At 39.5% G+C, this 144,179-nt stretch overlaps 1 protein-coding gene and 2 pseudogenes across 1 annotated transcript; 1 reads left to right on the top strand and 2 right to left on the bottom strand.

The window, feature by feature from the left end:
- Positions 1-5,800: 5,800 nt before the first annotated feature.
- LOC118995498 (cytochrome c oxidase subunit 6B1-like) lies at positions 5,801-13,008 on the bottom strand (annotated as a pseudogene).
- Positions 13,009-41,490: 28,482 nt separating this feature from the next.
- Positions 41,491-131,878, bottom strand: RAB2A (RAB2A, member RAS oncogene family). The gene is made up of 8 exons (XM_037058606.1): positions 131,546-131,878; positions 97,685-97,756; positions 85,118-85,185; positions 76,742-76,824; positions 76,245-76,337; positions 69,592-69,703; positions 45,111-45,179; positions 41,491-42,803 (listed from the first exon to the last, which is right to left on the bottom strand). The coding sequence occupies exons 1-8, from the start codon at positions 131,589-131,591 to the stop codon at positions 42,708-42,710; spliced, it is 639 nt and encodes a 212-aa protein (XP_036914501.1). The 5' UTR covers positions 131,592-131,878; the 3' UTR covers positions 41,491-42,707.
- On the top strand, positions 129,317-129,491 carry LOC118995620 (uncharacterized; annotated as a pseudogene).
- Positions 131,879-144,179: the final 12,301 nt, after the last annotated feature.

Here is a 144,179-nt window from a genome sequence, read left to right as displayed (position 1 = left end):
GAAGCACACACACACATACGAATTCATGTTTGTGTGCACTTACATACAAGTGTCCCCACGTGTTTGTGAATGCATTGGCATGTCTGGAACGCTACGCAAAGTGGCCGTAGTGGCTGCCTCGGAAGCAGTTGGGGTGAAAGAATATCTGTCACTTGTGCAACCTTTCTGACACATTTAAATTTTCTACTATGTATACATATTATTTCTAATTTTTAGAAGCTGTGTATGAAATCGATAGTAAATGACCGTGTGTGGAAAGCGGTCTAGTGAGTGCGCAGCGTGCACACAACACGGAAGGCCCTCAGAGGAAGGGAGGCTCGCTCTGGGCTGGGGCAGCCAATGCCGTCCGTGAGGGAGGAGGCACCTTCCGGCAGAAAGACCCAGGATGGGCGGGCTCTGGGGAGGGAACCAGTGAGAGTGCACGGAATTGGCGAACGGGGAGTCACCTGAGGTCAATCGCATGACGTTGCCTGGGTGGAGGAACCTGATAGCATTTTATTTACTTCATGTAGCCACTGGCTCATTCCTAAATGCGTAATATGAGATGAAGGACAACGCAGAATTATTCAAGTAGAAACAGAACCAGAAATCAGGATGTAGGGGCAAATATACAGTGGCTAATGAAAAGGATTAACCAGTTACCGAGCCTTGAAATTGTATCTCGGCCTGATGGCCGGAGTGAAAGGAACGCTCTACGTATGTGGCTCTTCCTATGGAGTGAATGACGGCACACCGGCCCTCCGAGGCCCAGCGTTTCTGCCAGGATTGTGAAAGGGGCATCCCGCTGGGGCAGGCGAGCTGTGGCCCCGGGAGGATCCGTGTCAGCCGGGGCAATGTTCAAGGGCATCTTGGTCGGAGGTCACTTAGGATGCAGCTATTCATTGGTCTACCTCGAAAAGTTCTTGGAAGAGTGGACAAATACCATGTCTCCTAGAGAAATTTTCCTAAATGTCCCTCTCTCGACTGAAAGTTCTTTGTGTTGTTGGGTATTTGTGTGTTTGGCTTTTAATGAGAGCTAGTGACGTGAGGGCAAAGCCGAGGTGGCTGTTACTGGTCAAAAGCTAGCCACGTGTTTTAGGACCAGACAAACAGGTAGTAGTGTAAATATCCTATCAGGAAAGTTGAGAAAGCTAGCAGGCAGTGTTTTGCCAGGTGGCAGGCCACTTCCCTTCCCCTAGGTGTCCCGCGAGACAAATCTAGGATGTCTCTCAGAGAGAAGTTTCGCTTATTCCAGTGCTAAGATCATTAATTGTTCACTTGAATCTCCAATGTTCAATGTTGCTCTAAACATTTTCAAGCTTCTTTGTTTCCACACCTATAGGAAAACAGCTATTCCTTAGCAAAATGAACTGTGTGGGGTGGGCTGGAGACTAGGTTGGGACCAGATTGTGTTGGAGAACTCTCAGTAGTTTAGACTTTATTCCAAAAGTAATGGGTACTCATTGATTGTGAGTAGGAAATACATAGTAAGGAACACAGGATGCATGAATGGCTAATGCAATGGCAGGTTATGGAGTGAAGCTGAAGGGGGAAAAGGCCAGATGAGGAAGAGTCCTGTAACAGTTTGAAAGCCTGCATAGGGTAGTGGGTGTGAGAAACAAATGCTGACACTGTAGAGAAACAACTGGCAGGTCCTTGGGACTGAACACGGGAGCTTGGGGACCGTGGAACACGGCCCGAGTGATTAAAAGGACAATAGAAACTGCAGAAACAGAGCAGGTGTCAAAAGGGGTGGGCTGTGTGGAGGAAATAAATTTGTTTTGGGGGCCTGCTGATTTGGGGATTGTGACAGGATATCTCAAAGGAGTGATCAGTTGGCTGAATATAAAGGACTGAAGTTGAACATAGACTTAGAAGGTACCTCAATAAAGGAGATTCCTGGTGGAAGTTTGTCATTTAACCTATGAAATCTGCTTGCCAAGGGAAAAAAAAAGAACTTGAATCACCAGATCTGACTACGGGAAACTTGCGTGGGTGGAGGAACGGACATGGGAAACCACAGCACGTGGGATGTGATTGGCAAGACTGAGGACGTGGAATATCGCACAGGACAAGTTAGCTGGTGCTTTCTACACACAGATTGCAAGGGGTAAAAAAAAAAAAAAAACAGAGGAAAAAGGAATCTAAATATTTTTAGAGATTTGAAGAGCCACATCAATCGAGTGGGACTTGTAGACCCTTTTAGGATCCCAATCGGAACAAACTGATTAACTCTTTAAGGAGTTTATGAGACAATGGAGGAAATTTGATACAATTGGGTATTTGCCGATATAAAGGGATTCTTTCCTACTTTTAGACATAGTAATGTTTTGTGGTTCAGGCATTTGTAAAGAGAGACCTTATAGTTTTTAAAATATATACTGCAGTCTTTACAGATGAACTGATATGATTTCTGAGACGTGCTTCAAAATATTCCAGTGGGGAGAGAGCATGGGGAACAGTGCAGTGCAAATGAACCTGGAGAGGCCATAAAGGGTTGGTTTGGGGGCTTGGCTGTTGGGACCTGGGGGTGGGGGACATTACGCAAGTCTCTCTATCATTACTTATGTTTAAAATGTTCTCTAATAAACAGGAAAGAAAGAAGTTCACCCCCTGGAAGTCAAATACTTGCTTTCGAAAGTAAATATCCTAGGACAATCTCATTTAACGTGAAATCAAGACAAGAGGAACAGCAGCTAGAGTAGAAGTGATACACTGTATTGGCAAAAAGCATTGCTTTGGAATTCCGTAAATGTAGCTCACTAATTCTTATTAGCTCTGTCACCTTGAGCACATCAGTTACCTCTGCAAGCCCGAAAGCCATGGTTTCCTTATCTGTAAAATGGGGATAGTAATTTCATCAGCCTCATAGTTAATACAAAGGTTTGGTGAAATGATCCATGCAGAGCACCTTATATTCTGCGTGATGCAAAATAAGTGCTCACTAAACATTCGTAATGTAGATTGTTGTTTTACTACTGACTAGACTCTTCATAAAAGATCAGCAAAGAACCATATTATGCAGTATGACAGGAGCAGGAAAAAATTTCGAGGAAAGGGCAACAACAGTGATGACTGAGGAGTAATTTGGAGCTCATTGATGGCCTCAACATGTTAGTTTCCAGAACAATGTGGTGGGTACATCATGCCAACAAGGAATTAGCCAAGAGCTGTGGTGAAGCAGTGAGTACAGTGTGGTCCTCATGTGGTGATGAAAGAAAGGCAAGAGCTAGAGCAGCAAAGACAAGGGTGTTCTTTCCCAGAGTAAGGGAGCTCTTGCAAGTGGCAGGAAGAGAGGAAGGAGCCTGTTGGGAGGGAACAGTGAGGGATGCTGAGCCAGGAGCAGAGCACCCTCAGCTGAGGAAGGCAGGCGGAAGGTTGGCCCTGTGGTGAGGTTAGAGATTCGGGGAAGCTGATTTACAGTGAAGAATAAAGACAGGACAAAGCCATGGGAAGGACCAGGGTTTCTGAGGACGCTAGAAGGGACTGTGAGGGAGGAAAAATCATGGAAGGTAAAAAGATAGGATTGGGAAGGAAGACACACAGAGGAACACAGGAATGAGAGTAAAAGAGAGGATAGATAAGTAAAGGGCTTGACATCTGGGCCAGTGGCTGAAGTGACAAAGCTGGTAATACACAGGAGCAGGTTTATGAAGGGCAGCTGGGGTCTCAAGCAGGCAGCATCTGCACTCTGCCCCTTGCAGAGATTGCTGTGTGGCCTTTGACTATTACTTCCCCTTGGATGGTTGGAGAAGGGTGTCAACTGACACCCAGTGCTAACCTGTGTCCACAGTGGCCCGTGGTGGAATAGCGACCTCCAGCTTCCTGGGGTGGAACTGCAGGTGCCCGATGAAAGGAGATGAGATCACTCCTCAGAGAGCTGAGGGAAACACAGGGCAAAGCAAATCCAGCCGGTGAGGTTCAGGGCCCAGCCCAGACTCGCTGAGATGTGAACTCCTCCTTCGTTACTGTTGAGCCCTTCTCTCTGCTTACACCCTCCGCCTCCACTCCCCTCGCCCCATCTCAGGGGCCTCATCCTAAGGACAAGATGATAGCACTTGGGTATTCTTTTCTTTTTCTTTCCATTTTTTACCTGATTACATAGGGGGAAAAGCTGGAAATTTAGTGATTCGCTTGGTGTAAAACTCTTGGGTCTAAATGTCATACTTTTTTGACAAATCAGATTAAGAGATGGGAAGAACACATTTGAAATCTAGGTTCATCAAAATAAGTAGTCCTCCCTTATTTTGCTTTTCATGGTTTCAGTTACCTGTGGTCAACCACAGTCTGAAATATTAAATGGAAAATTCCAGAAATAAACAATTCATAACTTTTCAGTTGCGAGTCATTCTGAGTAGCATACTGAAATCCTGCACAGCCCCAGTCCTTCCCGTCTGGACATGAATCATCCCTTTGTCCAGCGTCTTTACACTGTAGATGCTCCCCACCCAGGAGTCACTTAGTAGCTGTCTCACCACCACTTGTAGTGGTGCTGAGATCCACTACGAGGCATCACAGTGCTTGTCATCAAGTCACCTTATTCTACTTACTAATGGCCCCAAACCGCAAGAGTGGTGACAGTGGCAGCTCAGATGTGCCAAAGTGTGTTCTTCCAGTGAAAAGGTGAAAGTTCTCAACTTAATAAGGACAGAAAAAAATTGTATGCTGATACTGCTAAGATCTACAGTAAGAATGAATCTTCTGTGAAATTGTGAAGAAGAAAAAATAAATTCATGCTAGTTTTGCTGGCTCACCTCAAACTGCAAAATTGAGGGCCACAGCGCATGATAAGTGCGTAGTTAAGATGGAAAAGGCATTACATTTGTGGGTGGAAGGCAAACAAAAACACGTCCTGCTTGATGGCGTGTGCCAGGCCAGAAAGCCCTGAGCCAGGAGGGCAGGCGACAGCAAGCCATTCACCGCAGGTGCGGGATGGTACACTGGCTCAGAAACAGGTGTGGACTAGAATGTATTAAAATTGCTGGAGAGTGCTGTTGTCATTATTTTATGATTAGTTGTTATTAATCTCTTACTGTGCCTAGTTTATAAGTTAAACTTCATCATAGGTATGGATGTTTAAGAAAAGCATTTTATATAGGGTTCAGTGCCATGTGAGATTTCAGACATCCACTAAGGGGCCTTGGATGGTATCCCCACGTGGACAAGGGCAGACTACTGTATTTATATATCATTTTAAACTTGGATATGGCCTACCCTTCTTTTTGTCTCCCCAAATTCATTTCTTCTCTTCTTCCTTACCAGTAGAATGTTTAGCTGGGCACATGGCTGCCAAAATAAATACTGTATCTCAGCCTCCCTTGCAGCTAAGTATGATTGAGTTGGCTCAACAGTATGTAAGCCAAAGTGTTGCACGTGGGCTGCTGAGGAACTTCCAGAAAGACAGTAGGTAGGTGCCCATCACCCTTTCTTTATCTCTTCCTTTCATGCTGCTGCTTGGAGTTCAAGTCTATCTTCTTTCTCAGACCACAAAGGCAGTGGCACAGTCTGGGAGAGGGGAAGTGAAGCTAAAGAAAATTGGTCTCGCAGATTTGGAGTGAGACACCTATCAGCCCAAAACTGTTTGTACTTGAACTTGTATAGAATAAAGATAAAACCTCTATTTGGTTAGTGCTAATGTTACTTGAAGATTGTCTGTTATGTGCAGCCAAACATCATTCTAATTGATATACAAGTACGAAAATTAACTAGTCATTGGTTTAAAAATAAGACTAAGTAAAAGGGATTTATAAGAATATAACAGGATCACAGAAATAAAATTGTAAGCCAAATTCTCATCTATTAGACCAAACCTGGAACACTATTTTTACACTTTTCTAACAAACTGTTTATTAATTAAGCCATGATTCAAGATCTTAGAGTCAGACATACCCAGGTTCCCCTTCACCTGCCTGGAAGAAGGATGGAAGACAGGACAGGTGGGGTGTGGCCAGTTCAGATCTTCCCAGGAAATGTGCCTTCTGCCCGAAGGTCATCCCACGTGGACACCCAGGATATGGGGCAAAGGGACTTGTATACACCCTGGTATCATTGGCACATGGAGACACCACCCCCTTTAGCGGTCATTGCCTTCTCACAGGGGTGGAAATCCAGGTAGTTCCGCCAGCAGTTCCTGGCCTGGTTCTGGTTAGGGAAGCGACTGTCCAAAGGGGCAATCTTGTGGTTTTTCATTTTGGTCTTGATGTCTTCTGTCATATTGCTGACTCCTAAAGATGCCCGGAAGTCACTCCCAGTTCAATGTCCAAACCTATAACAATGTTTGAAAAAGTATATTCAGTGACTTATTAAGCCAATTTTATTGTTGCAGTCCCTGTATTAGATTCTGAGGATCCCGTAATGAATAAGCCACTCTCCCTGCCCTCCTGAGTCTCACATCTAGGGAAACTGCAGTACAGGTATGACAGTAGGAATGAGCAGAGGGTGCTACGGCGGGTGCACAGGCTCCTCCTGCAGCCTGGGCCAATGCTAGCGAATGCTTTCTCAGAGCTGAGGTCCTACCTGAGACCTGAAGAACCAATAGCAGTTTGGCAGACAAAGCAGAAAGAAGCAGACGCTGGGCAGTGAGACCTGCTGGTGCAGAAACTTGGAGCAGAGGGAGCATAGACTTCTGGGAGTGGGTGCAGGGAGGGCAATCGAAGGTGAGGGTGTTCCTGCAGAACTATGCTGGAACATGATGCAACAGGACTCTATTACAAGGCAATATAGAGGCCTAAAGTGATAAGGGACGAGGCTTAAAGAGAGTCCCTTTCTAAAGAGTGTAAGAGGAAGTCACCAACAGACTTGTAGAAAAGGACTGCCGGGCCTCCCTTTGGGCTCAGTTGGGGTTGCAGATGATTAGCCAACGTGAAGTTTTACCACTTCACACAACCGCATGACACCCTGAGGGACAGAGTGGATGCTGGGAAAGGGGCTGAGAGAATGGGGTCTCCCTGAGACTGAAGAGCAGATGTAATAATAGTGAAGTCATGGGGGAGGATGGAGGCTGTGGGTACAGACTACACATGGACATACTTCATAGAACTGGGCTGTTCTAGGCAATGTCCGTACTGAACATGGAGGGAAGGCAAAACCTGGGGTTGCAATGACAGATCCAGAGTGTGGGCTAAGGGGCAGAGACAGAGTTTTGCTTGACAAGAGCTGGGGGAATGCAGATACTAGCCCAGGTCCAAAAGTGTGTATGTCGAGGCAAAATGAGGAGTATTCCTTAGAGAAGACTATGTAGGGGGTCCTGTCATGCAGGAAGAGACTGAGGATTGGTCAAAATTCAAACAACTGCACAGAAAAGTCAAGGGCAAGGCATGAGGTACATCACACAAAATAGGTCTTCAGCCAGGGTTCCCACTGTGGGCTTCCAGGTTGGCTTGTTTGTTTAAAATATTTTTGTGGTAAAATATACATAATATAAAATGTATCACTTTAAGTATTTTAAAGTGTACAGTTCATAATGGAAAAATACAATAAAAATAGAACAGAAAAAATTATAAAGTGTATAATTCAGTGACCTTAAATAGTCACAAGGGCTGTGCAACTATAGCACCATTCATCTCTGGGATTTTTCATCACCACAAACTAAAGTTCAGTGCCCATTAAAAATAACTCCCGGCTCCCTCTCCCTCAGCCCTCAGCCCTGGCATCATCCATTCTACTTTCTGCCTCTGTCAATTTGACTACACTAGGTAACTCACACAAGTGGAATCACACAACATTTGATCTATTGCATCTGGCTTATTTCACTTAGCATAATGTCTTCAAGTTTCATCCATGTTGTAGTAAATGTCACACGTTCCTGTTTTTTTAAGGCTGAGTTCTGTTCCACTGTATGTATATACCACCTTTTGTTTGTCCACTCACCCATGGACATTTGTGTTATTTCCACCTTTTGGGAGCTGCTCTGTTTTTTAACACGTGTGGTAGAGACTTAATTACAGTGGGAAGAGATGGGAGAAAAGCGAGCAGGAAAGGGAGAGACCCAGAGCAGTACAGGGATATAATCCATCCTCTCCTTTTACGAATGTGAAAATCAAAGGCACCAAGAACTCAAGTTTCCTGAATTCACACTGCTTTTCCTTCCAGGGCCATGTTTACCTTCCTAGTAAAGATGGTAAACCAACCTAAACAGACCATGCTTAGCAACCTAGTCTGAATTCACCTGCATTCCATGGCAGGAAGGGAGTATGGGTGAGGCCAGACAGACAGATCCCGGAGGTCTGAGAGGAGAGGCTGGAATCCGTGGCGCGATGCCACACCAGCACAGAAATGAAGCAGGAGAGACCGTTCCCAGACCCCAGTGGGGTCTCGCCTCACGGGCTCATTGATCCTTTGTCCCTTGCCTCCTTTGCTCTTCGCCTTCTCCTCTCTCAGGTATCCATCTTGTTCCCTTTCTCGGGCTTCATAGGGTAAGAACAATATCTGCTGAGCAGGGAAAAATTATTTAGGTGTTTGTTAGCTTCAAGTGCCATCTACACCTCTCCCCGGGGAGATTTCTATTTTAGGGAGCAACTTTAGAAAATTAGTAAAAACTTTAGGATTCAAAAGAGTGGATCTCTAATGGTAGAACGGCAGAGGGTGAGGGTGACCTATGCAGGCAGGTGTTACCATCCCTGCTTACTGGCGGGGTTTGTGAAAAGGCTGCACAGAGAAGCGGCTGGGCATTGCCTACCCAGCTCTCCTTCCCTTGCAATAAATGTAGTCTCACTCACAAATGCATTTGGGCTCTGGTTTTTTTTTCCTTTCTCAGAACTCATTTTTTTCTTTCTATTTCTCTTGATTCTTTGAGAGAAAATGCATTTGTATTTATTTCACTATCCAGAATAGCTTTCTGCACATAGTAAGTTCTCAGACCTGTGAGGATGATTAACCACTGGCCAAATATTTCAAACTTAGGTAAAGGAGTCAAGGATAATAGATGCGCTTTTCTGTTGCTACTTTATCTTTCGAATTTATCATGGATCAATAGTAACAACTAATATCGGCATTGAAGAATATCTTCCTCTTTTAACCTTTGATAGTAGGCATTGAACAAGATATATTTCATTAAATATCTGCATTGTTCTTATCCATTTTTATTAGTTCATCTCTCATCTCACATGCACTCAAATATCACCTTGTTCTTGAATAATGTGCAGAGCACAACAAAATCTAGAGTGTACCAGAATCTTCCGTACTTATGACATGATTATTTTTTACAGAGTGCCCTAGTTTCCTCTAATATCTACTACGACCCATAAACAAATGCAAGTTTACATGAACCCCCCTTAGAGAATCAGGTTTTATGGAAAAGTAATTTATTTCCCTCATATGCATGTATATGATCTCCATGAAAACCGAATGCCTCCAAGTCCGAAGCAGAACATTTAGAGCCACCCCACGACTGCTTGTCCGCTGTTCGAGGGTTGGCGCCATGCATTATCCCCATCTGATCCTCTCGCCAGCACTAAGAGGTGCTCAAGATGGCACATCATTGGCAAATTTATACACGTGGAAACTAAGTCTCGGCTATAACTTGGAAAAGGGATGAAACTAGGTGACTTTGACCTCAGCCTTTTCACTCCAAATCCTACCCTCTTTCCACTACATCCAGTGCTAGTCGGCACTATCTGCATATCTCTACTAGACTGGCGGTTTATTTTCGATGCCCAATTGACTTGAAATCACAGCTAAAATCAACAAGTGTATCAAATGACAATCTTAGATCACATCTTAACCATGCTTTTTTCAAGTGGTCACCTATTCGTATGCTGAAATAAGGCTGAAATAGATTTCATTGTGGATATAGTCTTAAAATGAGTTGTTTTAAAAACTGTTTCACATCCTGGCTATGTAGCTCAGTTGGTCAGAGTGTTGTCCCTATACACTGAGGTTGTGGGTTTAATCTCTAGGGAAGGAATGGACAAGAATCAACCAAGGACTGAGTAAGTAAGTGGAGCACCAATCACTCTGTGTCTTACTCTCTCTAAAATCAATTGTTCAAAAATGTTTCAGTAGAAACATTTTTTAATTTAATTTTAAGCATTCAAGTACAGTTTTCTGTACTTTCTTTTACCCCCATCCCAGCCCACCCCCCTCACTAGAAACATTTTTTTAAAAGTCCTTTACCACTTCATACAGTTTGGAAATAAGATTTTTTAAAGGCATAAAAGCTGAAAAACAGTTTGCTAAAATGCAGATGTACTTATAGGATTTTTAACAAACCCAGTGTCTAAAATGTTTTCAAAATTCAAAATGATCCAAGCCTACAGATGTGAGAAGCCATTTCTCCAGCATTTATTTTTCCTCTATAACTTGTTTATAATAATCATTTGGTGTGTCCTGTAAACAGGTATGTCCACATTGTGAGAATACTTTTCTCTAGAAAGAGTAAGTTATGATAGTGCATACTTTCTGCTTTAAATACTTTAAATACATTACTTGGTTTTATTCAGATATAATCTCATTTATTTTTGCTTATTTTACTAAAAAACAAACTTCTCCCTCTCTTTTCTTAAAAATGTTTCATTTCTTACTAAATTCTACTCTCTTCTACCAAAATGTAACAAAGTCAACACACTGGTTATACAGTAATGAGAAAACCAACAAGGACCTCCTTCAGAGTTCGGCTGAAGGGAAACAATTTGTAATAGTTAAGATTTATCCCCCTATCCTACCCTCTAAATATTACATCTCTCAACAAAGAATTCTTGTTTAACTTTATTGAAAAGTGCATAGCAGGGTGGTGTTTAGAAATGGTACAGAATCTAAATGTACACATATGAGTGTTGCTAGCTGGGAGTGAACAGAAAGAAAACGAGGATTGCCATTTGTCACAATGGCATCTCACATTGAAAAAGGAAAAATACTGAGAGTATTAGGATTTTTTTAAAAGCCAGTATCAGAGCAACGTCTTAACACTGCCCATTGCTATCCCAAAAGTCAATAATAAACAAGGAACCAGAATTCTGAGCTTCCACTCCGTCCCTCAACCATTATTAGAGCTCAGTTTTAAAGTTTCCGAGTCTGAGTTTTACATGAACATTTCTGCCCATTTGCGTTGAACAGCCAGGCACTGTTCCAGAATTTCACTTCATAAACCACACACACCACTTCTGCTAAAAGATATTTTTAGTAATTGTGACAAAAACATCATTGGTTTGAGTACCAATAATTATATCATGTTTTCTTAAAATATGTTATTTTTATAGAGAAACTTGTAACTAAGAGAGGAGGAATTCAACACTGAAAAATACAGCAACATAAGATGAATCTAATATTAGTAGACACCTAATGCTACTCCTTATCGCCCATTACTGAATATTCTAAAAGGGTTGTTGGGCTTCAGGCCAGTATTGCCAGGACCATCCTGGGAACTGGGGACAATGGCCAGCAGGATGAAGTCCCTGCTGCGAAGGCGTGGGATGTAACTGACACTCAAGGAGGATGCCAGGCCACCGCAGCATAAGGCTAAGGGCGCACAGTAGAGGCAGGGAGGCAATGGCGCCCCCAATCCTCACCTTGGGCAAATAGGGAGGGAAGGGAAGACGGGAGCCCCTCTGATGAAAGGAGGAGGAGGCAGGGGAGTGTTGCAGAAGCTAGAGAAGATTGGGCACGTCGAGAGAAACGAAAGCATTTCAGATAAACTAGAACTAGTGGAGGGGTGGGAGGAGTGGCCGGCATCCAGCTGGGGACAAGACATAAACGAAAACAAGAATAGGGGGAGCTTATAAACCAAATTTAAGGAAATAGAATTTTATCCTGAGGAAAACAGAGATCCCCTAAGATTTAAACGGGAGCGACACGATCGGATTTACTTTAAAATAATCTGGTCGGAAGATAGAAATCGGGGAGGAGCAAAGCCTGACATCGAGCGACTACTGAGCAGGTAACTGGGGTAATCCAGGTGGAAGACGCTGGCGGCCTGCACTGGAGAAGTCCGAGCGTGGCAGGGACGACAGCCAGGCGACAAGATGTACGGAAGCAAAAACGGATCCTGCGCTTAATGACAGGAAGATGGAGTGAGGGGCTGGAGACTGAGTTGAGTAATGCAGTTGCTAAAATGGGAAACACGGGAAGTTTGGAGGGCAAGCGTGGAGTGCCGTTGGTACAAATCAATACTGAGACTTCTGTAGCACTCAAATTAAATATGCCCAGACCTCAGGGCAGGCTGGTCTGCAAGCAGGATAACGCCCTGCAAAGGGCTGAGACGATCCAGGAAGGCACAGAGAAGGTGGTCTGGACAGCTCCCCAAGGGACTCACACTGGAGGAAGGGACAATGCTTCTATGCCACTTTTTTTCAAATACACACCGAATCACACGATGTGCTTCCCGATAGTTGGGCGAGTGCAATGCTCTACTTTTGCAGGTGGGGAAAATGAGACCTCGGGGTAGGGGGCTTGTTCATGATCACCTGGTGGTGAATCTTGACCTCCAGTTCTCCAAGAAACACCCCCTACTCCGCCTTACTCAATCACTCCATGTATCCGATTGCTGACATATATTCTCAGATATTTGGTGGTATAGGTCACAGAAAATGATTTTTTAAATGTTTTGTGTTCCTTTTTGCCAACCCCCAAGAAACACTTTGCGATCAACTTTCTATTTTAATCTATATCACCAGAAATTAAATATATGTATCCACTGTCCTAAAAACAAAACAAACAAACAAAAAACTCTGGCAGGAATATTTTGGAATATATCTATACCAGTAAGTACACAAGTTCTTCAAGTTCTCTGTGCTGCATAAACAAATCTTGACAGATTCTGGCTTTAGGCTTGTGAACTCGGCACGTCCATCTCCGGTTTTCCAATCTAGAGGACTTGCCTCCTGGGCCCCCCTGAGCCGTGCCTCCTGCTCCCCGCCTACCCCCGCCGGCCCCACCACCTGCTCCCGGCGCCTTGCCCTCCTCCCTCCAGCTCTCCTGCGCGAGTTCTCACGCGCGACCCGCGCCCCTCCTTGCCGCTCCAGCCGCTTTCACTTCGCGGAGCTTCGGAGTCGGTGCCCGCGCTCTCAAAGCCAAGCTCCGCGGCCCCAGGGGCACTCCCGCTTTTCCCCGCCCGCCTCCCGGCGCCCCCCACGAAGTTCTCCCTCCCACACCGCCCCCTGCGAGGACTTTGGAGGCGGCCCTGGGCCAGCGGGCGCTGATTGGCTGCCTCCTCGGCGCTCCGCCCCTGTGCACGCGCAGGCAGTGGTACGGGCTCGAGCGGGCACGCGCCGCGCGGCCCCGCGGGCTGAGCGTCCGTGACCCGCGTGCGAACCCCCGTGTCCCGGCCCGGGTGTTCACAAGGTGGGGGCGAGCGGCGGCGGCGGGGCGCAGAGGGCTGGAGGCTTGGGTGGTGCCGGAAGTCCCCTCCGGCCCCGGTAGCCACCACCATCCGACGTCCCACGGGGACTGGGAGCTGCCAGAGGGGCTGGGGCCGTCGCGGTCGCCAGCCCGGTAGCCCGGATGTCTCTACCCTCCGCGGCGGGGCCGCCGACGCTCTTATAGGCCCCGGGAGGAGGCTTGTCTTAAAGGGACAGCGCCTTGTTCAAGCCGGAGGGGGCGGTGCGTCCTGCCCTTGTACGCGACCCCTGCCTCAAGGGGACGCCGTGGCGCCCGCCGCCGCGAGCCCCCTCCTCCAGGTGGGGCGCAATTGGAGCGCGGCGCGGAGGGCCTGGGGATGGTCGCAGATGGCTGCCTCGAGGCCAGGTTTTTCTCTGGCCGCGCGGTGGCCAGTGGCGCCGCACGGGGCCGGCAGGCGCCGGCCTGTGATTGGCCGAGGCCACCGTGAATGCAGGACATTGTCTGGTCGCTGCTGTCTGTCCTTGCCCGCTGCCCTCCCTCAGATCAAAATGGGTGCGGAGCAAGGTCCCTGGACGGCCCTGGTTCCCACTCTCCCGGGAGTCCCCTCGATGGTGGAGAAATATAACTTAAAAGATTATGATTTTAAGAATGGCATAAAGGTGCTGTTTTGAAACGCAAAATCATTATCAACAAGGAAATAAAATAATTGTGTTTGACATAAAGGTTTCATTCCTTTAAGATTAAAAGTATTAAAGTAATTGGAAAAGGTCAACTGTTATAAAATGACTTAAGTTTTGTCTTCAAGATTTCTTTAATTAGGGTCTATGATAATTCACCTGAATATCCCCTTAAGAATTTTTTAATATATATATTTCGCATATATATGGAATCACCTTGTTCTGGACAGTACAGCCTACTTGGGTTTCAGTTTCCACGTGTGTAAAAAGACGCTGGATTGGGAGCTTTCCAAGTTTGCTTCCTTTGTTAAAATAACTAATTCTACACTTAAAATGCTGGTATATCCTATGTATTGGATCATATCTCAAGACCTTGGAATAGATGAATCCTTTTAAAGAGCCCTTGAGGACATCATAGTTCTCCTCAGACTGCCTTTGAAAATATGTGGGAGTTATTTAAGCAGATTTGTAATCTTTTAACGTGCGATTTTGGAGTAAAGGGAAATGGGAACTGTAAAGAAAAGTATGGAGATCAATCAGTTATTCATCAACGTGAAGAGCAAGGCTTTTCATCTTAAAAAGTTTTCCAGGTAATGGAGTATTATAATAAAGAATAATAACGATCTATCCTATTTTGCCCCTAGTATCAAAGAAGTAGGAAAATGGCAAGAGAAATAAAAGATACACAGAAATACACATAAAATAAAAGATACACAAATAGAAAATGTTCGAAGAGTTTTAAAAAAATTAAGTTGGTATTTGCTTTTTAAAAAAACTGAATGGGAAAAATTATTGTAGGACTAAGCACACTTGTGTTGATATAGATAATATTTTATGGCTTCAGTTACTTGCCCTTTTCAACATTAAAAAAAATCAGTGATTTCATTTAACTGAGCAATCAACAAGAATTAGAGACTTGGAAATGACAAATAAATGAAGGAAGGAAAGCACCCAGAAAAAAAATAAGTTTAATGGACATGATTCATTGTAGGAGACATGACCTCATTCCTTATTAGAGGGATTTCCACTAAACCAGGTTTAATGTTAAATAAATTTATTTTACAGACTTTCCTCACAATTATACTAATTTGATTTGTTTTTCTCTTGGTATTATAGAGATACAAGAGAAATTTTAAAATATTGTTGCAGCTTCCTCAGATGACTGTTGTTCCCAGGCTCCTCATCCTCATCCATCATAATAAAGGATTAAAAGAGCAGAAATCACAAGCATAAAGATTAGCTCTCCAGAAGTGAAATGTTGGTAGCTGTGTGGATGTCTGTGAGTGAAGCAAATTAAGTTTTGCATATTTAAAATTTTAGCATTTAAATTGTTGATTTGTATAATTAAATTGATTTTACTTAAAAGTGATTGAATAAATGATTAAAACTTAAAGATTAAGCTGAAATTAAGATGTTTGCAATAAACACAAGCAGCAGGTAATATTATATAGGCTGTAAGGTATGAAATGTCTTGCCAATTAAGTTAGAGACTTCCAGCAAGTCTTTTCCTTAGGATTTTTGTTTTGGTAGTTGATATATAGAGCGATAATATTTATGGGACACCTGGCATATGCCAGACACCAGTGTAAGTATCTTCTATAATCCTCACAAAAATCCTGGGGAGCAAGTAAAATTATTAGTCCCATTTTAGAAGCATGGAAACTGAAGCTGTAGAGGCTAGGTAGTTTGTCCAAGGTCAGACAGTTGGTGGGTATAGAGCTGGGAATGGGGCCCAAAATCCTATCAGACTTTGCTCAAAGATGGTTCTCAATCACTCACTAAACAGACTTAATTATGTGGTTATGATTATTAATCTGTGATCAGATCTTTTCAACAGCTATACATTTGAATATTTTTGCATTAGCCTTTTCATTCATTTATATTTCAGGTGACCATGTGGATACAAGATTGCCATCTGCATTTATTTTGCTGCAGAGAGTCAAGCATCTCTATCAATTTTTTAAAAGAAAAATGCCTCTCAAATTTGCATCTTATGTCCTCTTTTAGACAGATAAAAGCTAAATCCTCTCCCCCTCTGCTTTTCTCTCTTTCCCTCTTTTTCTTTTCTTCTTTCAGATGTCCTTCATAGGACTTAATAAGTCCTTCATAGGACTTATTAATACCTATTGGCCATTTTTACTGCATCTAATTAGTGTCAGGCCCAGAAGAGCCTAGTGTATCTCATTCAGTTATTGGCTGTGTGATTACAAATCGCCTAGTCTTTCAGAAGTTAGAAAGGGAGGAGGGGCCGAGACTGCAAGACAGGAGTTTGGGAGATTCAGTAGCATAAAACTGAGGCAAAGGGCTGTGCCTTTAAAGACTGTTGTTGTTGCTGCCCCTCCCATTTGCCCTGGTCTCTTCCTTTTTGCATTGGTGCCACAGTTAGTGGCCCTGAGAGAGCCATGTGTAGCTCTGCCAAAGATGGGGAAAAGAAGGCAGTCGGTCTCAAACTAGTCCCTGTCATTGCTTGCTCACAGTGCCTGTACCAGGAGGGTTAAGAAATTAGAAATAAAATTATTCTGAAGGGGATCATATGTGACTCGTTAATCCATGTGATTTCGGATGCTCATTGTCACTGAAAATTGAGTTGGCTAAGTCTGTTTAACTTTTGTGATTAAGGATCAGCTTTAGGATTTGACGTTCCGGAGGCCCAGAGGATAAAAGGATTGTGCTCAGCCATCCTCCCGCTCCCACCCACACAGGCAGCTGACACTTAGCACTTTGTCCCTGGCCAACCAGCAGTTCACCATCTCCCTCCAAACACTGGCAGGGAAGCCACACAGCTGTGAGGGGGATAGGACAACATCTGGCAAGCCTGACCCACCGAGTCCCACTGCCATCAGTGACAGGCAAGGCTGCAATCAGTCTCTTAACACCCAAGGTGCCCAGAGGGGCAGGCTCAACCACAGAGAACCACCTGGCTTCTTATTAGCTAGTGTTGCCTTTATATTTTATTTTTACACAGTTCCATAGTTAAGCTCTTATGATGTAATATTTCTCAAATGCAAATATTAAAGCATCTTGTGAGTGTGTAAATATATTTTCAATCTCATCACAAGCACCTACTCATTTATCTTTGTACCAGGACTTCTTAGCACTCAACAGGGTGCCATCCTCTCTTTCTGGGCTCCAGCACACAACCAGATTCTGGTAATGTCATGTTCTCTCTTCAACCCTTCAGCCTCGCAGTGCTGATGGCCCCCACGGTTGCTAGGAGGCCTTGCCTCATTGATTCTTGTCACTCTGCCCACACTTTTCTTTTCAATTCTCACCCAAAGACATTTTTTTCAGTGCTTTTTGAGAGAGGGGAAGGGAGAGAGAGGCAGGGAGAGAAACATTGACTGGTTGCCTTCTCAAGCATTTCCTGACCAGGGATTGAACCCACAACCTGGGCCTATGGGACATGCTCCAACCAGCTGAGCCACATGGGCCAGGACACTGCCCACACTTCTTTTTAAAAAAGATTTTATTCTTTTTTTTTTTTTACAGAGATGGAAAAAGGAGGGAGAAAGGGAAGAAGGGAAACATCAATTGGTTGCCTCTCACATGTACCCCAGCCTGGGCTGGGGCCCACAATTCAGGCATATGCCTTGACTGGGAATCGAATAGGAATAGAACCTGCAACCTTTCACTTTGTGGGCAACACCCAACCAACTGAGCCACACCAGTCAGGGCTGCTGGAAGTCTTTTCAAAAAGTTCCAATGAATGTGCCTTGCCTTTCCTCCTCCAATCGTGCCTGCCTCATACTCCATCGTGATGTGGCCCCTACCCACGCCTCCTGTTTAAGCGGTGGCCTCTCCCTTCTGCGTCCTTTTTCTCTCAAACAGTAAAGCCCTCTTCCCCCCATACATTGACCCTCGAGTATGCTGTTCTTTCTGTCAAGAATATTCTATGAGGACTTCCTTGGGCTCCTTCCACATTGTATTTGAATCGTTGCTTTGCCTGTCCAAAACTGGGAGTTCCTTGAGATCAAAGGTCATGTCTTACTCATGAAAGAGCTAATGCAAAAATAGTTAAATGCATAGCTGTCAAAAAGATCTGTCCAAAAATGGATTAATGATCATACCCGTATAAATAAGTAAGCAGGTCTGGTGAGTGACCGAGAACACATAGCCACATGGCTTCGAGTCAGGCAGGACCTTGGTGCTTAGGATAGTGCCCAGCACATGGAAGAACAACATGAAATAATACCTAAATAATTTGCCCTGGTTGGTGTAGCTCAGTGGATAGAGCTCAGGCTGTGAACCAAAGGGTCACCAGTTCGATTCCCAGTCAGGGCACATGCCTGGGTTGCAGGCCAGGTCCCCAATGCAGGCCATGTGAGAGGCAACCACACATTGATGTTTCTCTCCCTCTCTTTCTCCCTCCCTTCCCCTCTCTCTAAATAAATAAATAAAATCTTTACAAAAAAAAAAGAAAGAAATAATAGCTAAATAATTTGAAAATGTTTTGTTTCTTCCATTGATTCTTCTCCTGAATCAACTTTCTAGATTTTCAAAATGTAATCATTTCAAAATTGAACTTTCACTTATTTCAATCTTGTCAGTATTTATGTCCATAAAATTATATTCTTTAATTAATATTTACATGATAGCATGCTTTTACCACACTGCATGCAATGGACATGCTCTCAAAAGTTGAGTCAAGTATTGAGTCAAGTCATTTCTGACTCAAGTATTAAAACTTGAGGTACTTTGATTTCTTTATTAGAGGTGAAGCTTTGTGTGTGTGTTTGGTGCGTGTAGCAAATAATGCTTCTATTCTTTGTTTTTGAAAGATTACTTTCCTTACATCAGATTTGCCTGAAGAAAAGTAATTCTATGGGGTACTCTACTACATTACAAGAAGTTTTAACTGAGAAGTACCATTTAATGATCTTTAGGCTGTGAATAGAAAAATAAAGACAACAATGTAACAGTCATATTTTTCTTCGAGGCAACTCCTCCTCGGTCTGTGTTTGCGGCCGTTAGAAATGCGGGCAGAGGGACAGGCTTCTCTGTGCCTCCCTGGTGTTTCTCGAGCTCCAGCAGAAACGTTTTCTGTAATTGGTTTTCCACATTCGCCAAGAGTCTGTTTCCTCTTAACATTCAACATGTTTAACAGAAGTCTTGTAATAGTTCCAAAAATAATAAAATGGGTCCCAAGCATAAAAATGATACATACTCGGCACATTGGTTTTTTTTTTTTTTGTCGTGGCTTTGGTTTTTGTTAAGTTCTTTCAAATAATTTTTAGTGTCAAATTATGTGGTAAAAATAATAAGTCTTTCCTCGAAGTAATAAACCCACTGAAGAAATGCATCAATGACTTGCACAGAGGGTGAGTGAAAATTGTCCGCACTGAGGCCAGCCTGGGGCGGTGTGGCTGTCTCAAAGTTCAAGACCTTGTCATTGGACCTCCCATTAGTGATGAGTGGGAGGTTGGGCAACTTCAGTGCTGTATCCTCAGAAAGACAAAAGCTTATTCAAGGTATATACTTCTGATAGTGCACAAGGCTGCTCTTAATCTGATAAAATCCACTTCTGACATGTCAAACATTAACATGGAAAAGCAATACTAGTTTATATTTTACCTGACCCTCCCATCACTCCTACTGGTGGTGGTTACAGAGTCCTAATAATAAATTTCTCTGCTTTAATAATTAGATGTTTGACAAGTGAAAACATTTATACTTCCTTTTAAATTATTGCTTAATTTAAATATTAATATTTTACTGTAACAATTATGATTAAAGCATCATTTTTCTTTATTTTTTATTATAGTTGATATACAATATTATATTAGTTTCAGGTGTACAACCCAGTGATTAGACACTGTATAACTTACCAAGTGATCTTCAAATAAATCCAGTACCCATCCGACACCATGCATAGTGATTGCAGTATCATTGACTATATTCCCTGTGCTGTACTTTACATCCCCATGACTGCTCTGTAACTACCAATTTATACTTCTTAATCCCTTTACATTTTCACCCATTCCCCCAACTCCCCACCTATCTTAAAGATGACCCTTTAACATTTCTTATAATACTGATTTTGTGGTGATGAACTCCTTTAGCTTTTTCTGGTCTGGGAAAATCTTTAACTGTCTTTCTGTTCTAAATGATCGTTTTGCTGGGTAGAGTAATCTTGGTTATAGGTCCTTGCTTTTCATCACTTTGAATATTTCTTGCCAATCATTTCTGGCCAGCAAAGTTTCTGTTGAGAAGTCAGCTGACAGTTTTATCGTAGCTCCCACATAGATAATTGCTTTCCTCTTTCTACTTTTAAGAGCCTCTCTTGGTCTTTAACCCTTGGCATTTTAATTATGATGTGTTTTAGCGTGGGTCTCTATGGGTTCATCTTGTTTGGGCCTCTCTGCCCTTCCTTGACTTGTATGTCTGTTTCCCTCACCTTGTTGGGCAAGTTTTTTTTGTCACTATTTTTTTACACAGGTCTTCAAATCCGTGCTCTCTCTTTCCTTCTTCTGGCACCCCCAGGATGTGAATGTTGGTATACTTGAAGTTGTCCCAGAGGCTCCTTATAATACCCTCACTTTTTGGATTCTTTTTGTTGTTCTAATTGGGTATTTTCTGCCTCTTTATCTTTCAAATCTCTGATTTGATTCTTTGCTTCATCTTACTCCACTGTTGATTTCCTGTAATATATCCTTCATGTACATTAGTGTATTCATTTTTTTTTAATTTTTAAAAATTTATTAATTTGCGAGAGGGAGGGAGAGATCTGTCGTTCCACTTATTTATGCATTCATTGGTTGATTCTTGTATGTGCCCTGACTCAGGACCAAACCCACAACCTTATGTATCAGGATAGTGCTTTAAACAACTAAGCTACTTGGCCAGGGTATATTCTTCATTTCTGATTTGTTCTTTTTTATGTTTTCTAACTCTTTGTTGAAGTTCATTGAGCATTCTTATAGCCAGTATTTGAACTGTGCATCTAATTGATTGCTTGTCTCCATTTTGTTTAGTTCTTTCTCTAGAGTTTTGCTCTGTTGTTTCATTTGGGATACATTTCTTTGTCTTCTCATTTTGGCTGACTCCCTGTATTTGTTTCTGTGTATTAGGTAGAGCTGCTATGTGTCTGGGCTTGGTGGAGTGGCCTTATATAGTAGGTTTCCTGGGGTGCCTAATGACACAGCTTCCCTGATCACCCACACAGAGCACTTTGGGTGCAACCCCATGTGGGCTGTGCACACTCTCCTATTATAGTTGAGCCTTTATTGCTGTTGGCATCTCAATGGGAGGGATTTACTCCCAGGCCAATTGGCTGCAAGGACTGGCTGCAACCACTATGGAGGATCTGCTGTGCACAGAACCTCACAGAGCAGCACTTATGTGGGACTCTGGTGCCTGCTGAGTCTTCCCTTTGATTGTGTCCTCTTTGGAGAAGGTTGGGTGGTACTTCAGTGTGATCTGAAGCTGTCCACCACGTGTGCTGGCTCTGGGGTCTCGCAGGTGGTACAGACCAAGATCAGACACCACATGTGTCTTGCCTGGGGCTACCTGGCATAAGTTACAGAGTGATTTGCAGATGGCTGCTTCCTGTGCTGGGCTTGGAGGTGCCTAGGAGAGGCCAAGCTGTGAAACAAGGCCAGTGCCACTAATGCCAGGCCTGGGGCCACTTAGTGACATGTGCTGGGCAAGTCAAGGCCAGATACTGCTTGTTTGAGGGATTTTAAGAAAGTCTGAAGCATGAGTGAAGACAGGTCATTTATATGGAAATAGCCTGGGTGGGCCTGCAAATGGGTGAGGTGGAGTCTCAAGGAAATCACCAGGACAGGACTAACCATGGGAGCCAGGTTGATGGAGACTCAGATATCGCGCCTGCCTGCTGCCTCTGTCCAGGGAGGGCTCAGCAAGTGAACAATGGCCTCTGCCAACATTTCTGTCTGGGAGACAGCTGCCCCACCAGCCCTCACCCTGATGCCAGATATTGCATTTCCTCCGCATATACCCATGGTGCTTTTTGAGCTGCTGCCCCAATGCTGGAGCTTAGAGGGAGTGAGTCTGAGTGAGTCCCTGTGTAAGCCCTTTAAGAGGAACTGCCTGGAACTCTAGAAACCTCCATCTCATTCAGCCTCAATCCCTTCTAGTTTTTACATCCAGAAGTTGGGGACTTCTCCTCCTGGCACTGGAACTGGGCTTGAAGTCCTGGCATGTGCCTGGGACCCCTTACTCCTCAGGACGGAGGGACCTGCAAAGCTGAGATATCCCCCACAATTTTTACCTGCCACACATTGGTGTAGGACCTGACTGTTCTGCATCCCTGCTCCTCCTACCAGTCTCCACAGGGCTTCTTCTGTATATCCTTAGCTGTAGGACTTCTGATCAGCTACATTTCAGGCAGTTTTGAATGATGGTTGTTCTATAGTTTAGTTGTAATTTTGATGAGGTTGTGGGAAAATTCCAGCATGGCATTTACCTACACAACCATCTTGACTGGAACCACTAAAGCATCTTTAAGTGTTCATGGCATCTGGACTTAGGAAGTGCTGTACAACCCCAGAGAAAAAGCAGAGGCACTGAGGTAACTGTGGAGCTAGTAACAAAGTCTCTATGATTTTGTGCAAGGCATTTTAACCTTTTCTCTGTCATTAAATTGGAATCCAAAAGATAAGTCCTTGGCAAAAGAATAGATAACTGTGATGAAGGAATGCTGTACCTGGCATCACTGTTGAAATGAGCACTTCAAACTGGCTGGACTCTCTCCTCTGAGTCACTCCTTGTTTTGGGAAAACTGCTTTGTCATACCCCAGGTCAGACCCCTTGCTGTCTTCTAAAAGGCTCCCCGCACAACCTGGGTGGGCTCTGATCTAGCAGCCTTGCTGCTCCAGCCCTAGCTGGGTAGCTCAGTTGATTGGGGCATCATTTTGTGCACCAAAAGGTTACAGGTTCCATCCCCAGTCAAGGCACATACGTAGGTAGTGGGTTCAGTCCTGGTTGGGGTGCATACAGGAGGCACTCAATTGGTGTTTCTCTCACATAGGTGTTTCTGTCTTTTTCTCTCTTCCTTCCTCTCTCTCTAAAATTCAATAAACATATCCTTGAGTGAGGATTAGAAGAAATAAAAATGAAAAAAAAAAAAGCCTTGCTGCTCCAAGCCTATCTGAGGTCCAGCAGCACTCATAGGACCAAAGGCTAGGTTGGAAATGTAGAAGCCCAGGTGGTCCCCTCAGCCTTTGGAATCTGGATCTGTACCTAAGTAGATGCGTGGGGGACTGTGGGCACACCATGGTGTGAGGAGCCTGCGTAGACCACGCCTGAATGAGGATGAACGCAGAGTGCACGCGGCTGCTGAAGTGGGAACCGCTTTACACTGTGTCTGTCATTTTAGCACGTGTTTGGGGGGAGTGGAAAGACTTGGGAGGGGGGAATATAAATACTTCTCTCACAGAGCTCGATCAATACATACAGTTCAATTTCTATTCTCCTTCAAGATAAAAAAAAACAAAACAAAAATGTTGCTGAGTAAGATTGTCACTCGGTGAGCAAGTGTTACATTGAAAACATTCACTTCTCAGGGCTGCTGGACAAAGAACTGCGGACTGGACGATAACAGAAATTTATTTTCTTGTTCTGGAGGCTGGACGTCTGGACTCCAGGTGTAGACACCCTCCTCTCCCCGGCCGCTGGGGCTGCTGGCAGTGCTGGGTGTGCAGCTGCTGCGCTGCGGTCTCTGTCTCGGCTGGCACATGGCTCTCTCCTTGGGCGTCTGCCTCTTCACGGGCTGCTTTCTTCTTCTTGTGGGGAAACCATTCCTATTGGATTAAGCCTCCTCTCCCCCAGCTCCAGAATGACCTCATCTACAATGATGTTATTTCCAAATAGGTCACATTCTGCTAGACCCTGGGATCCTGAGATGAAGAAGACAGGTCCTCTGGAGGAGGTCTGGGTCAGGGAAAGCAAGCAGGGCAGCGGAAAGGTCTCACAGGGGTCTTTCCAACCAGACGACGGGCTACTCCCTACTTTCATTTTGATTCCGTGGCCCTGGAATCTTTATTCTGAACAAGCCCCATGTGCTTCTGATGCAGACACAGCCTCACCTGCAACCCGCCTCCATGGGCATCAGGAGCCCTTGGACGTCCCCATCCTTCTCAGCCCTCGCCCACGCCCTGCCTGGCCCCCAGGTGTGCCTGCCGACAGACAGTGGGGGAGCAGGAGAAACTAGCCATGGAGAAAGCAATCAGGAGTTTGTTGTTAGAACACAGTCACAGGTGGCAAGGCCCTTAACGATGGCACGATGGAGGCATCTTTATTTGTGAAGTTTATATACTAAGCTCAAGCTTCTCAAACTAGAGATGGTTTATTCCCTCCTCAAATATTTTATTGTGTGTGCAAGACATTGTGTTCAGTGCTTCGGGATTTGGGGGTTTTGCTATTGGGAAAAAAGTCAAATTAAATAAATTTAGGAAGTTAATATAAGATTATAATTTAAACATTTTTATTTTGCCTATTGTGGACATTTAAAAATTGGCCTCATTAGAGCAAGGACTTAAATTATTATATTTTAAGTTTGTAGTTATTTTTAAATGGGGAATACCAAAGGGTATGAAGGATGACAGTGACAAGTAGATGTTCCCCCCCCACACACACAGAGGCAACCACTATTACTTGAGAAAAGCCATTTAACACTGAAGAAATAGGGCATGATGTTAGAGAAAAAGAGAGCTTTTTCCAAAAAAGGAACAGTTGGGAAAACAATGTGTGGACATGTTTTTCCTTCCTTTATTCATCCATTTCTATTTTACAAGTACTGTTTGCACTCCTTTTATGAATAAGGTATTGTTCTAAGTTTAGAAGATACATCAGAGAACAAAACAGTGACAATACCATTCCCCGACTTCTTGAACGTCACGTTCTTGTGGGAAGTAAATCTGAAAATGGGACCTAGACACCCAGGTCGATGAAGTGGGAAAGCCCACAGAAGCTAATGGAAGAGGATGCCTCAATGGCCAACTGTTTCCTGGGTGTACTCTGGCACATGGGGTGCAAAACTGGGCAGGGGACTGGAAAGAGCCCATCTGCCTTGCCCTGGACTGGCCAGAGGCTCGGCTAGTAAAACAATTTTTTTCATTTTTGATGTTTTATTCTTTTTGCTATTACAGATATCCCATTTTTTCCTTTTTAGCGCCCTTCCACCCAGCCCGCCCCCCACCTTCCATGGCCAATCCCCACACTGTTGTCTGCATCCAGGGGTCCTTCATGCAAGTTCTTTCACTAATCCCTTCACCTTCTCTCAATCAGTGCCCCACCCCACCCCCGCTTACAGCTGCCAGTCTGTTCCATGATCCCCTGCCTCTGGCTCTATTTTGCTCATTCATTTATTTTGTTAATTAGATTCCTCTTATAAGTAAGATCATGTGATATGTCTTTCACTGACTGGCTTATTTCACTTAGCATAATACTGCCCAGTTCCATCCATGCTGTCGCAAAAGGTGGTAAAACTGATTGAAGCTCTTCATGTGTGGGTCTGAACAGGACTTGAGAAGCAGAGTCTGACTGCAGCATTTGGTCCAGGTATGAGTAAAAATGCAAGAGAGGCCCTGGCTGGCGTAGCTCAGTGGATTGAGCACAGGCCTGCGAACCAGAGGGTTGCAGGTCGATTCCCAGTCAGGGCACGTGCCTGGGTTGCAGGCCAGTTACCTGCAGGCCAACTCCCAGCAGGGGATGCACGAAAGGCAACCATACATTGATGTTTCTCTTCCTCTCTCCTTCCCTTCCCCTCTAAAGATAAATAAATAAATAATTTTTTAAAAAAATGCAAGAGAGGTGAGGCGGGGTAGGGGCTGGGGTATGTACTGAGGAGCAGAGAGCATAGTAATTTTTAATTTTTTAAATATATTTTTAAAGATTTCCTTATTCATTTTTAGAAAGGAGAAGGGAGGGAGAAAGAGAGGGAGAGAAACATCAATGTGCGGTTGCCTCTTGCACACCCCCTACTCGGGACCTGGCCCACAACCCAGGCATGTGCTCTGACTGGGAATCAATCCAGCGACCTTTTGGTTCGAAGGCTGGCACTCAATCCACTGAGCCACACCAACCAGGGCTAATTTTTAATTTTTTGATGGGATTTCTGTTCATGCAAAAGCCCCAGCAAAATATGTCTGCCATTTTCCTGCCTTTCTTCTTCTTTCTTCAAGTATCTGGGCCTCTGAACCCAAGTGGCAGTGAGCTGTGATGAGTTCCCGGAACTCTGCCATGGGCCTCCAACGCAGAGATCTGGTGGGAAGCATGAACCTCCTTTTCTTCACTTTTTTCTTTGTAGACTTTTAAGAAAGCAGTTTTATGGGTATAGAAGTTTCCATATACACCCTCAGCTACCCCTAGTTCATCTATTATTAATATCTTGCATGTGTGGTCACTTTTCACAACTGATAAATGCATATTTGGTACATTATTACTGCAAGTCCATAGTTGATATTAGGGTTTGCTCTTTGTGGTATACATTTTATGGGTTTTGATAAATTTGTACTCACCATGATAGTATCATACAGAATAAATTCACTGCCGTAAAAGTCCTCTGTGCTCTGCCTATTCTACCCCTCCCTGCTCTGAACCCCCCGCAACCACAGATCTTTTTACCATCTCCATAGTTTTTGCCTTTTCCAGAATGTCCTGTGCTTGGAAGCACTCAGGATGTAGCTCTTCAGGTTGCCTTCTTTCACTGAGCAATCTGCTTTGAAGGTTCCTCCATGTCTTTTCATGCTTGATAGCTAATTTTATATAGCACTGAATACTATTCTGTTTAATGGATGTACCGCAGTTTGTGCTTCCACGTATTAAAGACATCTTGGTTGCTTCTAAGTCTTGCTGTTTTGAATAAAGCTACTACTATAAGCATCCATGGACAGGTTTTCATGAGTTTTCAGTTCTTTTGGAGAAATACCAAGAAGCGTGATTGTTAGAGCCTATGGTAACCAGATGCTGAACTTGTACACTTTCCTTCAAGGAACTCTTCCCTTTATGTAAAATTTTGAATGCAGAAAAAGTGCAGTTTAACACTTTTCCTTACCATGCTATATTATGTGCTATTTCTTTCTTGATAGATATTTGTCAATTTAGGCATCCGTATTTGACATTGCAATCAAACTAAAAACCTTAACATCCAGGACAAATTTGGGGGTATTTGGCTTTTTAAAAAATAACAAACTATTTTTAGAAGCAATTTTAGGTTCATAGCAAAATTGAGGATGCTATGTACTCCATTTGTTTTGTAATGTTATCATTAATGAAAATACAGTTTCACGTAGATCTGTTAATGAAAATGTGCATTGATGAAGCACAACTTTAAAACACAGAAGTCATAGACGCTCACAGAAACAAGGACCAGCAGCGCAGACCGCGGGACGTAAACGCTCTCACTCCTTCCGCCTCCCAGCCCGTCCTGGTCACCGCACAGCTCATGTGTAAACTGTGGGCGTAATTACTTCAGGCTTTGCAAGTGTATTTACATTGAAGTAGGTTTTTCTTTTTAAAATTATTTTTTCAAGAATGAGATCCTACCATAGATGTTATTCTGCAGAATGATTTTTTTAAAAACTGTATCATGAACTTTTCAGCTTAGGGCCTAAAAAAAACCCTAATTCATTATTTTAAAATGGCAACATAATATTCCATAATCTGTATATTCCCCTAGAATAGGAATTTAAGTGCTTTTCCCATTACAAATCATGTTTAAGTAAATATTCTACACATTCATCTTTGCAGGTTTGTGCTAATATTTCTGTAGGGTAGAATAAGAAGTGTGAAATTGGCGTCACTGGGTCACATTACACACACACACACACACACACGCACACACATAAAATGTTCCCTCTTCAAATTTTATGGCATTTTATGAACAAGTAGATCTTCAATCCTGGATATTATTAACCATCTTTATTTTTTATGATTTGACAGGCAAAAATTGGCATCTCTTTGTCCCACTTATATTGATCTCAGACATCTTTTAATGAGTTAAAAAAATCGCTTGTTTCTTCCTTTGTAAGTTGTCTATTTATGTCCTTTGTTTTTATTTTAAAATATTTTTATTCATATGAGTAATATATTAATGTCATATTATCATTAAAAATTCAAACACTATGAAAGTGTATAGAATTAAAAGTAAAAATTCTCCATCCAGAAATTAGTTGTCATAGTAAAAAATCTGGGCTATGTTCCTTCATACAATTTGCTACGTGTGATACATACACATAATGTATATCTATGTATATAACTGATAATATATCTATTATTCTGCATCACACTTTTTTACTTAATACATATTACATGTATAGATTTATATATTGTGTAAATGGTTTTACTCAATAAAATGTCATATATGTATAGAACACTGATTTTCTCTTTTTTTAAAGATTTTATTTATTTATCTTTAGAGGGGAAGGGAAGGAGAGAGGGAGAGAAATATCAATGTACGGTTGCTTCTCGTGTGCACCCTGCCGGGGATTGGGGATTGGTCTGCAACTCGGGGATGTGCCCTGACTGGGAATCGAACCGCCATCCTTTGGTTCACAGGCCCACGCTCAATCCACTGAGCTACACCAGCCAGGTGATTTTCTTAAACCATTGTTTAGTACTCAGTGAAATTTTTTCTCTTCCCATTCAATGAACATGTATATACTGCGTACTGTGCATGAGCTACTCTTCTAGTGCTTCGTAAGTATTAGGCCATCTCAGCACCATAGCAACCCCATGGAGTAGGTATTACTGTGTCCCCATTTCATCAGGAAACTCAGGTATAAAAAAGTTAAGTTGCTTAAGAACACACTGTTAGTCAGTTGTAGAATAGATTAAAAGTTTATATTTAATTCCTATATTGGTAGATTTCAGTTGTTTCCAATTTTTTGCCGCTTCATATAGTGCTTCAGTGAACATCCCAGGGACATAGCGAGGAGCCGAAGAGAGGGGCTGAGTCAAGGAAGGACGAGAAGGGGTGGGAGGTAAAAGGGCTGAGAGCACCAGTGTGAGTGTGGAGGCGTCTGCAGAATGAATGCACCTTTCAGCAGCTCTAAGCTGGAAAGATGGGACCATGGAGTCAGCCAGGTGCAATTTGCCTTGAGAGCAAGGTTTAAAAAATCAACAAGAGCTGGGCTGCTGGGCAGGATAGCATGTGGAAAACTTGAATATTGAACCACAAGCGAGGACTCTGATAGTGATTATTTTTCAATGATTTGCTTGCTAAATATGAAAGAATATCACACTTTATTATCAAGTAGAACTGATAGGGTTTACTGTATTTACTTGGCAAATACTCAGTATTTGCTGAATATTCATTCACATTGAATTGAGTCAAATGCATACTGAATGAATAGTTGATGCTTATGTAGACATTTTATACTAAAAGAAGAGAAAGGTTGTTTTTGAAGCTGTGAACTATGAGATGTATAGAAGATAGAATAAACTGTTTAAAATAGATGAGAAACAATAAAAATTAGTAGAAATTGCAAAATGCCTTATATTGGACAAACAAAAAGCAAAAATGGGAAGAAATTTTATCCCTAAAATTCACTGTTTAAAATGCAGGTGTAAGACTAATTTCAGGTTTTGAAATCAAACTGAGCTCTTTAAAACTTGGTTTCTGGGGCTTCCAATCAAGATAGAGGCATAGGTAACCATGGCTTGCCTCCTTGTACAACCACATCAAAATTACAACTAAAATATAGAACAACCATCACTCAGAATTGTCAGAAATTGAGTTGAATGGAAGTCTGACAACTATGGGATTAAAGAAACCACATCCATCCAGGCGGGTAGGAGGGAGAGAGAAGCAAAATGGGCTGGTCCCATATCCATGTGTGCTGGATAAAAATTCAGGAGGTATATCTCAGGAGTGAGGAGCCCCAGCCCCACACCAGGCTCCCCAGCCCAGGGTTCCAGTGCCAGGTAGATAAGTCCCCATAACTTCTGGCTGCAAGACCAGAGGGGATTGAGTCAGTGGAAGAAAGTTCTAGAGTCTCAAGCAGTTCCTCTTAAAGAACTCACACACAGACTTACTCAGACTGACTCCCTCTGAGCTTCAGCATGGGGGTAGCAGCTTGAAAGGCACCCGTGGCATATGGGGAGAAAGTGAAATATCTGGCATCAAGGCAAGAGCTGGGAGAAAGCCTTCACCCAGAAAGAAAGATGGGCCATTGTTCCTTTTCTAAACCCTCCACCCACAGAGCCACAGAGCCACAGAGCCACAGAGCCACAGAGCCACAGACCTGGCAGGCCAGTGCCATGTCTGATACTCCATCAACTTGGTTAACACTGTTTACCCCACCCTCCAGATTCCCAGAGACTTTGTCCCACCCAACTTTTGGGCCCACCCAAGATGCTTTTCCATATGAATGGCTGGTCTTGGCTCATGCTTCACAACTTCCTAAATCCTCTCAAAGGAGCAATAGCCAGCTTTGGTGAGCCCCTAGTTCGCTATACCTCTTGCTAAGGGACCCAGGCCCAGCACTAGCGGCAACTAACCTGGATTCACAGCCTGGGTTTGCCTGAGAAGTTCCAAGCCTGGCACAAGTAGCAGCCATCTCGGATTGCTTTATAGCTCAGGCAGTGTGGCCCAGGGCAAAATAAGGTGAAGACTGACCTTGGCCTGAACCTACCAGGAACCCCCAGTGCCTGTGTACCCAGTGGACATCTACAGACTATGTCAGAACACCACCACTCTGCTTCCGCACAGCTGATCCACCATAGAGGGTGGAAATTGGTGGTCAGTGGTCACAGCCAGTCCTTGCAGCTGACTGGCCTGGGTAATTTCCTCCCATTAATCTACCAAGAGTAATCAAGGCTCAACTACAAGCAAGAGGAGGATGTACTCAGCTTACATGAAGGGCACACCTCAAGTACCAAGCTTGGGTGAAAGGGAGGTTGTGCCGCTGGACCCTACGGGGCACCTACTACATTAGGCCATGCGACCAAGACAAGGAGTCAGAGCAACTCTACCTAATATACAGAAACAAACACAGGGAGAATGCCAAAATATTAAAAAAACATGTCTCAAGAGAGAGAACAGATCAAAAACTTCAGAAAAAGAACTAAACAAAATGGAGATAAGCAATCTATCAGATGCAGATTCAAAACACTTGAGCAACCTAAGGATGCTCAAGGAACTTAGTGAGACCCTCAACAGCATAAAACAGATCCAGTCAGAAATGAAAAATACACTAATTAAAATAAAGAACAATGATCAGGGAAACAACAGTAGAGTGAATGAAGCCAAGAATCAAATCAATGATTTGGAACATAAGGAAGCAAAAAACCACTAATCAAAATAGCAGGAAGAAAAAAATCAGAAAAAACTAGGATAGTGTAAGAAGCCTCTGGGACAACTTCAAGTTATCCAACACTTGCCTCATAGGGATGCCAGAAGGAGAAAGTGCAAGAAATTGGAAATCTATTCAAAAAAGTAAGGAAAGAATGCTCTCCTAATTTGGTAAAGTCCAGGGAGCACAGAGTCCCAAAGAAGATGGATGAAAAGAGGCCCATTCTAAGTTACATCATAATTAAAATGCTAACAATTAAAGATAAAAAGAGAATCTTGAAGCAGCAAGAGAAAAGCAGCTAGTTATCTACACAGGAATTCCCATGAGACTGTCAGCTGATTTCTCAAAAGATACTTGATAAACTAGAAGGGATTGGCAAGAAATATTGAAAGTCATGAAAAGCAGAGACCTACAGCCAAGATTGCTCTAGCCAGCAAAGATATCATTTAGAATCGAGAGGCAGATAAAGAGCTTCCCAGACAGGGAAAAAAAATAAATGAGCTCATCATCACCAAACCATCATTATATAAAATGTTAAAGGGACTCATTTAAGAAAAAGAAGATTAGAACTATGAACAATAAAATAGCTATCAATACATATCTATCAACAATCAAATCTAAATAACAAACTAAGCAAAGTAGAACAGAGAGAGAATCATGGATACAGAGAGTATTTTGATGGTCGCCAGATGGGGGTGGTATACAGGAACAGGTGAAGAGGTGAGGGAGTGAACCAGTACAAATAGGTAGTTACAGAGTAGCCGCAGGGGTGTGAAGTACGGTGCAGGAAATGGAGAAGCCAAAGAACATACGCATGACCCATGGACTTGGACAATGGTGTGAGGATTGCCTGAGGGAGTAGGGTGTGGGCAACCACACATTGATGTTTCTCTCCCTCTCTTTCTCCTTCCCTTCCCCTCTCTCTAAAAATAAAAAAAGGAAGATCATATTTTTAAAAAGTTTGCTAAAAAATTGCATTGTTGGCAATAGAGAACACAAAAAAGAACACTTTCAAGATTTAGTTGGAATAGAAATTGGGGATAAATTTATATATGGGTTGGGTAAATTTAGGTTTACAGTTGTTTATATGGAATTTAATGTAATAATTAATAAATATAATAAAAGAATAAACTGTTTTGTGTGCTAACTGGAACCCTATATTTGCCCATCTGACACATACAATTATTAACAATGTTTACACTTTATGAGCCAGTAATCCTATTTCTAAGAATGTATCCTAAAGAAATAATAGTTGATGTGTCCAAAGATTTAGTTACAAGGGTGTTAACTGACTTGGTTATTGTGTCTAAATTATTTATAAACTTAGTCAACAAAGGGGATAATTAGATAAATTATAGCTCATAAACACAATGGAATACTATACAGCCATCAAAATCATGTGGGAAACAATTATTGAGTACTTACTACGTGCCAGGCAAATTTCTACGGACTTCACATGTAATAACATGTCTCTCTCCCAGCTGCTGTGTGAGGTAGGGCAATTATTACTTTCATTTTCAATTCCTTGCAGTAAATGGTAGAGCCGGTATTTGAACTAGACAATGGGGCTTCTGAGCTCACATTCTAATCATTGTGACCAAGAAGATTAGGTCACAACATTGGAAGATTCATATAAGAAAGCAGAAAAAAGAGGCATGCACTGTGTGATTCTTTTTTTGTAAAAGAATGCATGTATACATAATCATAGGAAGAAATTGGTACAAATTCACAAAGAGATTAGGTAGGAGAGGAGATAATACCATATAGAAATACCAACAAGCCCTGACTAGTGTGGTTCAGTAAGTGTCGTTCCACAAACTGAAAGGTCGCTGGTTCAATTCCCCAGCAGGGCACATGCCTGGATTGTGGGCCAGGTCCCCAGCTGGGGGCTTGTAAGATGCAACCAATCGATGTTTCTCTCACACATTGTGTTTTTCTCCCTTCCTTTCTTTCTCTTCTCCTCTCTCCAAAAATAAATAGATAAAATCTTAAAAAAGAAGAAATGCCAACAATATTTTGACTTAGCAGAATGGAATGTCTGTGAAGAGTGAGGTACACAGTCACAGGGCAGGTAAACCAGAGGCGTGGGTCTGGCCTCCACATCACCTCTCAACACTGCGTTGCCTGGGGGCCGACCTGCATCCCTCCTCGCACAGGACCTGGAGGTTCACTGGGGAAGCCAGGCACTGAAGGCGGGTGAGAAGCATGGCTGAGAATTCCGAGGAGTTGACTGTGAGGTGGTGATGAGGACGAGGGATGGTTGTTTTCATTGCAAGCCTTCTAATGCTGGTCAGTTCTTTCGAAACTACATAATACATTAATACATCTTATAAAATGTTGAAGGCATGTTTTTATTTAAAAGTAGAAAAATCAGAACTACGTTGCTGATTTTTGATGAGCAGGCTGGTACACATGCACGTGTTCATAGCAGCAGTAGTTACAAGTTTGCAGGTGGAAACAGGCCAATGTACATCAGTGACCAAATGTATATGCAAACCGTGGCATATACTTGCAATGGAATATTACTCAATCATAAAGACAAATGAAGTCCTGATACACACTACCATATGAACCTCAAAAACATTATGCTAAATGAAAAAAGCCAGACACGAAAGGACATCAATTGTTTCCCTGAAATGTCCAGACGAGGCAGATCCACAGAGACAGACTACATTAGTAGTCGTCAGGGGCTGGGTGCAGGGAGCAACGGGTTGGGGGTCCCTGCTGAATGGGTATAGGGTCTTCTTTAGGGGTGATAGCATGTTGTGAAACTAGAGTGGGTGGTTATATAGATTGTGAAAGAACTAAATGCTACTCAATATTTTTTAAAATTTTATTTATTATATATATACTTTAGGATATAATCTTTATTGTATTTTTTCCCATTTATTTTTCCCAATTATTCACTTTAACATGGTTAATTTAATGTTCCGTGAATTCCACCTCAGTTTAAAATAAAGGAAAAAGGGTTCTGGTGGAGAACAGAGTGGCAAGAATTAGGAAGCTCGCTGCTGCAACATGTTGTTTTCAAAATTTTGATATGCAGCCAGCGTATCACCCCACATGGGGTGACACATGGCCCTCAGACCAGGCGACACCATGGAGTCACACACATGCCATCTCCCTGGAGTCGTGGAGGCTCCAGTGGGCAAGCGCTCCGTTCCAATCGGCCTCATGACGTTGTGGGATGTTCAAAATTAGAAAGGGCATTGTTTCACACACCGGGCTTTTCGCCAGCCTCAGGAGACACGGATGAAGAAAATCAGGAACATTAGGGAAGCGCTCTTCAACATTCCCTTACCTCTAGGTTGTTCAAGTCTTAAACGTGCTGTCCCTCAAACCCCAGCTTCTTCATAAAGACACACAGGGCTGACTAAAGAGAGCTGAGTGCTTCCCTTTCTTACAGTTTCAAATCCATAATCTATAATCACTTTTCTAGGGACTGAATTGTCACCCTCTCCCAAATCTGTGTGTTGGAATCCTAAACCTCAGGACTGCAGGGTGGGACCTCATTTGAAGACAGACTCTTTACAGAGGTAATCCAGTTACAATGAGGCCATTAGGGTGGCCATTAGTATGGCTGGTGTCCTTATAAATAGGGGACATTTGGATACGAACACACACGTGAAGGGAACATGCTGGGAAGAGACACAGGGACGGACCAGACAGCCACCTACCAGCCAAGGGAGACCCTTCCCTCACAGCTCTCAGAAAGGACCAACCCCCCTCACACCACGATTTAGACTTCCGGGAACCAGGACAATGAGACAGTACATTCCTGTTATTTAAGGCCCCCAGTTTATAACACGGTTATGACAGCTCAGTGGCTGGTCACATGGAGTCAGCACGTGGTCCTTGGGGACTGTAAATTTGCATAGGGTAGATCCTGGGAATAAATAACTTTGTGGCCACAGCCCCTGACAGAAGCACTGACCGTTTGATTACAGTCCTTAATCCCCCTCAACCACTATGATTAAGTCCTTAATAAATGCTTTGACCAGACTAGTTGCAAAGTGGATGTTGAAATCGGTGCTTTAACACAAATCACCACCTGCTTGAGGGAAATGAAGTATGGAGAACTCGTACTCGGGCCTACTCTGAGCCCACGCCCAGGCCCTTATGAAAAGATGCAGGGGAGGGGCTTTTTGAGGCCATTTACCACGTTCTTGTAAATACGCCCTCCTGGGGGCCAGAGTGTGGCTATTTTAATGCAAAATTAATTGTCGACTGAAAGACTGCCTGGGCCTTCTCCCTAGTGATCGCCTCTCCCTCCAGCTAGTCGCCTTCACTCTCTTCCTCTTGCTCCGCACCTCGTTAGCAATATTCAAATGATCATGAACGACTGCAGCACCTCAAACCCAAAACACAACCCCTTTGGGTTGGCTTGCACCCGCTTCTTAATTGTCCATCTTCATTTCCACAACAGGAAGGACATCATTCCCAGCATTTGTTACATCGTCACCTTGTCATCATCACAAGAGCATGCTTCGTTATACATTTGAAATGTGCTTCAATTTTAAACTGAATGATTGACATCGAATTTAAAATGCTATATTTAATGTCATGTCTTAGAAAGTCCTATATGTCCTATCTTTCTCATGGAATCTCAATGTAGGAAGATTTCATATTCTGACTAGCATCCTGAGATATTGAATTATTCTGAGTTGGGAAGATGTAAAAACAGTATTCCTAGAGATTAATTTTGCTTCTCTCAGGATGTAGTACTAGCTTTACATGTGCCGAGCATTGAGGCAACTGTTACCCTCCCTTAAACCCACAGCTCCAACATGACATTTCACTAAATGTACGGATGACTTGCCCCAAATGCCTGAATTCATAGGATATAAGGATGTACTCATTTTCTAGGGTGGTGGTAACAATGTAGCAAACACTGGGTGGCTTAAAACAACAGAAACTTAATTCTTCCCGTTCTGGAGGCTAGAAATTCAAGGTCAAGATGTCAGTAGGGCCTAGCGCTCCCTCTAAAACCTGTAGTGGAATCTTTCCTTGCCTCATTCTACCTTCTGGTGGTTTGCTGGCAATCTTCGGCGTTCCTTGATTTGAGGCTGTGTAACGTCAACCTTGACCTGCGTCACATGGCCTCGCTGTGTGTGTCTGTCTCAACGTGGCTGTCTCCTTAACAGGACACCAGGAGGGCTTCATCTTAACTAGTTACACCTGCAACAATCCTATTTCCAAACATTGGCAGATTCTGAGGTTCTGGGTGTTAGGATATCAGTGTATTTTGGGGGTGTGTGTGTACAATTCAATCTATTACAAGGGGACAAGGTAAACTTACACATTTGCTTTGTATTAATTTTAGAGAGAGGGAGAGAGAGAAACATCTATTTGTTGTTCTACTTGTATATGCGTTTGCTGGTTGACACTTGCGTGTGCCCTGACCTGAGATCAAATCTGCACCCTTGGCCTATCAGGACAACACTAACCAACTGAGCTACATGGCCGGGGCAGCACACATATATGTTCTGAGGGCAACTCATAGAGTAGAATTTTTGTTTTATGGAAACAAAATTGTATTAAAAGAAAATGCATAAAATACATGCATATATTTTACAGCAAATATCCATGGAACCCCCCACTGCCCCTCCCAGAGAAGCCCAGTGTGCCTCTCCTTCACTAAACCCTCCTCCAGGCCCCACCCAGCACCCACAGTGCATTTAGTTGTCACACCTCCTTGTCTCCTCCACTGTGTGACAGCTCCTCTTCTTTATCTTTTATGACCTTGATTTTTTTGAAGAGCACAGGCCACTTCCTCTGCAGGACGTTCCTCAGTCTGGGTTTGTCTGAGGTCTCCTAATGCTTAGTTGAGGCTACACATTTTGCCAAGAACCCACAGAACGTTGCCCTTTTCAGTACATCCCATCAGTTGGTACGTGACAGCCTCATGTCTTATTGACCACTTAATGAAGGTGGTGGTGTTAATTAACCAAGTTAGCACTCCTCCATCTGTATCTTGTGGAGACACACACATCTTGTTTCTTGACGTGTTTTGCCCACTGCATTTGGCATTCATGAATGATTCTTCAACAATTCTTGTATTTGGTAATTTTTCTCATACATCATGACTTCTGCCTCTACAATTGGTATTTTACTAGAAGGAAAAGCTGGCTCCATCCCCCATTTATTTGCTCAATCACTTGTATCGTGGGTATTTTATTCCATCGTTAACAATCCATTACCAACAGTGATTTTTTCCAATTGTCCCAAATTTGGCCTTGAGAAGCAACAAACTGGCTTCTATGTCCTTATTTATTTTGAGAGAGGGGAAGGGAAGAAGGGGGAGAGAAACACCAATGTGTGGTCGCCTCTCACAAGTCCCCCAATGGGGACTTGGTCCGAAACCCAGGCAAGTGCCCTGACTGGGAACCAAACCAGCCATCCTTTGGTTCGCAGTTCGGTGCTAAATCCACTGAGCCACACCAGCCAGGGCAGCTCCTATGTCTTTTAACATATGACTCCTCTCATTTTGCAAGTACAATCACTTTACTTTTTTGGCATCATAGGCATTCCAGGCTCATTTTCTAATTTCCCTGCCCCAGCCCTAGAATCAAGCATCCCTCCAAGGAGTCCTAGCTCCCTTTATAGAATGGCATTTAGAAATCAGTATCTGAGTACTAGGTATGCTCATTGCTACCAAGTGTCTCTGCTTTTAGGTCCTAGCTATGTACGCTCACCGACCTGTATTTCCCCACACCCCTGTACCTGTGGAAACCTCACGTTCCTGACATCTCCAATTCCAACCCAACACCACAGGATTCATCTGTGCCTTTCCCAACTTTTAGTTAGTAAGAGAGAACTAACTAAACTTTTAGTTAAGAACTTAAAGAACTTTTAGTTCTTCTTCAGTGAGAACCTCTGCTTTCATGATCTTTCATTATTCACAGTACATTTATCTGCTCTATCTTAATAGGAAAAGGTATTTTTAGAAGTGCTAACCCAGTCCCCTTTACTAACTGGAGTATTTGTGTATAGTTCATTTTGTCTTCAGCCTTACACTATACAGTCAAAATCCTATTTTCTAAAGTTGCTGGCTGTATGCTGCTTTCTTTCCTACTCTGTCAGTGTGGTCATGTTAACTCATTGGTAACAGACAGGTTTTCGTAGTTCACTTTTGAGTTCCCTGCACATCGTGTTTGATTTTAATTATTTTTGGAGTAGGTGAAACATTACTGTAATTCTGAGTCAGCGCTAAACAAAAATGTACATTTGAGAGAGGTATCACTCGTCCCAAACACCCCGTTCCTGATGACTGTCCACTCTGCACCCCCTCCCTCTCTGTAGGTAACCCATGCCATTATAGTTCATTCTTCCTGTTTCTTTTGCAGGGAGGAGCAGATGTACATTTTTATTCTACTTCCTTTATTACATGAAAGATTGCAAACTATACGCTTCTTGCACTTTACTTTTCCCACTTAACAGTATATCCTAGAAATCGTGGTTAGAACTCTTCCTCGTACTTTTTATATCAGCAAAGAGCACCAATGTGCAGATTTACCAGTTTATTTTATAGGAGGGTGCTCCTAAGTACAGACATTCAGGTCATTTCCAATTATTTTGCAATTACAAGCAATGCTGCAGTGAGCAACCTTGTGCGTATGTGCTTCTTGCCTGTTGGGAGGGTACCATCGGGGTATTTTCCCACAAGTGGGATTGCTGGCACAACAGGTGAAAGTGTATTTCGGTTTTGTTAGGTTCTGCCAAGTTTTTATTCAGAAAGGCAGTACTAATTTGCACTTCCATTAGTAACATGAGTGTTTCACGAACACAATGTACTATCATACTTTTATTAAACTCTACTCTCATAAGTAAGAAATAGTAGGGTGTTAATATGCATTTCTCCAAGTATGTTTGAATTAAAAAAATTACCTTTTAGGAACATTTTTATATGTTTTTGGAATTCACTGTCTTTTCTTATTTTTTTTTCCTATTAGGTTTTCAGTCCTTTGTTCTTCAATTTCTAAGAGCTGGCCTCATAACTTTGTAAAGCTAACGGACACTGAATATATCCACTGGCACTTTAAAGTTCCCCATAGTGACTTCAAACAAATATGGACCACTCTCTACTATGCCAATGCAATGTGAGATGCTGTGCTATAAGTTAGATTCCATTTTCCTCTGAACTCTGAGCACATACAAACTCTTAAGAAACACAGGTAGATATGTTGGTCTATTTGTACAGTCAATTCTTTTCATGAAACAGGGTTTTTCATTGTTATGGTTTTCCTCTTATATTATTTTTTAGCTCATATAGTCAAATCCTACCCTGCCAACCTCATTACTGAGCCCAGATGGGGCTTCACTACCTATGAGAAAATTGATATTTAACATGTTCCAAAGCGGGACATAAATTATTTTTTGAGTGATTAGACACATTTTGGTATTATTTACATTCCTACCCTCTTGGCTATTAGAAGATAAATGGGGACATTTTTCCTGCTAATAGCGGATTTTAAAATTAAAAAAAAAATCTACAAAGACTCAGTAAGTTTCCATATACAGGCTGAGGCAGAAGTGGGTTTGTAGTCATTGCTTTGGAAAATAATACAGTAACTAATAAATAATAACACAACGGTTTTGTACACTCACATCTGTAAACCTACTGTTGCCCTACCCTGTACTGTTGAATTGTTTATCTAATTATAGGCTACCTTTTAAAAAGCCTGCCGACCCTCAGTTGTCTCAAATTCAGAAGACAAACAGCAACACTATCTTTATAAAGATTACAACTTTGGAATGTTACAGGTTGAGACATTAAAAGTTGTATTTATTTTCTTTTGGTGACTGATTTTTTAGCTCTTAAAACACATCCCTACAATGCTACAAAAATTAATCAAAGATTAAAGATCCAATTACAGTACTAAAGGTTTTATTACAGGTGCCACTGCTATTGCAATACATTGTGACAGGGGTAATAAAATGAGCAAAGAATAGAAAGCAGACAACAGTAAGACTGCTTTGTCCACTGACTTGAGTAGACGAGATATGCAAAGCGGTAACAAACCAGAGGGAAGTCCGCTCACTGCTCACCCCTGCCCCCCAGGCCAGAGGTGAGGCAGGTTAAGGCTGCTGGGGTAGGAGCTGTAGCTGAGGACTATCTTTTCTTAGGGTATTTAGTACATGTACTGGGTTGTCTTTTTTTAACCATCGTTGCTTTTATTATATGTGACTTATGAAAGAATGAGGCTAGATAGCATGGAAGAGAATAACATTAAACTTCTGGAAAAGCTAACAGCAGTTTGAAAATAATGTCCAAAGAATCCCCTTTTTTGCGGTTTAACAAACTGGCAGAACAAATCTGTTGCCTCCGTTTTTGGTTTTTTTTTCACTCATCACTAAATGGTATGATCAATGGTTTTGGTAAGAAAACTTTAAGGAAACCAGTTTATAATAAAAATACTCAAGAAACTCCACTTCCTCTCACCCTCCCCCCTGCCCTCCAGGAGCAAGGTGAAACAAAAGTGAGGTGGGAGCTTCCCCACAAGAGTAACGAGAAAGCTTTAAAAGGGCGCTGCTGAACACTCGGGAGGACCTACACAACGAAGTCATGAGTGAATCAAAGGAGTTAGTTTTACCTTTAGGGTTTCTTTATAAAGCTCATGGTTTAAATGTGCTTTTGTGCTGGTTGAGAAGTAGAAAATATTTCTTTTTTAAAAAATATTTTATTTATGTATCTTTAGAGGGGAAGGGAAGGAGAGAGGAAGAGAAACATCCATGTATGGCTGCTTCTCGTGCATCCCCTGCTGGGAACTGGCCCCTGCCGGGAACTGGCCTGCAGCCCAGGCATGTGCCCTGACTGGGACTCGAACCGTGATTTTCTGGTTCGAAGGCCCGCGCTCAATCCACTGAGCTACACCAGCCAGGGCAGAAAATATTTCTTATATCAACATAACAAAAATGATTTCAATATTGTCGAGAGTTTCATCACATTTTAGCAAAAATTTTTAACAGGGCAATTCCCTGCCTGGTATGGCTCAGCGCACTGAGCACTGGCCTGTGGACTGAAAGGTTTCCGGTTCGATTCCTGGTCAGGGCACATACCTAGGCTGCAGTCCAGGCCCCTGGTTGGGGAACATGCTAGAGGTAGCTGATCAATGTATCTCTTTCTTTCTCCCTCCTTTCCCCCTCCTTCCCCCTCACCTCTAAAAATAAATAAGTAAAATCTTAAAAAAGTAAAAATAAAAAAGGGTGTTAAACATTCTGACCCTTTAAAAATATGCTTAGATACATGTAAAATGTATAGATGGATTTAAAAAATACATTTAAAATGATGTCATAATAAAGAACAATTTTATACATAGGATTTTATTTTGCACTGCTATAACAATTTCATTATAGACCAAGAAAGGAAATGAAAAAAAAAGATAAAACCACCACACTGAGTAAGTTACTAAAGCTTTTCTACTTTTTAACAGGATCTTCCATCTGGTAGATTTATTGTCATATCCCCTTCGAAACAGACAAGATGCTTACCATATTTTAAATATTATAGGCTACCACTGAAAGAAAATGTTACACAGTCACTGTACATCAAGGTTGAAAAACTGTCCTGCATGAAAAATACTTAGAAATCATGTGAATAAAAAAAATTATTGTGTTTAAGGAAAAATTAAAGTCCTCATAATGTGCCATTTAATCGTGAACATCCATTCATTTTTCTTGGAATCACTTAGGTGTCCGCGCTTCTTGCTTCTGCCCGTTCCACTCATTACTGTGTTGTTCCCCAACAGTATTAAGGCAAACAAAACCCTTTTCTCAAGAGGTCTTAAAGAAATTGTGGACAAATAGCAAACTTTTGGCATTAAAACAGGTTAACACATACATAGGCTTTAAAATGTATATTAAGCATATTTTCCTTGGACTAGTGACAAGAAAAGATGAACATGCTTGCTAGCAATGTCAAAAAGTTTAAAATTCGGTGTCCAAGCAATTTCTAACAATGCTTCAGTAGCCTTAAGCTCTAAACGGTTTAGAGTTTATGCAAATGCATTAATGAATTCAAGCTTGGCAAATTACACCCAAGCAGGTTATTAAACTATATATACAGAAAGTAAATGATAAATACAGAATTAAAAGAATCCTTCTGCTTTTCCTTATAGCCTTGAAAATTGACAAACTTTTTAAGGACAGTTCCATTATTATTAAACATTAGGTAACCACAGGTGTTGGGAAACCTAACTACACGAACCAATTTAAAATACTTGTGACGACTTTGTAGTGTTTACTATATAATTCAGTTCGTAGGTAAGGGCACAAGACAACATTTAACAAAAATAATCACATCAATTGACCTAGAAATCAAATGCAAAGAGATATGAATACAATCTCCAAAATCTGTCTTTTTAAGTGAACGTTAACCATTTATTCAAAGTTATACAAGAATTTGAGAGATTAAAGTCTTCTGTGACATAAAGCCATTTAGAACAGTTTCATGTCTCAGCTGAGCAGGAGAGGGTGAAGGAAATCGCGAGGAGGCCCCACTGGGCAGCGAGGAGGTAAAACAGACTCAACAGCAGCCGCCCCCGGCCTGCTGCCCTCCCTGACCGCCTGCGTGTGTGGCGTTAGTAGCAGCATGCTGAGGGCCAATTTTAATGCCATTTGCCTGGAATAAGAGACAAAAAGATAATAAATGTAACTGGATCCAGTAAAAATCCATTTAATTCTTAATGACAGAATTTTACCAGCAACTCAGAAAAATATTAATTAAGGAGATTTCTCCAACAATTAAAGCAACCTCTTTTTTTATTGTGTAATTGGGCATATTTTTAAATTTATTTAATTATTTTTCAAGTACAGTTTTCTATTACTCCCATCCCATCCCACCCCCCGTGCTCTTTTAAAAGAGGGATCTTTCTTTTTTTTAAGAAACAATATTGTGGAAATATTTATGAAAATAATTCTTTATCATACCAGGTACTAGGTAAACTGAAACTAGATAGTGCTGCTTTTCAGGGAATTTTCACAATGGAGAAAACGTTTAAAACAATCATTGCAGGTCATCTTTAAAGGATAAAAATATGTAAGGCCTATGCTGCTCTAACACAACGTCAAATCTTTTCTCTAGACAGCACTTCTCTTCCATGTTGAATCAGCTGTACAGGCTAAGGGCACATGAGTGTTCTGTGTCATCCATAATTTCTGTGATCCCCAAAGACATGGCAGCTTGCCAAGAACCCACACACAGAGCAGTTCTTTCATTCATCAAACTCACACTTCTGTCTTAACCCTCACTCCCTCAAGTGGATTTTACCTAAAAATACAACACTTTGAGAAAAGTAATACAGTAGCTTCAGAAATTAAGCTCTTAAGGAAACTTTACGTCACAGTAAATCTCAGATTTATAGTGCTTGGCAGTTGTTCTGCAACAGTAGTAGCCTTGGGGTTTCTGGCACTGGCTCAGTATTGACAGCAGCTGATGTGGTTTCTTTTCGCTCTTTTGACTCCTCTTTAATAAAAAGCATGCCCTATGGCTCATTGGTTTTGCCCCCTCTGGGCTGGTAGCAACTTCTTGAGGAATCGAGGAGTCAGGCTTGGCATTAGGCCAAATAAATCGCACGGCCTGTTGGCTCCTGACAGCACATTACAATCAAAGCTGCACCACGCACAGTGCGGCAGTCAACTACTATATGAAACCAGACAGAAACAATGAACGTGCACTTCTACACAGAGGCTCAGTTACCGTCAATTTATATGGCATTAGTGTCTGAATGTTGTTGCCTTTAAACTAACTCAAGATCTAGGAGGCAGGATTTAGAAACCACAACACTCCAAATTAAAACAAATACTTTTTGGAAAACTTAGGCAAACTGTTGTATAATTTTAGCAAAGAACATTGAGACAAATAATGCAAAGCCTCATTTATGTATAGGTCAAGAGACACTTAGGCAGCGGCTCCCTAAACAATGCTTTCCTAACTGTGATGGGGGCAGAGTTTTTTTTCTCTTGGAAGCAAAAAGTCTTAATATAACAGTAAAAATGTTTATGCAACAGTAAATAGTATGCTACCCCATTCACACAGTAAAAATGATGACCACTGGTAAACACTCAGACCTATATGATTCAAAGCTTTACATTTTATCCTAATCACATTGATCAAAACTGGCTCAAATAATTTTACAAAACAAACAAAAAAGAAACCAAACCAGTGCCAACTGCCAATTATATGTATTCATTTAGTGTCCTGAAAATATGCTGTGCTACAGTGGGAGTCATTTCCAAACTGGGTGCTTCCCACTTTCACCCCAGACAACAGGGAGCATCGTGGACTGGTGATGCCACAGTGCACACAGTACATTTGCACAACTAGGAAGTTAGTCCCCAAAGCAGATGACACCGTACGGACATGTGGGTGACAGTGGGTTTCCTTCTCTCTTTGAAGGATTTATATTATTTGGCTTTGCTTACAATAAATGGATAGGGCCACGGACTTTAATCTGTCTGCACAAATAAAGTGATGCTCCACTAGAACATAAACACTTAACTATTACAGAACATCCAACAAATTTTCAAATAGAGGATTAGAAACTAATGTGTTAACTGACACCACATACCCATTTTATGAATTAAAAATATATAAAATTATGAATCCAAGTATTAATTAAAATTCAGTTTAATTAATTTTAATTAAACAACTATCTAACTACTATGTTGTACACCTGAAACTAATATGAAATTATAGTAAATATAAGTTGTACTTGAAAAAATTTTTTTGAAAAAGAAGCACGAGCTCTGGCTGAGTAGCTCAGCTGGTTAGAGCACTGTCCTGATAAGCCAAGGCTGCAGGTTCAATTCCTTACCAGGGTACATACAACAATCAACCAATGCATGCATAAATGAGTGAAACAACAACTTGACATTCTTTAAAAAATCATAAAAATAAATACTAGTCAATATTTTTACATGTATATACCTCATTATTAATGTCAAAGACTCCTTCTTGAATTTTTTCATAAATTTCTTTTGCTGTATTAATAAATGCCTGAAATGTAAGGTAGAGAAATTGGTTCAAGTTATTTAAAACCACAACAGTAAAAGAACATTATATAAAAGTTCTATAGAATATCATAAAGTTCAATGTAAGAAAAATCAACTAATGTAATACACCACAGTAACAATATAAAGCATAAAAACCACATCATCATTTAAATAGATGCGGAAGAAGCATTTGACAACCACCAACAACCTTTCATGATAAAAACACTCAACAAAGTAGCAAAGGAACTTCTTCAACCTGATAAACAGCATCTGAGAAAAACAGCTAACGTACCCAGTGGCGAAGTCTGAAAGCTTTCCCCCTCCCAAGAACGAGAACAGAGTAAGAATGCGCGGGAATGTTCACGGGTACTGTCAGCAGCAAGAGCCAGAGAGTAAAAACAACAGAAATGTTCATCAACTAGTGAATGAACACTAAAATGTGGTATTACCATAAATAGAATTGTATTCAGCCATAAAAAAAATTAAGTTGTGATTCACACTGAATATGGTTAAACCTTAAGAACATGCCAAACAAAAGAAGCCAGACATAAAAGAGGAAACATAGTGAATGGAAGAGCACATTCCACTCGTATGAAATGTTCCAAGAGGTCAGTCCACAAAGAGAAAAGGTAGATTACTGGTTGTCAGGAGTTAAGAGAAGGAGATAGCGGTTGAGAAGTGACTGACTGCCTCTGAGTGTGGGGTCCTATTTGGGGTGGTGAAAATATTCTGGAATTAGTAGTAATGGTTGTACAACATTGTGAATATAGCAAAACCACTGAACTGTACTCTTTAAAAGGATACAGTTTATAGTATGTGAATTGTACTTCAAGAGAAAAATGTATGGCAGGGTGGGGGACACCATAATGTGAGAAGAGCACACAGGAAAAAAACCTGTCAACTAGACATATGGCTGCATTAAGTTCCACGCTGAAACTAGCTTACTTTTGGTGGTTACTGTTCCGCACACAATCCCTTTTGCCAAGACCACGTATTCTTTAGTATACAGTTTAAGAGGGAAAAATCAAAGGATGTTTATGATGAAGAGATAAAACAGCTGCTCAACTTCTACGCCATGTGGAATAAAGTTTCATATTTTCCCACACAGCACACTACTGAATTGACAAAATCAGTGTTAGATCGCTGTAACCAAATTAAGTCTCTAAATAACAAAATTAATCCACACACATTCTACAGCTATACAAAATATTAAAATATTTCATGTAAACACTGCCAATGCTATGGAAGGTGTTCCTAAATTAGCAGATGAGAGATCACAGAATACAGTATTAATAAGATCCTTGTTAATTAACGTTTTATGAAAATCCATAAAGAAATCTGTTCTTCACCACCACTGATACAGACTTAATTCAAAATTTGAAAAGTAAACAGGGTTCATGGAGAGGAACAAATCATACCTTTCGTCTTTTCAACACTGGAAATATCTGACTGCTGAACTTGCCACCAGAGCTTTTGTTTCCTAATTAACAGGACTGATATGTTTTCACCTTTAAAGGCCTTACAGCTCCCCAGAGTAATCAATCTACTGCAGCTCAATTACTGCACCAAGAACACACCAGTCAGCGAAGGGGACGTGAATGACTGCGGCAGGAGCACAGAGATATGAATATGCATAAACTCTAAGTGGCTGATCGAGTCATCAGAGAGGGTCATGAGAATTTGCAGCAAAATAATGAGAAGAATTAATCACTGCAGACTCACAAGGCACTTTGGAAGTGAGTGTGCTTTCCATGTGTGTGCTGGGGTTAAAGTGAAGGAGAAACTGGCTTTTAGCCAGCTATGAATTGATTTACATTTCTTAAAATTGAAGTTATCTGGATAAATAAGGAAAAATTTAACTTTATTTCCAATAACATGTCAATCACAGTGATAGGCTTAGAAACCAAGCTAACTACATACTGAAGCCAACAGATTCATAAATTCACAGGGTTGGAATTCCTTATAGGGGTACCCCACATGTGTATATTTCACTAGAACATTAGAACTACAAGGTCTCATAAGTGAGATATAACTTCATATAAAAATTTGTTTTAAAAGCCACCAAATATGCTAATTTATGCAAATAAACAAACTTTTTGCTAATTTCTCGATGACTCACATTAAAAACTGACTTAAAAAAGTTATTACATAAAATTTTCCATGTCATTACTAATTGTATTTCCTAACCAGTATTTATTATATAGGAGATACTATATAAATGGATTATTTTATCTGCATCATAGCAAAAAATATTTAGTATTAAGTGATTAATAAGTGATCAATTTTAATAAATCCTCAGAGTTTAAAACCCAATGTGACAAATGTAGACATTAGTATACCTGTTTTAAAAGTGTGTGGCTATGAACTGAAATTATCCAGTTCCCAAATATAATGAACATTAGGCTTATTAGATAGAGATCAAGTGAAATTTCTAAGAGCCTTGGGCGTTATAATTATTATCCACTAAAGCTGCACAGCATCTCAAGAGCTCAGAAAGAGATACATATGTGTTACAATAACTGGCCAAAATTTTCATTAATTTCTTATTTCACTCTAGTCACTAAAAATCAAACCCCATATATATTTTTCAAGGTAGATATATCACAATCTAAAATACCTCTAGAAGACAGAAAAAAAGAGGAAATTAGCAATAAGTTGACTAAATAGACACTATAAAGGCTTTACATTAAAAGTGCATGGTTTAGTAAGACAGTCTTAACTTAAAATTCCTCCCAATTTTAGACAATTTTAAACAGCTTTTCTATTTCCTCAGCTACAGAAGCAGATTAGGGCAAGGTGTTTACATAAAGAGAGCAGGCAGGAGGGGCGTGAGCACTCTGAGTGCGCCTTGAGGAGGGAAGAGCAGGCGTGGACGGAGGGGAAGAGGCACGGGGAACCCGCGCAGGGCGGCAGCAGAACTGTGCAGACAGCGCCTGAAGGCCGAGTACCAGTGTTAGTGACAACGATCCAAGTCATACAGGACAGAAGCTCAGCATTCGCCATTTAACATAAGAAACAGAAAACACGTTTAAAAAAACTTTTATTGTTATTCTTACAAGGTTTAATGTTTATAAGGGTAAGATTAAAAAATCTACCTGGAACACTTATTTCTTTATAATTAAAAAAAGAGCAAGCTGATGGCATACCTACAGAAAAATTTTAACATTAGTTAATGCAAAACTTTTAAAACATGACATCCTAAAGATCATTACAGGTTTTGTGATACATAAACTAGCATGATAAAAACATTAGATTCATATATACTTCACATTTCACATGCAGCCAATCCAAATATTAATAAGCCATTAAAAAGAAGAAAATATTTGCTGAGAAAATGATGTCAAAGGACTGCATTATCAGCACTGTGAAACAAATATTTAGGCAAATTCATGATTACAAAGTATAAACAGAGTTCTTGTAGCCAGCTTAATTTGGCGAGCCTCTGGCTTTCCCATGCAGGGCCCCTCCAGTACCAAGAGCCTGACTCTCTTCGTTTTACCATTATCTCTCCCCCTTTGCCCCACGTTGATTAATTGCCACGTCCAGCCCTTTACCTTCATTAGCCATTAATAGCCTTCCACCTCAGACACCAATCTTTCAATCCTTGGCAGTCGTTATCTGAATGGTCCTGATAATATCTAAACTTAGGTGAAATTTCAGGGACTTTTATAGCACAAATTAAAGTAAACATAACAAAAACTAGAAATTCATTATGATTCAAATATATCTTTGGCAAACACACAAGCTTATGTATATCCTACCTATGTCATTTATCATTTACACAAGGGTACCTACTAAACTGTATCTAGGTACTATGGAAGATTCAGGGAGAGGATATAGTTCCTACTGCTGCTGAAATAAACAACTTAGTTGGGAGAATCTAAGGAAAAGGGCTTAAACTGCTATTGAAGATGCGAGAAAAACACACTTTCCGCACTAGCCGACAAAAGGCAACTGTGTGAGGGGCATGAGTAAGGCAGGTCTGGCTGTAGGCCATGGACAATGTGCCACGCGGGTCTTCACAGCTGATGAGAGGAAGGAGGGGCAACAATTTTTATTTTTATTATGGCTTAACAGTTCTTAAGGCAAAATACTGAAATTCTACTACAGAGTAACATTTAAATTATTTCCTAATGAAACATGCTGCCACCTGGTGGAAAGATAAAAATTACAGCGTCCATAAGGCAAGAATTCAAAATAAATCAAAGTATCTTAGTTTCATTGAAATAACTTGAACAGATGCTAGAGACAAAGTATCTTGTAAAATAAGTGACTTTTTAGTTTTCTCCTAGAACTGAGAAACCTGAGATAACTAGAATTCTGCTTAATTTTCTTGTCAACAATGCTATGGATATTACAGGTGTCCATTTGCGGAAGCTAATAATAACCAATATTTACTAAGTACTTACTATGGGATAGACACTTCTTAGTGATTTATATAGGTGTTCATTATTTCTGAAGAAAAAGTAAAAATGTGTATAAAATAAGTAAATGAATTTTAATTTCCTTTCATTTGCTTTCAAGAAAATGTTTGTGCAATGAAGTTACACCTCTAAGGTTAGCAGAGTGGTTAAGGATGGCACTCTGGAGCCAGACTGTCTAGGTTCAAACCCCAGTGCCACTCTTACTGCACGTGTTGCTTTGGACCCACTGCTTAACTCCCCTGTGAACTCAGGATAATAACAGTGCCTAGTTCACAGAATTCTTGGGAAGATGAATGTAACACATTCATGAATGTAACACAATGAAAACAGTGCTTGCCTACATGGCAACAGTACTGGTGCATGTTCGGCTCCATCATCGTGAATATTTCAGTGCGGTGACATGTGAGGAACAAAAGAAGATGGTACAGGTGCTAAATGTGAATGTGCCCTGAAACACTGCAGACTAAAGGAGAGGAACAGTGACGAATGCTCTTTGGTGACTTAAAATTAATTTTTTGAGAATTTAAAAAAATCCTCACCTGAGGACATGCCTACTGATTTTAGAGAGGAGGGAAGGGAGGAAGGAAAGGGAGAAACATCGATCAGTTGCCTCTAGTATGCACCCTGACTGGGGTCAGAACCTGCAACCTAGGCATGCGCCCTGACAGGGAATCAAACCCATGACCTTTCCGTTCACATGATGTTTCTTTAGCTAAGTTGAGCCACACTGGCCAGGGCTAAAATTAATTCTTTTTTTTTAAAGATTTTATTTATTTATCTTTAGAGGGGAAGGGAAGGGGAGAAGGAAAGAAGGATCAATGTATGGTTGCCTCTCTTGAGTCCCCTGCTGGGAATTGGCCTGCAACCCAGGCATGTGCCCTGACTGGGAATCGAACCGTGATCGTGTGGTTCACAGGCCCGCGCTCAATCCACTGAGTTACACCAGCCAGGGCTAAAATTAATTCTTGATTAAGTAAAACTAAACATTAAAAAAGTAAATCAGCAACACATACTTTGTTCAGTGAGCACTGAAGAACAAAATATATTGAGATCAGAGTTAAACATTATACAAAAACATAAGAAAGTCTTGGGAAAAGAACATTAGACTAGAATTTAAGACTAGGCAGTTTGAATGCAAAATTCTTTCGATTTCTGTGACTTTAAACTGTTCTCATTTTAGCCCTGTCTGGTGTGGCTCAGTGGAATGAGTGTCTGCCTGTGAACCAAAGGGTTGCTGGTTGGATGCCCAGTCAAGGGCACATGCCTGGGTTGTCCTCACTAGGGTGCTAGGCAGCCACATGCATTGATTGTTTTTCTCCCTTTCTCCCTCCCTTCCCCTCTCTCTAAAATAAAGAAATAAAATCTTTACAAATGAAATAAAATATTCTATTTGATTTAGCTTCAGTGGGAAAAGTCTCATATATACATCACCCAATATACGTAGTAGCTTTCAAGTTACATTTAATGGAAATCCTACAAGGGCCACCTCTTGGGGATGAGGTAGAAAGCAGAGACAGCCCAACGGAGGAAGAACCATTTTTTTGCTTCTTCCCCCCCATTTCCCAAGGCACCCCTAATTCCAGAGCAGAGCTGTTCTGCTCTTCTTTGTCTCATACCAAGTTTCCTGTGTTCCATTAAAATAAAGAGGGCCATTGCTAAATCTACTGATTTGAAAAGCACACTTTCAGCCCTGGCTAAATAGCTCATTTAGTTAGAATGTCATCCTGATATATGCCAAGGTTGCGGGTTTGATTCTCAGGGCACATACAAAAATCAACCAATAAATGCATAAATATGTGGAACAACAAACTGATGTTCATTCCTCCCTTCCTATCTTTCTCTCTCGCTTTAAAAATTAATAAAACTTACTTACCTATGACAAGATGGAGGCATAGGTAGACACACTGTGCCTCCTTACACAATCAAAAGTAAGGACAACAAAAATTTAGAAACAAAAAGGGACCCCAGAACTGACAGAAAACTGAACTATATGGAAATCCAACAACCATTCATCCAAACCGATAAGACAGGTGGAGTCGGGGGCTGGCGGAGAGGGGTCACAGCAGAAAAAAATGGTGGCTGGTGGACCCGAGGCACTCAGGTGGGGCAGTTGGCAGACCCCGGGCACAGGGTGGCAACAGCGGACCCTGTGAGGCGCACATCATGGCTGGCTGACTGTGGTCACACATTCGCACGCAGATAAACCAGGTGAAAACGGGCAGTGAGACAGACCATGCAATGCAGGGCCCCGGTGACAGGAAGTAAAGCCTAAAAGCACCGACTGAAAAAACTTGTGGGGGTCGAGGTGACGGAAGAGACCCCCGGCCACACAGGAGAGTATGTTGGAGAGACCCACAGGGTCCTAGAATGCACAAAAGCCCACCCACATGGGAATCAGCCCCAGAAGGGCCCAATTTGCTTGTGGGAAGCAGCAGGAGAGACTGAAATCCGAGAATGGAGAAAGGACCACTGTTCCTTCTCTGCCCCTGCCCCCACATGCAGCATCACAACCCAGCAACAGGGGTTGCCCTGCCCTGGCAAACACCTGAGGCTCTACCCCTCATATGTAACAGGCACAACCTAACCAAAAGTAGCTCAATCAGAAGAACAAATCAAAGCCCCAGAGCCAATACTTTTAAGCAACCAAGAGATAGCCAACCTACCAGATGCACAGTTCAAAGCACTGGTGATCAGGATGCTAACAGAACTGGTTGATTTTGGTCACAAATTAGACAAACAAATGAAGGCTACACTAAGTGAAATGAAGCAAAATGCACAGGGATCCAATAGTGATGGGAAGAAAACTGGGGCTCAAATCAATGGAGTGGACCAGAAGGAAGAAACAAACATCCAACCAGAAAAGAAGGAAGAAACAAAAATTCAAAACAATGAAGAGAGGCTTAGGAACCTCCAGGACATCTTTAAACGTTCCAACATCCGAATTATAGGGGTACCAGAAGGGGAAGAGGAAGAGTAACAAGTGGAAAACTTATTTGAACAAAAAATAAAGGAGAACTTCCCCAAACTGGCAAAGGTTTGGTAAAACCTTCTTTTTATCAAAAGAAGATAAAAAATATGAACAGTAAAAAGACAGCAAACTCACTGTTATGAACAACCACACCTAAAACAAAAGCAAACTAAGCAAACAACTAGAACAGGAACAGAACCACAGAAATGGAGATCACAGGGAGGGTTAGCAACAGGAGAGTGGGAGGAGGAGAGAGGGGGAAAAGGTACAGAGAATAAGTAGCATAGACAGTAGGTAGAAAATAGGGGGAGGGCAAGAATAAATACTATGGGAAATGTAGAAGCTAAAGAACTTATGACACATGGACATGAACTAAAATAGGGAGGGAATGTGGGTCGGAGGGGGTGTGCAGGGTGGAGGGCAATGAAGGGGGAAATGGGACAACTGTAATAGCATAATCAATAAAATATATTTTTAAAAAATTAGTAAAACTTGTTTAAAAAAAGAAAAAAAACATCTCACACTCTTCAAAAACCTCCTAGTTAGAAATTATTTTGGATTTCTAGGATTATTTTGAGAAGTATGTAATATCTGTGATTATCTTCACCCTACGTGTTCTTCCTTCCCTTTACAAAAATTAACATCACCAGTAAATGCTTATTAAGAAGGAAAAGAGGTGGCCTAAGCAAATCTCGATCAATTTTACAAGGGAAATAAATGGGGGAAAGAGCCAGAAAAATTAGATTTAGGCAGGTTTGAGAGATAATAGTATTCAAGAATCTCCTATTCCTATTTTTGGTCAGAGATAACACACAGATATGTTTACTTCCTTAGCAATTTAGTTCTTTCATTCAACAAGCATTTGCTGAGTATGTGATTTGTAACAGGTACCATGTATACTCAGGTAAATATAAATATCTTTAACCTCAAAGACACGGTACAGGATAGATGTATATCCAGAAGATATGGTACAGAATGGATGTTAACCTCAAAGATATGATATAGGATAGATGTAAATCCAACAATGAAAAGACAGCATAAAAAATTCCACAATAGTTGTTTAGAGGGATAACATGGCAAGACTACTTGAGGGTAAAAAACTCTAGAATGCCCCAGGAACAAAGGCCTGAAAAATAATTTAGCTCCCACTCATTTATTTGGAACATTAAGGGTCAAAAAGAGCATTTTAGACAGAGAGGCAGACTTTAAGCTCAGTTATGCTGGAAGTGGGGACAGACAGACATGTGGAATGAGGTCAGAGAGGTGGCTCCCTAGACATCAAGGAAAAGGTGTCTGAAAAAGTAGGAAGCGGGTGGGGGACAAAATTAGAGGCTGGTTTTATAGGATGAATTATGAGGGAATGAAGCTGGCAAGAGACCAGTAAAGGGTCTAGAATAATAATCCAGGCAAGACATAAAAGGCCTGACAAATTAAAGCAGTTGGCAACAAGTACGGAAAGCAAAGATCAAACTCGGTATCTACTTTGGAGAAATTAGCAGGACTTACTAAGTAGGGTAAGAATGGTGAGGTGTTTAAAGGGCTCTACTTTTGGCTTAAATGACTGAGATGGAAGGGTAGGCTGTGAACTGAGATAAATAAAAAAGGAGAAAATCAAGTTCCAAGGATGGAATGAAGAGTTCATTTTAATTCTAATGCTAATGTCACATACACATGGGAAAGTCTTGGTAGTTGGTGATCTATACAATTGTGCACCTATGAATATAGACTAGAGATAAATGTGCGAGTGTGTGTGTGTGATATGCACATATCAGCATGATTTTTTTCAGTAAAGTTTAGCTATTCTGCTTTAAAAGTAGAGGAGATGAATGTAACTTTCTACGTTAGTTTGCTTTGGATTATTCTGAGAGTTCCCTAGGGTGATGGCTAAATAAAGATGGAGAAGCTGACACTAGTCAGCAAAATCTTCCCACTGCCCTCAAGCCTGGTCAGGTCAGGTTAGGTTTCCAGTGAAAGGTCCTGTGGTACTCTTGACCCTGACAACACAGCCCAAGACAAATGAGATGTGTTCTCAATGCAAATTAAAAGTCTGCAGATTTTCAAGTACTGGGACAGGACTCAAGTCTTGGCAAGGCACCTTGAAATTGGTCTTTTTAGCTACTAAAGTCTTATCAAGTCACGTTGTTTTTCTCAGACACAGAAATTCACCTGATGTCAGTTCAGATGACTTGGCAGGTTTCCGCAATCTGTTTTCGGATTAGCTGGCTGGATTTTCATCTTGGCTCTATCCTTAGTATTTTTAACAGCTAAGCCAGAAATTTCCATCCCTGATTTTCCAATAGTTTTTAGATATTTTTAATTACTACAACCTTTGCCTCAATTTTTGATGTTTATATATTTTTCTAGTTTCACATAAATTTCTAATCTTAAGTAAAATTGATGAATATATGAAAAAATAATCCATCGAATGGCTAAGAAGTCATGAAGAATATTTGACAAAGTAACAATGTTTGGGAAACGGCAAATTTAACCATTATTCACACCACAATTACCTTTAGGTCCCAGAGGAAATACAATATTTTAAGTTTTGGCAATGTACAAATTCAAAGAAATAAAATGTTCATTTAGAGGAAAAAGACACAGAGAAAACAGGTAACGTAGTGCAGAAGTAAAGGTTGGGTGTCTAATTTTTTGCTGCAGTTATCTAACCTCAGGTCTAAAACACCTTCCAACGCATGAAGACCCCAGACAACTTCTGGAGGAAGCTCTGATCACAGGAGGAGCCAATTTTGGGGTGCCCCAAAATTTCATAGGTTTTTAGAAAGCTTAGGGCAAAGGTTTAGGACAAAATTCCACCTACATGTTAACAAGTAGCACCAAAGTATGACCTGACTGAAGACTGATGGAAGAGAAACAAAACTAATTCAATACATGAATCATCCAAACATTTATTTACTATGTGGGGGAAACCTGTGCTAGTGTTGGGGATACAGAGATAAAAAGATTCTGCTTTCACGGAATTCTGCCCCTATGCTGAACCAACCCAAAAAACAAATGTCACTGAACGCTAAGATAAATTCATGCCTAGGATAACACAGGAATGAACAGAGGGAACAGAACATATAAATTCTGATTGTGTGCACTTGTGTTTGTGGTGGGTGGTGGGTGGTGGGTGGTGGTGGAGGCAGGCAGGGGAGTGTGCCACATGTCATTCCAAGAGGAGGCATCAGACCCGACTATGCTTGAAGGACCGAGGACGAAGGGAGAAGATTTCAAGTCCGCAGAACACTTTCTGTGGAAGGTACATGGCTCTTAGCTTAATATAGAGAGCATGCTATGGGGAGTTGGCAGATAGAGATTTGTATTCTAAGCACAGGAGTCTGATTCTGAAGCTGTGGAGAAACACAACATGATTTAATAAAATGAGCGTGACATTCAATTTTCATTTTTAGAAAGAACCCACAGGCGACAGTGTAGAGGATAGGAAAAATAAAAACAGGGAGTCCAACTAGAAGGCAACTGTGGAAGAGGAAGGACGATTTGGAGAGATATTTAACAGGTAGAAACAATAAGACACAAGTGGAAAGTGGTATGTGTTGACTGAATACATGACTGTAAAGGGGTCAGAGAAAGGGAATGCCCTAGAATGTAGGATACTGAAGATTTGCAGACCTGAGAGGGGCTGTCAGTTCAATCTGCATGTGGTAAACTGGGAGGGTTCAAGGACCACTCCTGCACATACGTCCAGGTAGCAATGGTCAATGTGGAGCTGAACACACCACCTAACACAGGTATCTGAAGTCATGAACTTAGGTGACACTTCAACACGAAAGAAAGAGCTGGAAAAGGGTTCTGGGAAGGCTAGAGAGGCACGAGAAAAGAGGAGAAAATGGTATCATGGAGCTAAGGAAAAAGGAAGTTTATCAAACAGTAGTCCAAAGTGTCAAATATCCCCATGGGATTGTTTAAGGTAAGAATAGAAAAGCATTTACTAGGTGTGGCAATTGGGAGGTGCAGCACAACCCTGGCCATGATAGAGGAAGTCATCAAGGTGAGAAAAAGAATGAGGAAATGGATATAGAGCTTACTACAAGCTAGAAGAGGTCATATCCATAACTGGGAACAACAGATTTTCATTGTTAAGATAGCTGAACATGATCATGTAATTACATGCTGAGAGCCAAGAATCGGTAGGAAAAAAGAGGGTGAAGATCATGAGAAGGTTTGAGGAAATAGCGTCTCTGAGAAGATGGGAAAGGACTCTGCCAGGTTCTTCACAGTGCTACACTCCTCAGAGGGAACGCAGGAGCAGCAGCAGCAATGTCACTTGAGAGTTGGTTCCCATCAAAGCCTCAGGCCACACCTCAGGCCTACTGAATCCTACTCTGCATTTTAACAGAATTCCTAGGTGAATGGAATGCACATTTATGTTTGAGAAGGACTGCTCTAAAAACAACTTTTTGAAAAAAAATTTATGATACATTCTGAGCTTAAAAACAAAATAATTTCCACACCTTCCACTGCAAAACCTGTATGCCACCACGAAGAGAGGAAGTAAAACAGAAGAATCACCAACCCCACAGGTGTTATGTGTTCCCCACCCCTAATTCCATTTTTGGGGAAACGCCTAAATCACACTTGGAAACCTCTGGGTTACGTAAATGTCAACAAGTTTCTTAACAGTGGGTTCTCAACAACACTGTTGTAAACTGTGTTTTTAAAAAGGGAGGGGACATTGTCCAACTCCTCCCAAACTCATCTGACTACACAGAAGTGATTTTATTTAATGCTCCTCAAAGCAGAGACTAACCTTCAGTATTGCTATTCTCCACTGTGTAGCACAACAGAAAGAGGAATGGGTGGGGAACTGAAACCCCTGGGTTTAAATGCACTAGGGAAAATGAGGATAACTTATGTAAAAGAACTTCTTCGACAACACGCCAGATACACAACAGCATTATTATTTCAGGTACTTGACATTTTCCACCACCTGAAAATACTTCTGAAAGAAATTTTCCACTTATGAGACACTCTTCTAAATGCTGATGCCACACGTGTGCAATACAGATCACTGGATTGCAGTGACAGGAGAAGGAGCTCCTCGTGACCTTTGTAGCAACTCCTCAGCCTGTCCCAGGGCAGCACAGGACAGATCTTCCTGGACCCTGCAGAGTAGGACTACACGAAGCTGTGGTTCTGGAATGAACTGCCAGAGGTTAGCAGCTGAGGAGCTATGAACCTGATGGGGAGCCTGGGCAGTTATCAGGCAGCCATGATAGCTTGGCATCCTTAGTGACCTTCAACTTGTACTTGAAAATGAAAAGTCAAAATTAATAAAAAGTAAGCTCTGGCTGGGGAGCTTAGTTGGTTAGTATCATCCCAATAATACACCACGGCTGTGGGTTCAATCCCAGTTAGGGCACATACAAGAATCAACCAATGAATGTAAAAATAAGTGGAATAACTAATATCTGCCTCCTCTACCTTCCTCTCTCTAAAAATCAATAAAATTTTTTTAAATTACTGCTGGTCACACAGTTGATTCTTATTTACTTATCAGCAAAATCTTTAGTAAAATAGAGGTCAAAATAATTTTTTGGCAACTAGAAAAAGCCTGAACCTCATGTTCCTAATATAAAATGTAGTGACACTATAAATGCTCTGCACATTCAGCATAAATATAACTTGAATAAATGATAGGGAACTAAACACAGGGTCCCCCCTCACATGCTGCGCACTATGTGTACATCATCCAAATATTATGTTTAAAAATCAGTAGTAGTGGGTATTGAAATTGTAAGGGATGAGTTCTGATCTTGTATTAGTATAAAAATACCATATAGACAAGAATATTTTGGTTGAAATTGGCTTTTTAATTTCATTGACATTTAGAAGATGAACTCTAGGGTGTGCTTCTACAATCACATTTATGGATATATTTCCTTAGTGAGTTACAAAAAGAATGAATGATAATAGCAAATGTGGAGCCATCTCAAGTTATATAAAAATGATTAAAATCCACTTCATAGAAAAAATGAATTCCCTTATTATAACATGTAATTTGAAAATTATAACTTACAGTTTGAAAACAAATAAACTTAAACATAACACTTATGGCCCTGGGTGATGTGGCTCTGTGGATTTATCGCTGGGCTGAGAACAAAAGGGTCGCTGGTTTGACTCCCAGTCAGACCACTTGCCTGGGCTATGGGCCAGGTCCCCAGAAAGGGTGCTTGAGAGGCAACCACACACTGATGTCTTTCTCCTCTCTTTCTCCCTCCCTTCCCCTACCTAAAAAGAAATAAATAAAAACAAAACAAAACATAACATTCATGTACCATATAAGTTTGATAACACAGAGGTTTTATGTGCATAGAGTTCTATGTATGTACATAATGTCTGTGTATATTGCACAGGTGTTAATGTTATATGATTTTATAAACATAAATCTATACCTATCTACTACATAGATTTAGTCTCAGAAATCCCTACTACTGTAATATGTAGTTTAAGAAGACTAGGCTATCTTTTTTTTATACTTTTCAGGAATATTTTTAAAAAATAATTTGGAAGTTGAGTTTGGGGTGCCATTTTTAATTTAAGATCCCTGTTACAAATCAGCCCTGGCCAGGTGGCACGGTTGGGTGGAGCATCATCCCATACACCAAAAGGGCTGCGGGTTTGATTCTCAGTCAGGGCGCATACAGGAGGCAACTGATCAATGCTCCTCCCTCTCTCTCTCCACCCGCTTTCTCTCTTTTTAAAAATCAACTAAAAAATATCCTCAGGTGAGAAATGGGGGAAAAAAGATCAGCATCATAAATTCAGAGGCTACAGTTAAAGGAAAATATCAAGTTCAAGACATTCTAACCAGGGCAGTGCTGAATGATGGTATGATGGTAGCCTGAAGTGAAATGGAGAAGTTAGTAGGAATTTAATGAACTTGTATCCAGGTGCCAACATTATCAGGAAGAGACCGAAACAGCTGAGGATACTCACTGCAGAATTCACAAGTCAGAGAAAGCCCATAAAATAGAAAGGATGTCACATCATAACAGTATGTTGCAGTCTTCACTCTCTTCCCCAGGTTGTCAGTGAAATGAAGCACTTTAAATTTTAAAGATCAAAATTATATTCCATCCCATTTACAACTAAATGAGTAAAGAGGATTCATGTACTGTGCTAGGTTGTTAGTGCCTCACTTCATTGATTTGAACTGTATGCTATATATAGCTCGATGTTTTTCAATCTTGATACTACTGACGTTTTGGGTCAGATCACTCTTTGTTGTGGAAGCTATCCTGTATACTTTTCTCTAACACCATCCCTGGCCCTTCTCCACATCGACAGAGCCTTCCTGGATTAAATCAAAAAGGTGAGTGTATCAGTAGATGTACAGATTAAAAGTAAACCTATTTTCAGCAACAACTGAACTAATACTGGGAAAAAAAACCTGTTCTGCATGCTGCAAATTATCCAATCTCTTAGAGGGAAACACGAGTTAAACTTTATGGTCTCTAATTGCATTATACTAATTGCAGTAACTAGATCTTGGTTACAATATAAAAACAGACTACAGCACAAGAGCAAAAAGAAATGGGTCTAGTTCTAAACAGAAAGGGATCATCAATGTACCAGTTATGTTTATCCGTAATGAATAATCATGTACTTCTAAATTTCTAATAAGAACCCTTAGTCAAATGGTCCACAATCAGGACACTGACATTTGTATTAAAGCATTTTATCTTTTAACATAATTATTTTTTAAAATAATTTACATTTAAACATGGCATTTTAAGAGGGTTTCTTTTCTGTTTCTTGTCTTTTGTTTTGTTTTTTAACTACAGGGGTTGGCCAACTTCTTTTCTGCACACAAGAGGCAAGGATTGGCTACAGACTGATAATTCTCAATAGACTATATAGAATGAGGATAACGACTTTCTATGAGCTGTCTACAGAGCAAGCTGTCTACACCTCTCTCACTAGGTGACTAAGATGAGTCATTAGGATACCTTCCTTACTCTTTGAAACTCCTCACATGACCAGCTCTCCAACAGGAGGGTCGTCCTCCAAGTTCAAGCAGTAAGCTGAGGATAAATTCCTGTCTGAGCACACAGCCCAAGTTTCTACCCACTGTGCAAACTGCCTCCCTCATGGAGGATGGCATAATTAGGCAAATACAAGTCCTTAGAAAGCAAACACATAAGGCATAGCACTTAGAACAAATTTCCATAAAATTAATTCCTATATTCTTCAACCCCAAATCTAAATCATCAAGTAATCAAGAATCTATGAACCCTGTAATACTAACATTTATCTCTTATATTTCATCAAGATTCCTCTTTTGATTTCATCCTAGCAGATTAACTCTTGCTTGAATCCCAAAGATAATACGTTGTAATTTTATGAGCTATATAGTTTCCCATTGAGGAACTTGTGCTATGTGCCTCTCATGATGCAGATGCCTGATAAAGGTTGGCTTCGTTGTCCTTCTTCCCGCTTCCTGGAGGAGAAAGACTTATCTTTTCCTTAGTTATCTTTTGTTAGTCTCCCCTGATCTCCACCTCCAAAAAAAGCCCTAAGTACTTGTGTTCCATCATTACTTGCTGAATAAAATAAAAAGGGTGCTATTCAGATGATATATTACTGAATTAGCATCACTAAAGTTTGTCAGGTATACTAAGGGTATTGTGGTTATATTTTTTATAAATTACTGTATTGAAATATTTATAGGTAATATATTTCTGTAATTTGCTTAAAAAACAGGGAACATAATAAAACAAAATTGTAAAAATAATGACAACATCTAAAGCCAGATGGTGCATATATGGATTTACTCTTCAAAATGGTGACACAATTTAAATTGACTTTCAATAGCAGTTCCTTCAATCTTATTGTGAGCCCACCAAAATGCTTTAATACAGATGATGTGCAAAAAAATGAATAAAAGTGTACTGTACAAATATTCTTTACATAACCATGGACTTAACTGTGTTTTAAAGTCTGACAATGCATAGGAGCCATGAATTAACTCAGTTTTTGTTTTTAAAAAATACTGGTTGGTTTATTAAAGTGCAAAACATCTAATGTTTAACCCATTTTTTAAGTTCTTCTCTTAGTTATTTTGGTAAATGTAAAACTCACCTTACAACCAGATCTTTCCCATTCCATGCAGACTGGCTGTCTTTGTGAGTTTGGGGAGGTCTTTATTCTAGACACTAGTTGTTAGCTGGATGTTTGTTTTGCAAGTATTTTCCCTCACTCTGCAGGCTGCCTTTCTATCATCTCACCAGGACAATCCAAAAATCTTTAAAGGTTAATTTATCAATATCTCCTTTTATGGATCATGCTTTCAGTGACAAGCAAGCTTAGTGCCAGATTCTGAAGACTTAGTTTCTTGTTTGTTTCTCTAAAAGATAAATAGAAGTCAGTTTTTGTATAAGGTGTGATAGGTTCTTTATTTATGTTTTCTATGGATTTTCAATTGCTAGAGTACCATTTGTATAAGCAGATATCCTTCATGAATTGCTTTTGTACCGTTTGTTAAAATCAGTTGGGCATATTTCTGTGGGTCTACTTATGGATTCTTCATTCTGTTCCACTGATGTATTCATCCCTTCAGTAGTATCACATTCTCAATGACTACAATTACATAAGACTTGAAATCAAATAGAGTGATTCTTCTCCACTGATTTAATCTTAATTTCTCACCAATGTTTTGTAGTTATCAGCATACATGTCCTGTGCATATTTATAGATTTATACATAGGTATTTTTCCCGTGACTATAGATGGTGTTGTTTTTAAATTTTGATGTTCATTGCTAGTATATAGAAATATTTTTATATATGTGGTAGAGCAAAAGTAGGTTTACAGTTGTTGATAGGAAAATATAATGACTGTAAACCTACTTTTGCCCCACCCTGTATTTGCCTGCAACCTTGCCGAACTCAACATTTCACCTCTAGTGTGTGTGTATGCAAATTCCTTGGGATATCCTACATAGAGAATCATGTCATATACACACAGAAACAGTTTTCTTTCTTTTTTTCTGAGTTGTGTGCCTTTATTTCCTTGACTGCATTGGCTAGGACTTCCACCAATACGGTAGGTAACGTTGAGAGCAGACATTCTTGCCTTGTTTCAGATCTAAGGGATAAAGTATCCAGCCTTTCACCATTAAGTACAATGTCAGCTGTAGGTTTTTTGCAGTTGCTTTTCAACAATCTAAGGAAGACCTCTTCGATTCCTTTCTTCCTTAGTTTTTTGAGAATTTTAAAACATGTGGGCATTGAATTTGTCAAATGCTTTTTCTGCGTTGACTGCTATTATGTGGTTTTTCCTATCTACCCTATTAAAATGGTGGATTAATACTGCCTGGCTTTTGAATACTGAACCAGCCTTGCATGCCTGGAACAAATTCCATCTGGCCATGATGTATATGCTTTATGTACATGTATATTATTACATATGTTGTTGAAATTCCATTTGTTGATATTTTGTTGAGAAATTTTGTTTTCATATTAAGAGCTGCCAGTCTGTACCCTTTTTTTTTTTTGCATTTTCTTTGGTTTTGGTTTCAGGGTAATATTAGCTTCATAAAATAAATATGGAAATGTTCCACCTCTTCTGCTTTCTGGAAAGGATAGCGTAGAAATGGTATTCATTCTTTCTTTAAAGGTTTGGTAAACTTCTCCAGTGAAATCATCTGGTCCTAGATATTTCTTTTTGGGAAAATTAAAAATTATGAATTCAATTTCCTTCAGAGTTACAGGGCTACTCAAAAAATCAGTTTCACACTAGGTAAGTTGTGGTGCTTTGTGTTGTTTTGTCTATTTCATCTAATGTATCACATCTACATATTATTCCTCTGATGTCTGCAAATCTGTAGTTATACCTAGATTTTGTTCCTAATACTGGTCATATGTGCCTTCTCTCTTTGTTTTCTTTGTCAGTTTTGACAAAAATTTGTCAATTTCACTGACCTTTAGAAAAACTACCTTCTACTTCTGGCCAAGATGGAGGCATAGGTGGAAACACTGTGCCTCCTTGTACAACCAAAATTAAGGACAACAAAGATTTTGAAACAAAAACACAACCACCAGAAAGACAAAACTGAACTGTACAGAAGTCTGACAACCATTCAACCAGACTGGTAAGAGGAGTAGAGTCGGTGGCTGGTGACAGGGATCACAGCAGGAAAAGGCAGTGGCAGCCAGACCTAGGAGCACAGGCAGCCTGGGGCTGACCGTGGTCACACATTCTCATGCAGGTAAACTAGGCAAAAATGGACAGCAAGACAGACCGTGCAACCCAGGGCCGCAGCGCCACAAAATAAAGCCTAAAAGCACCGACTGAAAAGATGCCGGCTTGTGGGAAGCAGAGAAATCCAAGAGAGAGGGAAACAAGCGCCACTGTTACCTCTCTGACCCTGCCCCCACATGCAGCACCACAACCTAGACACCGGGTTGCCCCACCCTGGTGAACACCTAAGGCTCTGCCGCTCATACGTAACAGGCACAACCTGACCAAAATGGCTCAATCAGAAGAACAAATCAAAGCCCCAGAGCCAATACTTTCAAGCAATCAAGGGATAGCCAACCTATCAGATGCACAGTTCAAAACACTGGTGATCAGGATGCTAACAGAACTGGTTGATTTTGGTCACAAATTAGATAAACAAATGAAGGCTACACTAAGTGAAATGAAGCAAAATGCACAGGGATCCAATAGTGATGGGAAGAAAACTGGGGCTCAAATCAATGGAGTGGACCAGAAGGAAGAAACAAACATCCAACCAGAAAAGAAGGAAGAAACAAAAATTCAAAAAAATGAGGAGAGGCTTAGGAACCTCCAGGACATCTTTAAACGTTCCAACATCCAAATTATAGGGGTACCAGAAGGGGAAGAGGAAGAGTAACAAGTAGAAAATTTATTTGAACAAATAATAAAGAAGAACTTCCCCAATCTGGCAAAGGTAATAAGACTTCTAGGAAGTCCAGGAAGCTCAGAGAGTCCCAAAGAAGATGGACCCAAGAAGGAACACACCAAGGCACATCATAATTACATTACCAAGATTAAAATGAAGGAGAATCCTAGAAGCAGCAAGAGATAAGGGGACAGTCAACTACAAAGGAGTTCCCATCAGACTGTCAGCAGATTTCTCAAAAGAGACCTTACAGGCAAGAAGGGGCTGGACAGAAGTATTCCAAGTCATGAAAGGCAAGGACCTACTATCAAGATTGCTCCATCCAGCAAAGCTTTCATTTAGAATGGAAGGGCAGATAAAGTGCTTCTCAGATAAGGTCAAGTTCAAGGAGTTCATCATTATCCAGCCCTTACTATATAAAATGTTAAAGGGACTTAACTAAGAAAAAGAAGATAAAAAATATGAACAGTAAAAAGACATCAAACTCACTGTTATGAACAACCACACCTAAAGCAAAAGCAAACTAAGCAAACTAGAACAGGAGCACAGAACCACAGAAATGGAGATCACATGGAGGGTTAGCAACAGGGGAGTAGGAGGAGGAGAGAGGAGGGAAAGGTACAGAGAAAAAGTAGCATGGAAGGTGGGTAGAAAATAGATGGGGGGGGGCGAGAATAATATGGGAAATTTAGAAGCTAAAGAACTTGTGACACATGGACAGGAACTAAAATAGGGGGGGAATGTGGGTAGGAGGGGGTGTGCAGGGTAGAGGGGAATGAAGGGGGCAAGGGGACAACTGTAATGGCATAATCAATAAAATATATTTTTTTTAAAAACTACTTTTTCTTGTTTATTTTATTGTTTTCTTGTTTTCAATTTCACCAATTTCTGCTCTTTTATTATTTCCTTCCTTGTAGTTGAGTTATGTTTTTAAATCCTCACCTGAGGATATGTTTATTGATTTCAGAAAGAGAGGAAGGGAGGGGTGAAGGGAGTGAGAGAGAAAGAGAAACACTGATCACAGGGTTGCCTTCCATAAGCACCCCAACAAAGAATCGAACCTGCAAACTTTTAGTGTGTAGGACCAATGCCCCAGCTAACTGAGTGCCCTGGCCAGGGTTTCTTTTTAAAATTTTTTAAAAAATGAATTGATTTAAGAGGAGAGAAACATTAATTTGTTGTTCTACCCATGTAAGCATTGATTGGTTGCTCCTTAGATGTGCCCTGACCAGAAATTGAACCCACAGCTGAGCTACCTGGCCAGGGCCTTGCTTTGAGTTTTGACATAAGAGCTTAGATATTGATTTGAGACTTTTCCTCTTTCTAATGTATGCATTTAATGCTATAAATTTCCCTCTGCATTATCTGTTTCCCATAAATTTTGATATGTTGTATTTTCATTTACATTAGTTCAATGTATTTTAAAATTTTCTTTGAGACTTCTCCTTTGACACACATATTATTTAGTAGTGTACCGTCTAGTCCAACTCTCTGGATTTTTCCAATTATCTGTTATTGATAACTGGAACCAACAGAACTGAAGAAGGAATAGATAAATTCATAACCATGGTTGGACACTGCCTGATTTCTTAGTTTAATTCCACTGGTTCCCTTGTTTTTTAGCTTCACATATCTTTCAGTTCTGTTTGGCTTATGGTATTTCCTAAATGTACACTGAAAACCACATCAGACATTATAGTTTTGCTTAAATTGTCAAACATAATTTATTAGACTCAAAGGTTTTAAGAAAAAGTTTATCATAATTATCCATCCTTTTGGTTACTAGTGTTCCTTCATCCAAGATTCTTTATTTTATTGTTTGACTGCTGGTGTGACTTCCTTTAGCCACAGATCTGCTATTGGTAAATTCTTTGGGTATTTTTTTTTTTTAATCTGAGGACATCTTGATTTTCTTTTATTCCTGAAAGGTATTTTTGCTGGTTCTAGCATTCTGGGCTTGAAGTTCTTTTCTTTGAGCTCTTAAAAAATATTGTGCTATTTCCTTCTTGCCTACGTGTCTTTTAATGACAAATTTGCCATCGTTCAATGTGGTAAAGTGTTGTTTCAAGATATTTACTTTGTCTCTAGCTTTCAGAGATTTGACTCTGAACAAAAGCATGTCTTGGATTTGCCTTAGCTTTTTGAGTCTACAGGTTTATATCTTCCACCACATTTGGGAAGTTTTCAGTCATTATTACTTTGAGTTCTTTCTCAGGGTCATCTTTCTTTTTCTAAAATTCTGATAACACAATGTGAGAGCTTTCACTACTGTCCCACAGGTCTCTGAGGTACTGTTCATTTTTTCCATCTGTTTTCTCCCTATAATGTACACTGAGTAGGTTCCATTGTTCCATCACCCAGTTCACTATTTTTTTCCTCTGTCCTCTTCATTCTGCTGATCTCATCCATCCACTGGGTTTTCTTTTTTTTAATTTCAGTTATATTTTTCAGTTCTTAAATCACTATCTGGTTCTTCTTTTGACCTTGTATTTCTTTTGCTGAGACCATTTTTCATGTATTTCAAGCATGTTCCTAATTATTTGTTGATGCATTTTTATAATGGTTGTCTAAAAAAAAATCCTTGTGAGATAATTCTAACATCTCACATCTTGCTGTTAGCATCTTCTGAATAGATTTTTTCACTCAGTTTGAGATCTTACTGGTTCTAGGTATGAAGAGTGACTTTACTGAAACCATGACACTTTGGATACTGTTTTATAAGACCCTGGATCTTATTTAACCTACGCTTTATCTGGCCTTCTCTGACACTGTTCCCACAGGGAAATGAGAGTAGGAGAACCTCATCACAGTCAACCTATTGTGAAAGCAGTACTCATTTTTTTTTTTTCTGTGATGTCTGTAGTAGAACAGTTACCTTCCAAAAGCTTTCTGTCTTGCTAGGCTGTGACGTGCCTAGTCCTTTGGCTACAGAATGAGCTTTTTCGCCCCCCACACCTGTGAGCCTTTCTAGATTGCCAGTTTCTCTAGCACCCAATCTGAGGTACATGAAGCAAAAAGAAAACCAAAGGGAAATTACTGCGGTGTCTTTATCAGGTCCCAAGGTCTCTAGCTGGTCACCTTTCTTCCTTCCATCATTTGGAGTCTTCTTGTAATTGTTTTATGTATTATGATCAGAGTTTTGGACTTAGCAGGAATAGGTGAAAGTAAGTCTAGTCCATCTTCTCAGAAGCAGAAGTCTTTGATTATTATTTTCATGTTCACTAAGTTCCTAAGTTATGTAAAGAGATTCAGGTTTGCTCTCACCCTTTTTAGATTACAGAATGGTGGTCTACCGTCTTAAAATATTTTATCATGAAATATTTTTAGCTTTTAGGTAAAATCTCATGAATGATTACATTATGTAATGCTTGTCTATGAATCCTTTAAAAATTTAAAAAATTATTTCTTAAATCCTCGGCTTCTGAGGCAAAGTAATTTACATGATTAAATAAAATGCTATCCTCTCATGAATATGGAGAATTCCTGCCTAGATTTAAGCAATTTAATTCAAGCAATTATTTTCATTTTTAACCACAGATACAGAAGGTTTGTAATACATGCTGCCAAAACATTAATAGAATAACCAGGTTGCCACCACTATATGAAAGTAAGGTGTTCCTATAATTTTTTCCTAAGCTGAAATGGCATAAAGCGAAGGGTATTCACCTCTGCTTTCTGAAAGTTCGCCTTACACCACTTTACTTTTACCAAAAACCTACACTAGTACAGTAAAAGCAAACTTTTAAAAGTGGAGGTACCTGTATTTCATTTAAATGACAACAGAAATGTTACTTGCATATACACAGCTACAGTTACTGGTTAAGAGTAAGAAAAATGAAGACAAAGGCATCAGAGACAGAACCAGAAGTCGAGGATTACTTTCCAATAGTTGACTTGACGCCTTGTTATCTGACTTCATAGTATGGTACTTCATCAAAAGACACACAATTCTGTCTGTACGGTTCACAAAATCAACAAAAAAACTCCACTGTTAATAATCACTAATATGTTTCAGATGCCTTGAAACCCTACATGTTGGCCCATATGGATTCAAATACAACACCTGTAATAAACGAGTCCCTCTCTGAAGCAGGCAGGTTTACATGTATATTGTAAGGTGAAAAACAGATGGAATAGTTTGCTCTCTGGGTTTGCTGTGTGAAGTGAAACACTGCTCTTGTCCGTTATCACATGGAAATTACTGGCAATAACAGTAAAGCATTAGTTGGTGCCTATAAGAAATGCACTAAAGACAACCACAGAGCAACTCATCAAGTACAGGTAAGTATAATATCTTACCTTAGAAAGAATTCTTCAGTGAATACCAACGCTGTTGTTCAACTACTATAGTCAATTTCTGGGTTCAAGGGTTACTTAGAAGACCAAGCACCATTCTTAATAAATATTTACTCACTGTTTACTATGTCACAGGCATTGTGCTATCCTTAGAATAACGAGATTCTTCAATCATTTGTGTTCTAGAATCCCTGCCTGCCATTGTCTTAAGATTCTTATCGAGAAAGGTGGAACTATAAGATTATTCTGGGCAAGCTAATAATTTTTCAGCCTCATTTCTGTTTTGTTTTTTCTTTAAATAAATAGAGTCTAGCAATATATCTACCTTATAGAGGATTAACTTTCTACTCACCTATGTACCATATGTTAATGCCATATTCAAACACGTACAGTAAAGAACACAATGTTTTCAGAATTTTCAACAGTTCATGTTGATTAATGGAATAGAGATACTGCAGATTTTATCTATTAAAGATGGCAGAATTTCCACATTCTGTATAATATTACATGGTAATAATGTAATAATTTACCTATTTAATCAGAAATGGCTATAAATAAGCTACAAGTGTTCAGTGTCTGGAAATACTTCCAAACATCATCCTTTCTATCCCTCTCATACAAAAAAAATTTTTGAAAGTGTATATAAAGAGGTGTTAGAGTCTGATATAAGATCAATGTTACAAGGCATTTCAAAAGAAAGAATTTTTCCTACTTTACGATATTCAAAGATCACCAGTAATTAAAAGGCTTACGGAAGATATCCCACCAAATGTATATTAAAGTATACAAAACAATTCTACTAAGTAAAAAGATGAAAAACATCTAAAAGGTCTCTCACTTACCTCTTCTACATTTGAAGCTGTCTTAGCAGAAGTTTCCATGAAGATAAGTCCATGTTCTCGTGCAAAAGCTTCACCTTCTTCCTTTTTTACTTCTCTTCTAGATTCTAAATCACTAAACACAGGAAAGAGCCATGTTATTCACTAACACAGGACAAATAAAGGCATCTATAGAAAACATACCAAGAGACTCACAGTTGTATTGACCATTCTTTCAGTTGATTTTTAACACGCAATAGTCAATTGTGTTATGCTGGGTATTATGAGGGTCAAAGTGTTCAGAACACAATGCTTAGTTTCAAAGAACTAACAATCCAACAGAATATTGTGAATTACAGTCTTACAATGCTAAAACTAAGAGAAATCTAATGGAAACATCCAGCCCAATACCTTGCCTCCAAATATTGTGGATTCCCAAAGGAGGAACCATTTTACTCAAAGTAATAATTTGAGAGAGCAGAACTATGCTAGTTTCCTCATCATTTGGCCAGACCGATTTTCTATGAATGTGCTTAAAAAATAAGTCATACAATTCTCAGGAGCTAAAGGAAATTATTTAATAAAATCTAAAGCACTAAAAAAATTAATTAGACTATTAATCCAAGTTGGTTTAATTTCCAGTAATAAGAAAAAAGTGTTAATATAAAAGAAGAAAGAGAAACAAAGCTGTAAGCTAGAAATCTATAACAAAAGTGTGATATACTCATTTTTATATTGGAGTTGTATTAGTAAGGTAGTGGGGGACCGTAACAGTCTCCTTCAAGTATGTTTTGTTGTAAAAATTTAAAACTTTATTATTATAAAATATTATATGCACATAGAATAGGGTGGAGAATAAAATACTAGCCATGCACTTCCATCTAGCCGTGACACGTATTATTTTGACAACTTTATTGATTTTTCTGTTAAGTAGTAAGTACTTACACAGTTGAACTGCCTCCTGTGTGCCTGTCTTCCTGATCTCATTCATTCTCATGGTGCTTTTACATTTACACTTATGTTTACAGCCATAAACAGAAGTGATTTTTTGCATGTTTAAAAAAATTCAGGTGCAGCTATTGTTCTATAACTTGTTAATTTTAGTCAATATTGTTTTTCAGATTCATCTACATAATGTATGTAGGTCTAATTTCTTAATTTTCTCTGCTGTATTATAGTCTATTGAACAAATGCAACAATTTTTAATTCTCCATCAACATAGTTATTTACAATTTCATTTAATTCACCTGACAGATCAGGTGACTGAGGCACAAAAGGGTTAAGTAAAACATCCAACTTCACACTTTAGGAAGAGCTGGGAGAGTGATTCCATCCAGACCAAAACATTTTGTAACAATTATTTTTTCTGACAATTGATTTACTGGAGAACTTTTGTCAAATTAGGAAAAATGCAAAGGAAAAAACTACCCACTCTTTTTCTGTAAGTAATTAATACCTTGGTGAATATAATTCTATATTACTCATTTTGTTTCTCCTCAGAATACAGTCATACCCACTATTCATTATAATTTGGTTTTCATTTACTAAATTGCAGACCATTTTCTCATGTCATTTTGCAGTCTTTTACAATATTATTTTTACTGAGTGCACAGTAAAAATTGGTTGTATTTTATACAAATCTAAATTACACAAATTAGGAATAATATAAACAAAACAAAGATGTTACAGTCTCACCCACCTAACATTAAGTAATACCAATGTTTCAACTTTCCAAAATTCAGAAGGAATTTCCTAACTTTGAAGTTTGCCTACTGGATAAGCTTTTCGATTATTTTTATGATCAGTCACTGCTGTTTCTGTGATTGAAACTTCTGCAAGTGATTCTGATGACTGTTTTGTAACCTTCACAGTAGTTAGACTTTAGAGATATTTCATGATTTATTAAATGCCATCTAAGCATTCATTCAGTGAAACAAGTGTTCAAAATAGACTCCTAAAAATCTGAAATGTTTGAAAGTTTGATATATAAAGTACTATAAAGGGAGCAGTAAATATACGCCATGCTGCTACTTTACATAGGCAGGCGATAAAATATTAGTGGTAAGATGAGAACATAAAAAGCAGGCAAACTAAGTTTGCAAATATTAAAGCATAAGGAGGCAAGGATAATTTATCCAATTATAACCCGATAGCCTCCTGTGGGCCAAGCTCCTGCCTGGATGTGGGGACAGACCACTCAACAAAATAAACAGAAGTCTATCCCCCCGCCCACCAACTCCTAGAGCCCATGCTCTAGTAGGAATTAAGAAGGCAGGGGTGGAGGGGAATGACCCTGGCCAGCGTGGCTTAGTTGGTTGTAGTGTTGTCATTACCCAAAGTTTGCAGGGTTTGATTCCTGGTCACGGCACATGCCTAGGTTGCAGGTTCAATCCCCACTCTGGGCACCCCCTCAACATTTCTTTCTCTCCCTTCCTCTCTCTAAATGGAATGAAAAAATGTCCCTGGGTGAGGATAATTAATTAATAAAAAGAGGGGGGATGTGCTCTTGACCCTTTATCTAATTATCATTCTTAAGAGAAAATCAGCTTTAAATTACACAAAGTCCTCAAGAAAATACTTTTCTCTTAACTACTCGTCATCCCATTTTATACGTATGGCATATTTTTATTTAAACAATCTCTTATTTGGGAGATATTTAAAGTTATTCCTAGTTTTCCACTACTAGTATCTAATATGTTTGCAACTTGAAATACTATCTTGGCAGAGGGTTAAGAACTTGGACATTTGAGGGATTGTTAAAGAAAAGGAAGCAATACTTTACTACTCATGACGTTTCTGTTCTCACTCTCCTTTGGTCATTTCCTCAGTTTTCCAGGCATGAAATGATACTGTTGTCTTTGACTTTTCATCTCCATTAACTCTGTTTATATTGCTTTCATTACTTCAATCTTTCTTTCTTAAATAATTCTCTTACTATATTCCTTCTTTGGTGTAAGGTTTGTGTAATAATCCTTTAAAACATTAAAAACTTTCATCTTTGTAGATTGTGCTTCCCATTTCTTATATAACCAACTTAAAATGCCATAGTAAGAAAAGTCTGTGTTATCTGTCACTGTGACTATGTCAGCACCCTTCTCCAATCTCTTCACTGGCTCCCTAGTGCTTAATGCATCTAATTCAAAAATTGCTTATTCCCTGTTTCCATGTCTACCCCAATTCACCTCATCTAATAATAATCTCCTCATTCATTTCTGTTCACTCCCATTCACTCTTTGCCCGTCATACATTCTCTTTTCCTTTCTTCTAGTTTCTGCCTTTAAAGTGCCTTCTCACAGCTACGATACCCCTAATTATAAGGCTACCCATCCACAGTCATTAGAAACACCTCTTGTATATACTATACCTTGCTTTTCCTTTTGACATCTGGACTATAAACTCTACATGGGCAGCAACCAGACTGAAGTCACTAGTAGGTTGCCACCCACTATGTTGCGGACACAAGGAAAACATTGGAGATAAAGATATGAAAATTCTCTTCCTTCTCCAAACATTCTATTATGTCACACACCACCATCAAATGATAGTATGAATACTTCCATATTACAAAGATTACAACTTCCTTCCAACAGCCTTACTTTTAAATGGTTTAGTGACGTGATTTAAATGAGGAAAGTAAAAGCAAGAAAACTCTTGAGTAAAAGCCAAAATAATACATATATACAAAGTAATCAAAAGTTAGCCTGTTACAATAAAAGTACTGCTTAAGTATTTTCTCTTAACAGCAAAATTAGATTTCTATTAAAACAATACTTTCTAAAATGATATCTATACACTATAATGTTATCTACTACCTAACTTTCTTTACAGTATAAGTGACATAAAAGAAACTATACATTTGATAGGAAGTCTAATGAATTTAATATACGTATGCCTGTGAAGCCATCCCTAATGTTTCTTCATACTCCATACATCATTTCCTCCCCCCGGACCCCAGGCAACTAATGATCTGCTATTGGCCACTACAGATTAGTCTGCATTTTCTAGTATCTTATATAAATGGGAACACATACTGTCTTTTTGTCTGTTTTTCACTCAGTATAATCATTTTCAGATTCATCTACTTTGTTGCATGTGCCAATAGCACATTCCTCTCCATTCCTGAGTGGTATTCACTGTATGGCTGTAACACAATTTATTCATTTACCAGTTAATTAAAATGTGGGTTGTTGCCAACCTGGGGTCATTACAAATAAAGCTGCTATGAAAACTTGTGTATAACTTTATGTGTGGACATATGAAGCATATTTATCTTGGGTAAACACCCAGGAGTAAAATGGCTGGGTGGTACGACAGACGATATTTACTTTCTAAAGGAACTACCCAATTGTTTTACAAAGTTTTATATCCCTACCACCTGTATGAATACAAGTTCCTCTACATTTTTTTTCAGTTCAGCCATTTCAGTTAGTGTACAATGGTATATCATCACGATTCTAATCTGTATTTCATTCATTAGTTGTGTTCAATATTTTTCATGTGCTTACTTGCCATCTGTATATATTCTTTAGTGAAGTCTTGCTCATTTTAAAAAACTGGGATATCACCTTGGCTGGTGTGGCTCAGTGGATTGAGCGCTGGCCTGCAAACCAAAGGGTCACCAGTTTGATGCCTGGTCAGGGCACGTGCCTGGGTTGTGGGCCAGGTCTTCAGTGGGAGGCATATGAGAGGCAACCACACACTGGTGTTTTTTTTCCCTCTCTTTCTCCTCCTTTCCCCCTCTCTAAAAATAAATAAATAAAATATTTTAAAAAATAAATTAACCATATACGTATGGATGTGTCTACTTCTGCACGTCTCACTCCGTTCCCTGATTTATGTCTATGTATGCCATTATCAGACTAAACTGATCATAGTATATCTTGAAATCGGTGTTAGTGAAACCAATGAACCCTCCAATTTTGTATTTTCACATAAATTTTAAAGTCAGCTTGTCAATTTCCACCTCTTATAAAATGTCTGATGAATTTGACTGGGATTACAATGAATCTTTAGATCAATTTTGGAGAAACTGACATTTTGAAAATACTTAGTTTCTACCCATGAACAGTCTATCCATTTATTTAGGGTTTTTTTGGGGGGTCACCTAAAAATTCTAAAGATGAGAAAGATGACTATCTTAGGAAGACTAAGGTATCTATAGCTCAGGGTTGAGGAATCTGTTGTGAAAATAAGTTTTAAAGAATTGTTTAGGGATAATTTATTTTTATGAGATCTAACTGACCCATAATACTGTGCACATTTACGGTATACAACCTGTTGATTTGACACACTGATATAACACAGTACAATGACCAACACAGCATTAGCTAACACCTCCATCATGTCACACAATCATTTCATTCTGTCCTAAGAACATTTAAGATCTAGTCTATTGGCAACTCTGAAGTATGTAATAACAGTACTAGTAACCAAAATCACAATGCCGTGCCGTGCATTAGGTTTCCAGAACCCACTCACCTCCTAATTACAAGTTTGTATCCTCTGGCCAACATCTCCCCAGTCCATTTACTCTGTTTTTAACATTCTCTTACTATGCCTGTAATGTCTGATGGATCTGTAGTGGTATCGCTCTTTAATTTCTGATGTTGGTCATGTGTCTTTATTTTTTTCCTGATCTGTATCTATTTTCTTTATCTTCTCAAGAACTAACTTTTGGTTTTACTGGCTTTCTTATTACCTCCTTTTTTGCTAACCTTGGGTTTAATGTGCTCTTATCTTTCCAGTTTTAATATTTAAATTAAAATTTGGGTTACAATTAGTGCTATAACCACCCCCCCCCCACCCCCCAAGCACTGCTTGAACTGCATCCCACACATTTTCCTACCAAGGCTGTAGACACAAAATTAACTCCAGGAAAACATAGTAATGCAAACGTGACTGTAGTCCACAGACAGGCAGGCTGTGCCCCATGAAGTACAATGATCATCCTATGGGTACTGTCCAGGTTTGTTATCTGTTTGTAAATTCATCTCGGCATTCCTTATGTGACTCTAAATGTGGTATTCTGAGTTCTCTTTTAAATCTACTGTAATGTCTCACTGGTTCCCTCATTAGTTAATGAGATAAATAAAAGCTTTATCATGTGGTCATTATCATATGAGGGTCATGATTTTACCTTTCTAAAAACATTACCCTTTAATGCTATTTTATTAACCTAAAGAAAACTTTGTACTAAAACTAATGGTAACTTTCTCACACTCTTGCAAGTTTATAGAAACTGTGGGGAAGAACGTGTTTTCCTGTGTACTACCTTTTTAAACATAGAGCACAAGGAAATCTACTGCAGATAAAGCTCTGTACAAATGTAAAGTAAAATGAGATTAAAAAACAACATTAATATGACACCAATATAAAGCCTTAGAATAAATCAGTAGGCTTTATTTTAAATTACTAATCAGGTAAAACTTTCAGATAATTCTTTAAAGTATACACTCCAACAAAAACTACTCGAAATAAGAATAATTTCTGACAAGGTTTATTATCTATGTTTTAAAAACCAAATGAAACACCTTAGGATTTTTAAAATTTTATAATTTAAGAAACTGGTAACTTATATTTGGACAAATGTATAAAATAAGAACTTTAACAGGTATCACATAAACAGCTATCCACAGTCTTCATAATTAATGCAAAAAAGTTTTAAATTACCCTTTTACCTCTTATTTCCAATAAGCATAATGACCATGTTGGAATTAGAATGCTGGCGGGCATCTTCTAGCCAGGTTGTCAGGTGGTTGAAGGTGTCTCTCCTAAACATGAATGGTAATCTGATTACTATTTTCAAAGGGTTTCCCCAGCAGTGTGCAATGAACAGTACGTATTCTATTAAAAATAACTACGTTTAGCCATTGCCACTTATGTAATGAAAACAGATGTCGAGTACAGGATCTGGATTTAGACTCCACTGATTACAGTTCAATTTAGAAATTACAAATAATAGCACTGTATTAAATCCCAATGTATAAATAGTATCACCAAACTGATCAACTTGAGGGTACTTGTAAGAAAACAATTTTAATTCAAGATGTACAAGCTTTAAAGGGAAATAGCGAGGGCATAAAGGCGAAGGTGTATTTTTTATTACTAGTACCTATATTAATTTAGAAAAATTCTCTGCATTGCCCACTGAACTGAAAAATTTCTAAGTGCTCACCTTGTAATGTCATATACTAGTAAAGCCCCGGCTGCACCTCTGTAGTATGACCTTGTGATGGAACGAAAGGACTCTTGCCCTGCCTGTGAGGAAAGAAAAGGGTGAGAGTTTCCGTTAATAAACTGTCCTCTTCTTTTCCTTATTATTCATATGCAGAATACGAGCAGGTAGGGAATGAGTGCATAAAGGAAAAGAAGTAAACCTAACTTCACCAACCTTAGATAAAGTCACATGATAACCACTACTGCTCAAGTCAACCAGACAACCAGATGCACATACAACCCCCGCCCCAACGAGACCTCTAAACCTTTTTTGGCAATCCCTGACAACCCAATTTACTGAATGGCTTCACAATACATGAATCATTATTAGAGCACAGAATGGACTCCTAGCAACTAAGCTCTGAAGACAAATTTGAAAGGAAGCAAATAACCCAGAGCCTCACATTTGAATTCAATAACCCACTCCCTGGGGCAGCTGTTGACACTAGAATAAATAAAGTCCATTGTAAATAAATGATGAATGACATCTTTACGCCCACCATCTGCTGGTGTAAAGGTTGTTGGAAGGCCAAGGATGCAGATTTTATCAGTTATATCATAAACTGCAGTGAGCTTTCAACAGTCATCAGATGGAATTCTTTGAGCAATCATTTTATTATGAAAAACAGAAAATGGTTCTGAATTTAATTTGTATAATTTTTCTCCACACTTAATCAATTTTCTCTGTATTTGATATATAATGCTGTCAAAAGGCAACAGGATGTAAAAGTCATTTTTATATCCACTTGTGAAAACATACTTCATTGATTATGCAAAATCAGTTAATTTCTCTTTTACTGGTGGCACTAATGATCTGTTTTTTAAAAATGCTGGTGAGGAATATGCTTATTGCCTTTAAGTTTGAAACTGAGACAGTTTTTATCAAAAATACTTTAAAATTTTTAATTACCTCTTTTCTACCTTTGAGAAAAAAGCACGTATACTGAGTAAATGTAAGGCCAGTTTCCACAATTTTTGTATTCGAAATCTACTAACTTCTTGAAACATATTCATGTTTGCATGCTCTGAATTCTGATTTTCCAATGCAAATATTAAGTCTGTCTTACTCTCAGAACACACACACAGAGCTCAGGTTCTGCCCTGTTCTAACACTCAAAACTCTCTAATTCCTTGTTCTTCTTGGCGCTCCCATTACACTCCCTCTTTCCCATCCTCAGTGCCTAGCACCGGGTCTGGCACACAACAGACAGAAAAAGCATGTTGAGTGAGAGAATAAACCCTGATGTCTTAGTCAAATATACAAAATGGTCAGTGCTGCATCCCACCTCAGTAAGTGGACATCAGTAAATCCTAGCATGCTGAAGTTTAGTAAAAATAACTTCTATGTGGAAAATAAGATTAGATCATCTCTTGGTTAACTCCTGAGCAATTCTGGCATGTAAGTATAATGCCAGGCTAAATTAGATACTGAGAAAGCCACATATGAAAGGGCTAGAAAAAAGAGCCAGTTCATTTCATATAGACTGAGGCTAAAACATTAGATGGTACTAGGTGGAAGCATGACATTAATTAAAGTTTTGTTAATATAATTTACTGGGATGTATCTTTCAAAAAAAGTCTTTCAAATTCAAGTTCAAAATGCAAGCATTATGGGAATTTCTCCCTTAAGTGCGTAACATGGGAAAACTAAAAGTTCAATTTTTAAGAGATTCGTTTCACAGTGAATTACATATATCAAGAAAGAAGTCTGATATATATAACACGCAAAAATAAATGTTTTATTAGTTTAAAGTAAAACTCAGGTTTAGAGCTCTCGTATCTGCCATGCCTAAACATCGAGCAGAGTGAAAGTCCTTTAACACCACTTGCTGGGACATTCTGTGCAGCACTACAGGGCTAAAACTTCAGTGTTTACAGACCCCACAAGAAACAGTAAGAGGGGAAATTTAGGAAAAGAAGAAAAGCACACTTGTACGAGTGTATACCATTCACATTCCTCCCAAATTATTTTACCAAGAACAAACATGTTGTAATATGGAAATAACATTCATAATGCTTCACTTTATACTGAGCCCACTGAATCTGGATTTTGCCTACCATTATAAAAATCAACCCCCCCCCATACACATTCCAAGTGAGGACTACAAATGTAACTATGCATCTTAAAATCTCTAATTACATAATAAGCAAAGATCAGTACTCAGAAGAGTTACTAAATTCTTGAGAATTGACTTTCAGGAAAAATATCCCACACTCGTTTTTTTGTTAACGGCATTGGTAGCCTTGAAATAATCTGCTCAAATAAGTGTTTTGTTATGATTTATCTGACTACAGACAAACAAGAACTGCATAAAGCTAGCCCAATGGTTATCCTGATCATATTAAAACAAAGTAATCTAGTTTTTAAAATGCACTTTATATAAAGTTGTCTAAGCTGTGATTGACCTACATTGTTTTAAATAAAAAAAGCAATGTCATTTTAGGAAACAGAGATGTTATTTTTGACCCTCTGCACTATAGTGTAGTGCTAAAGAGATTTCAGAAGCCTGAAATGGAAAAGGACATAGAATTTTTTGTAGTAAGGGATTGCTACTATAAGCTAAAGATGTAAAGAAAAATGCATTTAATGAAATGAAGATGACTGGCTAAGTGAAGAGCACCACAAAAATGTGGTAGCCAAAGTGGACAATATAGCTGTTTATTTCTGTAAAACAGCAGCAAAGATACCCAGACATCAACCAAGTAGGATAAAACAAATAAGCTTTAAGAGATAATGGGCAAACTCCATTTTTAGTGATGCCTGGGATTAAAGCCTGAGTCATAGAACATTTGTTAAAAAAAGAAAAAAAAAAGCCTTACAGACCTTCATTTTTCATGTAAGGTTTGGTAAATCAAATAAACTTGACTCTTTGCCCGATACCTTTAATATTTACTTCTACTGCCATACAAAGATTTCCCCAAACTGGCTTCCTCATGTGCCCGAGTCATTCTGTTGGTAACAACTTTTGTAGTAACGAGGCCATCAACTTAACTCTTCTCTTTCTCCTTTTACACTCATAACATACAACTTTTTATATTAAGTTACTGCTTAAAAATCTCTAAATACCCTGAAACTCTTAGGAATGAGTTCTCTATTTTTTTCAGAATTTATCTTCTTAGTAAGTCTTGTTCATAGAGCTCCTTTGAAGGCATCACAGTCTCTCCCTTTTAGACACAGAGGAAAGAAAACCACCTCTTCTAGAGGAAGTGTGAGCAGGAGTTCTTTTTTCTTTTTCCTTTTCATATTGTCCAGCATAGCATAGATTTCTTTTGAAAGATGACTGCAGCACAAAACAATTTACTCCTATGCTAAGAAAAAACAAAGACTTCTATCAAAAGAAGAGATGGCTAGTTAACCTACGAAGTAACTGGGAGTTAAGAAGTTAACCAAAGAAGTAACTGGGAAATGAATGACTTACTCAAGTTTCAAAAAGCACAGGGAAGGGAGGGCAATTACTTAAGGGGACATCTTAAGGAGAGAAGAACAACTGAACAAACTAGAATAAACCAACAAGGCAGTTTATCCCTAAAATATCACCTAATTTTCATCACTTTATCAATCTCACCTTTGGAACTATGTATTTTAGTAGATGCTACCCCTTGAACACATCCAAAACCCCTACAAGCTGCTTAGGAAGAATGAGTTGCTTTATTCAGTCATTCAATAAAATTTACCAAACACTGTATCAGTTCTTAAACCAAGAATACAAGATACCAAGTTGAATAAGATAACTTTTCTTCATGATGCTTATTCTGAGGTGAGACACTTGGACAAAAAACTATGACAAGAACAGGATGAGAACTGTAACAGAAATACGTGTAAAATATTACAGGAGAATCAGCTAGCCCAGGGGGATCCGAGAGGCTCCGTAAGAGTTGACATCTGAGCTGGTCTTAAGTGGAAAGGAGAAAAACGTATTTCAAGCAAAGTAAGTATTTATTCAAAAAACAAGGTATGAAACATGTATTAAAGGATATCAAGTAGTTTGGATCACATTATACTACAATGAAAGATGTATGTTACATTAAGTTTATTAGCTGAGAAAGTAACCTACTTTAGGTGAAACGATCAGTTTTCAAAGAAAAGAACCTCTTTTAATGCAGAAATACAAAACACTTCTTTTTACCAAAGATCATTAATTTTAAATCTCTAGGAAAAGGAGGGACTTTGCACATTTTTTTCTCTTGATGGTATAAGTTTGAAATCATGTTATCTGAGAGAATATAAATTAAAAAGTTATGATATGTTACAGGTTCAGGGAAGAAATCCCTACAAAACAGTGAAAGCATAAACCTTCACTGAGAAAGAGGTGATAAGAAGCATAAAAACCCAGGGTCCAACGTATCGCTTTGGAAGAAAGCAAGGCAGAGATTTACTGTTTTTCATTTCAGGGACGATGGCGTGATACTCGAGAAGCATTAGGAAAGCTAGGTCTCACAATGACCCTCAGCAACTCATTTGCTCTTCTTGGGAATCCAGCCTGTGAAACAATATTCTCAAAGGTTCCTTCCTTCATTAGCTATTATAGGTGACAGGTGAGAAACTAAAACTGAGAAGAGAAAAAAGAGAGGGTATAGAATGTTAAAACTCCCATACCTTATATTTCATTTACTAGTTTACATACTATGCTTTGTCATTCATAATAAGAAAACTTTCGTTTTTTCTCAACTGGGGTTCCATGAAGAATTAAGTTCTGCCCTGGCTGGCATGACTGAGTGGACTGAGTGCCAGCCTGCGAACCAAAGGGTCACCAGTTTAATTCCCAGTCAGGGCACATGCCTGGGTTGTGGGCCAGGTCCCCAGTGGGGGTTGCGTGAAAGGCAGCCACACACATTGACATTTCTCTCCTTCTTTCTCCTTCCCTTCCCCTCTCTCTAAAAATATAAATAAAATAATATCTTTTAAAAAAAGAAAGTTCTTAAAAAAAAAAAAAAAGGATTAAGTCCTAATTGCCCCAAAGCAGTTTTCTCAAAGTGTGATCCTAAGACTCCTGAAGGTCCCTGAGAATTTTTAAGGGTCCATGAGGTCCTCCACTTCCCAACAATCTATTTGTATGACGTTGTATTTTATTCATATACTCCAACTAAATAGCACACATAAAACTCAAGGCAGAAACATGTATGAAAACAAGACAGTAAAGAGATTTTTCAAAATGTAACAAAATGAAACACTTTTTCACTGGAAAGGTGTAAGTTTTATTGGGGGGGGTTGGAAAAACATAGTTAGCTTCCATAAAATTGCATTGTTTATCCCAATATGTAATGAATTTATTATAGTTATTTCTAAAATGAATTAATAACTGAATATTTAATAAGTTTCATGGTTTAGTTTGTAATGGTAAATATTGATAGTTTTAAGCCACATAAGTAAAGGTTCTTTGGTGTCCTCCTAATTTTTAAGAGTATAAAAAGACTCTGAGACCAAAAAATTTGAGAACTGCTACCTTAAGACATCCACTGTATATAACAAAGTAACTTCTCTTTTATGCATCTAAAATGGGCAAATACAGAAAACAGTCACTCAATTTATGTTCTGTGGTTAAGATGAGAGATTACCATTAAAAATTATACAGCATGACAGATGACGATACTGTATATAGAAGACCCTAAAGATTCCATAAAAAAACTATTAGAACTGATAAATGAATTCAATTAAGCAGCAGGATACAAAATAAAAACCCAGAAATCAGTTGCATTTTTATACACCAATACTCAACTATTGCAAAAGGAAACAAAAAAAACAATCTCATTTACAAATGCATAAAAAAAATACCCAGGAATAAATGTAACCAAGGAAGTAAAAGACCTGTAAAAATTATAAGACAATGAAGAAGGAAACTGAAGAAGATACAAATAAGTGGAAGGATATCAAGGATATCAAGGATATCCATGAACATGTGCATGTTCATGGATAGGAAGAATTAGCATCATTAAAATGTCCATACTACCCAAAGCAATCTATACATTCAACATAATTCCTATCAAGATTCCAATGACATATTTCACAGAACTAGAACAAAAATTCAAAACAATTTTATGGACCACAGAAGACCCTGAATAGTCACAGCAACCTGAAAAAGAACAATAAAGTTGGGGGAATGATGCTACCTGATATCAAACTATACTAAAAGGCCATATGTAATTAAACAGCATGGTACAGGCATAAAAACAGATATGTATATCAATGGAACAGAATAGAGAGCCCAGAAATAAACCCATACCTTTATGGTCAACTAATATTTGAAAAGGAGGCAAAAACATACAGTGGGGAAGATAGTCTATTCAATAAATGGTGTTGAATAGATGGACAGATACATGGGGAAAAAAAGAAACTAGATCACCTTCTTACACCATACCGAAAGTAAACTCAAACTGGATTCAAGATTTAAATGTGAGACTGAAAATCATCAAAATCCTAGAAGAAAACACAGGCAGTAAAATCTTGGACATTTCTTGTAGTAATACTTTTTCCCGATACATAGCCTCAGCCAAGGGAAACAAAAGAAAAAATAAACAAATGGGACTATATCAAACTAAAAAGGTTTTGCACAGCAAAGGAAACCATTAACAAAATGAAAAGATAACTCACTGAATGAGAGAACATATTTGCCAATGATAGATCTGATAAGGGGTTAATATCCAAAATTTATAAAGAAAATACAACTCAACACTAGAACAAACAAACAATCCAATTGAAAAATGGGAAAGGACCTGAATAGACATTTCTCCAAAGAGGACATACAGATGGCCAACAGACATACGAAAAGATGCTCAATGTCACTGATCATCAGAGGGATGAATATTAAAACCACAATGAGATACTATCTCACACCTGTCAGAATGGCCATCACCAATAAATTAACAAACAAGTGTTGGTGAGGATGTGGAGATGAGGAAACCCTCACGCACTGTTGGTGGGAATGCAGGATTGGTGCAGCCAGTGTGAGGAGCAATATGGAGTTACCTTGAACAATTCAAAATGAAACCCAAACTGCTTTAAGACCCAATGATTCTACTCCTGGGAATATACCCAAAGAAACCCAAAACACTAATTTGAAAGAATATATGCACCCCAACATTCGTTGAAGCATTATTTACAAGAGCCAAGATTTGAAAGCAGTCCAAGTGCCTGTCAGTAGATCAGTGGATAAAAAAGCTGTGGTATGTTTACACAATGGAATACTACTTAGTCACAATGAAGGAAATCTTACCTTTTGTGAGAGCAGGGATGCACCTGAACAGTATTATGCTAAGTAAAATAAGCCAGTTGGAGATAAGCAAGTACCAAATGATTTCACTCATATGCGGAATCCAGTAAACAAAATAATCTAACATAACAGAAACAGACTCATAGAGAACAGACTGACAGCTGTCAGAGGGGAAAGGCTGGGAGGGCTGGGTGAAAAAGTGAAGGGATTAAGCAAAGAAAAAGAACAAAAACCTCAGACACAGACAACAGTGTAGTGATTACCAGAGTTAAAGGGGGTTGCAAGAAGGGAGAAGGGGGCAAAGGAGGATAAATGGTAATGGAAGGAGCCTTGACTTGGGGTGGTGAACACAATACAATATACAGATGACACATTACAGAACGGTACACATGAAACCTATATGCTTTAAAAAGAATTTTTAAAGAAAGATTTTATTTATTTTCAGAGAGAGGGGTGGGAGGGAGACAGAGAGGGAGAAAAACGCCAATCAGTTGCCGACTGCATGCTCCCAACTGGGGACCTGGCCTGCAACCCAGGAATGTGCCCTGACGAAGAATGGAACTGGCATCCTTTAGGTTTGCAGGATGACACCCGGGGTCAAATCTATACAATTTTATTAACCAATGTCAGCAATAAATTCAATAAAAAGTTAAAAAATAATTATATAGCATGAAACAGGCACTCGATGAACATAAATGATAGAATTGGGACTTAAAGCAAGGTGGCTTCAAGTGGCTGGGACTAAATCAAACCTTTGAAACAAGTTAATAAACTGTCCATTCAAGACTCTAAGATACTGATATTCATATTTTACTTCCCATGTGTACTTCAGACATGATGCTTGTTTTTCTTAAAAACATAGTTTCTACAGCATTTACGTTTAGACCACAGCCTGAGCATTTACTCAGATATGTTCACCAATATCTAATACATAGGGTACACCTGTTGGAACACTGTACAAGAGAATCTAGTCTTCTCTGGAACCACATTTCATCTCATGGTATAGGTGTTAAGTGTTTAACAAACTGTAACAGGCACAAAATTAACATGAAAACAAAAACATACATCATACTTTATAAAAAAAAACACTTCACTGAGGTCACATAATGTATGTTTGCTATACTTACCGTATCCCATATCTGAAGTTTTATTTGTTTCCCATCAATAGTTATCATTCGAGCACCGAACTCTACACCTGAATAGAGTAGAAAATGATTTGTTACACAATGTAGTGGAAATATATTTCACATTTAAAGATTTTTTTAAAAGATGTTTAATTTCGGGACATGCTGTATCAGGTGATTATGATAAAACTTGAACAAATACAGCTCCTATCCTTAGTAAACATATAAGCTAAGGCAGAGGTGCTAATAAAACATAAGCTAAAGAGAAAAGGGAACCCTAGTGCACTGTTGGTGGGAATGCAGACTGGAAAACTAAAAATGGAACTGATTTGTGACCCAGCAATTCCACTTCTGGGGATTATACCCTAAGAATCCTGAAACACCAATTCCAAAGAACCTATTCACCTCAATGTTCATAGCACAATTTACAATAGCCAAGTGTTGGAAGCAACCTAAGTGCCTATTAGTAAGAGTGGATCAAAAAACTGCTGTACACTTACACAGTGGAATACTATGCAGCAGAAAGAAAGAAGGATCTCCTACACTTCTCAACAGCATGGATGGAACTGGAGAGCATTATGCTGAGTGAAATAAGCCAGGTGTTGAAAGACAAATACTGTATATGTCCCCTATAAATGGAACCTAATCAACAAAACAAATAAGCAAGCAAAATATAACCAGAGAGATTGAAATAAAGAACAAACTAACAATAGCCAGAAGGAAGGAGAAGAGGATAACAGGGGTGGGGGAGGAAAGGTTCAGCAAGGAACATGTATGAAGGACACATGGACAAAGCCAAAGTGAGGTAGGACCAAGGGTAGGAGGTGGGGATGTTTGGGGTGGGGAGGAGTGTGTGTGTGTGTGGAAATGGAGACAACTGTACTTGAACAACAATAAAAAAAAAGAAACATAAGCTAAGGACATAATTAAAACTCTAAGATATTCAAGGCTAGTACAGTCAAAAAACCAAATGTGATCTTCACATTCCACAGGCTCAGTAACATAAAAACAGCCAGGAATGAAATTCAAGAACCATCATTACTGGTAACGAATATTAAAATTTCTTAAAAATGATTAATATATAAAAGTCACTAAAAGGGATACATTCTAACATCTTGGTTCCCAGTATGGGCTATCAACGAGGAAAGAAATCTCCAAATTTGTCCACTAGAGATAACCCCTTTTAAAACATATTTCCAGACACTACTCCATGAATAAATAAATACACAGAAATGAATACACATGCCCTGGCTGCTGTGGCTCAGTGGTTGAGCGCCCGCCTGCAAATCAAAGGGTCGCCAGTCCAATTCCCAGTCTAGGGCATGTGCCTGGGTTGCGGGCCAGGTCCCCAGTAGAAGGTGCATGAGAAACAACCACACATTCAGGTTTTTCTCTCCCTCTCTTTCTCCCGCCCTTCCCCTCTCTAAAAAAATAAAACTTAAAAAAAAAGAAAAGAAATGAGTATACAATTTTATGTAAATAGAACATATAAATGCTGTTCTGCATTTTGTTTTTCAGTCAACAATATGCTATAAACATTATCCCATGGTAAATATTTTTGCCAATAATAAATATATAAAATTACACCATTACTATATGTAAGAGCTGAGTAATATTCGTGTGTATATACATATATGTCTATCCACACACACACTTTACCAAGTTGGTACTCTATAGCTACAAATTTAGGTCATTCCCAAATTCACTAAGATATGTTCACCAACACATACTGAAATGACCTTTCCAGTACACATTTTCAACTTATGATTTTAGGCAAATTGCAAGTCAAAGGGAATACAAATTTTATATTTATAAGTTTACTACAAATACTTTGGCTTTTCCTCTTGCATTTATTGTCTGTCTTAGAAGTACTTATTCAATAATTTTAAAAAGAAGTAGAAAAAGGGGGGATAATTCCAGAACAGCAAAGAGCTGTAAAAAAGACTCCGAAATAAGTCTATCACTAGTATCACACTAAATCTTTACTGCTTGGTGTGTGTTCTATCAGTATTTAGATTAGCGGGGGTGAAGGAGAGACACACATGGTTTCCAGAAACCAGGTGTCTTCCTGGCAGAAAAAGAACCTCTAGTTGCCCAGGTAAGGGCACAATGCCCAGTGCCAGAATTCTATTTCAGCATCTCCTATAATTCCCCGACTGTGATTAGTGGGGTGAAATAGAAAGGTAATTTGTCCTCCCATGATAACTTGATGGAGTTTTTACTGTACATTTTAATAATTATTCCATCTTAGAGGCATACTCAATACTAAGAAACTAATGTTATGTTATTCAGACTAAGAGACCCAGGAGTCATGATGTATTAGAATAAAAATGCAAAAATTAAAAATTACACCATGTAAAAACATTACAATGTTTATAAATCTACCTACCTATCTTTATATACATATGTACTCACTTACTAATATATATGTACATACAGTCATATGTTGTATACCACAACATGAGAGGGCACACAAAACAACCATCTACCAATTCACCATTAATGACATAAAATTAGAGTAGCTGAGGGTAAAAAGCAGTAGCAGAGTATGATACAAATGCTCTTTGAAATATCCAGTACTGTCCTGACCCATGTGGCTCAGTTGGTTGAGCATTATCTGGCAAACGAAAACATCACAGTTTTGATTCCTGGTCAGGGCACATGCCTGCTTTGTGGGCCCGTCCTTGTTGGGGCTTGAGACTGAAGGCAACAAATTTCTTTTTCTCTCACACATCGACGTTCTTCTCCCTCTTTTCTCCCTGACTCCCCCCTCCAAAAAGAGTAAATAAATGACATCTATTTTTTTTTAAAAGAAATGTTCAGTGTTTATTTATTTATTTACCCTCACCTGAGAACATTTTTCATTGCTTTTATAGACAAAGGAGAGGAGAGAGAAAAACTGATGTCAGAGAGAAATGGATCAGTTGCCTTCTCCTATGTACCACAACTGGGGATCAAACCTACAACCTGCTTATGTGTCCTGACTGGGAATAGAACCTGTGACCTTTCAGTCTACAGCACAACCCTCCAACCGAGCCACACCAGCCAGGGATGAAATACCCAGTATTTAGAAGGAATGTACTAAAGTACAAAATGCTACTGATTAGCAAGTTATTTGGGGACGGGGGGTGGGGGGGGGTGGGGGGAAGAAGCCTTTTCATGACTCAATTGCTTCTAGCCACAAATGGAGAGAGAAATCCTATTCTTCCTTCTGTTGTCATGAATGGGGTTTTAACCACAATATAAAAAAATCTGCACTGCTCCTTGGAATTCCAAATTTCTTCAACCCAACGCACAATGTTAAATTTGACGAAAACAACTATAAATTAGAAACAGACCCGTGACTGTTAACCAGGGGTGGGCAGGCAGGGCAGGCAGGGCAGGCAGGGCAAGCAGATGCTCCTCTGGAACTGATCTTGTGCGGAGTAATAGAGATACTAAAATGGACTGGCCACTACTCCATCCTAGCTGATGAAAACCTAAGATCACCTCTGCTAAAGGACCACTGTTATGGTTCCTGTTTCCAGCGCCTTAAGACAGATGGTTTGAAGTTTCCACCCTTCCGTGGGTTCTTTATAAAACTTCAGGTAATCTAATGTATTTCCTTCTGCTTAACTTAGCCATAATGGGATTTGGGGGGTGTGAGTGGGTATAAAGATATATACATACTTTGAATATCTATCTTTATACAAAGTAGGTAGACAGAGGTTGTTGAAAGCTTAAAGTATTTAAACAAAGGTTTTTTTAGAATCTTTTTTTAAAAAGATTTTATTTATTTATTTTTAGAGAGAGAGGAAGGGAGGGAGAAAGAAAGGGAGAGAAACATCAATGTGTGGTTACCTCTCACATATCCCCTACAACCTGGGGACCTGGCCCACAACCCAGGCATGTGCCCTGACAGGAAATCAAACCAACGACCCTTTAGTTTGCAGGCTGGTGTTCAATCCACTGAGCCATAACAGCCAGGGCTAAACAAAGATTTTTTTCTTCTAAAACAATGTCAAACTTTAAAGAAATGTTACATAGAAATCAGGATTGTAAAAGCTGGGAAATGTCAGAATAAAACTGATGTTTTAACTTAATTTATCGATATGGTTAGGATGGACAATAAAAAAACCCCAAAAACTAGTTGAAAGTTTTACTACCCAGGAATGAGATAAAGAATGATGGTAGGAAGGAAATATACATCTCAAAGGGAAAAAATGGACAAGCAATGTTGTTTCCTGAAAAAAATCTGATTTCTGTTTTCCTATCAAGTGAAACAAAAACAGATAGTTTCAATTTCGGCTCCAGAAACACAATTCTTTCCCATTTACCTTCTCATTCCTACATGGGTACAGGGCAGGTTTTACCTTTCTATGCTATGTGACAAAAGAAAATACTACAACCCGAAGTGTCCTGGAAATTTTTGAAACAAACAAGTAAAAAACCAAAAAACTTTATTTTTCTAATGGATTGTTAAAATTTAAAAATCTTTTTCCCTAAGTATATATATATTCCTGAGAATTCTATTTAGAAAGGCTTCCTTATCTTTTTTAAATAGGATTAACCATCACCCACTATGCCCTTGAGGCTGTCTTCCCAGATACATTTTCAATTAACAGACAGTTTGGCTGCCAGAGAAACATGGAACCAAAGGCAAGGTCTCATTTCCTGACACTGATTGTCAGGGAGTGACGCTTCTTTTTCTCCAAATGTTATTCACTTCCAACCTCCCAGAACAAAATACTCAGCATGTAAATATACATTTTCTAATAGTCTCTAGATCACTGTGGTCCCTGCATAGCAAGTACTTGCATCCTTGCATATTAACCATTTTTGGAACAGCTGACAATTGGTATCTACTAACTGTGTTGCCCTGGGCAAGTTATTAAACTCGCTTCTGGGTCTTGCCCTGGCAGGGTGGCTCACCTGGTTGGGGTACATACGGGAGACAATCAAATGATGTTTCTCTCCCCCACTTTCTCTCTCCTTAAAATCAATAAACATATTCTTGTGGGGGGATTAAAAAATATAAAAAATAAAATTGCTTCTGTGTCTTAATATTCATATCTACAAGGTGGTATTAATGAAATCCATCTCATAAGATGTTTTCAAGATTAAAATAATTACCACATATGAATGGAACAATGACTGGCACACAGTAAGAATTCGGTATGTGTCAGGTATTGTTATTATTCCGCATTTACACCAACGTTTCTAAACTACCACTTACATAACAAATGATGATAGTCCCTATGAGCAAGGGTCACCTGTCAGAGCCATGTGGGGCTACCAAAGCAGAGAGCAGAACTGAGTATTAAACAAGCAGTCAGGCTGAGCTTTCCTTAGACCAGCATGAGAACATATGGACCTGTTGTTCCTGGAACCTAGACACGGCAGAAGTTCAAAACTGAGACTTAGGGAAGAAGACTCTCCTAATCACAGAAACAGAGAGGAAACTATATATTAAAAGTGTTTCCTTTATTTTCTATGAAAAATAAACAATAAATACCACACTTTAAGGTAAAACACTAGAGGAATTCAAATTACACTGAGAAAAAAGATTTTAATGCTCTCAATTTATAAATAATTCTAGAGAGATTTGGCCACAAATTATAATAGCAAAACAAAAAAACACAAAATACTAGCTAAGAAAATATTGTTGACTTCCCGGTAAGACCAAACCCGGTAAGAACATGAAAAAGTAATTAATTTAACAAAAATCATGATTAAAAATTCTATTTACCATAGCAACAAAAATAGATAAATACCAAAACAAACTTAAGAAAAGCACAACGCTTGTATGAAGAGAATTGTAAAACTTTACTGAAGAGCATTTAAAAATGAAATAAATGGAATAAATGAAAACAGGTATTGTGTATAAGTAGATAATCTCAATAGAATAAAAACATAAATTGTCTCCAAATTAACTTACAAAGTTAACAGGATTGTTATCAAATTTTAAAAGTCTCACTGAAAACTTTGCAATTGGGCAAGCTGAGACTAAAATTTTCTTGTAAGAACAAATGCACAGAAGATCAAGAAAACTCAGAAGAAGAAAAATATCAATCACACATTAGTATACTACAAAGTCACCATAAATATCACAGTGTAATATTGCCTTATGAAATCTATTATGAATAGATTTGAGAGTTTCCAGACAGTCTTGCTTACATATGGAAATTCAGCCTATGACAAAGGTGACTGTTCAAACTGGAAAAAGAATGGCTTGTAACTTACGGTGTGAGATCACAAGTTTTATAGGGATTAAAGAAAATCATATTACACAACCACACACCAGAGGGGGTGCAAATTTACAGTATCAGAAGAACATTTAAGAGACTATGCCTGCAGTTTTTACACTGGGGAGTCTTCTGCAGTAAGGTCTCAAAGCCATAAAGAAAAACATCAATGGATTTGACAAAAGAAAACTAGAAGTAAAAGGTGCAAAGATACAAACAAGTAATTCAAAGAGAAGACACAAAAGTGGTTCATAAAAATATTTTAAAAATGCTAAGCACTAAAAAAAAGGAACTGAAAAGTAAACGAACCATTTTCCCCCTCCAATTCAAACATTAAAAACATTATTAAGTACAGCAGAAGCAGGGGGAGGAGAAACAGGTACTTTAGTACATCAGTGGAAGGAGTGCAAATCAGAACAACTTTGTGCGTATCTTCATGATATATTTAAAAACTCTAGAAGTTTTTAAAGTTACAAAGTCTTTATAGTGGCTGCTGGAAGGCCAAAGGCAAGTTATACAAGAAATCTAACTTGGGATGTTTATTATGTTTTCATAGTAATCATAAACCCTGTAAGGAAAATACATTTACATTTTAAAATTCAGGTACATAAACTTTGTGAGATTTAAATTAAATAGGTCTGCTAACTTACATTCTTAGTTCTTGGCAGTATTATTCTAGGTAACTCAAGTTACCAGAAAAATTGAATCCCAAATAAATGAGGTGGTTTTTTAAATTAAGATTTTACTTATTTATTTTTGGAGAGAGGGAGAGAAACATGGATGGGTTGCCTCTCACGAGCTCCCAACCGGGGACCCGGCAGGTAACCCAGGTATGTGCCCTGACTGGGAATCAGTCTGCAGGATGATGCCCAAACCCACTGAAACACACCAGTCAGAACAATGAGGTGTATTTGTAGCTGATACACTGTGGGGTGCCTAACAGAAATGGTGTTTCAATTCTACCACCTTTTCCCCAAATATATACTTTCACTTCCAGAAGTCATTTCTTACAGGCTGACTGGTTTAAGGGAGTGGAGGAGGTAAGTAGGAAGGTGGAGTTAACATACAAATGGTTCAGCCTTTAGACCAGTGCTTGTCAAACTGCTATTAGCAGGTAGTGAAATAAATGTAGTGGGAATCAGTGGGCTGTACCTAGAATTATTTGTAAGCAACATAATTAAATAATATTAAAGAAATGCATGCATTAAGCACTGTAATGTTAAATGTTGCTTTATGAAGCTCCCCCACAATATGGAGCAATTAACTTAGCAAATATTTAGAGTCTTTTGTGTACCAGGTGCTGGAGATACAGCCATGAACAAAATAGGTAACTCTGCTGTCATGGCCTTTATACTGGTGGGAGACAATGTTAACTTACACTTGTACAAAGTTACGGGAAGATGGGTTCTTTCTGAAGCATGCCCACACTTTTCTTCCTTCTCAGTCACGCATCGCCTAAACTTTAAGGTTCCCCATGAGCCTTGCAACCAGGGGAGCAATGGGCAGCAGCAGCTTTGTCTGGGGCTTCCCCCCCGAACCTGTCTCCTTTCTCTGACTTTTCAGTGAGCTAGCTGACAGCAGCCCTCCCGTGGTTCACTTCTGTCCCTGTGACTTTCACTTCTCAGCAAGTCCACACTGCCCTCCCTGCGTGGCTCACTTCTTTCCTTGAACATTTCTAGAGAGCCACAGCGGCCCTGCCTAGGCTCTCTCCTGTTGCTTCTTCTATCCTAAGCCCTTCTTTTGTTTCCCCATCCCCAACTTTCATAACTGTCCTTTCAAAAAAAAACTTAGGGAGAAAAGAAATAAATCTGGGCAAGAGGATAGGTATGTATGTACATGTGCATTTATGAAGATCTGGGAGAAAAAAAAACCAGGAGCTATTTGGGACATGTTAAGTTTGAGATGTCTATTAGACATCCAAGAGAGGAGATGTTGGCTAAACAGCTGAATATGGGTACATGGAGGGAAGAGCCCTAGTTGGAGTGGGTTCAAGAATAAGTAAAAAAGAATTAGAGATAGAAAATGTGGTCAATTCTTTCTGAGGAATTTTACTAAAAAGGAAGGATTGAAAACAAAAGAAAAAAATACCATCAAAAAGGGGGAGAATTAATGACAACTGGAAGAAACACTGCTGAAGCAGTGTTCTTGAGTAGGCCTTGCTAGCAACTTAAGAGTTCATCCACAGCAGCAAGGAGAAGGGAAGAGTTCATGGTGCAATGCAGGTGGGTGGGTCTACATGGTAGCAGAAACCTGTGAAAATGCTCTTCTACTTGCCTCTATTTTATGAGTAAAATAGTAAACAAGGTTATCATCTGACAGTGAAGATAGAAAAGGTGCAGCATACTTAAAGAACAAGAAGATATAGTTATGCAGAAAAGTAGAGAACGAATGGACTGGAAATAAAGTGTAATTACCCAGCAGTTAAAAGTCAGTGTCTAAGAAATTAAGTGAAACAACACTAGTTAGCATGGCTCTGTGTTTCTTTCCATGCAGTATGAAGCATAGACAGTTGAATTTAACCCACGGGTTAGCCACAAAAGTATGATGAAGCGATACAAGGTGGTAGGAGAGTGTATGCAGGAGTGATGATTACAATTACAGTGCTTAGAATTAAAACTGGGTAAGGAGGGAAGTAATGTGAGAGGGGTGAGAGTGAAAAGATGGTAGGATCAATAAATTATAGGTCTGTTGGGGTAAATAAATTGTTAGTGTTAGGAATTAGAGGGTATTGGTTGAAAGAAAGAAAAGAATATAGTCAAACAGCCAGATGCATGAAGCTGCAATTCTGGAGTGGTTGTAGATACTGGTAATGACGAAGTCCTGGGTGTGACTACGAGAGTAAATTATCTGAGATACTTTTGGAAGTAAGATCACAGGAAGAGAAAAAGGAAAGGCACTAAGTGGCTTGGATGTCTGTGGGGATGTACTCACTTGTCTGTGCAAGGTCAACCCTATAAAACATATTTCTAGCCAGGCAATCAATATTTAAAAGCCACTGCTTCAATGTTTTGCAAACTTTAGTGTTCATACAAGTCACTTGGAACTCCTGTTCAAATGCAGAATCCAACTCAGTAGATTCTTCAAAAAGTTTTTTATTAATTTTTAGAGAGAGAGGAGAAGGGAAAAGGGGAAGGAGGGAAAGAAAGCTATTTATTGATGTAGTGTTTCACTTATGTATGCACTCACTGGTTGACTCTCGTGGTGAGCTCTGGACTAGGGATTGAACCTGCAACCTTGGCATACTGGGACAATATTCCAACCAACTAAGCTACTGGGCCAAGGCCACAGTAGATTCTTTAACAAGCTCCCACATGATACTGATGCTGCTGGTCCAGTGCAACAGCCCTTAAATAGCCTTTGAGCAGCAAAGCTCTAGTCTGGACCATCAATCTAATTATATCCAGGAAGCTATTTATTTACAAACTGCTTCTTTGATTCATATCATAACAATTTTCACTGAGACAGTAGTCAAAGGGTAAGGAATATCTCACAGTATTTCCTTACTTTATGGTCTTTTATTTCCTCTTTTCTATCATTTAATACTTCTTAGTCATAACCCAACCTCAACTTTTCACCTTTCTCTATTCATCAGGCAAAGACAAGCAAGCAGCAGAATCAAGACACTGCCTTATGTCTATCTTAGCAAACATTCTAAAGTTCTTTTAAAAATATGTGCTTATGACCTGTTAAATTATTTTTATGTCAGAAAAATATTCTGTAATGGGTGTCATAAGGTATAGCAGTCAGGGTCGAACTAGAAAAACAGAAACCATACCTAAGTACTGTATTGAAAAGAGAGAATGAATGCAGGGTGCTTACTACAGCAAAGGAAGAGCTGAGAAGCCCAATGAGATGATAAAGCAACTCAGAGACTGGCAACTTCAGGAAGCTGCTACCATCCCAGGCTGGGAAGACAAAGACAGAAAATCAGGGTTTCCAGAGCTTAGAAGCCAGGCCATCAGCAGGGTTGGTGGGAATGGACTGGGCTAGAGCCACGGAGGATATACAGCTAACCCACGCAGAGGGAGAAGAGCCTTGGCTTCTCTTTTAGCCTTCCATATCTGGTGCCTCCTGTCAGCAAACCCAGAGGGGAGTCAGATGGCACAGTTACACCAGTTAGTTTTCCAAACTACTTTTGGTCTATTCCCTTATCTCTTCTTCACAAGTATAGCCCGTGCCAATTTCTGACAGCAGGCTCAGGCTCATCATCCCCATCAAGTGTGTCATAACAATCCAGAAATTTAAATAAAAGCTTCAAGGAAAAGGAAGGCACTTTTGTTTAGTATTCTAGACTAAAAGCAACTGTTTGGCTAGTTGCCTCAGGACTGAGCCATGCCTAATGGCTACTAAGGTTCAGACTTATTGAAGAAAGAGCAGATTATACACAGAAATGACTTCGCCAAAGACAAACTATGTCATGAGGACCAGAAACAGGAATACTGTTTTACCTACCATTATTATATATACTTAAAACTACCAAAATAAAAATGGAAAAAAATGGACAATTGCTACTACTAAGGAAAGATTTCAGTATGTCCACAAAGTACATGTGGGCTGGTTGAAAACTATTAATTGATCTAGTAATTTAATTCATAAATTCTATCTTTGATTTGGTATTTTAAAAATACACAAGAGTTCTAGCTGGTATGGCTCAGTGGCTTGAGCACACCTGCCTGCAAACTGAAAGGCTGCCGGTTCGATTCCCTGTCATAGCACATGCCTGGGTTGTGGGCCATGGCCCCAGTTGGGGGGATGCCAGAGGTAACCTACTGATGTTTCTCTCACACACCAATGTTTCTCCCCTCTTTCTCACTCCCTTCCCCTCTCTCTAAAAATAAATGAATAAAATCTTTAAAAATCCCCTCATTGTTACTGTTATCATGTTAATTGTTGACTCTTGATTATCCTGTATCCACTGAAGTAAAAGAGATTATGTGTCTATCATTTAAAAAAAAATACACAAGACATGAGAATCAACTTGCTTGCAATGGTGAATTAATATATAGAGAGAATAAGCAGTCACAGCCTGAAAAGATACATCAAACTATCAGCTGTAAAGTCTAACCAGATTACCAAATACTTAATTTTTTATAGTTGACTAATTTCAACTTGTTAATGGGCTACAGCCATAGAACAATAATCTAGCTTGATTTTTTTAAAGATTTTATTTATTTTTCTTTAGAGGGGAAGGGAAGGAGAGGAGAGAAATATCAATGTATGGTTGCCTCTCACGAGTCCCCTGCTGGGAACTGGCCTTGCAACCCAGGCATGTGCCCTGACTGGGAATTGAACCGCGATCGTGTGGTTCGCAGGCCCACACTCAATCCACTGAGCTACACCAGCCAGGGCGATAGCTTGATTTTTTTAAAATCCTTATCTGAGGATATGTTTTTTAATTGACTTCAGAGGCAGAAAGGAGGGAGGGAGGGAGAGAGGGAAAGTGAGGGAAACACTGATGTGAGAGACAGTAATCAATTGCCTCCTGTACTCACCATGGCCATGAATGGGGATGGAACCTGCAATCTACCTATGTGCCCCCATCAGGGACTGAATGTGCAACCTGTTGGTGTATGGGACAATGCTCAAACCTATGGAGCCACCAGTCAGGTCTCTGGCTAGATTCTTTAGCTTTCGGGGTATAAATACAGTTTTTTAAAACAAATACCCTGAAACAGTGCGCTTATTCAGGTTTTTAGATTTTCACATTTTAATTTTATACTTTTGCACATTAATGAGTAATATCACTAATAATAGATAGTATTTGTTGACAACTCCTTATCAGCAACTGCCTCATTGATTCTTCACAACTCAGGAAACTAAAAAATGCTTGGTGGTAGTTTTTCTCGATAAGTAATTACAGGTAAGCTTAGAGCACTTCCATGTTGCCGGGTACTGTTCCAATGCTTCACATTTGTTAACTCCTTTACTGCTCACAGTAACTTTTGTGAGATTGCTACTACTATTATTCTCATTTTACAAATAAAGAAATTGGAGTGGTGAAGTGGCTTGCCCAGATAATTAATGGCAGAGCCTTAATTTGAACTCTGGCAAGTGGTCCAGAGTCTTTGCTTTTACCCTTGTGCTACACTGTCTCTCATTTGTTTCATTCATTAAATGTAATAAAAATATTAATGTCTTGCTGCTCTCCAATCACTTTTATAAAGTTCACAGTATTTTACTATACTTATATTTTTAAAAAGTGATGGAGACCGACCTCTGCACAGCAATAAATCGAGTTTCACTGATTTTTCTGACTCATTTACTAATAGACTGGACCCCTCTAGGCACATTCCATTTCCACTACCCCAAACTTTTGATTGCTTATAATCTCTTTTATAAAACTTACCAATAGTGAGGTCATGCACTGGCTGAAACCTCTTGTCTGTAAACTGTAGCAGTAAGCATGATTTACCAACACCTGAAAGTTAAAAAAAAAATTAAGATACAAAACTCAGAGAAATTAAGAAACACTTTATAAAAGCACATGGAAAACAGGAAGCCAGGGTTTCTGATCATCTGTGAACAACCTACAGCGATTTCTCAGTGCTCTAATTTCTTGAGAAATTAGGACTAATAATTTGGATGGAAGGTGTTGATCAAACTAAAACACCCATTTCTCATCCTTTTTTATTCATTCAACATTTCAACTTAAAAGATAAAATTGGCAGTATTCCTTCAAGATAAGTGAGATCCTCCCAGTAGCCTCCACGACAGTACTTATAAAGTGTTCACACACATTTCCTTTTGGTGGAGTAGTGGAAAATATTTAAAAACAATTTCCTCTCTTTGTAGTTTATCTTCTTTTCTAAAAATAAACAAACAAATAAGCTGGCAGTGTTTGGATCCACTTTTCTGTAAAAAGCTGTTTGCTCTATTCTGACTCATACATCTCAGGATCAATTCTAATCTGAATTGCATTCCTTCACTCTACCACCAAATTTCACCTCATTAAGTTTATGAATAACACTTCCGCCAAGATGGAGGCATAGGTGGAAACACTGTGCCTTCTCCCACAACCAAGTTTGGATACAACAAAAGTTTTGGAGAACTAAGACACACCCAGAGACCAGAAAACCGAATTATACTGAAGTCCGACAGCTACGAACCGTTCAACGGGGACGGTAAGAGAGGCAGAGCCAGCAGCGGAGCAGGGTCGGGAAGGACAGACCTAGGAGCGCAGGCAGCCCGGACCTAGTCGGGGTGCGGGGCAGACTGACCAAGGTCGCACATTCGCGCGCAGTGAGACGGACCACGCAGGCCCCAGGGGGCGAACCCAGTGGTGGAGGGCTGACAGCGGTGGCACACTCGCGTGCAGTGGAGCGGGGCGCGTGGCCCTGGTGACGGTGGTGGCTGCAGTGCTGGTGGGGGTCGCGGAGGCGGGCGCTGGAGGGAAGCCATTGTCCCTCTTTGACCCCGCCCCCACATACAACGTCACAACCCAGCGACTGAGTTGCCCTGCTCTGGTGAAAACCTAGGGCTCCATTCCTGCTACTTAACAGGCACGAACAGCCCAAAAGATGGTGCAAGAACTCAAAGTCCCAGAGCCAATAACTCTAAGCGACCAACAGATTGCCAGCCTCTCAGAAGCCCAATTTAAAACACTATTTATTAGGATGCTCACAGAATTGGTAGAGTACAGTCACAAATTAGAGGAACTTAGTCACAAATTAGAGGAACATATGAAGGCTAAACTAATTGAAATGAAGGGAGATACACAGGAAACCAATAGTGATGGAAAGGAAAATGGGACTCAAATCAAGGGAGTGGACCAGAAGGAAGAACGAATCATCCAACCAGAAAATAGTAAAGAAACAAGAATTCAAAAAAATGAGGAGAGGCTTAGGAACCTCCAGGACATCTTTAAACGTTCCAACATCCGGATTATAGGGGTACCAGAAGGGGGAAAGAAACAGCCACGAGTGGAAAATGTATTTGAACAAATAATAAAGGAGATCTTCCCCAGTCTGGCAAAGGAAATAGACTTCCAGGAAATCCAGGAAGCTCAGATAGGGGGGAGGGCGAGAATAGTGGGGGAAATATAGAATCTAAAGAAGTTGAGACATGTGGTTATAAACTAAGGGGGGAGAAGGGTGGGGGAGAAGGGTGGGGGAGGGAGTGTGTGGGTGGAGGGGAATGAAGGGGGGAATAGAACAACTGTAATGGTATAATCAATAAACTATATTTTAAAAAAAAGTTTATGAATAACTTCCACATTCCCAAATCAGAGGCCTATTTTCTATATTTGTCCTACTTGCCCTCTTATGAGAATTGTATATTAAACATCAACAGCACCTCCCTATTCATTTTCAGACCCTTATCTTCACACTAGACCAAGTCTGCTTACTGGACAGCACCCTGCACTTCTAGAAAATAGTAAAGGCAGTGATCATTCAATTCAATTCAATAATTCATTCATTCATTCATTCGCTCACTCACTCAAGTCTTTATTGAATGTTAACCACGCACTGCACTGATTTTAAGAAACAAGTATATGGAAAGCTGTTATGTTTCCTTTCTCACAGTCTAATACAGGTAGAGAAATTAAACAAGCTGAATGCTCAAATCATCTACAAGAACTATAATTTGGAATAATTACAATAACCTCCATTTGAAAGAAGAAAATAGTGTTACTAAGATGAGTAACAGAAGAGACTTAATTTAGACTGACAGGCTGGAGAAGTGACAGTTTAAGCTGTTCAAGGACTTCTGAATTACAAACTCATGAGAAGGACAATGAATATCTTGTCACTGGCTGTCTTATGGGAAAGATAAGACACTTAATTTTGCTGAAGATCGGCCCTTGTGTCAAATGTTATACGGATTGTCAAAATTCTTGATAACAAATTTTAAAAAGTCCTATATATAGATAGTTCTGTTTCAGGGAACATTTTATATGTTCAAAGTTTTTTGAATGTTTTAAAATTTTAGTTAAATGAAAATAAACTGGAATTTCAAAACATTTGACCTTAGTTTTCTTCTGTTCCTTTCATCCATTATTTTTTTTTAATATTATAAAGTCTAACTCATGTTAGAAGATTTCTAACTCCTTAGAACAGCTTTTCAGGTCTAGGATAGAAAGGAATGTATTTTTAAAGTGTGAAAGTACATAACAGGTGCATAACTAAGATATAAATCTTCAGTTTTAAAAAAATAGATTATATTATTTAAGAGCAGTTTAAATTCATAGCCAAAACCCAGCAAAAAGACAGCAGCGAGTTCCCATACTTTCCCTGCCCGGTATTAAGCACTGCACCTCTTCCACTATCAACATCCCGCACCAGGGCAGTAAAAATTGTTTTGTTACAACCAATGAACCTACGCAGACACATCATCATCACTCCAAGTCCTTAGTTTACATCAGGGTTTTGACAAATGTATAGTGTATCCACCATTACAGCACACTCACACTGTCCTAAAAATCCCCTCCGCTCCATCTATCAGTCCCTGCCTCACCCCTTACTCCTGGCAAACCATGAGTCTTTTTACCATCTCCACAGTTCTGCCTTTTCCAGAATGTCATATAGCTGGAACCACACAGTGTGTGGCCTTTTCAATCTGGCTTCTTTCACTTAGTAATATGTATTTAAGATTCCTCTGTGTCTTTTCTTCACTTCTATTTTTAACACCCCAAATTTTCAAACATGGCATAAAAATATAATTAGAAATCACAGATTTTATTGCTAAACAGCCTCAAGAATCATCCAACAGCCATTTAAGTGACACAAAAGCCTGAAAGCCCTTTCTTACCTCACAAGAAAGCTGTCGTGCTCTAGTAATACCGACACCACTTCTTCTGATCAAGTGCTGATTAAACAGAAAATGCTTATCTCCTTTGGTTCTTCACTTTCAAGAACCCACATTCTTTCTTCATGTAATCAAAGTATCTTCAAATGCAGAGAATATATCCAAGTGCCATTGTAATGTTCCCCAAGTCTCCTTGATTTTATTGCAGGCCATTTATTAGAGTCAGTTATATTTACAGACAGCTTTTATTCAGTATTTCTTGACTTCTATTTTAATTATGGAGAAACCTCTTTCCAAATACTTTTGGGGTGTCTGACTCATAATCACCAATGCTTTTCCAAATCACCAAACTGAATTACTATATTTTTCAGATTATAAGATGCACCCTCCAATTTGGGGGGAAGGGGTGCGTCTTACAGTCCGAATGTAGCTTGCCTGGCTTGTGGGGGGGGGGCAGTGGCACAGGGTCACAGGTTATTAGATATTTTACCACATTTTTTGCTGCAAGAATTTTTTCCCTATTTTCCTCCTTAAAACTTAGGTGTGTCTTATAGTCCTAAAAACACAGTAGCTAGTCTTCTCTCAGTCCTCATCTTATCTGATCCAAAAATAGGATCTACTTGTGCCACAAATCATAATTTATCTGCTTACAAACTCCTTGAAAATAATCTCTTTTGGCTTTATCAGGCTGTAACTATCTCCTTGGTTTCTTAATTCTGTGACAGTTGGTCCTCTTCATTTGTGAAAGCCCTAAATACTGGGGGTTTTCCCCACCATCCAATCTTTGACTACTTTTTCACCTGAGAGAACTCTAAACCTTCAACTCAATCCTACAAATTAGTCAGTGATTATCTAATCCATCTCTCCAGCCACCATTTTAACTTCACTCTCATTATTTCCAACTGCCTACTCAACATGTCCACTTTAATTTCTTCAGGCCTGAAACTCAAAATTCCAAAACCCAAACCCTTCCTTTTCATTCACCTGCCACCATCCTCCCAACTAACTACTCAGAACAAACTCAGCCTCTCCTTCATACTTTCTTATCTCTGGAATTGCCTTCCCACGGATCACACCAACAAGAAACTCAAAATCACCTTTAATTCCTCATTTTCCTTTAAAATCAACTATATCATAATGCTTTACAGGCTCTCCCACCAGAATGTGACCCCCAACAGAATATGAGCTCCGTTAACATGGAGACCATACTCAAGAATGTATCTCTAGCACATAATGGATACACAAGTGTCATAAAGCCTCTTTCTAGCCTCCTTTCTATTTTACTACAAAACTGTCTTAGCTGTCAAGTAAAAAAAAAAAAGAGGAGAAAAAAGCATTTGAGATTTTGCTTCTTGGCCACTGTCATCAGTTTTCTAAAGGGCCAATCCTTATTTTATGACTGAGCATACTAATTTGAAACTTAAAGACAATTTTTACTGTATTTTAAGATCTAAGAGCACTCGTGATTGTAATTACTGTATTAATTTTTCAAATGCTCTATTATATATATTACTAGTAAAACAATTAAATAAGCCATATCTTTGAATATTCAAGTTAAATGCAAGCTTAATTCAACAGATTTAAGAACATCAATGCAGCTCACATAGCTAAGCCCACAAAACTGATGCACAGACCTTCTGAGAACCTCTATTGCATAACTGGTCAGATATGCAGAAAGGAGACCTTTACCCAAAGCACCAAGGCAAAAACCAATTTTTATTCATTTTCAATGTAACCACATGTATCTCCAATGCTTGCCAAATGTCAGTCTTTCTAGAAATATGCATCTACTATGTTCTAAGTCTTAGCAACTGGAATATATCAGTAAACATATTAAAGACAAAGGCTCTGCCCTCGTGAAGAAGAAAGGGACAAGGAACAAATCTTTAAAAAATGTGTGTGCATATTTATGCGTATGTGTATATTTAGAGAGAGACAGAGAGAGAGAGACAAGGAGGTAATTGTACGTTAGTTGTAAGATGTTAAGTGTAATGGTCCAGAGAAAACACAGCAGAGTAAAAGTGTGGGATCTGGACAATGGGGGGAGGGGAAAGGATGTGGTATTTAAAGGAGGTACTCTCTCACTGACAAGAGGAGATTTGGGTAACGACTGAAGGAGGCGAGGAAACAGGCAGATGGATTACTAAGAGAATAGCACTGTAGGCTCAAGAGAGGAAATGCTACAAGGTAGTAAGTGCTGGAGAAACTGCAGTAAGGCCAATTATGTCTATGGGAAGAGACATATCGATAATAGCAGATACCGTAGGACTTAAGTTTATGTGTAATAAAATAGGAGATACATTCGCTGAAGGGTTTTGAGCAGAGGAGTGATATAATTTGACTTAAATCCTAGCATTACTCTGGTTGCTACAATGACAATAACATAAAAAGTAGATGAGAGAGGAAGCAAAAAGAATGACTGGTTAAGAGGCTTTCTCAATCAAGCAAGAAATGGTGGCTTAGATCAGGACAGTCACAATGGAAGTGGTTCAAAGTTACTGAGTTCTGTATACATTTCTGAAGCAGAGCCAAGAGAATTTGTTGATAGTGTCGATGCGAATTTTGAGAGAAGTAGGTAAGTATGGCTCCAATATTTTTTACCCGATCAAATGGACAAATCAATGAATTGGGGTAACTGTAGGTAGAGAAGGAAAGTTCCTTAGTTCCAGTTCAGTTATTTTGAGTTGAGGTGCTTACTGGACATACAAGTGGTAAAGCTGAATAGGATATTGGATGTGAGTCTAGACTTCAAGAAAGATGTTCAGGCTGGAGACGTAGTCGTTAGCATAAGATGGTATTTAAAACCATCTGAAGAGAGTAACAAGCAAAAAAAAAAAAAGACATGTTTGTTTCATAAAAGCCCATGTTTTATACTTGCAGAATTAAACAGAAACAGAACAAACAAAAAAGTGGCCTTCCAAATCCATTTCTTACCACTGGAACCTGCAAGGCCTCCACACATCCTCCACTCACTGCCACTGGCACATCCCTGATCCTTCTATGTAAGTAGCTGGCACTCTCCCTTTTTTTTTTTTAATACTTTATTTATTTTTAGAGAGAGGGGAAGGGAAGGAGAAACAGGGAGAGAAACACCAATGTGTGGCTGCCTCTCATGCTTCCCCTACTGGGGACCTGGCCTGCAACCAGGAATGTGCCCTGACTGGGAATCAAACCAGTGAACCTTTGCTTCACAGGCCCATGCTCAATCCACTGAGCTACACCAGCCAGGGCTAAATCCCTTTCTATACATTAGAAGTTTTTGATGCTTACCAAAATGTCCCCAAATCAGCATCAAGATGCTGAATGAATTATTATCATTGTATAACAGTGGTTAAAGCACTAGTTGGGTAATCTTGAACAAACCACTGGCCTCTGTTTCCTTTGCTGTACAAACATTTTAGTTTGATGTACTATAACTTCTTTATGTTAGCTTTTGTTGCCTTTGCTTTTTGCGTCAGCTCCCCCAAAAATCAACACCAAGACCAATGTCAAGGAATTTACTGCCAATGTTTTCTTCTAGGGAGTTGTATGATTTCAGGTCTTACATTCAAGACTAATTCATTTTCAGTTCATTTTTGCATATGGTGTAAGATAGTGGTCCAGTTTCATTCTTTTGCATGTGGCTGTCCAGTTTTCCCAACACTATTTATAGAAGAGATGTTCTTTTCCTAATGTATAATCTTAGCTTCTTTTTCATGAATTAATAGACCATATGGCCATGGGTTTATTTCTATGCTCTCTACTCTGTTTCATTTATCTATGTGTCTATTTGTATTCTAATACCATACTGTTTGGATCACCATAGTCTTCTAATATAGTTTAAACACAGGGTGTATGATCCTCCAGCTTTGTTCTTCTTTATTAAGATTGCTTTGGCTATTCAACCACTTTAATTAATACAAATTTTTATTACACTTAATAATGCTGCTGTTAAGAGTTTATACCATTAAGTCACCTTAACCTCTTCCTTTACTCAGGGCCAAGTCATTGTCCTCAGTAGGACACAGTGTTGTGGCGAAAACCGAGTACCTAAATACCACAGCAATGCCAAATGATTACATGAAATACTCATTAAAAGTGTGACTCACCTAAAGCCCTACCCCAGAGATTCTGATTGAGTGTGTCTTTGGCTGAAGAACCCAATTAATAAGTCCCTCAGTGAGTTTTAGGTAATTATAGGTCCTTCTCCACAAGAAACACTAGCATAAGTGCTAGGTATTCTACTGCCTTTTATTTTCCTCATCTCTAACTTCCACCAATTTCAAGACAATTTTTAAAATTAATGATGGCTCTATTTTTAAAATCACAAGATAAAGAGCTTTAATTGAAAATATAAAGTGTCAACTCTAATTGAACAATAAAAAATAATTTTAAATAAATAAATAAATAAAATACGAACAAGCAAAGGTTAGAAAAGAAGGGCCAATTCCTAACCACTTAAAAAAGTTTGGTCCAACTATCATCCTGAAATGGCTGCATACTGTCATCTACTACAGTCCTAAAAAAAAGGTAAATAAAATAAAAAGAAAAAACTAACAAGTTCCATAAATGAACAACTAAAAGTAATCCACTGAAGAACTATATATTTTAAAGTCATACCAAAGAACCTACATACCACACCAAGATGTAGTGAGTTAGTTCAAATATTAGTAACTTATTTTGCAAACACAGAAAACCTTTTTCTTCTCTGCGTTAACATTCCAAATTAAAAAGCATGTAAAACATGAAAAACAATAAAGTCTTCTCTTTTTAAATAAAGAATTAATAAATTCAACAAGCTTTACAGTTCTTGACAACAGTGTTCAAATCCACCTGTGTTATTTTATAACCTACGACCATGGACAAATTGTAGAAACTGAGGTCCATTTCCGTATCTGTAAAATAGGAAAAAGAAAACAGCATTCCTACCTACTTCAAATAAATACCAGGCTCGGATTCAAAAGTTTTAGTAAAAATGTTAAGTTGAGGATTCTTCAGGATAAAATACAGCTGTGGAGCAAAATCTCCAACCGAACCCATCTGACCTTGAGTACAAATATTTAAATATGTATTTTGTAAAACAGATTGAAGAAAATATTCACTACTTAAAATGGTCTTTTAACTAAAATGACTTCAGAGTTGTTTTTATGCTGTTAGTTTTCCCCACACTGTCCCCCCTACATCGAAGACAGTGATCCTCCCTACCACTTCTCTTAGCTACTGAGCTGGCAGCCCACCCTTGTGGGGCGAAGAGTGGCCCAAATCCTAAGTGCTAGAACCTGTGAATGTGACCTTATATGAAAAAAGTATCTTTGCTGATGTAATTTAGGATTTCAGGACTGGAGCCTCAATCCAACACCACCTGTCCTTAAAAGAGAAGGCAGAAAGAGACAGAGCGAGATACACAGGTCACTTGAAGACAAAGGCAGAACGACTGGAGTGAAGCTGCCGCAAGCCAGGGAACTCCTGGAGCCCCGGGACACTAACAAAATCAAGTAAGGCTTTTCCATGGAGCCTTCAAAGGGAGGACACCCCTCCCGATTTATAGGTTTTGTACTTCTGACTTCCGGAACTGTGCAGAGAACAGGTTTTTGTTGTTTTTAAGCCCTAAAACAAGTTAATGGTAATTTGTTACAAAGCCCAGGAAACAAATACACTTATCTATGATAAGCCAGCTCTCATTCCTCCTTTTTCTTAAGACTTTTAAAAGTTAGTTTCCCAGTCTTGCTGACTCTGTCTACAATTCCTAATGTAATCAGTAAAGTAACTCAAACCCTACACATATTAACAGTGAGTGATAAAGGAAAAGGAAACAGAATACAGGGCATTTGAGAAATCTGCCACTAAAGACTAACAGGAAAGGGAAGAGATAGTCACTTAAAAAATATTAGGTACTTACTGTATGCCAGGCACTAAGCTCAGTAATAAAGAAATAAAACATAGTTCCCAAAAGGATGTAAGCTTCAAGAAGGTAAGACATCTTTTCTCTGACACTAAAATAATACAAACCATGCATGCTAACAAGGCTTAAAGAGTTGCTAAAGAATCAGTAAGATGAAAAGGAAGCAGGAAGATGTGGAGAACTGCCCATGACGGTTTTCATCCTTTCTGTGATGAAAACCATCTAATATTTCTGTATTGTTGTTTCACAGTATTAAAGTACTAAATAAAGCATGTATTCTGGGGAGAGACCAAAGCCATGAAAATCAGTAAGGGAGATAATCTCAACTGCAAGTTTCTGATTTTCAGTATTTCTTACACACTGAACCACTGCACATATTTATGTAGCCTATTTTGTGTTCTTTTTCCAATACTCCGTGACTTTTTGTCCACTTAGCTAACAGCTACTTATATTTACAATGTAACTCAAATGCCATAACCTCTAGGAAGCTTTTACAATACACATCTACCTTCATAAAGTGAGTTAGGTGGTATTCTGGTTTTTAAATAAGGAAACTTTTTGCTGTGTGTGTGTATAACATAATTAATATAGTCATGTGGTTTCAGAGATAAAAACATTCTCTGCTGTAAATATTGGAGGAAGGAAAGAAGACTGATGATCTGAGATCATCCTACCACAGTGGGTATGTCATGATCTCTAGGAAATCAAAGTTAGACCCGGGCTCCGAACAACAGAAAAGACGTCAGGCCTCACTGGAAGGTAAAATTCATTTAAAAAACCGACTTAGGAAGAGCTCTGGCCACTATTTAATTAGCCACTATTTGCTGCACAGCTATGGAAATACAACAGTGAGTGGAGAAGCCTAACCTGAGCAGTTGACTCCTCACATCATGCATTCTTTAGAAAACCTTTGTCTTTACCGCCCCCTACCCCAAGTTTTTATTCTTTTCCTGCACTTTTAAATTTAAATTTTTAAAAACTGATGTTAGAGAGAAGAAGGGGGGAGGAGAGAGATCAGTTTGTCGTTCCATTTATTTATGCACTCATCGGTTAATTGCTGTGTGTTTGCCAACCAACCAACTTGCACTGGTCAGGACTCTTACCAAAGTTTTCAACTGTGTATTTCCCCTGACCTGTTTCTCTTTGTATGTCACCTTTCACCTTTACCTTCAATATCTAGTCTTCTGCCCTTCCAGTGTTTTAACAATGACATGTATTCATTACTTTTATATTTTAAAAATTTTTAAAAGAACCTGTATTTGAAGTATGTGCACTCTCCTGAAATGTGAAGTGCCTCAAATTATCTTCATCTTTAATTTTTTCACTCCCTACAACATCCTCCCCTAAACTCTGTTAATTCTACCAGTAACATCCTCGTCACCTTCACTACTATTGCCTTAGATAAGGCCTTTTTTTTTTTACCTCCTACCTGGATCACTGTAATAACCATCTAACCATGTACGAGCTTTCTAATCTTATCTTCCGTATGACTGCATCAGGGAAGGATGAGAAGAGTAGAAGGAAAGAATCGAATTTAACAACTAGTGTGTCTCTGCCACTGTACTACAATATGAATATATTTATGTCCGTGTGTGTGTCAAGTACATACATATATCTCCTAACAATCATAACTGTAATTCTGTACTCTTACCTTTAAAAATGTCAATCTTTTCTATTGCCTACAGAATAAAGTTCAAACTCTACATAACCTGGCACAACCTAGTACCTAGTACATAGGCCCAACACATGTAATGAGTTTATCTTTCCAGCCTTATTTCCAATAACTGTCTAACACGAGATCTACACTACAGTGAGACTGGATGATTTATACTGAGAAAGGTATAAAGTGTGGCACTTAGCAGATGTGCAGTAAGTGACAACTACCTTTCTGTTTTTTCTTATTTTTACATTTTGATTATTTACCATTTTAAGCTTTTGGGGGTACCACATCAGAGCCCACATCTACCAGCACTACCAGACCACAGACCCTTCAGGGCTGGGACGTGTCTAATTCACTTTTTAAATCTCCACATTAATACCTAAACCTGTGTTTTACACTAGGTAAACTTTTACTATTGTAGCCTTCTGCATTTCAAAGTACATCACCAATTTAAGAGATAAATATACTGGACTTGGATCCTGTGTGTAACACGGATAAAAAAGTTGTTTCAGGTCTCTAGGCCTTGTTTGCTAATTTGTATAATGGCAATCATACTACCTACCTTATTCATAAGGTTATTGTGAAGAATACAAGAGTTAGCATGAGGAGAATAAAAGAAATACTATATTATCTGCTTCATTTTTGTTCCTCGATGCCTAAAGGCAGGCTGACACTTTATCCCATGCTAAGGCCAGAATGTTCTGTACGTACTGTACTAAGTAAGCCCTTATCACATCATGCTTTTATTATAGCTTATACATCCACCCTCCTCCCTTAGGAGCAGTAACATTCACTTTCTTGTACAGTAGCCCCCCTATCGAGGGGCACATTCCAAGACCCCCAGTGGGTGCCTGAAACTGTAGCTAGTACTGAATCTTATTTACACTATGTTTTTTCCTATATGTCTATACCTATGATAAAGTTTAACTTATAAATTAGGCACAGTAAGAGATTAGCAATTATTAATAATAAGTAGAAACATTGTAACAACATACTGAAATAAAGTTTATATGAACGTGATTGCTCATTTCAGGGGACCCCTTGATAAAATCTTCCCATAGGCTCAACGCTTCCTGGTGCAACACAATGCTGTTAGTTGGAACACATTTTCTGTTTGTGTCTTCTACCCATAAACTGAATGCCTTTTCCATCTTAACTATGCACTTACAAACTGCACCTCTAACTTGCTATGCAGTTTGGGGTGTGAGAGTAAAACTAGCATGACTGCTTCCTTCTCCAAAATTTCACAGATAGGGTTGCTCTTGCTCACCATACAATTTTATTTCCTTCCTTATTAAGTTGAGAATTTTCACTTATAAGAAGCAATGTATGACTTCTTTTTGGCATATCTGAATTGCCTGCATCACTATTCCTGCACTTTGAGCCATATGTAAGTAAGGTGACTTGAACACAAGCACTGCGATGGTGCCACTCTGGGTCTGAGAACTCAGATTGGCTACTAAGCGACTAACTGGTGGCAAGCATCTACAGTGCAGACAAAGGGATGATTCATGGCTGGGGAGGACAGAGTGGGACAGCATGAGATGTCATCACACGACTCATATTGGCACACAATTTAAAACTTATGAGTTGTTTATTTCTAGAACTTTCCATTTAATATTTTTGGACACTCAGTTATATCCTCTGCCATCCAGTAGGCCTCTGCCATGCCCCCCCAAAAAGGTCTGACTGCCAGGTTTGTTCTTTTCTTCCATGCTCTGCCTCGGTCTTAGAGGTAGTGGCTATGCCTACTGTCTGCTTTTACTGTATTCTTTAATGTTCTCTTCGCCTCTTAGCCAAATTTCCACTACTCTAATTCCACATTATAGTTAATGATTCTTTTTTTAAAGATTTAAAAAAGATTGTATTTATTTATTTTCAGAGAGAGGGGAAGGGAAGGAGAAAGAAAGGGAGAGAAACATTGATATACAGGAGACACATTGATCAGCTGCCTCTCAAACGCCCCCAAACACGGACCGGCCAGTAACCCAGGCAAAGGCCCTGACTGGAAATCGAACCAGCAACCTTTCAGTTTGCAGGCTGGCACTCAACCCACTGAGCCACACCAGCCAGGGCTAAATTTTTAAAAATTGGAAAATAAAATGGAGCACCTGCCAATTTTCAGAGGGAATACATGATAAAGACTATTAAAGCTAATAACAAGTCAGATAGCAGGATGTGGTAAAAACAACATTATTTTCCTTTCTGTCCCAACTCCTGAGACCTTTCCCCACTAGGTTTGGGTAATGGTGGAAAAGGACTGGAATGTTCAAGAAGAAACACAGAGAAGAAAACTAAAGTTAAACTACCTTTCAGAATCTTGTGTCACAGTTTCTTGAAATCACAGAAGTCCTCTGTACAGGGATTTTAAACAGTAGGCTGTAAACAGGTCATGAAATCAATTTAGGGGATCACAACTAGCATCAAACAATGACTGAACAAAATAGCAAATATTAGATTGTATGTACTACACAGGGTTAGAGTAGTACTGTTTGGAAACTTTTGTTTTAGAGCTATATACACACTTACATATCTGAACACTGGGCTGCAATGTATTATGTACCTACTACTGTGGCTTATAAAAAACAAACTTAGAAATTACTTTCTAGTACTTAATCCCACCACACATCCAATGAAAAAAGTCATCGACAACAACTTTGCTAGTATTCATGGGAAAATAAATTAGCTAAAGAACCTAGAATACTTCTATTCTCTCTCAATTAACATTTACAAGGACAGGCATCAAGGGGGAAAACTGAGTGAATCATCTGTTGGCAATTTAACATAATAAAATAAATACAACTTGGGTATTATGAGTCACCCACCAGGTGATAATTCTATTACATAAACCTCTTCCTAAAAGGATTTGTCCATCGGGTAAAATTAGGGTGACCCTTTACCCTAGTTTGCCAGGAGCAGGCTCAGTTACCTCTGTTATTCTGAGAAAGTATGGATCAGCTTGGAAGATACAAATTATATGTTTCTCTAAAACACTGACTCTCAGAGCGTGGTCAGTGGACCAGCAGCATCAGCATTATTTGGAAACCTGTTAGAATACAAATCATCAGTCCCAGACTTACAGAATCAGAAACTATGGGGTAGAGTCCTGAAATCTGTGTTTTATTCAGCTCTCCAAGTGATTGTGATAGGCACTGAAGTTTGAGATCCACTGCCCTGGACACAACCAACTAAAATTCTAGTTTCAGTGCCCAATTCTGTTTAGTTTAGTTCTCCAGCTAGAAGTAATCTGAAGACTCTATATGTAGTATAACAAATAAATAACAGAAAATACTGAAGAAATGCTTCATCACAGTACAGATTAAGTTCAAAACACGATTACTGTATTTCGCCATGTATCATGCATACTTTTTTGCCTGATTTTTTGAGGGAAACATAAGGATGAGCATTATACATAGACAGTACTAACATCTATATACATGTTTTTAATTCTTGTATTTATGCTTATGCATCAAGTGTAACCTTAGGGAAAAATAACAATGTCTGTATGCAAAACAAAACCCTGGAATATATTTCCTCCAATAGGACTTCTGCCAAGATGGAGGCATAGGTGGAAACACTGTGCCTTCTCCCACAACCAAGTTTGAATACAACAAAGGTTTGGAGAACAAAGATGCAGCCGAAGAACAGAAAATTGAAGTATACTGAAGTCGGACAACAACAAACCATTCAACCAGACTGGTAAGAGGGGCGGAGCCAGCAGCAGAGCGGGGACAGGCAAGAAAGATGCCCCAACCCCAGGCGCCCAGGCAGCTCTGTGTGGGGCGGACCCAGTGAGGGCTTGGGGTGGTGGGCTGGCTGTGGTCACACATTCGCAAGCAGATAAACCAGCAAGAGCTAGCAGTGAGTCAGACCTCGCAGGCCCCAGCGGGCGAACCCAGCTGGCTGACTGCGGTCGCACGTTAGTGCACAGTGGGACAGACTGCGGCCCTCAGTGGTGGCGGGAGGCAGCAGAGGGGGCCCGACATTGCTTTCCTTTGGCCCCACCCCCACATACAGCATCACAACCCAGCGACTGAGTTGGCCCACCCTGGTGAACACCGAGGGCTCCGCTCCTCATACGTAACAGGCATGAACAGTCCTAAATATGGCTCAAGAAGAACTCAAAGCCTCAGAGCCGATAACTCTAAGTGACCAGGAAACAGCAAACCTCTCAGATGCACAATCCAAGACACTGGTGATCAGGATGCTCACAGAACTGGTTGATTTTAGCCACAAATTAGAGGAACATATGAAGGCTAAACTAATTGAAATGAAAGGAAATGCACAGGAAACCAATAGTGATGGAAAGGAAACTGGGACTCAAATCAATGGAGTGGACCAGAAGGAAGAACGAAATATCCAACCAAAAAAGAACAAAGAAACAAGAATTCAAAAAAAATGAGGAGAGGCTAAGGAACCTCCAGGACATCTTTAAACGTTCTAACATCCGGATTATAGGGGTACCAGAAGGGGGAAAGAAACAGCCATGAGTGGAAAACTTATTTGAATAAACAATAAAGGAGAACTTCCCCAGTCTGGCAAAGGAAATAGACTTCCAGGAAATCCAGGAAGCTGAGAGAGTCCCAAAGAAGTTGGACCCAAGAAGGAACACACCAAGGCACATCATAATTACATTACCCAAGATTAAAATGAAGGAGAAAATCCTAGAAGCAGCAAGAGATAAGGGGACAGTCACCTACAAAGGAGTTCCAGTCAGGCTGTCAGCGGATTTCTCAAAAGAGACCTTACAGGCAAGAAGGAGCTAGAAGGAAGTATTCCAAGCCATGAAATCCAAAGACCTACATCCAAGACTGCTCTATCCAGCAAAGCTTTCATTTAGAATAGTAGGGGAAATATAGAATCTAAAGAACTTGAGATACATGGTCATAAACTAAAGGGGGGAAGGGTGGGTGAGGGGGTGTGCAGGGTGAAGGGGAATGAAGGGGGAATAGAACAACTGTAACGGTATAATCAATAAAATATAAAAAAATACCCTGGAATACGAAAATTAGTTTTGTTTCTAAATATAAATAAATAATTGATTTTTAAAAATTAAAACAAAAGATTTTTCCCCTAAAAGTTTGGGTCAAAAACATGAGAGCACATTATACACAGCAAAATATGGTACCTTGGTTTCCATGACTGCCTTTTTCATTTACCCAGATTAAAATAGCTGGACTACACACTTGCTGCCAAATACTCAAAGGACCCAAATCAATGTGGCTATTTCTTTTTATTGCATCTATGGAGTCCTGTAATCATGTTTATGCTAATGCATTTTTGTCTTATTTAAAGTATCTGCATGGCCTTTTGACAATCTGACAGTGAAAGTATGTTCCCTCTTCATACACAATCTTATCTGACCATAAAGTAAGTCTACGAAATCAATAAAGTGGGAATGATAACCTTATTTTAAAGATGAAGAAACTGAGGCTTAAGTGGTATGTCCTAAGATAACAAAGAGGTAGAACTGAAACTCGACACTGGGTTTTGACTCTAAACTGTATTTTCCATGATACTACCGAACCTCCTGAATTTGTTTTTGCAGATACACATTACTATCCACACCCAATACCTCTCCTAACTAAAAAGAATGTATACTTACTTTCCAGGTATTAGTAGCAATACCAAGAAGGAGGAAGGAATACTCATAAGCTAAATGACTCTCTAACAGGGCAGAAATTAATGAAGAAAGGTTTAAAAAAATGGACACTATTTCTTTGACACTAATTTTATCCCAAACAATAATGTTCAAATTAATGTCAGGTATATTAATACACTTTAATCTGACCATTTTTTGAATTCTTTTTTAAAAATATTTTATTTATTTATCTTTAGAGGGGAAGGGAAGGAGAGAGGAAGGAAACATCAATGTATGGTTGCTTCTCATGCATCATCTGCAGAGAACTGGCCCTTGCTGGAAACTGGCCTGCAACCCAAGCATGTGCCCTGACTGGGAATCGAACCGTGATTGTCTGGTTTGCAGGCCCGCGCTCAATCCACTGAGCTATACCAGCCAGGCTGAATTCTTTCATAAGAAAAGATTTCAAATAAAAAGTGTACATCTCAGAAATACAATGGAACAAAGTAGCTTGAAGAGGGTACTTTTTCAGAATGCGATGGAAGGAAGGTGTTTGAACATAAAAGTACACTATAATCATTACACAAAAAATGTATCGTACATTTGTTATGATACAAATGTTATCATACAGTATGTTATAATACAAATGGGTATTAAATTTAAGGCTGTAAGTAAAAAGAACTATTTCATGCAGTTGCCAGTACCAAGAACTACATGGTAACAGTAACTAAATCAAACTGTTAAATTCCCAAACATAGACTAGGCATCAGTCAACACAATTAATGTTGAGAGTAGCCTATTGAATTTAAGCACACGAAATTATACCAACCTCAAAATCAAATATTCTTCCTAATATTTTTCTTTTTATTAATTATATTTTATTGATTATTCAATTACAGTTGTCCTGATTATTTCCCCTTTGCCCCCCTCACTCCATCAGGGAACCCCTCACCACCCTTCATGTCCATGGGTCATACACATGAGCCATAAGTTCTTTTGCTACTCTATTTCTGATGCTGTACTTTATATGCATCCCCATGGCTACTCTGTAACTACCTAATTGTACTTCTTTTTTTTTTTAAGATTTTATTTATTTATCTTTAGAGGGGAAGGGAAGGAGAGAGCAAGAGAAGTAACAATATATGGTTGCTTCTCATGTGTCCTCTGATGGGAACTGGCCTGAAACCCAGGCATGTACCCTGACTGGGAATCGAACTGCGGTTGTTTGGAACTGCGGTTGTTTGGTTCGCAGGCCCACCCTCTATCCACTGAGCTACACCAGCCGGGGCCTCCAATTGTACTTTTTAATCCCCTCATCTCTTTGCCCATTTCCCCTACACTCCCCCCTCATCTGGCAACCATCAAAATACTCCAATCCATGATTCTTTGTCTGTTCTTCTTGTTTGCTTAATTTGTTTTTTAGATTCAACTATTGATAGATATGTATTTTTTACCATTTTATTGTTCATAGTTTTGATCTTCTTTTTCTTAAATAAGTCCCTTTAACATTTCACATAATAATGGTTTGTTGATGATGAACTCCTTTAGTTTTTCTTGTTCAGGAAGCTCTTTATCTGCCCTTCAATTCTAGTCCCTGCTTATCAGGACTTTTCAGCCCTCCGTGGAGGATCAGCTGTGTAGGGGCAGGGTGATGGTGCTTTCTCATGGTAAGCTGTCCACTAGGTGCAGTGGCACTAGCATTTCCCAGATGGTGCAGGCCAAGGTCAGCCCCTACCAGTGTTTTGCCCGGGGCCACCCTGCCTATGCTATAAAACAATGTGAGATAGCTGCTACTTGTGTCAGGCTTGGAGATTCCCAGGTGAAGTCAAACTGAAGCTAGGCTAGTTGCTGCTAATGCCAGGCCTGGGGGTCACTGAGGTCAGCCATTGCTTCTTTAATAGGATTTAGGAGACTGTGAGCCAAGACCAGTCATTCGTATGGAAAAGCAGCTTGGGTGGGCCAGTAAACTGGATATGGTAGAGTCTCTGGGGATCTCCAAGGTGGGTCACCCAGTGTTAGCCAGGTTAATGGAGTCTCAGATATGGCACCAGCTTGCCAGTTCTGTGGCAGGAGGGTTTAAAAAAGGGACAACGGCCTCTGCTTGCTATGATGCCAGACACTTCAGGTCCTCCCCGTATGCCACTGGTGCCTTTCAAGCTGCTACTCCTGTCCTAGAGCTCAGGGGAGTGAGTCTGAGTAGGTGAGTCCATGTGTGAGTTAAGAGGAACTGCTTGGGGCTCCAGCAGTTTCTTCCACTCACTCAATCCCTACTGGTTTTTGCAGCCAGAAGTTGCGGGGACTTATCTTCCTGGCACTGGAACCCTGGGCTGGGGGACCTGGTGTGGGGCCAGCTCCTACTGCATCTGCGTCCTTCCTACCAGTCTGGATGGATGTGGTTTCTTTAATTCTGCAGTTGTCAGACATCCAACCAACTCAATTTCTGATGGTTATGAGTGATAGCTGTTCTATATTTTAGTTGTAATTTTGATGTCATTTTGTGAGGTGAGCCATGTCTGCCTATACTGCCATCTTGACTGGAGAAGATTTTGCTAGTACTTTTTTAGTGGAAGGTAATCTGGCAGTATTTCATCAGAATCTAAAATGTAAATCCTAGCTGAACCACAAATTGTACTTGTTACACAAATGCTCAAGAACCCTTACCACAGCACTGTGTATAATATTCACCAACAGGTGTGGTGGACATTTGTTGTTTCTGGCAATCTAGTGTAAGAGAAATCTTTGAGCTTCCTGGCAGCTAGGGCACAGACATGTGACCTAGGCTGAGCCAATCAGATGCTCTGGTCCAGAATATAGAATCCTAAAGGAGTGCTCCAGTATCAGGGACTATATGAACACAGACTGCATGGTGGCCACAGTGGAGATGAGAAACCAATGGCATGCGCCCAGCATCTTCTTCAGAAGGCTTTACTCACAGGAGGAATTTGGCTGTGGCTTGCCTTTCTTGGTTTTGCCATTTTCAAGCTCAATTATACTGCTTTCCTACCAATTCTGTGGAACACCCAATCTTTCCAATAAAATCTTCTTCTGCTTAAGTTAACCACAGTAGGTTTCTGCTGTTTGGAACCACAGGCCAGGACTAACAGAATCGGGAACTGATTAAAGTATGGTTCAGCTATGCAGGTGAAAAAACAATTAGACTTATATGTGATGATATGTTACGACACCCAAGAGTCACCCTTAAGTGAAATAAAAGGCACAGAACAGTACTAACTGTATAATCCCATTGGTGGGATTGGGACACACAAATGTATAGACTTATACAGAAAATGTCTAGAAGGATACACAAACCACTGTTTATCATATCTATATAATGTAGCAGAGAATTTAATTTTTATTTTTACCATGAGCATTTTATATGCATATATAAAGCACCTATTTTAAGATCAAACACTATGTAACCAATACCTTTACTGGCCTCATCCAACAACCTCCATAGTGATGTGGTATTTAAATAACTAGCAAAAACTTCTAGTGTGACTGAAAATAGTTACGCTAAATGCTGGTGTGCTAAGAAAATTACAAGGAAGCCTGTAAGCAAGATAATGAATTGTGAAATAAAAGACTTTGGTTTCCTTTTTAAACTCCTAAAAGTCACTCAAGGATACTAATCAGCAAAACTTTGTAACAAAACTTATTCATGACTAAGGCTGAAAATTCACCTATTTACACTGAAATCCAACATGATTTTTCCATTTCTCAAGTAAATTCTCCAAGAACAGAAACATTAAGCCAAAAAGGATGGAGGAAAAATGCCAAGAAAGAAAAAAAGGTTAAATGGTGGAAAGGGCTCATTAATTTATGTCACAAAGTTACTTACGGCTAGAAATTTATCCCATTTAGAAATGGAGAATATGCTTCTTCTTTGAAGCTATCCAGAGGATAAAAACCCGACTCTCTGCCACACAATGCTCCTTACAGAATGGTCCTAAGATTCCTTTAGTCTTAAGCCCCCACAAAAACCTGATAAAAAAAACCTATATTGCCACACTCTGTGTAACATTGCTGGTATAAGGTCATCCAACCTTCTCAGTGAAATGAAGGACTGTGAGGAGCTCAGCTCAATTTAGTTTTCCACAGATAACAAATATAAAATATAGGAGCAAAAGCACAAGCCAATTCTACAGGATTATTAAAGGGAGAATTATTCAATAGGTGTTCAATAAATGTTGACCAAAATCTGAATCTGTCCGGAGCCATTCACCCTAGTTACCATGAATCCTCTCCACGCTCCTTCACTACTTTGTCCATATCTCTACTACCCTATCTTCTAATTAATGTCCTTCTACCTTTAGGGTGGAACAGTCCTGTTCATTTTTCTAACTCCAGCACTGGAGTGCTGTCCACATAGTACCTTAAACTCCTTTAAAAAGAAAAAAAAAATTGCCCTGGCCGGGTAGCTCAGTTGGTTAGAGGGCCACCCTGATATGGCAAGGCAGTGGGTTCCATCTCTAGTCAAGGCACATACAAGAATCAACCAATGAATGCATAAATGAGTGGAACAACAATTGTATTATTTCTTTCCCTCCCTCTAAATATCAATTTTTAAAAAACTTTTCTTTTATCAAATCCAAAGAGAATTTCAGGATGAAAAAACTGCCATTTTGCAGACATGCAATCTTGCTTCCTTCAACTCAAGTAATTACAATTTGAATGAAGTCAGCATAGTGAACAGCCTTCTTATAGGCAAGATCTCTTCCTGCACCACCACTCCTACCCGGTAACTTAATCTTAGGATGCTCAACAGATTGGAAAAACTTTCTCTAAGATATTACTATTAATAAAACAATTTTCAGCTTAGAAGGCACCTGCACACAGTGTTTACTTCAAACTCACACAGGGTCCTTTTCTAGGTGAGAGAATGAAGTTAAAGCAGTTTGCACTTTTACCAAAGCAACAAGCAGAGGAGCCACCACACTAGTCAAGATATTCTAATTGCAAATACTAGATTCTTAGAAAATTTTCAAGAGAGCTAAGCTGAAACAACCAGAAAGAACCTACAGCATCAGTGAAGAACCCTAGGGGTACACTAGGCAGGTATTATATACTTTTTATACACAGAAAACTTAGGGATTTAAATTAATTTGCAAAAATAAGATTTGGTGGAAGGTATTCTCTTTCTATTACTCTTTCTACATGTCCTACAAGACAGAGGTAACACTACATGCTTGGGAAACATGACTACCATGTTGCTGCCCATGTGGAACATGTGCCTGCCTCACCCAAAAGCCCATGGCAAACAGGCTTACCTGTGATCCTCCCCATGTGACTGAACCAAGGTGGTACCTAACAGAAACAAATTCAAATTTATCTATAATTAAACTCCCCTGGTAAAAGCCTCTCAGATTAATTTTTTTTAAATATAGCAATGGGTTATATAAAAAAAAAACACAGGCCTTAAAAAACAGGTGATACAGTAGGGCTGAAAGAACAAGAATGAAAGTTCACTGATAAATATTCTGGAGAATGATTTAGATTGGCTGACAACACGGAAGATGTATATACCTTCCACTACAATGCCACTTCAAGGCGTATCTCCAGAACTTTAGCACATGTGTTCAAGGAGACAGGCACATAAATAACCCATGTGATACTGTCTTTTACAATACAACAACCTACCCTAAAGTTTCCTTAAGTATAAAAAAGACTGGGAAAACTACAGAGTAGCCTGACAGAAGAATATAAAATTAAACCAATCAAGCAATTACAATCAACAAAATTGGGCAAAACATATCAATACAGATAAATCCCTGAAAATAATGTTAAACAAAAAAGTTTCAAAGCAAGCACAGTTTCATTAATATGAAGTTAAAAAAACCATAAAATATTGCACGTTGTTAACAAATACATAGTGGTCATTTGGAAACTTCAATAGAAACAATAAACACCAAATTCAGGAGACAGTTACCTCCAGGGATGAAAAGAGGTGAAAGGTAAAAGGGTATATAAGGGGCTTCGACTATATCTGTAATGTCTGTTTCCTAAAATAAACAAAACAAAACAAAAAAAACCCCGATTCCAAGAAAAAAGAATAGAGGATGAAAAAGTACCTGCTAGGCAAATACGAAGCAAAAGTTAATATTCAAAAGTAATATCAAATACTTGAATATCAAAAACTACACTACCAAGTAGATAAAAAGTGGAAGGTAATTTCAGGACAAAGGAATTACTAACTCTTCAGCAAGATGTAATAAAGACTTCAGTTCAGCCCTAGCTAAGTAGCTCTGTTGGTAAGAGTGTCATCCTTATATGCCAGAGTTGTGAGTTCAATTCCTAAGCAGGGCATATACAAGAGTCAACCAATGAAGTGGAACAACAAATCAATGTCTCTCTGGCTCTCTCTTCTTCACTCACTAAGAGCAACAACAACAACAAAAGATCTAGTTCCATATACATCTTACAAATAAGTCCTCAAATTTACTGGGGAAAATAAATTCAATCTGATAGAACTATGAAAAAATCCATGATCATAATAGGAGATGTTAACATCTCGCCCCAAAACTGAAAAAAGACTATCAATATAGAAGACATGACCCACACAAATCATAAGTCTAATCTAATGGAAATGTATGGAACCCTGCACATACATGAGAACACACTTTTCAAGCATAAATGAAATATGATCAAACAATGACCAAGTACTCAGCTACAAAATTAGCCTTAAACATTGAAGAATCAATATACGTAGTCTGTGTTTTCTTACCTAAATGAAATAAACTCAAATCAATAATGAAAAGATAGTTAAAAAAGGAAAAAAAATTCTTAAAACCAAAAACACACACTCCTAATTATCTCAAAGGTTAAAAGAGAAGCTATGAGATGAAAACAAAGATTTCAGAGTGGCCAGTCCCCCAAGGCTTGCTTACACAGTTTTTCTTGGATTCCTATCAGCACTCTTTAAATTCTTGCCAAAACTTCTTTTAATGTAGGTTTCTGTTCCTTGTAATAAAACGGGTCCTTCCTAGAACAAATTCCCAGAGTCTTTCTATTTTTTTTTTATCATAGAGTCTTTCTAAATCATTAGTGGATGTTGTTGGTCATAAAGACTAAATAAAGCAAGGCTGGAAAAAAGAAAAAAAAGATACCAGTACTTGGAATAAAATGAATCTTGATAAATAACTTTGAATCTTGCTAAAACAATGCTGATAAACTAAGGTACTTTCCATAAAACATCTAGATGCAAACAAATGTGAATACAAAAAAACACCAACCTAAGCTAGGAAAAAATTACAGTCAAGGATGGCAGATTCCTCAAAGTATCAGCTGGCCCCACATAAGCTCAGTGGTTGCAGTGGTGGTGGTGGTGGTGTATGTGTGTGTGTTGGGGGAGATCAACATAGTAGGGCACAGTAGGGCACACAGAAGGCAAAAGAAATAATTTTTGCTATGAATGGCACTCCCATGCAGCGCTGGTCAAGTTTGTGTTAGTTTTTCAAATGCATGTTGACAAAATATAGAAACATTCAAAGCAGCAAGATTAAAAGTAAAGATGAAATATTAACTATTTCTTATGTAACACTGTTACACATATTATCTCATGTATTCATCATTCCATTTTATAGATGAGGACACTGAGACTGAGGGAGATTCAAGAGGTTGCTCGAACTCACACAGCTTCTAGGGAACAGAGAAAGGACATTATCCTTGTTTTATAGAGGACAATTCTGCTCTATTTTGCATGAATGGAGGTGGTTGGTTATCTGTTTTAGTAAAAGGAACTGAGGGACTGTATATTACCACAGCCACTCAACAGACAAAGAAGTCAACAGAAGAGGTCTGATATGGAATTTGAGGGAATCAAGAGCTATGTAAGATATGAAAGAGAGAGCACAGACTCTGAAGTCAGAAATATCTGGGCTCAAATTCCAGCTCGGTCAGTTACTAGCTGTGTGATGTAAAAATTAGTCCTCCTTTCCTCACCTGTGAAATGTGAAATGTAGTCTTCCTCATGGATATAACTGTTCAGATTCAATAAACTGAACCATTAGAAAAGGCCATATATGTAGTATAAATATACCAGCTGTATGTTCACATTCTTCATTACATTGCACTACATTAAAATCCATGTTCAGTTATAATTAAGTATAATGCATGCACAGACTTTAAAAAAGCAACAGATAATATAATTAGGGTAAATGAGTAGGGTTTTCTATTTGTCCTGCTTAGCACCCACTTTAAAAGGTGTACACAGCAGTCAGCGTCAAGAATTAATATTGCTTCTAACCTCAACTCACTGCTTCTATCTTCTGTTTCTCCCAGCCGGCTGTGGTAGGCAGCCTAATGTCCCCTACCCCCACCACACAGACAAACCAGGCAGACCCACACTCATTCCCAGAACCTGTGAATACGTTAGTCTTCAAGGCAAAGGGAACTCTGCAGATATTAAGATTACAGACTCTGAGACATTATCCTAGATTATCCAGGTAAACCCAATCTAATCACAAGTCTTTAAAAGCACAAAACCTTTCCCGGCTTCAGTCAGAGATGGGATGACCCAAGAAGTCAGAAAGATTTGATACTAGAACGACTTAATCCCTCATTGTTGGCTTTGAAGACCGAGAAAAGGAGACATGGACCAAGTAATGTGGGTATATGGGTGGGCTCTAGAAGGTGGGAACAGCCCTCAGATGAAGGCCAGCAATAAAATGGAGATTTCAGCCCTACAGCTGCAAGGAACTATAAATATACTACCAACATCATGAATGAGCAAGAACCCTCCACAGAGACCCAGTCCTGCTAAAACCTTGACATTAGCCGTGTGAGACATGTGCCAGAGTTGTTTTTCCCCCATTTATTTATTTTTAGAGAGGGGAAAGGAGGGAGAGAGAAACATCAATGTGTGGTTGTCTCTTGCACACCCTGACCAGGGACCAGGCCTACAACCTAGGCATGTGTCCTGACTGGGAATTCAACCAGTGACCCTTTGATTCACAAGCCGGCACTCAATCCACAGAGACACACCAGCCAGGGCATGTGGCAGATTTTTGACATGCACATGAACTTATGTAGAACTTCAGGACTGTAAGATAACAAAAATGAGTTGTCTGAACTGCTAGAGGTGTGGTAGTTTATGGTAGGAACACAAAACTAATACAGCTTTTCTCTCATTTGCATTAAAAAAAACTGTAAGGCTGCAGGGCATGTTTTCCCTCACCCCACAGCTCACCTCTTCCCCCTCACTTGCCCAGGCTATTCCATCTCAGGGGTGCATCTCCTAAACTGCAACTAGGGGAGCGATGAAATAGGCAGAGGCAGCTTGTCCAGGGCTAATCCCCTGAACCTGTCTCCAAGGCTCCCCTTTCCCTGACTTTTCCAGGAGCTAAAACCAGCCCCGTCTTGGCTCACTCCTGTCACTGTGACTGTTACCTCCCAGGGAGGTAACAGCAGCACTGCAGGCTCACTCTCCTACAATGTTTCTAGAGAGCCAAAGCAGCCCTGCCCAGGCTCTTTCCTGTTGCTTTTCTCTCCTAAACCCTTCTTTGTCTCACTGTCCCCAGCTTTAATAAACGTACTCTCAAAATAAAAAAACTGAAGAAATTTTATAATAGGGTCCTTAATCCTTTTTGAACAGGGGAAATAAACTAGTCAATGCATGTATCCTACCCAGCAGAGGCTACCTAGAACACAGTCATGGTTTTCTAAAGCACCAACTGTGTGCCAGGCACGGTCTCTTGCTTTCAAATATATCACTGCAGCATGCATCAATCAGTATTTATTTGCTTCCTTTCCCCTCCATTTTAACAGGTACACAGCTAACTGTCAACTACACACCTGAAAATGGGAATATTTTAAAGAGAATACTGGGAGAAACAAAGAGCTACATCATATCACAGCTATTGAAAGTAAAAACTTGTAAGAGGTATGGGTAAGAGGAAGAAGTAAGTAAATAATTTGCCCCAATGACATAGCTCAGTTCCATCATCTATAGAATGGTAACTTCACGTATCTGTTGAAGGACTAAAAGACAAAAAGCATTTGATATTGTACATTAACTATAAAAAGTGAAACAAATTCCTCATAAGAATCTACTACATAGGCATAGTGCCAAAAGCTAATGTGATACAAATGTCTACATAAATTCAGCTTGGATATATCTTAGGCATGACTTAAAGAAAATCCAAGAAAGCAGAAAATGTGGCAATAAAAAAAGAATCAATTTTAGAAAAATAGCCAAGCAAAAAAGGCCCAGGACTAAGCAGTAGAGGGGGAATGTAATAGCAGTAGCAGTACTACTACTACCACTATGAACGATGCTTTTACAAAATACAAGTGTCCCGGACTCACTGCCCATCTGCTTAAAACGGCATCTCCAAGGATGAGACCCAAGTCATCTGAGTGGACAAACACTGCAGGAATTAAAGTGGGTGGGTATACACACATATTGCAGAGGGAATCTAGCTAGCACCTTCTTGCCAGGTGTCCTTTACTTCAAGTGAAGGGTAACAGCTAGAATGTAGAGTATTTAAAATCTTGCAAATAAACGCGGCTGAGAGAATCAAATGGGAAAGTTTTGTGTAAAAATTGAAGTCAGAAAAGGGGACAAGTGGTTGCATCTTTGTAGCAACAGACACAGCCTCACAGACTGATAATAAGCAGAGAATAACAAAATGGAGTAAGAACAGCTGGACCAGAGTAAGAGGGAAAAACAGCTGAGCTGGCAAAATTAGAATCTGCTCAAATAATAGAGCAAAATTCCTGGTGACTACAAGAGGAGGAAAGCTGGCAGGATAAAATGTGAGGGGGAAGCAGTGGGGACAATAAAAGAAAAAATTAATTTCATATTGGAGCAGGAGCAGGAATGGAGTGGGGACAAAAAGGACAGGAGCACTGAGAAAACAGAGGGGCACTGTTTGAGACAAGTAGGTAGGTTCACTAGGAAACCGGAGGGAAAATGAGAATACAGGGTCAAGGCCTCTATAGTGCAATACAAAGTCTGAGGAGAAATATGAATATTGGGGAAATAAAGCAGCAAATAAACTGGTTAGGAGAGAAAGAAAACGAAAGCACTGGTCAAAAATCTTGAAAGACTACAAATAACATGCATAAGGCAATAATAATTTAACAGAAGTATACTGTCTAAATTTTAGATGATGTTAAAAGGTATGTTTCAGCCACAGCCAGGTAGCTGAATTGGTTAGAGCACTGTCCCATTATGCCAAGGTTGCCAGTTCAATCCCCAGTCAGGGCACTTACAAAAATTAAACAATGAGCCCTAGGTGGTGTGGCTCAGTGGACTGAGTGCTGGCCTGTGAACTGAAAGGTCGCCAGTTCGATTCCCGGTCAGGGCACATGCCTGGGTTGCAGGCCAGGGCCCCACTCTGGGGGTACACAAGAGGCAACAGATCTATGTGTCTCTCGTACTTCGATGCTTCTCTCCCTCCCTTTCCCCTCTCTAAAAATACATTAAAAAATCTTTTTAAAAAAAGAAAAGAAAAATCAACCAATGAAAGCATAAGTAAGTGGAACAACAAATCAATGTTTCTCTTCCTCGTTCTGCTCTCTCTAAAATCAATCAATATTTTTTAAAAGTATGTTTCAAATATGTTTTAGCTTTCTGATTTAATAAAACCACTACACACATTTAAAAACAGACAAACTAAACAATATAGTTTAGACATGTATAAGTGACTAACAGATCTATGAAGAAAAGTAAGAGAAGGATTAGTACAGACTTCAGAGTAGCAGAAGCCGGGTAAAGAAGGCGAGGTATGTGATGAGGATCTGTATTGCTTTAGCATGGGTGTTTGATTTAGTACTATTCTTCAAAGCTATTAAACTTTCAATACACATTATATATCTACAATATTCATATTTCATCACTAAAAACACTTTAATGGAATTTTCTACCTCTGAATTCCCCAGTTTTTTTAAAAATTATTTTTCAATTACAGTTGGCATACACTATTATATTAGTTTCATATATGTAACACAGTGATTTGATATTTACCGTATATAACTCACCAAGTGATCACCACAATAAGTCTAGTGCCTATCTGACATCATACACAGTTATTACAAGACTATGGACTATATTTCCTATGCTGTACTTTATATCCCTCGTGACTGTTTTAATATATGACAATATCTGTAATATCTGTACACCTTAACCTCTCTCCCCTTTTCACTCATCCCACCAATCCCCCTTCCCACCTAGAAACTATCAATATGTTGTATCTTTAAGTTTGTTTTGTTCAATTATTTTGTTTTTTAGATTCCACGTATAAGTGAGATCATATGGTATCTGTCTTTCTCTGTCTGACTTACTTCATTTAGCAAAATCTCTCTAGGTCTATCCATGTAGTTTGCAGGTTTGTTTTCTGAAGATTTGACTTGAGAACCAACTTCTCAAATCAAAATCTCTGAGTCTTAAAAAAAAAACAACAAAACCACACCATAAGTCATTCTCAAGTTTCTTTAAAGAAACTCAACTTTGAGTTTTCCACAGGAAAAGGGCTTCCTTTTGTTATAACTCTAAAGTACTAGCAGGTGTCCAACTCACAGGTGTCCAACCTGTGACCTACAGGCCACACATGGTCCAGGACAGCTATGAATGCAGCCCAACCCAAAATCACAAATTTACTCAAAACCTTTTCTTGTTCATCAGTTTTCATTAGTGTTTGTGTATTTAATGTGTGGCCCAAGACAACTCTTCTTCCAATGTGGCCCAGAGACGCCAAATGGTTGGACACCCCTGTGAGAATCCTCTAGGATTTTGCTGTTGCTCTCTCTCGTATTTTCATTTCAACTTCAAATGTCCCCTGTGTTAACATGTGTGGCGTGCACACACACACACACACACCAGCCAATCTGATCTTACAACCAACTCTACATTTCTCATTCTCTCCTTCTCTTTCATACTTCAAGTCTCCAATAAATGGCTCTACTTTTTTTTTCAAGATTTTATTTACTTATTTTTAGAGGGGAAGGAGAGAGGGAGAGAAACATCAATGTACGGTTGCCTTTAGTGCATTCCCTGCTGGTAGTTAGCCTGCAAGGAACCAGCCTGCAACCCAGGCATGTGCCCTGACTGGGAAGTGAACCGCGATCGTCTGGTTCGCAGGCCTGTGCTCAATCCACTAAGCTACGCCAGCCAGGGCCCACTGAGCTACGCCAGCCAGGGCAAATGGCTCTACTTTTAACTTCCCTGTATCTCTCTCATTTTATAACCATCAGTAAGACTGATCCACTGAGCTGCAAACATGTACTGCCAACTACCTACCAGACATTCTCACTTAGTCCACCTGGAAAATCCCCACTCACCATTCCAATTTTATTTCAAACATCACCTTCTGGCAAAACCTTCCCCACCAAGAACTCATCCACTTATCTATTGAAAATTTCTGACACCGAAAGACCCACCTTTACATTTAAGACAAAGTCAGAAGCTTTCCAGACAGGCAACAAAATAAGTAAATAAATAAATGTAAGATTAATTAGAATATATGTGGTGAAGGTGGTCAAAAGTATTAATACAAACTTCCAGTAATAAGAAAAATAAGTCCTGGAGATGTAAAGTACAGTATGAAGAGTATAGTTAACAATACTATATTGTGCAGTTGAAAGATGCTAAGAGAGTAAATTTTAAAAAGTTCTCATCAGAAAAAAAAATATTTTGTAAACACATGTGGCAATAAATATTAGCTAAACTTACTGTGGTAATCATTTTGCAATATATACATATATCAAATCACTGTGGTGTACACTTGAAACTAATACAATGTTATATGTCAATTATATCTCAATTAATGAAATACACTCAAGATACAATAATGTATAACCAGGATGGTCTTGTTTATTTTCTTACACAGCACTCCGTCCTCAAAAGAACAAAGTGAAGGGGACCAGTAAAACACAGTAAGGACTGGTAGGGTTTGTTATCATCTTTCGAAAGAATGGATGAATAGGATTTGGTCAGGTGAAAAAATTCCGACTTAACCTTTCTTTCTTTTTGGCCAGGTGAGGGGGGACTGCATAGCAGGAAGGGGCATTTCAAATTGAATATAAGGCATGTGTGCTTTTGTGTGCCTAGCTGAGTGGCAGAGAAGGGGAGGGAAGATTAGTGATGAAGTTAAAATTAAAATGGTACTGCAGTTCGATTCCCAGTCAGGGCACATGCCTGGTTGCAGGCCACTTCCCAGCAGGGGACACATGAGAGGCAACCATACACTGATGTTTCTGTCTCTCTCTCCTTCCCTTCCCCACTAAATATAAATAAATAAATAAAGATTCTTTTAAAAATATTTTTAAAAACATTGATTGTTAAAAAAATTAAAATGGTAGGCAGATATCAGAATTTTAGGAGGAACAATTGTAAATCTATCACAATTTTTCTCTCTCTATTCTCGATAATTACCTGCCTATGATACTAGGCCAAGCTTGTTAAAAACCAATTCCCACTCTATATCTAGATTTAAGTGACACATTTTCCTAAATTATTTTTCAGGAATAAGATACTACCAATGAAAAATTTTAAAGCTAAAACATTTTAACTGTCTTTGGTCAAACAGTAAAAAAACCGAATACTTCAATAATATCATCATGATCTTGTGAAATGTTTTCAAACACTTCTATGAAAGAGGGGATTCTGAAAAGGAAAATGAGTATGGTACTTTCACATCTGTTCTCACTTTGTCTCACTACTGAAGTAGGGATTGCTAATGACTCTTTTATAGGCCAGGGAAAATGAGAAACAGGGAAAGCAGAAATTTACTTCATTTTAAGATGTGTATTTTTCACACTATGACTTTAAAAAAATCAAGATAGATCTCACACTACTGATTTAATATCATCAAGCGTATACTTTGAATTAAAAAAAAATATGCTAAAGCATTTCAACCAAAGTCAATAGCAACAAAGTGGCAGAATGGGGTTAACAGAATTTTGCTGTCAAGTTATTAACATATATTAATAGGAACAGAGTAGCCTGTCTGACCATTCTTTCAGTAATTTAATTAAAGTATGGGGCCTATCTTCTACTAGGCTCTTCTTGACATACAAAGTCACACAAAACACTTTTTCCGCCTTCAAGAAGTATATAAATCAAACACAGATGCCCACACAAAGTAACATTCTGGGATTAATATTAGAAAAATTATACACTTCTCAACTTTTTGGCTAAGATCATATATTAAACTGATAGACCAGATATCTACACCTGAGGATACCATATTAAATAGACTTTTAAAGCAGGAAGATGGGATAGAAGCTTGCTCCATCCACTCTGCACATCAACCTGGTGTAGCTGTACTTCCAGGAACAGTATACCCCCTTGAGGGAAATACCAGAAAGATGGTACAAAGTGAGATATATGCAGGTAAAAGGTAGTCCCTTCCAGCCAGCATACCAGGAAAAGCCTGACACATCATGAGAACTTAATACATCTTGACTCTGAAAGCATTACGGAAGGCCCAGGTTAGGCTACGAAAGGCTAATAGAATTCCACAGAGGAGACACTCCACACAGAGGGAGCAGCACACACCAGGATAAAAGGCCCTCAGCCTCACTGGCAGAAGCAAGGTAGGTAATAATGAAAAGTAAATGGGGCTAAAATATGGGATTCCTTCAAGGTCAAACAAAACAACGTGGGCAGAGGAAGAGTCTCCAACCAGCCATGTTTCAGGAAGATTAATCTGACAGTAAACTAGGCAGGCTGAACTGGTGTGGGGATGAAACACTGCAGCATAGAGTCCAGTGTCGAGTATTCAGTGCCTGGCCTAGTGATAACAAAAGCAATGGCACGAAAGGAGTGTGTTCCTTCTGAATTGCCTCAGGATTGTTTTTGAATGATAACAAAATACAAGAGAACAGCGCCAACATGTTAACATTTGTAGCCCCACTACTCCTAACACAATACCTCACCCTTAGTAGATGCTCAATAAATAAGCTGAAAGAAGTCAACCTGCAAAAACTAATTTGAATCTTTACTGCTGAATGTCCACAATCACTCTCCCACTTTTCAAAACCACTCCTATTACAGTTAAGGTGAAATCCATCTCCAGTTTTGTTTTTACAGCCTGAATCAAAATTTGCCAGTAAGCTTTAGACTCCCACTTTCTCTTCCTTCAAAATATGCCATAGTATTTTCTTTAAGTATATAAATTTGCTGGTAAACATTTGCAAATCACTGCTTTACCTGGGGTTTTCCGTAGAAAATCATCGTTTTCCATATTTACATGCACCAGAAAACCTAGCTAAAAATCTTATTTATGGCAGAAAGTTTTTCTTTTAGGCAGCAATCAACATGCTTCTAGCTTTACTGATTGAATCCGCTATATCCCTAGTGCAACCACAAGCTGCAACGCACATTTCCAAAGTTGTGTAAAGGGTCCAGAGTTGTGCTAGAGTCATCAGTGAAATCAGACTCTGGGATATAAGTAGTTACAACACCTGAAGAAGCCTAAGTTTTATCATTAGATTCCAAATAAAGCCAAAATTACAGGTACTAATAAATATTTTAGGAGTTTTACTTATTAACGAAATTCACTAGGATGTTGTTTTAGGTAAGAATTATCTGCCTTTCTTTCTGCTTCAGACAGACATCAATCAGGTCACCTGAAAATTGGCAGTTGTGACCTGGATTTGATGAATGGAAAAAAATCAGTGTCCCCAACACCCAGATACACACGCTCACACCCACAGCATTTGCATTACTATCAAATGACCCCAGTTTACACGTGCCAAGTCTACAGAACTATTTCATGTTTTAATTACATCGAAAGGGATTCCTAAGCCGTCAAGTAATGGAATGTAATTAATTCTGAGTTGGGAATTTAAAGTGTTAGGGAAAAAAAATAATTTTTTTAGTATCTTCTAAGCTGGCTGTCCCACACGAGAAAGCGCTTTGCCCATGTCTAGGCAGATGCTTATAGGTCGGAGAAGGTGGGACTGTTCAGGAAACCAAGACCCTTCTCCCACACATCACCTTCTGCACTCCCCTGCCTCCCCTTTTCTTTCTCTGGGGCGGCGGAAAGGCCCTCAAATGAGAAGCCCTGGCGAGGGACTGCAATCATCTGAGCCAGGCCCTGAAAGAGCCGGGTTGGGCAGCCCCTCCAGGCACACACTTCCCAGATCAACCGCCGTGAAGGGCTGCCAAGGCCCCAGATGCAGGGCTGCTCCGGGCGGGGGCTGCGGACCCGGCCCGTCCAGGCCGCGGCTCTCGCAGTGCCCACGTCACCAGCTCCAGCACTGCGGAAATGGAGCGCCGCGGCCCGGAGGGAGGCGCGGGGCGGCGTCAGCGGCGCTGTCCCGCGGCCAGCCGCCGTCTGCCGCTCAACTGGGGCCTGTGGGCAGCCGACACCCACTCTGCCACGTCTGGGGCCCTCACCTGTGTCGCCGATGATGATGTACTTGAAGAGATAGGCGTACGCCATGGCCGCGGCCGCTCAGTGCCAGGGCACACGGCTCCTCCTCCTGCTACTGCTCCTCCTCCTCCTCCGCGCCCCTCACCCGGCGCCGCTGGGTCTCCAAACGCCAAGCCCCGCCCGCCGCAGCAGCCGCCTGTCGCCGTCAGCAGCCGGGGGTGAGGAGCAGACAAGCCGGACAAACTGACACCGGCGTAGCAGTGGGAGACAAGCGCCCGACCGAGCCTGGTGGAACAATAACAGCCTCCGATGCACCTCCGCCCCGCCTCCGCGCCGACCCGGAAGGGCTTCGGCCGCTGGCACAGTCGGAGTAAAGGGGAGGAGCCGGCTGCGCCGCACCCCCGGGCCGGAGCCCCGCCCAGCGCCGAGCCGGCCGCGCCCGGTCCGCCTGCAGCCGGGCGTGGCCGGGCGGTGGTTGTTTCTGCAACTTTGTGCGAGTGATCCCAGACGCCAGGAGTTGGCGGTGCGGAAGGGGAGTTCGGTTCTGTCGCGGCTCCCGTTTTGCGGAAGGGGCTCGGGGCACGTGGTGGGAAGGTAGCGTTCCGCGGAGGGCCCGGCCCTTGGCTCGTGAAAAAGTGTTTGAATGCAGGACCTTCCGTGAGGTGTTTTGGTGTGGGATGGTGTTTTTGAACTTGGGGATTGTGAAAATGCAAGTATTTATGTATTCCAGACCGTAAATAAGGACATACGAATAAATGATGCTATGCCCCTACGCTGCAATACTATGGGGCTCTTAAAAATATAAAAAGGCTGACTTACATTAAGTGAAAACAAAGCACAAGAAAGACTCTATGTATAATTGTATATTTGTATTATATGTTATTTACATATATGTAACAATCACACAATAAATAATTGTAAGTTATATTTTGTTATATCAATATATGTATTTTTAGCATTGTGAAAAAAAAATGACAGTAATACACTTAAATGCCCATATTTGTATAGTCGATCTGAAAGGAAACACAACTGGCACCAAGGGAGGGGTGTGATTGGGGAAAGAGCGTGAATTTCACAGAATTATTCACGTACGGTTTGAATTTGTTTTGCAGTGTTCAAGAATTACCTATTGAAAAATACAGTTAAGGAAGTAAACAAATAATTTTTTGTTCATTGAACTAATACTTTGTGAGTAATTATTTTGTTTCCCACACCCCTAGCAATTACATGCAGACTCTGTGGGAAAGAAGCACAAATTTTAGAAGAGGGAATACAGGACAGAGTCAGTGTCAGGAAAAGTTACCTGACACTAGAAAATGATGTCTGAATTAATTATAAGTAAGAATTTGTCAAAAGGACAAAAGTTTAGGGAACAGAACTGAAGTTTTAGGCCCAAGAAACAATGTGCAAAGTTCATGGGTTTGTTCAGGGAATTTAAAGTTGTGTAAAGGGGAAAATGTCTGGGATTTAGTGGCCTGGTTCCAGTTGCCTAATACTCTCTTCTCTCCCTTGGGCTATCTCACATAATTCTATTAACACCTTCATGCTGGGTTGGCTGTGGTTGGTTTGAATGGTTTGGATGGCCTTGCCAAGTGCGAACTCACAGGGGTTTTTTTCTAGAGTATTTGGCGGGGATTTTACTAAAGGTTCAGGGATAGTTTACAAGGATTTGACATGAAAGTTACCTGGAATTGCATACCTTGGTTCACTCCTCTTTTCTTTAGGGGAGTGGATGTCTCTGCCCAGGTTCCAGAGCCCGTTTGTCCCTTCCATTGGAGGCTTTCTCTGGGTCTTTACTGGTGATACACATTAAGAATGGCCCCTTTGCCCTGGCTGGTGTGGCTCAGTGGACTGAGTGCCTGCCTGCAAACCCAAAGGTCACTGGTTCTGATTCCCAGTCAGGGCATATGCCTGGGTTGTTGGCCAGGTCCGCAGTAGGGGGCGCTGGAGAGGCAACCACACGTCAATGTTTCTTTCCCTCCCTCCCTCTCTAAAAATAAATAAATAAACTCTTTTAAAAAAGAATCTCCCCTTCTTCCAAGAGAAATTCAATTTCCTACCACTCTCAGAGGTATGGCCTTATAGCCTGCCTCTGCAGTACAAGTCTCTCAGGGTATTAAACAAAAGCCTAGCATCCTTATGAGGCAGGAAGATTCCTATACTATTAGAGCAGGTCATTCAGGGTTTTGTAGCTGTGTCACTATGCACAAAGAATTTTACCCAGTGGACACAAGGGAAACTGAAGAGAAAGGTCAGAAATCATAGAAATGGACATAACGCTATAGTGGCAATAGAGAGGCAATGTGGAGTAAATAAAAGAAGTTAGGAAACCTGACTTTTGATCTTAGCCCTACCACTAACTGACTAACAAATGATTTGGCTTGTTAGAGCAGTGCACCCATCTATAAAGTGAAAGAGTTAAGTGTTACCTAACAGGGTTGTGTCAAGTCTAAAGTTCTTGAATTTGATGTCTATCCAACCTCCAGATTGAGAGCCACCTGTGAAATAGGTAGTAATCCTCTTACGAAAATGTCAGGCCCACAAGAGTCAAATGAATGTTGTTCTTACTTAGAACTGGGATGCATTACTTATTTGTGCACAGGAATTGTAATGTCAGTTGCCGCAGAACTCTGTCAAAAAAACACAAGGGCCCCCCCAAAAAACCAAAAAACGAGGGCTCAATTGTCAAGTCTTCCCTTGAGCCTCTGATTTCTTATCTGGAAAATGTAGCTAATAATTGCCTCACAAAATAAATTTAGGATCAAAGGAGGTAATGTATATGAAGATATTTTGTAAATTATGAAAAATATATATTTAACACATAAAACATTCAGTGCTGCATAATTTTTTAAAATTACCTTGAGAGAATAAAGACAATCACAATATAAACTTACGTTTTAAAATCAGCTACATTCCTGTCTCTGTTTTATGTCTCTATGTTTATTTTTTCCTGTATGTACTTCATGGTATTTCTCTAATCCTATATGCTGTTTTCAGTCCTTTTTGAAACAATACAGGGTAGAAATAAAGACACAGAAACTCCATTTAAAACATTTATCCCCGAAATTCAAAAACATTTATCAAGAAAGATTCTTCAGGCAAAATAATAGAAATAAATCACTCTTCTCTTAAGTGATAGTAGGTAATCACAGGAAATCACTTCCTGTGATTTTCCATTCAGTTTGATTTTTAGCTGTTTCACCCTCTTGGGGATACATTTCAATAACCTCATCTCTTAGTCTTACATCATTTATGTTGTGAAGGTCGTAGCTGAAATTTAAAGATTGAAAGACTATATTCTCCAAGTTCTCCTTATTCAAGTTTTCCATGACATTTTGTAGTACAATGTAATTTTGGAATTTCGCATTTACGTCTTAACCACACTTTTCATGTGTTTACATTTTCTCTGGTTTTGATTGCTGAGATGTGGGAAGAAAGGCAGGGTGGACCGGGATGGAAAAACGGTGGCCTGGAATATTGTCATTCATTGGTTTTTACTTTGGTTTCCTTGGCCAGTTCTTGAATGAACTCAGGGGCTCTGATCCTCCAGAAATGGTATGCCACATGTACGTGTTTGCATATATCTAATTTTATAGGAAAGATTCTTGTACAAGTCCATAACCCAGAAATAATTAAGAACCACTGTGAAGTGCCCTTTTTAGCCATGTCTAAATACCACGACAGAACTAATTTTCCAGAAAATACTAATAAACTCAGTACCAATTTTGGAGGAAGATAGAACTAGTTTCAAATCCTGAATTTACTACCTACAGTTGAGTGGTCTTGGATAAATTACTAAACTGTCTAAGCTTTAGTTTTTTTTCGTGAGACGACGTAAGTAAAGCATCTAGCACAATGTCAAGCTCACAGTAGACATTAAATAAATGAAGTCATTTCCCTCTTCCTTTTATCCTCTCTTTATTCTCCACCTGCAACTTGTCACTAAGACCAGTAGGGGTTAAACGGGACTGATGAAGACCCTGCTTTACATCGGATGAAAATCTTTTTGTGCTGAGTCATGAGTGGCTTGGGCCTGGCAAAGGCTATGGGAAAGGTGCTGTGTTATTTTATAGGATAGGATTTTGTTCTGGGAAATGAGGGTGAATTTTATGGAAGGAGACTATTTAAGCTGAGCCTTTAAGGGCATTACTTTTCGTAGTTAATGCTTTAACCTAGTCATTCTAAATGTTTCTCCATTGTACTTTGTTCACCTTATGCACCTGATCTACCATTTCTATTCTAGTTGGGCAACCCACTTAATATTCCCTGTTTTACTTGTCTGTGCGTGACCTCTGTTGACCACTTTTCAAAGCCAGATATGACTGTTTTCTTTCTTCCATTCCATTCTACTCATTCTTCACAAGCTTACTTGAAGAGTGTAAAGTGAATGATCGCATATCCACATCCTTAGTCAATGAGTATGTAGATGGCTGAAGAAACTTTCTTTCTGTCCTTTTTTTACCAATAGACTGATTATTAGTAATACAAGGGACCTAGATGAGTGCCTGGACCAGAAAAACAGTGAATGTCGGAATAATAAGAGCTTATTTTATAAAACAGTGGATTAAAAATAAAACTACATGAAATATTTTGAATTAATAATTAATATAAAACTTCAGTTAAAAACCAGAATAGTGTTCTTAAATTAACCACTTTTTAACATCCTTAACATTTGCATAATGCTTTCAGCGGAGAAAGCGGTCTGGAGAAAGGCTCAATATTGGATGCTGCCAGGCCTGAGTTATAGTCTCTTTCCTGACACAACCTAGCTAACTTTGAAAAATTATCTTCAAACTTTTTGTCATATGTTCACAGAGATAATAATTCCGGTGGCTTATATAATAAAATCACTGAGAGGCAGATCTGAGAGCACTCTGAAAAGTACATTTTTACTAGGAGAGGGTACATATACCAAATTGTAGGTGAATGATTTTCTGCACATGTATCTAAGTATATTAAAAGACCAACCATATAACATCAGAGGTATTTTATTACCTGCATTTTTCGTGTGTTTGTCAGCGGAGACTACACCATGCAATTGCTTCAAACCCTACTCTCCATTTATCTCTAATGTGTTCTGTGTCTTGTTTTAATTGGTTGGTATTCCTTGTTTTGGAAAAGTTGGAATTGGAATGTGAATGGGGATACATGAGGACTATTCTTAAAATTATGTTGAAGAGAGAGCCATTTACCACTTCTTTAATAAAAACTGTTTTTATTGTTGTGCAGTTGTCCCCATTGTTCCCCCGTTGCTCTCCCCTGCCCAGTCTATCACCTGCTCCCAAAGACAATCCCTACCCTATTGTCCTTGTCCATAGGTCTTTTGTACATGTTCCCCTTCTTTCCTCCATTATCCCTCTCTCCCATCCCCTGTGGTCCCTGTCAGTTTGTTCTTTATTTCTATGTCTCTGGTTCTTTTTTGCTCATTTGTTTGTTTTGTTGATTAGGTTCCACTTATAGGTGAGATCATATGGTATTTGTCTTTCACTGCCTGGCTTATTTCACTTAGCATAATGCTCTCCAGTTCCATCCATGCCGTTGCAAAGGGTAGGAGCTCCTTCTTTCTGCTGCATAGAATTCCATTGTGTAAATGTACCACAGTTATTTGACCCACTCATTTACTGATGGGCACTTAGGCTGTTTCCAGTACTTGGCTATTGTAAATTGTGCTGCTATGAACATTGGGGTGCATAAGTTCTTTTGAATTTTGTGTTTCAGGTTTCTTAAGGTATCTTCCCAGCAGTGGCATTGCTGGGTCAAAAGTCAGTTCTGTTTGTAGTTTTCTGAGGAAATTCCATACTGTTTTCCACAGTGGCTACACCAGTCTCATTTACAACTTCTATAAGTACTTCAATTTATTTTAATCTTTACTCCTACAGGTCTTTAAATTTTGGGTTTTCTCTCCCTTTTTGAGGAAATGATAAGTTAGTTCTGCCCCAATGGAGGTGGGACAGGGAAAACCTTCTGTCACTGTCTTTGGTATAAGAGGGGATCTTAGAAAGGAAGTGGTGCAGGGAATTGTGAGATCACATTTCAACTGTCTTCTCTCCTCCCCCTCCTGTCTAACCTTTAGCTCTGCTTCTTACAGTCTTATGATGAGAATTTTCAGCATTAGATAGGGAAAATGACCACCATACAGTCACATTTCACTTCTAATATGGAGAAAATAGGAATATATTTTCCCTATTTTGAAAAATAAAAGTTGTTATTGAAAGAATGAATCTGTTCTTCAAAAATTGAGATTACATCTAAAGACTCTCATTTAAAAATCTGCAAGGCAATTTAGATTTGGTCCAAGAATTGTTGCAAATTTCTGCTGCTCTTAAATTTCTCAATTTAAGGAATCTGGGGGTCAGTTCTCAAGAACTTCTTCAAGTAAACAGATTATGTGAAACTGTAGTACAACTTGAAGACAGCAGTCAGCGTTTATTCTTGTAAATTTTTGTGTACCAGAAATCTAGGAGCAGCTTATCTGGCTGGTTCTGGCTCGGGGTGTTTTGTGAGGTGGTAGTTAATCTTTCAGCCAGGGTTGCAGTCACCTGAGGGCTGGACTGGGACTGGAGGACCCACTTCCAGGATGGCTCAGTCACATGGCTGTTGGTGAAGGCCTGAGTTCTTTACCACATGGACCTTCTGTCGGATTGCTGAAGTATCCTTGTGACATGGAAGCCGATTTCTCCCAGAGGGAGTGATATGAAAAAAAAGCACAAGGCCAAAACCTCAAAAGTCTTTTATGATCTAGCCTCGGAGTTATAGGTCATCACTTGGTCCCACAGACCTACTATGGTAAAATCAGGAAGGGACTACGCAAGGGTGTGAATGCCAGAGGCAAGGGTCATGGGGAGTCGTCTTAGAAGCTGGCTGCCAGGACCCAAAGAGCTCAAGAAGTAATAACAAGGGCCTAATAAATGTCTAACCATCTGAATCAGATACACTTCAGGTCAAATCAGGTTCATTTAACCTGTCTGCAATATAATTTACTATAAATAGATGAGTCTATAAAGAAGTTTATTGTGGTTTTGATGTGCTTCTAAAAACATTTTTAAGTAAAGGATGTGAAAAATAATTATTTTACAGTGAGAAAAGGAAGATGAAAACATTTTTCAGGTTTTAAAAATTATACTTCAAGGAATTGTTTTAAGCATAGAATAGTGACAGTGGAGCTCCTTAAAAGGATTTTTGGAAACAGTTGTTTGTTTCCATCGTAAGTCCTTTCTGATTCAGGGGGTTCAACAGAGTAAACAGCGCATTAACTTCTTCCTTAACTGTGCATTTCTACTTCTTCGTTAACTTCTTCTGAATACTTTTATGGGACCTCAATAGTTTCCTAACTGAAAAGTTTTATATTAGTAGCTGATTATGTATTTTAAGTTTCAGGTTAAAAAAAGTCTACATTAAATGGAGGTAGGGGAAGCATTGACTTTAATTAAGCAAGTTTCAGGTACACACAAAGAGGAGTTTGACTGTCATCTTATTCCCTCATAGTCTTTGCTGTTGCTATAGTTTAGTGATCTTTATTAGAAGAACTGGAGGCTTGTGTCATTTTTAGAGTCTTATCTTGAAGTTTTCATTACTAGATTTAAAGGAGAATATTTTTTACTCTTAGTAAATGGCTATTTTAATTTTCTTGATACTGCTTTGATATAAATTATAATACAAAAGCGTCTGTTAGAAGAACAGATTATGCAGCATTGTTATACTCTACTTTTTGTTATTTTTTCCTTTAGAAAAATCAGTTATAGGCAAAAACTCTTTAGAACTAGATCCTGCTTCCTCTCTTTGAATTGACCGAATGCATTTCTGGAAGGTTTTCCTTTCACTTCACTACAAAAGATACTGAATCTAAACACCAAATGTGAGATTCTCTAATCTGAACCCTGAGATAAGCTATTTTGCTTATTTATGAAAGAACAGACGAAGGCTCTTGAATTACTATTTGAAACACAAAAGCCAAGTTATTTACATTTTCTTTCTTGGAAACAGGCAGAAATTAGGAAATAAATATAGAATATGTTTTATTATATGTGACCCACTTTTTTATTGAGAGTGAACTCATTATACAGGCATCCCTCAGTTAACATTAATCCACTTAAGAAAATTTCAAAGTCACTAAATCACTGAAGTAAGCAACTATTCAAAGATGAATTTAATGTACCTGTATAAGAAAGAATTGAGACCTGCCATTCATACACCAGGTACTATGCCAGGTGCTAAGACAGATACAGAGATTTACCATGAAGGTAATGAAGCTTAAGCTCAGGGTCTCTCACTTGAACGAACCCTTCCTAAGGCAAATAAATGCATTCATGTGGTCAATTTTCTTTTCTTTCCTATCCTTTCTTTTCTTATTTTTATAAAATTTGCAAAAGTGAAATATAGGGTCCAGCCCTGAAAGTAATGCCTGATTGAATGTGGTTGATAGGATAATAATATGGGTGTAATAATTTCTAGTTTTAATTTGAACATTTCACCTAAAATGTCATATGGGGTGCTTGGGTGTGATTTTGTTATGTTATGGAATTACATGCCTATGATTTTGTAATAAAAAAGAGATATTATTTGTGCCAGACCCTGTATTTACATCTTAATCTGTGAATGCTGTTCTCTCTGTCCACTCAGACTCCCTGTCACACTTCCCCTTGATTTAGGAGGTGCTAGAATAGCCACAGATTTTTTTTTATACTGGTTAAGGAAGGGTTGAGTTAGGGACACATTTAGATTCATCAGAAACATTTATGCAACATTCTGTTGTGGGTCACCGCCACCATCCCTCATGGCTGCATATTCAGCTGCCTTGGCCTTGGCCTTGGCCTTGGCCTGAGTCCTGCATCCACCTATTGCAGAACTTGCTTACGGGAGAGTCGTGAGCAAATGTTTAGTTTAGTGACAGAGTCTTTCCTGTAAGTCAGCCCTCAGTCTCCACTCTGGTTGTTTGACATGGACCTTAAGAATTGAAAGCACTGGGCCACCTATATGGCCACCAGCCCTATAGGTAACGCTGGCAGTAAGGAATAACAGTGAGTCAACGCAGGTGACTATGCCATTCACTCAGCCTTTATTAATGAATATTCAACCCATATCTATAATAACCTAATAACACTAATAATCACTCAGAAACAATCAGCGATAACATCACACAAGAGAATTAGGGAATAATGAACCCAAGTCCCAAGAGCCCAAATCAGGTCCATCCAGGCTGTCCACTTCTTGCAAGGCAGAGCCAGAGGGATAGGTCACAGTAAAGCTCTGTTTCCTGAGGTGAAACATGCAGAACGTCTCAAGGTGACTTGCTCTCTGCATGTGTCATCCATGGTCTGAAGTCTACTTTTATGCTTCTTTGATTGCGAAGTCATGTTTTTTGCAGTCTCTTGTAAACGTGTTTTTCTCAGGTTCAGTAAACACATGTTGTTTTTCTCAGTCCTGATAGGCACGTGTTGTTTCCATTGCCTTTGATAGGCACCTGTTGTTTACATAAGCTGTTAGGCGCATGTCGTTCACCATGCTGTACTGTGCATGCTGAGGGGTAGTCTCATCCCTCCGAGTCCTTGGCTCGACTGCGCATGTTCTAAACATGGCTCCAGGTTTTGCTCTCCACAGTGACTAGTGCGACATGCATGCATTGAGGTGTCAGGGGCGCATGTGGACAAGATGAAAAGCTAGGTGACACCAGCAGATGAGCCATACAAATGGCTGACTTCTGGCTCACGGAGAAAGTCTTGATCCCAAAGCTGTTTCAAGTACTGACCCCTGGGTACCAAGGTCAGAATGGAGGCTACACAAGAATGCTACTGATCTGAAATCAGGATAAGCAGGCTCAGGCCATGAATGCAGCAATCTGCAGTAAAGGGAACTGCCTCCCACTGCTAGCAGCCTTCCACTCCTACACCTGCTACTTCAGGAGCTGTGGCAGGACCACAAACCAAGCATCCACCGCTCCCACACACCTCTAACATCAGGAATTTTACTGGAGCCAGAGTGTGGATTGCACCCATCAGTATCCATGATCACAGGCCTTTGGATCTCTCAATCTCTAAGGGAACTGGGGCTAGAGCTGTGAAACGAATGGTCTTAATGGAGCCCAGAAACGTCTGGGGAGCCAAATAACCTTCTTTTTGCACAAGATAAAATTCCTTATATGAAAACAAGGAAAAAATATTTATTCAGTCACTTGTGTGTGTAGTTGAATTATTGCAAGTTGTCCAGTATAGAAAAGGCTTCCAGGAATCCTGCAGTTCCTATTGTGCTGACTCATACTACATTGTAAATTGTAGAGGTCATATCTCAATGTAAGCATATCCTACAGGATTAGTTTTCTATTTCTGTGTAACACAATACCGCAAACTTAGGAGCAGAAAACAATACCCATTTTTTATTTCACTAATCTGTCAGGCAGAAGTCTGGCCTGGCGTGAATGGGGTTGTCTACTCAGGGTCTCCAAGGCTCGAATCAAGGCATCAGCTTAGCTGCATTCTCATCAGGAGCTTGGGGCCCTTTTCCAGGCTCATATGGTGTGGCAGGATTCAGCTTCTTGCAGTTGAAGGATTGAGGTTTCTATTTCTTTGCTGGCTGTTAGCCAGGACCTGCTCTCAGCGGCAAGAGGCTGCCTAGTTTCCTTGCCCCATGGCTGTGTCCATCTTCAAAGCCAACAATAGAGCATCTTCCTCATTTTCAATCCCTGGTGCTTTGAATCTCTCTGTCCTGAAGGGCCCCATCCCTTTTTAAAACTTAATTGAATGCATCTGGCCCACCCAGGACAATCTCCCTATTTTGAAGTCAGTTGATTTAGGAGAGTACTTGCATTTGCAAAATCCCCATAAGCATGTAAATTAGAATTTGATTAAACAACTGGTTGAAGTGCATGTATACCAGGGAGTGAAGATCTGGGAGCCCATCTTAGATTTCTGCCTAGATTTCTGTCTATGGCATGGAACATATGTAGGTTAGTTCAAGGTGTAACTGTTGTAGGATAGGAGATATATCCTAGGATATATATCTTCCAAGACTTGAAAGAAAAATTCCAACATACAGTGAAAATAGTGAAAATTTATTTAAAAAGTTGAGCTATCTCTAATAAATCATTGTAACTGCAATGATTCTATTAAAACTGATGAGAAATTCCAGACTCCTAATTTATTTATCAAAAACAGTTCATAAAAATTAGCAGAATAGGCAATAAAGATGAATAATAAAATTAATAAAGCTTATTCTGTCATAGAGAACTAAATTATAACCAAAGGCTTTACAGAACACACCAAAACCAGTAGGCGCTTATTACGAGGAGGAAATACATTCTGAGAGGAAGTGATAGGCAGGATCACTGCCTGTCTGAGAGGAGATAGGCCCTGCCCGGATCCCTGCCCTGTGGAGCCCCTTGAACATCACAAAGACTGAAGCACAGAGACAGCTTTCATTTTGACTTCATAGGAGAGGTTCCTAGAAGTTTGGTAACTACCGGAGGAAGGCTGGAAATTATGGGGTGGGTACCCATGATGGGGCCTGGCCTTGAGACCGGAAGAAAAGATAATTTGTGGCATTAGGAAGAAAACCGTAACCCAGCCCCTGGAAATAGTTGGTCAGCCCAAATCACTGAGGCAGGTGTCTAGGTAGATCAGTTGTTCCTAAGGCTTGTTCTTTTTTCTCTTGCTCTGCTGCTATAGTTTTGAAAGTGAACTTCCAGAAAGGATGAGATCGCTCTGTGAGGAAAGAGGGACAGTATGTGCCCACCCTGGCTCTCTGAGGAGCTTAACCTTATCACTCCCCTCTGGCTTCCAGGTGGGTCCGGGCACCACTCAAGATCCACGGTCTAGCCAAGACAGCTCTGTGACATACATGGAAGGCCTGGGAAGAACAGTTAAGCAGATTCCTGTTTTGTCTGATGAACAATGGAGTGCAATCAATTGACCCAGGAGAAGATCAGGGGAAGATCAGGGGTGTGGGAAAGAAGAGAATCAAAGATTCTGTTTTGGACAGGTAAATTGAGGTGCCAATAGACATCCAAGAAGAGATGTCAAATGAACAGTTGGACATTGGAGTTTGGAGCCTGGGGGAGTGGTCTGAACTAGAGATAGAAATACCATGTAGCTGATATTGTTGTTGGGGCCAAATGCTTTTTCAAGTGCCTGGTAGATGTTTGTGGTTCCTCTGTTGTAGATTATATATTTGTATTCATTACCTGCTTATCTATTGAGTCTCTGACGATTATTGTTGAAATTTCCTAGGAGTTTATTGCGACTGAAAATGTGTAACAGACCACCTCTAATCATTTAAACTTCACAACAACTTTGATAGTTATTTTTAAATGTAAAATCTTCATAGGGAAAGAGGCTGAGACTTAAAGAGGTTAAGTAATTTCTCATATCATGACAGCTAAGTGGCAGTGCTGGAAGCTGGATGCGTGGGTCTAATGAGAGTTCTGACCTCAATATACAAATTTAGAAGTCATCAGCATGTAACACGTAAGAACAATGTGTTTGTCCTCCAACAGGAAGTGACGGGCAGTTTATGTTCATGCAGAAGGGGTGTATTGGGTCTCCCAAGGGAACTCACAGGATGGTATAAATAGTAACTCAGCTTAGAAACCTGACTTGTCTTCACAGCAAGAGTGAAGCCATCTTTCAGGAATGGACTTGCATTCACCTAGTTTGTGAGTCTGACTTT

The sequence above is a fragment of the Sturnira hondurensis genome, unplaced genomic scaffold (genome assembly GCF_014824575.4).
Source record: "Sturnira hondurensis isolate 20B ecotype Veracruz unplaced genomic scaffold, ASM1482457v3 Scaffold0010128, whole genome shotgun sequence".
Taxonomy (NCBI): Eukaryota; Metazoa; Chordata; class Mammalia; order Chiroptera; family Phyllostomidae; genus Sturnira; species Sturnira hondurensis.
Note: the sequence above shows the minus strand (reverse complement) of the source record. Positions and strands in the feature narration are given on the sequence as shown.

Bases quoted from the DNA above. Each gene is read 5' to 3' on its own strand.
- RAB2A (XM_037058606.1), bottom strand. From the start codon at position 131,591: ATGGCGTACGCCTATCTCTTCAAGTACATCATCATCGGCGACACAG. The intron at 76,825-85,117 runs GTAAGTATAGCA...CTTTCCTCACAG, and splicing joins AACTTCAGATATGGGATACG to GCAGGGCAAGAGTCCTTTCG. The intron at 42,804-45,110 runs GTATATACATGT...CTCTTATTCCAG, and splicing joins TCTTTGACATTAATAATGAG to GCAAATGGCATTAAAATTGG.